Genomic DNA, 121,896 nt, shown 5'->3' on the forward strand with positions numbered 1-121,896 from the left:
CTGACCTCCTCCCTATAGGCTGTCTCATCGTTGTCGGTGATCAGGCCTACCACTGTTGTGTCGTCGGCAAACTTAATGATGGTGTTGGAGTCGTGCCTGGCCATGCAGTCATGGGTGAACAGGGAGTACAGAAGGGGACTGAGCACGCACCCCTGAGGGGCCCCCGTGTTGAGGATCAGTGTGGCAGATGTGTTGTTACCTACCCTTACCACCTGGGGGCGGCCCGTCAGGAAGTCCAGGATCCAGTTGCAGAGGGAGGTGTTTAGTCCCAGGATCCTTAGCTTAGTGATGAGCTATGAGGGCACTATGGTGTTGATTGCTGAGCTGTAGTCAATGAATAGCATTCTCACGTAGGTGTTCCTCTTGTCCAGGTGGGAAAGGGCAGTGTGGAGTGCAATAGAGATTGCATCATCTGTGGATCTGTTGGGGCGGTATGCAAATTGGAGTGGGTCTAGGGTTTCTGGGATAATGGTGTTGATGTGAGCCATGACCAGCCTTTCAAAGCACTTCATGGCTACAGACGTGAGTGCTACGGGTCGGTAGTCATTTAGGCACGTTATCTTAGTGTCCTTGGGCACGGGGACTATGGTGGTCTACTTGAAACATGTTGGTATTACAGACTCAGTCAGGGACATGTTGAAAATGTCAGTGAAGACACTTGCCAGTTGGTCAGCACATGCTCGGAGTACACGTCCTGGTAATCCGTCTGGCCCTGCGGCCTTGTGAATGTTGACCTGCTTAAACGTCTACGGAGAGCGTGATCACATAGTCATCCGGAACAGCTGGTGCTCTCATGCATGCTTCAGTGTTGCTTGCCTCGAAGCGAGCATAGAAGTGGTTTAGCTCGTCTGGAAGTCTTGTGTCACTGGGCAGCTCGCGGCTATGCTTCCCTACTCCCTTTGTAGTCTGTAATAGTTTTCAAGCCCTGCCACATCCGACGAGCGTCAGAGCCGGTGTAGTACGATTCAATCTTAGTCCTGTATTGACTCTTTGCCTGTTTGATGGTTCGTCGGAGGGCATAGCGGGATTTCTTATAAGCGTCCGGGTTAGAGTCCCGCTCCTTGAAAGCGGCAGCTCTACCCTTTAGCTCAGTGCGGATGTTGCCTGATATCCATGGCTTCTGGTTGGGGTATGTACGTACAGTCACTGTGGGGACGACATCATCGATGCACTTATTGATGAAGCCAGTGACTGATGTGGTGTACTCCTCAATGCTATCTGAAGAATCCCGGAACATGTTCCAGTCTGTGCTAGCAAAACAGTCCTGTAGCTTAGCATCTGCGTCATATGACCACTTTTTTATTAACCGAGTCACTGGTGCTTCCAGCTTTAGTTTTTGCTTATAAGTAGGAATCAGGGGGATAGAGTTATGGTCAGATTTGCTAAATGGAGGGCGGGGGAGAGCTTTGAATGCGTCTCTGTGTGTGGAGTAAAGGTGGTCTAGAGTTGTTTTCCCTCTGGTTGCACATTTAACATGCTGGTAGAAATGAGGTAGAACGGATTTAAGTTTCCCTGCATTAAAGTCCCTGGCCACTAGGAGCGCTGCCTCTGGATGAGCGTTTTCTTGTTCACTTATGGCCTTATACAGCTCATTCAGTGCAATCTTAATGCCAGCATTGGTTTGTGGTGGTAAATAGACAGCTATTAAAAATATAGATGAAAACTCTAAATAGTGTGGTCTACAGCTTATCATAAGATACTCTACCTCAGGCGAGCAAAACCTTGAGACTTCCATGAGTGTCTATCAGAACCCCTCCTAAAACCCCACCTGTTTTGGTTGTTGTCAGTGACTCTTTGTTAGTTCCCCTTTCTGTTTGAGTGACAATTTTTGCTTTTCTTGCTGGGGAACGTACAACCTCAACACAATGACACTTGCCTAGTAATATAGAGAAAAGATACACCAGAATTGGAATCCGATTTACCATATTTCAGGTCTAGGAGTGCCCAGGGGGAAGGGTGTAGGGGCTAGGGGTCCAGAGTGATATATGCTGTCGTTACTCGTGACCTCCGAGTGGCACTGGTTCAAATCCAGGCCAGGGTGGCGCACAATTGGCCCAGCGTCGTCCAGGGTAGGGGAGGGGAATGGCCGGCAGGGATGTAGCTCAGTTGGTAGAGCATGGCGTTTGCAACACCAGGGTTGTGGGTTCGATTCCCACGGGGTGCCAGTATGAAAAATAAAATAATGTATGCACTCACTAACTGTAAGTCGCTCTGGATAAGAGCGTCTGCTGAATGACTCAAATGTATTTGATTTTGTGCACCAGCTGTTGTTTACAAATATACACAGACCGCCACCCCTTGTCTTACCGGAGTCAGCCGTTCTATCCTGCCAATGTAGCGTATAGCCTGCTAGCTGTATGTTGTCCATGTCGTCGTTCAGCCACGACTTGGTGAAACATAAGATATTACAGTTTTTAATGTCCTGTTGGTAGGATAACCGTAATATTGGGTCATCCAATTTATTCTCAAATGATTGAAGATTGGCTAATAGGAAAAATCTTTGTCCATTACGAGGTGAGTAATCGTTGTCCTGATATCCAGAAGCCCTTTTTGGTTCTAAGAGACGATGGCAGAAACATTATGTACAAAATAAATTACAAATAACGCGGAAAAACACACATAATAGTACAATTGGTTAGAGGGCTGTAAAACGGCAGCCATCTTCTCCGGCGCCATTCTAATCTTAACCCTCATTAGGCTGTTTGAGTGTGACAGGAAGATAAAAAAAATACTCATATGTAATGATGGGAAACCAAGGCTTTCTGAAGGCTTTGGCTCTTTCACCAAATTGTGCCTGGAAAATTGTTCATTACTCAGAGCATAATTATCTGTTCACAATGCACATTAGTGACATCTGCTGGTCAGCAATAAATAGCAGCGTGTGATTATCAGATAGACATTTTTTTCTTGCCTTTTTTAATCAGCGGTAAGTCGTTAGCTTTGTTAGCCTATAATCAGTTGAAATACATCTTACATCATGCTTCCCTTTTTTTGCATTCAAGTTTACTATTTTTACTATGGCATTATTTAGGATGCTTAAGACAGAAGCTTATACTATACTAAATAAAACAAATAATTTGAACAACAGTGCAGAAAGTGTGGTTTCACATAAAACAATTTTCTAAACAATGCGTCTTCAAAGGGATTCAACCTCATACCCTCACGTCCATAAATGTTCTATAGTTCCCTTCTCTACCTGCTAAGCTACCGGTCAGATAAAACCTTTTGTATAAAATTCTAACGATCCTTGTAACTACGATGTCCAGTAGAGGTCGGTGTTGGAACGCAGCTTGGAATCGAAGAAAGCACCGGAAGGAACGTTTTTTTCGGAGGAGAAGGAGAGATGGCGGAAATGGATCCTGAGTTCGAATCAAGCAGTGAGTCGAGCGAAGTTGGTGAAGATGAATGTCCTGAATGGACAACAGTAGTATCTAAAAATGGAACAAAAAGGACATTGTCTAAAATTGGAGTGGAGGATACGTGTATGAATGATAAATAATTTATTGTTGGGATGCGTTTGCTGAGTAAGGATGTGGGAGACCCCTTTGAGGTGTTGAAAATTGTGAAGTATGCGCTGGGAAAAGTGGAGTCTGTCAGACTGACCAGGAGTGGTCTTATTTTGATTAATTGTATTTCTGAAGAACAGAGGAAGATTGCAGTGGGCCTCAAAAGAATCCGGACAACAGAAGTATCGTGCTTTGAACTTCGGAGCAGAGCACCCGTCAAAGGGGTCATCTCAGGGGTGACGACGGATGTTCAGGTTGAATACCTGAAGAGAATTTCCTGGTGTGGTTGGTGCCCGGCGTCTGACCCGCTGGGTGAATGGAGAAAAATAGAAAAGTCTGTCGGTCCGGTTGTTTTTTGATAAAGAGCAAATACCTACTTGCATGTGAAGCTTGGTTATGTAAGATACACTGGAAGAGCTTTCGTTCCCAAACCACTGAAGAGTAAAAAATTGTAAAGGATTTGTCCATGTTTCAAGTGTGTGCAGACGGACAGAGTATGCTGAAGAACGGTGTGTAGAAGGACGACGGTGTTGCAATTGTGGTGGGGATCATGATCCCGAGGTCCTGGAGTGCCCTGTAAGGGTGAAGGAGATTGACATGGCAAAAGTTAGAGCGGTCAATTGAATCTCCTACGTGGAGGCGATTAAAAGAGTGGAGAAAACAAGTGATGCTAGTGAAGAGATGGTAGTGGATGCACTACAGCCTGTAGTAAATGTTTGCTGCCAGTCAAAAGATACCCCTTGTGTTAAAAAGGTGGATTTTGTGGCGTTCATTGCCACAGTTAGAAACCGTACAGCTCAAGTCTCAACTGAAAACTACCAAACTACTACACCCCCACCCCCCCCACCCCCCCAAAAAAAACTACCTTTCTGTTAAAAATAAAACAGGTCTGATCCCTACACAGGCTCAAGGGAAGCCTGGGATGGAGGGCCATCTTCTGGCGCCAGTACCCATCACAAGTATTCAGATGTAAAATCCTTAAGTCCCAAAAAACTTTTCTGCCGCAGCCACAATAATGTCCAGTTTCTTTTACTTAGTTTGTTCTGTTTTTTGGGGAATCCTGTTTCCCTCCCACACAGTAGGTGGTAGGATGCACACTAATTCTGTGAACGCCAATATACCGAAGAAGAAGAAGAAGAAGAAGAAGAAAGCACCTGAACCACGGAGAAATCAGTGGGATCTCGCATTTTGATCAAACAAAGCTTCGGACGTCTTGATGACGTACTTCTGATAAAGTAATACACGCATCGGCACACTGCTTCTAAGTTAACTGTTTAGCGATTTCGATGTACGCCTCGGAGCTCCGGTATCAAACGTAACATCACTACTCATGTTAGCTAAAATGCTGAGATTATTACGTTAACATGCCAATAAAACCAACTCAACAACAACTGAACAAAGCCCTACCTGGTTACTGGCTATAGTCATGCTAGCTAGTAGTAGCTAATGGAAGTAAATTAGTCCCTCAACCTGCAACAAGATGAAGACAAAGATTTTTACAACTACAGTTAAATCTTTTGTCTTGTCCATTCACCCTCTAAGGCTTAGAAATCCTTCTTTAACCTGTCTCCTCCCCTTCATCTACACCGATTGAAGTGGATTTAACAGTTGACATCAATAAGGGATCGTAGCTTTCACCTGGTCAGTCTATGTCATGGAAAGAGCAGGTGTTCTTAATGTTTAGTTCACTCAGTGTATGTATAATCTAGATCAGTCTATAGTCTAGATCATTCTAGAATCTAGATCAGTCTATAGCAGGGGTGTCAAACTCATTTTAGCTCAGGGGCCACATGGAGGAAAATCTATTCCCAAGTGGGCCGGACCGGAAAAATCATGGTATATATATAACTTAAAAACAACAACTTCAGATTGTTTTCTTTGTTTTAATACGATCAACATACAACATAAAGCTGGAGCCTGAGGACAGTGTGTCCAAAATAGTACAAGCACAACATCACTATTAATCATAAAACACGTCAAGTTTATTTGAAAATTCTAAAGAAAAAGAACACACAAACACACAATGCCTCAGTGATTAACAGAACTGTTTCACAGATCACAGAACTATATCAGGGTGTCATTTCTCAGGCAGAAATGTAGATAAAAAGAATGAAATCCTGTTCCCCAAACAAGTGCAAGAACCACAGAGTCAATAATAGGTTAAATATACAAATAAAATAAAAACAATTAAAAACAATAGCACATCAACATAAAAACATATAAACATAAATCTGAAAGCGTTGCTCAAACTCCCGTAACAGTCCCGTTATTTTATCTTTGAACCGCTTCATGTCTGCCACATGTTGGGTCGCGCACACATTTTTCAGACAGGGGAAGTGAGCTGCATCACCACCGGCAAGTTGCGTCTCCCACAATGACAGCTTCAACTTGAAAGAACGTATGCTGTCATAATACTGCGTGACAACTTTGTTGCGCCCTTGCAGCTGTTTGTTCAAGTTATTCAGGTGCTCTGTAACATCCACCATAAATGCAAGGTCCTGCATCCATTCTGCTGAATGAAATTCTAACACTGGTTTGCCCTTTTCTTCCATGAACTGTTCAATTTCTTCTCGTAAATCAAAGAAACGCCTCAGCACAGCACCTCGGCTTAACCATCTTACCTCAGTGTGGTATGGCAGGCCATAGATGTGGTCTTTCTCTCTGAGAAGGCTGTCAAACTGACGGTGATTCAGGCTTCTGGATCGAATGAAATTAACAGTTTGGATGACCACCTTCATGACGTTATCCATCTTTAATGACTTGCAACACAAAGCCTCCTGGTGCAAAATACAGTGAAAAGTCAAAAAATCACATCCTCCATTTGCAGATTGCACTTTCTCTCTGAACTTTGTCACAACGCCTGCTTTTTTCCCGATCATTGAGGGCGCACCATCTGTAGCCAGGCTGTCAGCGCGGGACCAGTCCACTCCGACCCTGTCCAGCGCGCCGACGAGTGCGGTAAAAATATCAGCTGCTGTCGTTGTATCTGTCATCGGCACCAACTCCACAAACTCCTCGGTGACGGTCAATGTGTCATCAACTCCGCGGATGAAAATGGCCAGTTGTGCAACATCTGTAATGTCCGTGCTTTCATCAATTGCAACCGAAAACGCAATAAATGACTTTACTTTTTGCTTCAACTGGCTGTCCAAATCCACTGAAAGATCGGAAATCCTGTCTGCAACTGTGTTTCTTGTCAGGCTGATATTTGCAAAAGCCTGGTGCTTTTCAGGGCACACAATCTCTGCTGCCTTCATCATGCATGTTTTTTACAAATTCACCCTCACTAAATGGTTTTGAAGCCACTGCGATTTCATTAGCAATGAGGTAGCTAGCTTTCACTGCAGCGTCACTGATGTCTCGGCTGTGAGTAAACACAGACTGCTGTTTCTTCAGACCCGCCAACAGTTCATTCACCTTCTCTCTTCTCCGCTGTCCTTGAAAGTTGTCATATTTGTCGGCATGAAGACTCACATAGTGGCGACGAAGGTTATATTCTTTCAGCACTGCAACATGCTGTGAACACACCAAACATACAGCTTTCCCATTCAATTCCGTGATTAAATAGGATGACAATTTTTCTTGGAACACTCTGCACTCTGCGTCCACTTTTCTCTTTTTTGACAGAGACATATTGGGGCAATGAGGGTGCCAAAGCACATAATGTTAAAAGTAGAAGCCGTAATAAATATCGCGGGCAAAACAAAGTAGCTCATTGGCTGCACGTGCTTGACCTACTTGCTCTGCCCCGGTATAAACAGTTTGCTTGCTTAACACAATTGCTATATTGCGCCATCCAGTGGACGCAAATGGAACAGCAGTTTATTTTATTGAAAAATTGCAGCGCATTTTTATACTTTACAAAAAAATAAAAAATAAAAAAGTTTAATTTGTTTATTTTCAAAAACATCTCGCGGGCCGGATTAAACCCGTTTGCGGGCCTATGTTTGACACCCCTGGTCTATAGTCTAGGTCAGTCTATAATATAGATCAGTCTAGAATCTAGATCAGTCTATAGTCTAGATCAGTATATAATCTAGATCAGTCTAGAATCTAGATCAGTCTATAGTCTAGATCAGTCTATAGTCTAGATCAGTCTATAGTCTAGATCAGTCTATAGATCAGTAGAATCTATATCAGTCTATAGTCTAGATCAGTCTATAGTCTAGATCATTCTATAGTTTAGATCTTCACAATAATTAATCATGGCCTATAGGCCATGTCCTCCCTGGGAGATACATTCAGCAGCGTAAACGGAGGGGGAAGCCCATATGGGACTGGCCATCTATCCTAAACAGTTTAGCCAATAGGAATGCAATGCACTATAGCTACACAAGGAAGCAACCCGTCTGTATGATGCGAGAAATGGAGGTGGAAACACCTTTATGGGAAAATATTGATATAATAACCATCATACGGAAGTAAACACGATGATATGGTGTGTGGTCCTCCCACCAGGACTCAGGAACCCATGCAGTTTATTAGGCTACAGATTAAATCATTTATGATGAACTTCACAGGGTGGTGAACCATGCAGTTTATTAGGCTACAGATTAAATCATTTATGATGAACTTCACAGGGTGGTGAACCATGCAGTTTATTAGGCTACAGATTAAATAATTTATGATGAACTTCACAGGGTGGTGAAAGGGCACGGTGATGAGCTTGATGCTCCTTTCCAATAAATATCCAGGGTCTGATTCTGGGACAAGATGATCGACGCTTGACTGCCGTTTGACAAATACAAATATTCTCACTCTTATCCATAATATAATGTCATCATGTAGACTAGTCTACCCTCACTGTAGGACTATCTGCCAGCTGTTGGCTAGAGTGCATGTGCCAAGACCAGAGTAGGCACGTTCGCTATTCAACGCAACAGTTTTTGTGACAAAACTATCCGTAGAGTTGAAAATGCAAAACACATTGACTTTTTGTGTGCACTAGGGAAAGGGAATACCTAGTCAGTTGCACAACGGAATGCATTCAATCAAAATGTGTCTTCCACATTTATTATTCATTTTTCTGAATCAGAGAGGTGCTGGGGGCAGGGAGCAGCTGTTGTTGGGGGTTAACTGCCTTGTCGGCTCGGGGAGTCAAACCAGCAACCTTTCAGTTACTGGCCCAATGCGCTTAACCGCTAGGCTACCTGCCGTTAGGGTTAAGGTTAGGGTTAGGAGTTAGGTTAAAGGGTTAGGAGTTAGGTTAGGGTTAGCTAACATGCTAGTAGTTGCAAAGTTGCTAATTAGCTCAAATGCTAAAGTGTCCATGATGAGATTCAACCACACAACCTTTTGGTTGTTAGACATTTGTGTTATACACATACTCATCCACCCTGACCATCCACCCTCCTTTCATTTTTTCCTTATGTAACCTTCTGTCTTATGTAACTGTACAAAACCTAACATATCATACTAATTTGAGTGTCCCGGATTTACGTTTCCTCTGTTACATCTAGCCTATGAGACCAGGCTGGGACCATAGACATTATAATAACAACAAAGTCCAATGTTCAGCAACAATAATAATAATAATAATGATAATATTGTTCCTTTTACCAATTGAGGGGGTGCCTCATCATTGTCTTATGCTGAGGGAAGCATCACAGCTTTAGGCTAGGCTGTGTGATGTTGTGTGGATAACATACCAGAATATTGAGCCAGTCGTATTGGGGTTAGTCTAGATCTGTCGGCTCGTCCCCTTGTGTGATGTTGTGTGGATAACATACCAGAATATTGAGGCAGTCGTATTGGGGTTAGCCTAGATATGTCGGCTCGTCCCCTTGTGTGATGTTGTGTGGATAACATACCAGAATATTGAGCCAGTCGTATTGGGGTTAGCCTAGATCTGTCGGCTCGTCCCCTTGTGTGATGTTGTGTGGATAACATACCAGAATATTGAGCCAGTCGTATTGGGGTTAGCCTAGATATGTCGGCTCGTCCCCTTGTGTGATGTTGTGTGGATAACATACCAGAATATTGAGCCAGTCATATTGGGGTTAGCCTAGATCTGTCGGCTCGTCCCCTTGTGTGATGTTGTGTGGATAACATACCAGAATATTGAGCCAGTCGTATTGGGGTTAGTCTAGATCTGTCGGCTCGTCCCCCTTGTGTGATGTTGTGTGGATAACATACCAGAATATTGAGCCAGTCGTATTGGGGTTAGCCTAGATATGTCGGCTCGTCCCCTTGTGTGATGTTGTGTGGATAACATACCAGAATATTGAGCCAGTCGTATTGGGGTTAGCCTAGATCTGTCGGCTCGTCCCCTTGTGTGATGTTGTGTGGATAACATACCAGAATATTGAGGCAGTCGTATTGGGGTTAGCCTAGATCTGTCGGCTCGTCCCCTTGTGTGATGTTGTGTGGATAACATACCAGAATATTGAGCCAGTCGTATTGGGGTTAGCCTAGATCTGTCGGCTCGTCCCTTGTGTGATGTTGTGTGGATAACATACCAGAATATTGAGCCAGTCGTATTGGGGTTAGCCTAGATCTGTCGGCTCGTCCCCTTGTGTGATGTTGTGTGGATAACATACCAGAATATTGAGCCAGTCGTATTGGGGTTAGCCTAGATCTGTCGGCTCGTCCCCTTGTGTGATGTTGTGTGGATAACATACCAGAATATTGAGGCAGTCGTATTGGGGTTAGCCTAGATCTGTCGGCTCGTCCCCTTGTGTGATGTTGTGTGGATAACATACCAGAATATTGAGCCAGTCGTATTGGGGTTAGCCTAGATCTGTCGGCTCGTCCCCTTGTGTGATGTTGTGTGGATAACATACCAGAATATTGAGCCAGTCGTATTGGGGTTAGCCTAGATCTGTCGGCTCGTCCCCTTGTGTGATGTTGTGTGGATAACATACCAGAATATTGAGGCAGTCGTATTGGGGTTAGCCTAGATCTGTCGGCTCGTCCCCTTGTGTGATGTTGTGTGGATAACATACCAGAATATTGAGCCAGTCGTATTGGGGTTAGCCTAGATCTGTCGGCTCGTCCCCTTGTGTGATGTTGTGTGGATAACATACCAGAATATTGAGCCAGTCGTATTGGGGTTAGCCTAGATCTGTCGGCTCGTCCCCTTGTGTGATGTTGTGTGGATAACATACCAGAATATTGAGCCAGTCGTATTGGGGTTAGCCTAGATCTGTCGGCTCGTCCCCTTGTGTGATGTTGTGTGGATAACATACCAGAATATTGAGGCAGTCGTATTGGGGTTAGCCTAGATCTGTCGGCTCGTCCCCTTGTGTGATGTTGTGTGGATAACATACCAGAATATTGAGCCAGTCGTATTGGGGTTAGCCTAGATCTGTCGGCTCGTCCCCTTGTGTGATGTTGTGTGGATAACATACCAGAATATTGAGCCAGTCGTATTGGGGTTAGCCTAGATCTGTCGGCTCGTCCCCTTGTGTGATGTTGTGTGGATAACATACCAGAATATTGAGCCAGTCGTATTGGGGTTAGCCTAGATCTGTCGGCTCGTCCCCTTGTGTGATGTTGTGTGGATAACATACCAGAATATTGAGCCAGTCGTATTGGGGTTAGCCTAGATCTGTCGGCTCGTCCCTTGTGTGATGTTGTGTGGATAACATACCAGAATATTGAGCCAGTCGTATTGGGGTTAGCCTAGATCTGTCGGCTCGTCCCCTTGTGTGATGTTGTGTGGATAACATACCAGAATATTGAGCCAGTCGTATTGGGGTTAGCCTAGATCTGTCGGCTCGTCCCCTTGTGTGATGTTGTGTGGATAACATACCAGAATATTGAGCCAGTCGTATTGGGGTTAGCCTAGATCTGTCGGCTCGTCCCCTTGTGTGATGTTGTGTGGATAACATACCAGAATATTGAGCCAGTCGTATTGGGGTTAGCCTAGATCTGTCGGCTCGTCCCCTTGTGTGATGTTGTGTGGATAACATACCAGAATATTGAGCCAGTCGTATTGGGGTTAGCCTAGATCTGTCGGCTCGTCCCCTTGTGTGATGTTGTGTGGATAACATACCAGAATATTGAGCCAGTCGTATTGGGGTTAGCCTAGATCTGTCGGCTCGTCCCCTTGTGTGATGTTGTGTGGATAACATACCAGAATATTGAGGCAGTCGTATTGGGGTTAGCCTAGATCTGTCGGCTCGTCCCCTTGTGTGATGTTGTGTGGATAACATACCAGAATATTGAGCCAGTCGTATTGGGGTTAGCCTAGATCTGTCGGCTCGTCCCCTTGTGTGATGTTGTGTGGATAACATACCAGAATATTGAGCCAGTCGTATTGGGGTTAGCCTAGATCTGTCGGCTCGTCCCCTTGTGTGATGTTGTGTGGATAACATACCAGAATATTGAGGCAGTCGTATTGGGGTTAGTCTAGATCTGTCGGCTCGTCCCCTTGTGTGATGTTGTGTGGATAACATACCAGAATATTGAGGCAGTCGTATTGGGGTTAGCCTAGATCTGTCGGCTCGTCCCCCTTGTGTGATGTTGTGTGGATAACATACCAGAATATTGAGCCAGTCGTATTGGGGTTAGCCTAGATCTGTCGGCTCGTCCCCTTGTGTGATGTTGTGTGGATAACATACCAGAATATTGAGCCAGTCGTATTGGGGTTAGCCTAGATCTGTCGGCTCGTCCGCTTGTGTGATGTTGTGTGGATAACATACCAGAATATTGAGCCAGTCGTATTGGGGTTAGCCTAGATCTGTCGGCTCGTCCCCTTGTGTGATGTTGTGTGGATAACATACCAGAATATTGAGCCAGTCGTATTGGGGTTAGCCTAGATCTGTCGGCTCGTCCCCTTGTGTGATGTTGTGTGGATAACATACCAGAATATTGAGCCAGTCGTATTGGGGTTAGCCTAGATCTGTCGGCTCGTCCGCTTGTGTGTTGGGCTTGATGTGCTTCTTGAGCCTCCTTGGCAGTGGGAAACGTGTGTGTTGTATTCTGGAAGGTCAAGATTATCCCAAAATGCAGGGGCGCAACTTTCACTGGGGATGGGGGGGGGGGGGGCATGTCCCCCTCACATTCTGAAATTGCATTTTTGTCCCCCACCCAGTTTTATAATTGAAATGTGATACAACACGAGGCAACAGTGTGCTTTAAGACCATGCGGACGACTCGGAGCGGTCGGGTAGGCTGTTTGGAGTGTTTATCCGACTGATTGGCGCCTGTCTGAGTGAACTGATCCATTGTGGAGGCCATGGGGACGGCACAGACCATCAGTCTACTGAAATTGTATATGGTTATATTACATAAGAACAATGTTGAATTGGCGCCTTTTCCTAGACCATGATGCTATGTGCATAACAGCCAAATTAACCAGCATATTGGTGTTGAGAACAATGTGGCGGAGGTAGCAGCAGAATGAGGAGATGAGAAAACAGCCCTCGCCTTATTGTCTAAGAAAAGTGAGGAGAGGAAACCCCAATTTAATTAGGTCTATAATCAATAGCTTAACTGTTAAATGTGCCTGGCTTTATAAATCATCAATATAGCTACAGAAATAAGACAGATCTTGCTTCTGTTGCCTGTTTGAGTGTTTATTTAATAGTCTACTGATTCCTTGAGCACCAAGCCTCACACAACGACTTGTTAAGTAGCAATTTCACAAATTCGTCTGTTTTGAATCTTTGCTTTGCTGTAATAAAGGCTTTACACTCTTTTTTCGTTAGAACTCTCTGGTATTATTTATATTTTATTCCAAATTATCCGAAAAATGATATTTATAATAATTATAACAATAACGCTCCTTTTTCTTGATCTCCTTCTTATTGTCATTATTACTGTTATTATGATCATTATAATAAGTCATGTCATTATTTCAATATTTATATAGGCTACTCTATCAATCAATCATTCATTCGTCCACGTCATCACACAGCATATGAGTCATTCATGATTTGAAATGCAATCAAGCATTTTCGTTTTTAAATAAAATAAAGTGAGCCTTTAATAATTAGCTTAAACAATAAACCGTTCCATTTCGGAAATTGCATTCACGAATGAATGCGACTGTTTTTAGTCTTTGCTGTAATAAAGGCTTAACAGACTCGCTGGTACGCTTATACTTTATTTAGTGTTGTTTCCATTGTTCCAAACGGTTAAAAAATATATATTGTAATCAATACATCACCTGTTTGGCACACAACGTTTTCTGTAGCCTACAGGCTGGAGATAACATATATGACAATGTAACGAGACGGACACTTTTTAAAATGGACAATATGGAATGGACAATCACAACTGTTGTCCAGGAGTTTCAAGTGGTTTCAAGTTTGTATCGGTCAATTTCTTTTGACAAGCTTATCATTGCGAAAAAGAAAATACTTCTGCATTTCCCGCTGTGTAAACACTAGGCCTAGGCTACATGATCTGTGTCAGTGTGTCTTTCTCTGTTTTCTTCCTACCTCGACTGCACCACAGCAGCTGATCTGTCATTACTCACAGACACAGACACAGCACTCGGACCTGCAGAACCAGAAATGTTTGCAAATAAATTGGTTAATTTAGCAGCATCGGCATCAAGAGCCCTTTTTCTCAGCACTACCTTTCGGGGGTTTTCTGTTCTGACTGAGTGACTGACAGAGTCAGGGCTGGTTTTATGCCGCCTTCAGAACAACTGGGAACTCGGAAATCTCCAACTTCAATGCATTCAAAATAACTGGGAACTCAGAAAAAAACTAGCTCGCCTGGGAAAAATAATTTTAAACCGTCATCCAACTTGGAATTCCAAGTTGGAAACTCTGGCATCTTTCTAGAGCTCTGACTTTTCGACCTGAAGATCACTGATGTCATGATTTGACCTTGTTTTTTTTCGAGTTCCCAGTTGTCTTAAATGCACCGTCATTCCCTCTGATGATGCATGGGGTTTGACTTTGAATGTGAATTTACGCCACATCAGCTCAGCCAATCAGAATACCAGGCCGGCCCACACCTCAGCTCAGCCAATCAGAAAACTGGGCCGGCCCATCTTCGTAGGTCAGCCAAATGCTCAGTACAGATTATTATGACAACAGAAAAATTGTGCAAAAGTCATTACTAAAACAGGCCCATGTCATGATTATTATTGAATATATATATACACAATAATAAGCTGCCCATGGTGGCCAGTTTATTAGGTACACCACCACGCTCACGAAAATGGTTCGCTCCTACAGGCAGTGTGGCTGTGGCTTGCTATATAAAGCAGGCTGACAGGCATCCAGTTACTGTTTAATTGAACGTTAGAATTGGAAAAAATTGTGACCTAAGTGACTTTGAGCGTGGTATGATCATCGGTGCCAGGCACGCCGGTTCCAGTATCTCAGAAACGGCCGGCCTTCTGGGATTTTCACGCCACCACGTTCACAACAATGGTTCACTCCTACAGACAGTGTCTAGGGTTTACAGAGAATGGTGCGACAAACAAAAAACATCCAGTCAGCTGCAGTCCTGTGGGTGAAAACAGCTCGTTGATGAGAGGTCAAAGGAGAATGGCAAGAATCATGCAAGCTAACATGCTGGCCATAAACTGGCAAATAACGGCATAGTACAACAGCGGTGTGCAGAACGGCATCTCGGAACACACAACTCGTCGGTCCTTGTCACGGATGGGCTATTGCAGCAGACGACCACACCGGGTTCCACTCCTATCAGCTAAAAACAAGAAGAAGTGGCTCCAGTGGGCACGCAATCACCAACACTGAGGAGTGATAATGGCGCCGGAGGGAATGGCTGCCGTAATATGGACTCTTAACCAACCGTGCTATTTTGTGTGTTTTTTCGCATTGTTTTTAACTTATTTTGTACATTTGTTGCTGCTACTGTCTCTTATGACCGAAAAGAGCTTCTGGACATCAGAACAGCGATTACTCACCTTGAACTGGACAAATAATTTTTATTTCATGAGTCGGACGAGAGGGATTTGCTCCAGACACCCGACAGGTAGAGTATATCATGAGAAGCGGTAGACCACACTATCTACCAAGAGAGTTTTCATCTATATTCTTCGTAGCTGTCTATTTACCACCACCAACCGATGCTGACACTAAGACCGCACTCAATGAACTGTATACGGCCATAAACAAACGCTCATCCAGAGGCGGTGCTCCTAGTGGTCAGGGACTTTAATGCAGGGAAACTTAAATCAGTTTTACCTCATTTCTACCAGCATGTTAAATGTGCAACCAGAGGGGAAAAAAACTCTAGACCACCTTTACTCTACACACAGAGACGCTACAAAGCTCTCCCTCGCCCTCCATTTGGCAAATCTGACCATAATTCTATCCTCCTGATTCCTGCTTACAAGCAAAAACTAAAGCAGGAAGCACCAGTGACTCTGTCAATAAGAAAGTGGTCAGATGAAGCAGATGCTAAGCTACAGGACTGTTTTGCTAGCACAGACTGGAATATGTTCCGGGATTCTTCCGATGGCATTGAGGAGTCTACCACATCAGTCACTGGCTTCATCAATAAGTGCATCGACGACGTCGTCCCCACAGTGACTGTCCGTACATACCCCAACCAGAAACCATGGATTACAGGCAACATCCGCAATGAGCTAAAGGGTAGAGCTGCCGCTTTCAAGGAGCGGGACTCTAACCCGGAAGCTTATAAGAAATCCCGCTATGCCCTCCGACGAACCATCAAACAGGCAAAGAGTCTGTTTGGAGTCAGTTCTGGAGGCAAAGGGCAGTCCGACCTGGTGCTAGATGGGTGTACCTAGTACACCAAACATTAAGAACATCTGCTCATTCCATGAAAGACTGACCAGGTGAAAGCTATGATCCCTTACTGATGTCACTTGTTAAATCCACTTAAATCAGTGTAGATGAAAGGGAGGAGACAGGTTAAAGAATGATTTTTAAGCCTTGAGACAATTCAGACATGGATTGTGTATGTGTGCCATTCAGAGGGTGAATGGGCAAGACAAATGCTAAGTGCCTTTGAACAGGGTATGGTAACAGGTGCACCGGTTTGTGTCAAGAACTGCAATGCTGCTGGATTTTTCACACTCAAGTTTCCTGTGTATCAAGAATGGTGCACCACCCAAAGGACATCCAGCCAACTTGACAGACTGTGGGAAGCATTGGAGTCAACATGGCCCAGAATCCCTGTGGAACGCTGTCGACACAACAGTAGCTTAACCAACAACCTTGTTTCCTCAGTTGAAGGGAAATACCATGTTTTGTTTGAACCAGCCAACCTGGACTGTTTGCAGTATGCCGATCCCTTCATTTCATACTCTGGAGAGTCATGGGACCAATAGACTGGGTCACGGCATTGCCAGATTTGTGATCTCTTTTAAAGGTGTGAGGAAAACTGGAGATTGGAGCTCTAAAATAATTCAGACTGGACACTGTAAACTTTTAAATTACCTTTTTATTCCACATACATGAAATAACATTTCCCTCCAGATAACAGTTATGCTTGGGTGTTTTGTATGAAAATTCCAAAAGACATGGACAAAGCTAGCCAGCCCAACAACAATCTCCCTTTCCTCCCCATTAACTAGTTCTTAGCCACAAGTATCAAAAGAAAAAAACTATTATTAAAATAAAAACCTTAACTGGAAAAAGCAGTAACTAGATAAGCACATGGGGAAATTCATCCTGCTCTGCTGGTTCAAACAGTCCCAGTATTAAGCATGTCCTCTTTGTTCTAGACTTTTCTATACCTCCTAAATGACACAGAAATACAATGACGTCAGCAGGTCAGTCAAACTGAAGAAGAAGAAGAAACTGGAGCAGTATAGTGACAGTTTTATGGAATGTAACCTCTCTATCCAAGGTCTCCTCTCAAATGGCGCCCTATTCCCTTCATAGTGCACAGGTTTCTGACCAGGGCCCATAGAGTTCAGGTCTAAAGTAGTGCAATATTTAGAGACTAGGGTGCCATTTGGGGCGCAGACAACACCATCGATAGATGCCTCAGGACTATCCCCTAATGCTCCTGTTGTCAGTTGTCCAGCGGTTGCTGTCAGTTGTCTAGCGGTTGCTGTCAGTTGTCTAGGTAGCTGTCAGTTGTCTAGGTAGCTGTCAGTTGTCTAGGTAGCTGTCAGTTGTCTAGGTAGCTGTCAGTTGTCTAGGTAGCTGTCAGTTGTCTAGGTTGCTGTCAGTTGTCTAGGTAGCTGTCAGTTGTCTAGGTTGCTGTCAGTTGTCTAGGTAGCTGTCAGTTGTCTAGGTAGCTACAGACTAAAACCGCTCGCTGCTGCCTCCTCCAATCAAGAGAGACTGATGTTGAACCACAAATGAATCAAGCAATGTTGTCAAGCACAAGATCATTAACATGAACACAGGTAGTAGAGTATACCAGGTTTATTCTAAACCTGAACTTGCCACATTGCATGAGTTGAGAACTTGCCCTCACCCTTCAACATACATGGAAAACCCTATTGCTGGCCACACAAATAATAATACGGTCAGTAGACAAGTGCCTCACCTCAACCTACCATGCTGTACGTCCCACCAACCCCTCCCTCAACCAAGTCCTGGAAAGCAACCCCCCCAACAATGACTCCAAAAGAAGAGTAAACATATGGAGGTGAGTGAGACGTTGGGACAGACAGAACTAAAGAGAGGTGCTGGGCTGGATGAGGTGGTCCGTCTGTCTGTCTGTCTCAGTGTTGATAGATAGAGGATGAAGAGTTGACAGGGATGATGACAGTCAGACAGACAGGGACCAGGTCAGTCTCTACCCTCCTCAGCATCCTCCCCGTCTCCCTGGTTGTCAGAAGTCCACAACTACAGAGATGAGAGAGAGAGAGAACAGGGATTAACAACATGTTCAAACACTGTAGGACAACATACACATTACATGTCAGCAGAGCTGAACTCGTACTGGGTACATTCATTTAGCAGGTCAAACACAGGTTACATTATTTTGCTTTGTCTCAGGAATATGTGCCAAAGGAGTGAGACACCAGTGACTGTCCTACCTCTCTACATCATAACTCAACCCAGTGACAGCAGGGAGCTATGATGTAATACATGACCCTACCTCTCTACATCATAACTCAACCCAGTGACAGCAGAGAACTATGATGTAATACATGACCCTACCTCTCTACATCATAACTCAACCCAGTGACAGCAGGAAACTATGATGTAATACATGACCCTACCTCTCTACATCATAACTCAACCCAGTGACAGCAGGGAACTATGATGTAGTGTGACACTTACTGTCAAGTTGTCTCTCAGCAGCTGCATGATCAAGGTGCTGTCTTTGTACGAGTCTTCACTCAGAGAATCAAGCTCTGCAATAGCATCATCGAAAGCCTGCAGGAGAACAACAGTTACATCAAATCACATTGTTGTGCTACATTGATATTGATTACTGCATTGTTGGGTTTGGAGCTTGCAAGAAAGGCATTTCACTGTACTTGTGCACGTGACATTAAAACACGACGGACACAGGGACACACTAGCTAGAACCTTTTGCATCTCAACTCTGGCAAAAAGCATTCCCCCCATGTTGTTCATCAGATTCTACTGCAGGTGACAGGGGGACGTGGAATAAAACAGCAGAAAACTGGGTGCATCACAAAGCATCATCAAATTAATTAGCTTAGCTACAGTCATTTTGAGAAATATTAAGAAAAATGTTGGTGAATTTTTTTGCTCAAATTAACCAGTTATCTACCTTTGATAAGCAGCGAGTTAGCTATAGCTAGCTGGTAGCTTGCTAGCTGGTTAGCTCCCATGCCAATTTCAAGTCTTAACTAATATCTGACTAACTCAGAAATATGAAGTTATGAAAGTTACCTGGCTAGCGCATCATGCTTTGTGACATTATGATAGCTAGCCATCCCCAGCTAGATCATGTTTTCACTTATTGTATCTGAATGCTTGTTGCGTTCTCCCTGGTTTCCACTAGTTACCACAGCCACAAAGTCAAAATTGGCTTGATCGTAAAAAAATCACTGGAAGAAAAAAAAGAGCTTTTTGGTCTAAATTTAAGGTTAGAAATAAGGTTACCAGTGTGGTTAATGTTAGGATTAAAATCACAAGGTTACCAGTGTGGTTAAGGTTAGGGTTAAAATCACAAGGTTACCAGTGTGGTTAATGTTAGGATTAAAATCACAAGGTTACCAGTGTGGTTAAGGTTAGGTTTAAAATCACAAGGTTACCAGTGTGGTTAAGGTTAAAATCACAAGGTTACCAGTGTGGTTAAGGTTAGGGTTAAAGTCACAAGGTTACCAGTGTGGTTAAGGTTAGGTTTAAAATCACAAGTTTACCAGTGTGGTTAAGGTTAGGGTTAGGTTTAAAATCACAAGGTTACCAGTGTGGTTAAGGTTAGGGTTAAAATCACAAGGTTACCAGTGTGGTTAAGGTTAGGGTTAGGTTTAAAATCACAAGGTTACCAGTGTGGTTAAGGTTAGGGTTAAAATCACAAGGTTACCAGTGTGGTTAAGGTTAGGGTTAAAATCACAAGGTTACCAGTGTGGTTAAGGTTAGGTTTAAAATCACAAGGTTACCAGTGTGGTTAAGGTTAGGGTTAAAATCACAAGGTTACCAGTGTGGTTAGGGTTAAAATCACAAGGTTACCAGTGTGGTTATGGTTAGGTTTAAAATCACAAGATCAATCACATTTTTTATTTCGGTTTTGATTTTTTGGTTAGAATGATGTAGCACAGAATAAAACAATTAATAAATGACGTTGGAGGCGGCTTATGGTAGAGAAATGAACATTCAATTCTCTGGGAACAGCTCTGGTGGACATTCCTGCAGTCAGCATGCCAATTGCATGCTCCCACAAATCTTGAGACATCTGTGGCATTGTGTTGTGTGACAAAACTGCACATTTTAGAGTGGCCTTTTATTGTCCCCAGCACAAGGTGCACCTGTGTAATGATCATGCTGTTTAATCAGCTTCTTGATATGCCACACCTGTCAGGTGGATGGATTATCTTGGCAAAGGAGAAATGCTCACTAACAGGGATGTAAACAAATTTGTGCACCAAATGAGAGAAATATGCTTTTTGTGCGTGTGGACATTTCGGTGATCTTTTATTTCAGCTCATGAAACACGGGACCAACACTTTACATGTTGCGTTTATATTTTTGTTCAGTATAGATGCGCAATGGATTATGATCATTGTAGTTAATTACCACGTTTTATGCGCTAAACTATATAGAATATTGGCCTGTTGGAAACTCCAACTCCCTACTACATCACACAGTTCAGGCTGGATCTGATATATCTCTAGAGAAACTGTGCAATGTGCGCACTGAGCTCATAGAATAATAAAATAATTAATGGAAGTCAAATAATTGAACCTACGTCGGTCAATGAATTGTTTAAAAACCTAAAATGTACCGAAATGTTGGATAATCGTTCAGCATTACCAACCAAATCACGCCCTGGGTATTCAGCCAATCAGCGGCCGCAGCGGTCACATGCGCCGAATACAACAGGTGTAGACTTTACCGTGAAATGCTGACTAACAAGCCCTTAACCAACAATGCAGAGTTAAAAAGTAAGAAAAAGTAGCCAATTAAAAAAGGAAATACTAACACAATAAAATAACAATAATGAGGCTATATACAAGGAGTACCAGTACCGAGTCACTGTGTAGGGGTATGAGGTAATAATGAGGCTATATACAAGGAGGACCAGTACAGAGTCACTATGTAGGGGTATGAGGTAGTAATGAGACTATATACAAGGAGTACCAGTACCGAGTCACTATGTAGGGGTATGAGGTAGTAATGAGACTATATACAAGGAGTACCAGTACCGAGTCACTATGTAGGGGTATGAGGTAGTAATGAGACTATATACAAGGAGTACCAGTACCGAGTCACTATGCAGGGGTACGAGGTAGTAATGAGACTATATACAAGGAGTACTGGTACCGAGTCACTATGCAGGGGTATGAGGTAGTAATGAGACTATATACAAGGAGTACTGGTACCGAGTCACTATGTAGGGGTATGAGGTAGTAATGAGACTATATACAAGGAGTACCAGTACCGAGTCACGATGTAGGGGTATGAGACTATATACAATGAGTACCAGTACAGAGTCAGTGTGAAGGGGTATGAGGTAGTAATGAGACTATATACAAGGAGTACCAGTACAGAGTCAGTGTGAAGGGGTATGAGGTAGTAATGAGGCTATATACAATGAGTAGCAGTACAGAGTCACTGTGCAGGGGTACCAGTTAGTGGAGGTAATATGTACATGTAGGTAGGGGTAAATGTGACTAGGTAATCAGGATAGATAATAAACAGAGTAGATATGACGTTATCCAAGCAAGCCGTCTTATGCGGTCCCATATCCTTTGCACGTGTATAAAGGCCCTACGGCAGTGAATCTCAACTGGTTTTGTCGCAGGACCCACATTTCAAGGGGTCACTTCAGTCACCTTCTTCAGACACCCAGGACCCTTTGAAAACTTCCTGCGACCCACCAGCTGAGACTCACTGCCCTACAGGACTGTCAACCCTTCATCAACCGGCCACATACCGTCTTGGCCAGTTTGCAGGCCTGCTCAGGGGAGTTGAGGATCTCGTAATAGAAGACCGAGAAGTTGAGAGCCAGACCCAGACGGATAGGGTGGGTGGGCTGCATGTCGTTCTTACTGATCTCAAACGCATCCTTATAGGCCTCCTGGGAGTTACCGATGATGGCTGGAGGGAGGAGAGAGAGAGATTAGAAATATACTACATTAAACAAATACATCTCTTTAAGAGGATAACATCAATTGTCATTTTACTGAATAACTTTATTCAGACAGTGTTCTGTCTTTAAGACCAGAAATACTAACCCAAAAAATACAACTTGAAAAACTAAGAGCAACCAAATCTAGGCATGTTGTGGTCTGGAAGTATCGGTTGTAGTCAATGAGTCAAAGTGATAACGGTATCACAATGGTTGTAGTGGTGAGGGTGTACCGGGGCCTTGTAGTGGTGAGGGTGTACCGGGGCCCTGTAGTGGTGAGGGTGTACCGGGGCCTTGTAGTGGTGAGGGTGTACCGGGGCCTTGTAGTGGTGAGGGTGTACCGGGGCCTTGTAGTGGTGAGGGTGTACCGGGGCCTTGTAGTGGTGAGGGTGTACCGGGGCCTTGTAGTGGTGAGGGTGTACCGGGGCCTTGTAGTGGTGAGGGTGTACCGGGGCCTTGTAGTGGTGAGGGTGTACCGGGGCCTTGTAGTGGTGAGGGTGTACCGGGGCCTTGTAGTGGTGAGGGTGTACCGGGGCCTTGTAGTGGTGAGGGTGTACCGGGGCCTTGTAGTGGTGAGGGTGTACCGGGGCCTTGTAGTGGTGAGGGTGTACCGGGGCCTTGTAGTGGTGAGGGTGTACGGGGCCCTGTAGTGGTGAGGGTGTACCGGGGCCTTGTAGTGGTGAGGGTGTACGGGGCCTTGTAGTGGTGAGGGTGTACGGGGCCTTGTAGTGGTGAGGGTGTACGGGGCCTTGTAGTGGTGAGGGTGTACGGGGCCTTGTAGTGGTGAGGGTGTACGGGCCTTGTAGTGGTGAGGGTGTACGGGGCCTTGTAGTGGTGAGGGTGTACCGGGCCTTGTAGTGGTGAGGGTGTACGGGGCCTTGTAGTGGTGAGGGTGTACGGGGGCCTTGTAGTGGTGAGGGTGTACGGGGCCTTGTAGTGGTGAGGGTGTACGGGGCCTTGTAGTGGTGAGGGTGTACGGGGCCTTGTAGTGGTGAGGGTGTACGGGGCCTTGTAGTGGTGAGGGTGTACGGGGCCTTGTAGTGGTGAGGGTGTACGGGGCCTTGTAGTGGTGAGGGTGTACGGGGCCTTGTAGTGGTGAGGGTGTACGGGGCCTTGTAGTGGTGAGGGTGTACAGGGCCTTGTAGTGGTGAGGGTGTACGGGGCCTTAGGTCTATGAGGAGCATTAAGTTGGTATATTTCCTCTGCTAGTAACAGAGAGGTGTGTAGACTAGATGACGTCTTCCTCTGTGCAGCGCAACACAACAGACTGACACTAAGAGGAACCGCGCCCTGCTGCAACTTCCTGTTCACACATTCTCTCTCTGACTAGCTTCCCTCACAGGTTCCTTCAGTGACTAGAACTAGCCTCTACTGGCCTCCCTCACAGGTTCCTTCAGTGACTAGAACTAGCCTCTACTGGCCTCCCTCACAGCTTCCTTCAGTGACTAGAACTAGCCTCTACTGCCTCTCCAGGCCTTCGACTAGAACTAGCCTCTACTGGCCTCCCTCACAGCTTCCTTCAGTGACTAGAACTAGCCTCTACTGGCCTCCCTCACAGGTTCCGTCTGTGACTAGAACTAGCCTCTACTGGCCTCCCTCACAGGTTCCGTCTGTGACTAGAACTAGCCTCAGCGTGCCCTTCATTCAGAATATCTGGCTGTCCACAAACTATGACTCCTATGAATAACACTAGGACTATGTATGAGTGGGCCGAATGAGGTCAGTTTCATGGGCGTGGTACCCTACGTAGCAGTAAAGTCAGTGAGTCAGCCCTATGTTCTTGGGTGTGGCACACCATGTAGTAATGTTTATAGAAGACCTAAAGCCCTGGATCAGAGCAGACAGCCATCCTGGATCAACCAGGTCACAGCTCTACTGCTGCAGCACAAAGGAAACAGGTCATACCCTTCTCTCTCCCTCTCTCTTTAGTAGTGTGTGCTACCATCTCGCTCTAGTAGTGTCTGCTACCATCTCGCTCTAGTAGTGTCTAATACCATCTCTACCCTCTCTCTGGTAGTGTGTGCTACCATCTCTCTCTGGTAGTGTCTGCTACCATCTCTCTCTGGTAGTGTCTGCTACCATCTCTCTCTGGTAGTGTCTGCTACCATCTCTCTCTGGTAGTGTCTGCTACCATCTCTCTCTGGTAGTGTCTGCTACCATCTCTCTCTGGTAGTGTCTGCTACCATCTCTCTCTGGTAGTGTCTGCTACCATCTCTCTCTAGTAGTGTGTGGGCAGGGCTTGGTGTGACAGGGGGCAGGGCTTGGTGTGACGGAGGCAGGGCTTGGCGTGACAGGGGGCAGGGCTTGGCGTGACAGGGGGCAGGGCTTGGTGTGGTTAGCAGCATGCACCAGGAGGGGAGGGAGAAAGACTACTCCAGTAGCAAACAGAGTAAACTATAAAAACAGACATTACACGCGCTGGAGATGCAGATCACATTTAACAAACCAAACATTGTTACCAGCCCTCTGAACCACTCCGCTAGCTGTTACCAGCCCTCTGAAACACTCCGCTAGCTGTTACCAGCCCTCTGAACCACACCGCTAGCTGTTACCAGCCCTCTGAACCACACCGCTAGCTGTTACCAGCCCTCTGAACCACACCGCTGGCCGTTACCAGCCCTCTGAACCACTCCGCTATCCGTTACCAGCCCTCTGAACCCCTCCGCTATCCGTTACCAGCCCTCTGAACCACTCCGCTATCCGTTACCAATCCTCTGAACCACACCGCTGGCCGTTAGCAGCCCTCTGAACCACTCCGCTATCCGTTACCAGCCCTCTGAACCACTCCGCTATCCGTTACCAGCCCTCTGAACCACTCCGCTATCCGTTACCAGCCCTCTGAACCACTCCGCTATCCGTTACCAGCCCTCTGAACCACTCCGCTATCCGTTAGCAGCCCTCTGAACCACTCCGCTATCCGTTACCAGCCCTCTGAACCACTCCGCTATCCGTTACCAGCCCTCTGAACCACTCCGCTATCCGTTACCAGCCCTCTGAACCACTCCGCTATCCGTTACCAGCCCTCTGAACCACACCGCTAGCTGTGATTTTAAAATGAGATGGCGATAAAAACAGAAATAAAACAAATCGCCTTGGTACATACTGTCAGACTGATTTGTAACAGACTGTCATAGCCCCAAATAAAAAAGCAGACATTGGCTGTCCATTACGCTACTTTTTTTTTAGATGGTGGAGTCGCAAAAAAAGGTTGATATCAAAATGGGGTTGCAGGCCAAAAAAGTTTAGGAACCCCTGCTGTAGTGCCTAGTTAACAGGAGCCGGTCCTGGCCCCGTCTACCTCTAGAGGTGTGGATTACACACCTGACTACATGTTCCCAAACACACACACCTGGTTGGCTAGCACAAAGGGGACTTAGCACAGGGCTTACCGGCTTTCTCCTCTCCAACAGCCACCTCGGCTAAGTAGCGGTAGTAATCTCCTTTCATTTTCAAATAGAAGACTTTGCTCTCGGCTGGAGTAGCATTGGGGATGAGGAACTTGTCCAGAAGACCCTGTAGAGAGAGAGACAGAAGACAGTTTGTTAGAAATATGCAAATAACACCCAGCCACCACACTCAGTTATTTACATGTGAATTGTTAGTACCAGCCCTGGGTAAGGTGACCAATAGTACAAAGACGGACAACATCGATGGTTTGGCTCTGTAGGCTGGCTTATCCAGACAGGAAATAATCAATGACTTGCTTTCAATCATAATGGTCAAGAATTTGAATATTCCCTCATCAGGGACCACCGAGTGGGTAAGAGAGACCCCAGCACCAAGGTTTCACCTAACAGTGTATAGACAGGTCCAGACCCCAGCACCAATTTCTCTAGAGATAAATCAGATCAAGCCGTGTGATGTAGTAGAGAGTTGTAGTTTCCAGCCGTGTGATGTAGTAGAGAGTTGTAGTTTCCAGCCGTGTGATGTAGTAGAGAGTTGTAGTTTCCAGCCGTGTGATGTAGTAGAGAGTTGTAGTTTCCAGCCGTGTGATGTAGTAGAGAGTTGTAGTTTCCAGCCGTGTGATGTAGTAGAGAGTTGTAGTTTCCAGCCGTGTGATGTAGTAGAGAGTTGTAGTTTCCAGCCGTGTGATGTAGTAGAGAGTTGTAGTTTCCAGCTGTGTGATGTAGTAGAGAGTTGTAGTTTCCAGCCGTGTGATGTAGTAGAGAGTTGTAGTTTCCAGCCGTGTGATGTAGTAGAGTTGTAGTTTCCAACAGGCCAATATTCTACATACAGTGTATTCAGACCCCTTGACTTTTTCCACATTTTGTTACATTACAGCTTATTCAAAAATTGATTAAATTGCTTTTTCCCCCTGATCAATCTATACACAATACCCCATAATGACAATGCAAAAACAGGTGTATAGAAATGTTTGTAAACGTATTAAAAATTTAAATAACTGAAATATTACGTTTACATACAGTGGGGAGAACAAGTATTTGATACACTGCCGATTTTGCAGGTTTTCCTACTTACAAAGCATGTAGAGGACTGTAATTTTTATCATAGGTACACTTCAACTGTGAGAGACGGAATCTAAAACAAAAATCCAGAAAATCACATTGTATGATTTTAAAGTAATAATTTGCATTTTATTGCATGACATAAGTATTTGATACATCAGAAAAGCAGAACTTAATATTTGGTACAGAAACCTTTGTTTGTAATTACAGAGATCATACGTTTCCTGTAGGTCTTGACCAGGTTTGCACACACTGCTGCAGGGATTTTGGCCCACTCGTCCATACAGACCTTTCCTTAGATCCTTCAGGTTTCGGGGCTGTCGCTGGGCAATACGGACTTTCAGTTCCCTCCAAAGATTTTCTATTGGGTTCAGGTCTGGAGACTGGCTAGGCCACTCCAGGACCTTGAGATGCTTCTTACGGAGCCACTCCTTAGTTGCCCTGGCTGTGTATTTCAGGTCGTTGTCATGCTGGAAGACCCAGCCACGACCCATCTTCAATGCTTTTACTGAGGGAAGGAGGTTGTTGGCCAAGATCTCGCGATACATGGGCCCATCAATCCTCCCCTCAATACGGTGCAGTCGTAAATGTCCTGTCCCCTTGGCAGAAAAGCATCCCCAAAGAATGATGTTTCCACCTCCATTCTTCACGGTTGGGATGGTGTTCTTGGGGTTGTACTCATCCTTCTTCTTCCTCCAAACGCGGCGAGTGGAGTTTAGACCAAAAAGCTCTATTTTTGTCTCATCAGACCACATGACCTTCTCCCATTCCTCCTCTGGATCATCCAGATGGTCATTGGCAAACTTCAGACGGGCCTGGACATGCACTGGCTTGAGCAGGGGGACCTTGCGTGCGCTACAGGATTTTAATCCATGACGGCGTAGTGTGTTACTAATGGTTTTCTTTGAGACTGTGGTCCCAGCTCTCTTCAGGTCATTGACCAGGTCCTGCCGTGTAGTTCTGGGCTGATCCCTCACCTTCCTCATGATCATTGATGCCCCACGAGGGGAGATCTTGCATGGAGCCCCAGACCGAGGGTGATTGACCATCATTTGAACTTCTTCGATTTTCTAATAATTGCGCCAACAGTTGTTGCCTTCTCACCAAGCTGCTTGCCTATTGTCCTGTAGCCCATCCCAGCCTTGTGCAGGTCTACAATTTTATCCCTGATGTCCTTACACAGCTCTCTGGTCTTGGCCATTTTGGAGAGGTTGGAGTCTGTTTGATTGAGTGTGTGGACAGGTGTCTTTTATACAGGTAACGAGTTCAAACAGGTGCAGTTAATACAGGTAATGAGTGGGGAACAGGAGGGCTTCTTAAAGAAAAACGAACAGGTCTGTGAGAGCCGGAATTCTTACTGGTTGGTAGGTGATCAAATACTTATGTCATGCAATAAAATGCAAATTAATTACTTAAAAATCATACAATGTGATTACAGACCTCTACATGCTTTGTAAGTAGGAAAACCTGCAAAATCGGCAGTGTATCAAATACTTGTTCTCCCCACTGTATATACAAAAGTATGTGAACACCTCTTCAAATTAGTGGATTCGGCTATTTCAGCCACACCCGTCGGGTGTATAAAATTGAGCACACAGCCATGCAATCTCCATAGACAAACATTTTGGTAGGCCACACAAGCTCACAGAACGGCACCGCCGAGTGCTGAAGTGCGTTAAAATCATCTGTCCTCAGTTGCAACACTCACTACTGAATTCCAAACTGCCTCTGGAAGCAACGTCAGCACAAGAACTGTTGGTCGGGAGCTTCATGAAATGGGTTTCCATGGCCGAGCAGCCACACACAAGCCTAAGATCACCATGCGGAATGCCAAGCGTCGGCTGGAGTGGTGTAAAGCTCGCCACCATTGGACTCTAGAGCAGTGGAAACGCGATTCTGTGCTTCCAATTTTGTGGCAACAGTTTGGGGAAGGCCCAATGCTAGGGCAACAACCAAAACATGCACCCAGGGAGATGCAGCTCTCTCACCTGAGACACTTGTCCCTCTCAGAGTGTCTCTACAAAGGAACAGAGATGAGGAATGGAATAATGAGCTGAATGAGGTCCTGGGTACTGGCTGACATCTGATTACTGACAGAACTGGACCAGGGCCAGGCGCAGGCAGGAAAACCTCAATGATTACAGGAGGAGGGGAGGGGCAAGGTTTGGGGGAGAGCCCCAGTTGTAGCACCTCCTCAATAAATTGACATAGCAAGCAGTTGATGGATAGCAAATGATATGGCATTTTGAAGGATGAAAGCTCACTATGGGCCAAGCCACCTAAAACACTAAGCATCATATCTGATGGGGATTTAGTAGCTGTAGAAACTATAGTCTAGTCCTCCTTCCTACGGTCTGGGTGAAAGACGGGTAGCATCAGAGGACATAAAGCACGAATGGCCAGAGACCCCCACACAGAGACAGACTATGCTTCTCATAGAATAGAATATGAAAAAAAAATATGTATTCACTAACTGTAAGTCGCTCTGGATAAGAGCGTCTGCTAAATGACTAAAATGTAAATGTAAATAGAGACAGACAGTAGTCTTACCAGCACATCATTACAGATCTCCTTCAGTTCCTTCTCTATCTTCTCTCTGTACTCCTTGGCCATGGCCTGCTTCTTCTCACTACCCTCAGTCTTCTGCTCGATGCTGGACACCACCCTCCAGGAGGAGCGCCGGGCCCCCACCACGTTCTTATAGGCCACGGAGAGGAGGTTCCGCTCCTCATTGGACAACTGGGTGCCCTCCTCCGTTACAGCCTTCATGGAGGCCGCCATGTCATCGTAGCGCTCGGCCTGCTCCGCCAGCTTGGCCTTCTGGACCAGCTCCTTCTGAACCACCTCGCTCTTGTCAACCATGGCTACTCAGGACTGAGGAGAGAGAAGAAGAAACATGTCAACCATGGTTACTAGGGACTGAGGAGAGAGAAGAAGAAACATGTCAACCATGGCTACTCAGGACTGAGGAGAGAGAAGAAGAAACATGTCAACCATGGTTACTAGGGCCTGAGGAGAGAGAAGAAGAAACATGTCAACCATGGTTACTAGGGACTGAGGAGAGAGAAGAAGAAACATGTCAACCATGGTTACTAGGGACTGAGGAGAGAAGAAGAAACATGTCAACCATGGTTACTAGGGACTGAGGAGAGAGAAGAAGAAACATGTCAAACTTGGAGAGGGACATCTTGGAATAACAGGGTTATAACACACTGACAGACAACAGAAGAGACATGGTTACTCAGAGGAGGAGAAATGTTGGCATGGCATGTTGCTGGAATGGCTGCTACACTTGATACAATTACAGGGGAACACAGGGTCAAGCCGCAGTGGAGCGCCCCTGGATGGAGAGCAAGTTGTGTGTTAAGTGTCTTGCTCAAGTAAGAACTCATAGGCTCAGGGTCATTTCTGATAATAAAACAAGTACCAGAACAAGTTACAATATCACTCTGGTAAATGTAGCGAACAGTTTCTTCCTAGTAATTTAGAAACTAAAGTGAAGTGCGTTTTGTGGACCTACCCAAACAGACAGTAGTGAGAGAAGTACTACACTGGGGGGGGGGGTGGTATCCGACGACAACATCTTCTTTAGTGTGAATGAATCAATAACCTACATCCGTTGGTACCATGCAGAATGGCCCACGGGTCTACCGACAGCACTGATTTACCATGCTCAATCAATCCCAGATTTTCCATTTCAGCATGTACATGTAGACTAGCCTGGTGTACTGTGGCTTGGGGTCACGACACATGCACTGTGGATTTCCGCTAACATGCATGCAGCCTTTGCACTGGAAACATTATCCAGGAAAGACTTCATGTGGATGGTATGCAATACACACCAGTGAAATCACGCTAGCCTGGGGGGCTGCCTGCTTCCTACCGTGTAAAGAAAAACGCGGATGTGCATTCACTCCCTGCCATGCCACACCCATTTGTACCTGTTGTAATGATTAGCATAGAACAGACGGGGCTGGCTAGCATTTACACACAGATGGCTCTGGACACACTGTACAATTCATGTACTTTTAGTTAACTACATTGAATGTGCAATGGATTTAACGTTAGATTGATTCATCGCCGAGCTAACTATAATCGCCAATGGTAGCATAACGAGCGAAATGCTATCGCCCCGCCTTAAAATGACAACTGTTTTACTATTGTTGCTCATCCGGAAATTACTAGCTAGTTAGCTACTAGCGAACCCGGCATTGCGCACAATCAAACGTGCTTGTGACATAGCTTGTTAACGTTAGCTACGATCGATCAAAATGAGAGGGTTGAAACAGCAAGATTAGTTAGCTACTTTATTTATACGAGTTAGCTAGTTAACAAGGCCGCTAAATAAGTTATCCATGCGAGTAAAGTGTTGGCTGTGACTGACTTGTTAGCTAGGTCGTGACCTGCCTCCAACTACTAACTTAGGCGGCTAGAAACTTAACCAAAAACCGACATGCATATTTCGTATTTATTCTAACTACCCATTTTTTACATTTCGAATACTGTTATGTGTCAGCAAATGGCGAATACTGGGTCCAAGGACGGTTTAACTTGAGCTAACTACGGAACTCGTGCCGACCAAGCCCATTTGGAATAAACTCAGTTGGTCTAGCCTGGCTTGTTACCTTGCTAGGTGTCTGCTATTACTAACCAAATTCGATAGATTAGCTAGCAGTTGGTAGAGCATGGCGCTTGTAACGTCAGGGTTGTGGGTTCGATTCCCACGGGGGGCCAGTATGAAAAATGTATGCACTCACTGTAAATCGCTCTGGATAACAGCGTCTGCTAAATGACTAAAATAAAATTAAAAAAACATGCATTGTCGATGATCACATTAGGTAAAAACGCCTTCAAAAAGGTAACTAATTGAAGCCAACTCGAAACATGACAGGATGCACAAAAAGCTGGCCTAGCGCTAAAAAAAAACCCAGAAACAAAACAGCTAGCTATTGTTCTTGGTCGGCTAGTTACATTCCTAACGAACATTTAGTAGCTGGCTAACGTTAGCCACCTGACAAAACTAACCGGAGCTCTACCGTTAGACATACTACGCGCTACTTTCCCCCCAGTTATCAACACATACAACAAAAAAACATTTCTAAACGTGAATCTGCCATTACTGTAACGAAGAACGGCCTCTTACCTGAGCGCTAAGGGATAGTGGTGTTCTCGGTCTAGCTAGCTAGCTATGTTACACGGCTGATTCTCTCACAACCCGTCTGAGTGTAATCCACGGGGTTTCCCTCCAATCACACCCCAGAAGCAGGGAAGGAGTGGGGAGGGTCGTCACTAGTTACCACATCCACAAAGTCATAATTATGGCTAATCCCCGCCTATTTCTACAAGTGATCTTCTTAAAATCTGATTTGAACCCTAACTTTAACCACACTGCTAACATTATGTCTTAACCTTAAATGAAGACCAAAAGGAACATTTTGGTTTTCATGAATTACGATATAGCCATTTGTGACTTTACTGGCTGCGGTAACTAGTGACAACAAGCAGGGAGGGGTGACGTCAAAGGATACCATGGCAACCCGTGATTGACGTGATGGTTTATGGATTGTTCGATGAAAAACTCCTTTATCAGAAGAGGTGGAGGGCGGCCTTTCAGAAAATGTTGTTTTTGCAACCTATTTAAAATATAATAAAAATGTACTTCTATACCCTACCTATAATAAAGGCCTGAGAGACTGTGATTGATTATCACACCACTACCACCTACATAGCGATTTGGGGGAACAGTCAGAATGGGGCGTAAACCAGTTACAGGTAAAAATGTCAGAATCTTCTACGGTGAACAAACATGCGGTATTGACAGACTAATACATGTAGGTAATTTGTGAGTGATGTTTGAGGACATCACAAACGACCTAACTAGAACACAGAGCTTGCCTGATAGAAGGTCTATTTCTGTTCTCCAGACAGTTTCCATGGGGAAAGTGGTTCTATTTTTACCTAGTCACATGTTCTCCCCTAAGACTGTGATATTAAGCGGTAACCTATTTAAGGGAAGATCTCTGACTGATAGTTCAGTTTCAGACCGACAGACAGACAGACAGACAGACACACAGACACACAGACACATAGACAATATCAATTAAACCTTACATTGTACTGGAAAGGGCTGTGGCCAGGAGTGGTTTTGAGATTTGAGATAGCGGAAGAGTGAGTGAGTCAGTGTGTGTTTCACACACACACACACACACACACACACACACACACACACACACACACACACACACACACACACACACACACACACACACACACACACACACACACACACACACACACACACACACACAATCTTGTATAACTAACCTTGTGGGGACACACAATTCAGTCCCATTCAAAATCCTATTTTCCCTAACCCCTAAACCTAACCCTAACCTTTACCCCAAAACCTAACCTTAACCCTAACCCTAAACCTAACCCTAGCCCCTAACCCTAAAACTAACCCTAGCTCCTAACCCTAAACCTAACCCTAATTCTAACCCTAACTCTAATTCTAACTGTAACCCTAAACCCCCTAGAAATAGCATTTGACCTTGTGGGGACTAACATAAGTTAGTTTTTGTTTGTTTACTATTCTTGTGGGGACTTCTGATCAAGTATAGTTAAACACGTCCACACACACACAGGAGTAGTGAGCGACGCTGTGACAAAAGTAACAACTCCCTGAGATTCCCATGATGTTTGTGATAGATAGAGAAAGAGAGAGAGAGAGCGAGAGAGAGAGAGAATGAGAGAGAGAGAGAGAGAAAGAGAGAAAGAGAGAGAGAGAGAGAGAGAGAGAGAGAGAGAGAGAGAGAGAGAGAGAGAGCGAATGAGAGAGAGAGAAAGAGAGAGCGAGAGAGAGAAAGAGAGAGAGAGAGAGAGAGAGAGAGAGAGAAAGAGAGAGAGAGAGAGAGAGAGAGAGAGAGAGAGAGAGAAAGAGAGAGTGAGAGAGAGAAAGAGATGGAGAGAGAGAGAGAGTGAACCATTGCACGGTGTGTTTCTCTAAACCCGTCTGTCCAGTTCCTCTGTAGGTCTATAGAACAGTACAGACAAGGTATGTTGTGTCAGCAACCTATTTACCATCTAGAGTCCTGAGGCTTTACCACTAGAAGAAACAGATTGAAGATTTACATTTAACCAGTCAGGATTTCTTTATTTTCTTCTAGAAAAATATATTTGATGATAAACTCTAAAGAGATGATGAGATAAGCGGGAAAAGTGAAATGACGCATGAAAAAACCTAATTATCAGCTGTTGTTAGTCAGTGTTATTCTGAACAGTAGATATTCTTATCCTAGCCTGGAACCCCAATTGATATGGTGGTGAAACAGAGCATACAGGTTAGGATTCCAGGCTATGCCTGTTGTGACCATGATGGGTGACTAACTAGAGGAGTCATTAACCGGGATGAGCTCTGGAAGACTCACTATCGTGTGAAGTGATAAGGGACTCTGACTCAGTGCAGATAAGGGCGGCAGGTAGCTTAGTGGGTAAGAGCGTTGTGCCAGTAACCGAAACGTCGCTGGTTTTAATCCCCGAGCCGACTAGATGAAAAATCTGTCGATGTGCCCTTGAGCAAGGCACTTAACCCTAATTGCTCCTGTAAGTCGCTCTGGATAAGAGCGTCTGCTAAATGACTATTAATTATTATAAGGGCCCAGTCCCTAATGGCACCCAATTCCCTTTATAGTGCACTACTTTGACCAGGCCCATAGGGCAAAAGTAGTGCACTATTTATGAAATAGGGTGCCGTTTAGGACACAACCAAGGTCCACAAGTAATGATAAAGAGTGAGGACTCATCTCAGGGTCACAAACTCACAGTGCCTCTACAGGGAAATCAGGATATTACTGCCAGGAGGAGTAGCAGCAGCTATGAATGGTCACAACCATGCATGTACTTGGCATGGGAACAAGTGATGGCTTGAAAACGCTCCTGTTTGATCTCTACATTTGGAAGCATAATTTGAATTGGTCTGGTCCACAAACATATTGTTGCGTCTCAAATGGCATCCTATCCCCTATACTGCACACTTTGGACCAGGGTCCATACATGGGTATGTGAGATGGGAGTGAGGGGGGTTTGGAAACGGACCCATCTCCTGTTCTTCCCACCAGCTGTAGCTATAGTTGAAACTGACCTGGCAGAACAGTCATGTACCATCCATCTGGTGCCAGCATAACCAGGACATCATGAACAACAAACAAACATAACAATATTCACCTGCTGAGGAGAAGGGCCGGACCTCTGTTCTACTTCCTTGATTCCTCACATCCTGTCTCCTTGCCTCCTTCTCTAAATGCATTGGTGGAGAAAATCAGAAGGGAGGAACCTCAGATCTTCGACTTCAATATTCTTAGAAAAGGAGATGAGGGAGGGAGGATGTGAGGAATCAAGGAAATACAATTGAGATTCACCCAAGGTGTTGGGTATTCAGATACAACACCCCCATCAGTACAGACAGCAGCAGCTCCAAATCCACTGAGAAAAGACAACATTCTCATGAGCAGATTTGTAGCTACCCCTCGGGTCAAACAGAGTTACAATACTAGGATAGATTCATCTTTCAGATGTAAGGTCATTAAATGAGGTTAATCACACTGATCTAGGTCACTGGGAAAAGGCAATTAACTGTGAGAAGGATGTCCCTGAAGGACAACAGAGAGACAGAGACAGGAACTTAGAGGTTGGGAGATACAACTGGGTGACTTGACAGCAACAGTGTATGCCCTGTTTTCAGCGACCACTGACTGGCCACTGGTCATTTACATTTTAGTCATTTTAGCAGACGCTCTTATCCAGAGCGACTTACAGTTAGTGAGTGCATACATTTTCATACTGGCCCCCCGTAGGAAACAAACCCACAACCCTGGCGTTGCAAGCGTCATGATCTACCAACTGAGATACAGGGGACTGGGTTATGTACTATTATGTATTGTATTATGTATTGTATATGGTAGTGTATTATGTATTGTATTATCCATTGTATTATGTAGTGTATTATGCATTGTATTATGTATTGTATGTTGCATTGTATTATGTATTGAATTATGTAGTGTATTATGTATTGTATTATGTATTGTATTATTTAGTGTATTATGTAGTGTATTATGTAGTGTATTAAGTATTGTATTGTATTATGTAGTGTATTATGTATTGTATTATGTATTGTATTATGTATTGTATTATGTATTGTATAATGTAGTGTATTATGTAGTGTATTCTGTAGTGTATAATGTATTGTAACATGTATTGTATTATGTATTGTATTATGTAGTGTATTATGTAGTGTATTATGTATTGTATTGTATTATGTAGTGTATTATGTAGTGTATTATGTAGTGCTTTATGTATTGTATTATGTATTGTATCATGTATTGTATTATGTAGTGTATTATGTAGTGTATTCTGTAGTGTATTATGTATTGTAATATGTATTGTATTATGTATTGTATTATGTATTGTAATATGTAGTGTATTATGTAGTGTATTATGTAGTGTATTATGTATTGTATTGTAAAATGTAGTGTATTATGTAGTGTATTATGTAGTGCTTTATGTATTGTATTATGTATTGTATTATGTATTGTATTATGTATTGTACTATGTAGTGTATTATGTAGTGTATTATGTAGCGTATTATGTAGCGTAATATGTAGTGTATTATGTAGTGTTATGTATTGTAATATGTATTGTATTATGTATTGTATTAGGTATTGTATTATGCATTGTAATATGTAGTGTATTATGTAGTGTATTATGTAGTGTATTATGTAGTGTTATGTATTGTAATATGTAGTGTATTATGTAGTGTATTATGTAGTGTTATGTAGTGTATTATGTTTTGTATTATGTATTGTACTATGTATTGTATTATGTATTGTAATATGTATTGTATTATGTAGTGTATTATGTAGTGTATTATGTAGCGTATTATGTATTGTAATATGTAGTGTATTATGTAGTGTTATGTATTGTAATATGTAGTGTATTATGTAGTGCTTATGTTAACTGTGAGAAGGATGTCCCTGAAGGACAACAGAGAGACAGAGACAGGAACTTAGAGGTTGGGAGATACTGTCACGGATTCTGCCGAGGCTGCTCCCCCTCCTGGTACGAGCAGGCATCGGCGGTCGCCGTCCCCGGAGTACTAGCTGCCACCGATCTATGTTTCTGTGTGAGATTGCCTTTGTCTGTCTGTCACACCTGTGTCCTATTGTGTATTCATCACCTGTCCTATAAGTTCCGTCTTTTTTCTTGGTAGGATTGTGTGTTGTTGTTCGCCTGTCGTTGTGCTGCGTGTTTTGCTTCTTGTTTGTTATTCTAGTGTTTTACGCTTGTTGCGTAAATGCTCGCCTCTTATTGTTGGAGGTCGTTTGTTTACCGTTTCCTTTTGGAATTGTTGAGTAAACTCTGTTGGACTGAGCCTCGGTGTCCTGCGCCTGACTTCCACCACACATACACCTCACACATGGCAGAACAACACACCATCTCCATGGAGTCAGCAGGAACAGCGGCGATACCCGATTCCCTGGAGGACCGGATTAATTACCAGGACGCCATGATCCGGCAACTCGGGGTCGCCATGGACGAGGTGTCCAACAGACTGCGCCGGTTGATGAATCGGGAGGTGCCCACGCCTTCTCACACCATCCCAGCACCAACGGCCAGTCCTCCTCTCTCAGCACCGGAACCCAGTGGCATTCGGCTCTCGCTCCCGAGGGCATATGACGGTTCTGCAGCCGGGTGTCAGGGCTTTCTCCTACAGGTAGAACTTTACCTTGCCACCATACACCCGGGCGCCCCTCGGGATACGAGAGCGTCTCCGCCCTCATCTCCTGTCTCTCCGGGAAAGCGTTGGAGTGGGCCAACGCCGAATGGAGGGGGAATAGACGCCGCCACCATCACCTACGCGGAGTTTTCCCGCCGCTTCAGGACTGTCTTCGATCATCCACCTGAGGGGAAAGCGGCGGGAGAGCGTCTATTCCACCTCCGACAGGGGGAAGAGGAGCGCACAGGAGTTCGCACTGGAGTTCCGGACACTAGCAGCGGATGCGGGATGGAATGAGAGGGCCCTCATTGACCACTATCGGTGTAGCCTACGAGAGGACGTTCGTCGTGAGATGGCCTGCAGGGACACCAACCTGTCGTTCGACCAGCTGGTGGACATCTCCATCAGTCTAGACACCCTGCTGGCTACCCGCGGACGTCCCCGAGTGGGGGTCGTCCATTCCATCCTCCAGCACCTCCGAGCCTATTCCTATGGAGCTCGGGGGTGCTGGCGCTAGAGAGAGGAGGAGGGAGAACCCGAGGAGGGCCAACCCCTGCACCAACTGTGGCCGTGGAGGACACACCACGGCCAGGTGCTGGGGAGGGTCTTCTGAGAGAGGGGACAACAGGTCACGCACTGGGGGAGTCAGTCCAGGTGAGTAGGCGCCCCACTTACCCAGAGCTCTCTGTTGGTCACATGAGTATTCCTGTGCGTTTTTCACAGGTGGCACCTCATTCCCAGCATAAGGCGCTAGTAGATTCAGGCGCAGCTGGGAACTTTATTGATCGTAAATTTTGTGCTAGGTTAGGAATTCCCCTTCGGCCGGTAGAAGTTCCATTCCCTGTCCATGCATTAGACAGCCGGCCGTTGGGGTCGGGTCTTATCAGGGATGTCACAGCACCGCTGACGATGACTACGCAGGGGGGTCATGAGGAGATCATTCAGTTCTATCTGATTGACTCTCCTGCGTACCAGTGGTGTTGGGGCTTCCCTGGTTAAGTACCCACGATCCTACCATAGCGTGGCAACAGAGGGCTCTTATGGAGTGGTCTGCCCAGTGTGTAGGGAGATGTCTAGGTGTTTCCATAGGGGCGACCTCGGTAGAGAGTCCGAACCAAGTGCCCGCACTGCGCATTCCCCCAGTATGAGGATTTAGCACTGGTATTTAGTAAATCGAGGGCAGCAAGGCTACCTCCTCATAGACAGGGGGACTGTGCGATAAATATCCAGACTGGAGCAGCTCTTCCCAGGAGTCATGTGTATCCCCTGTCTCAAGAGGAGACAGCGGCTATGGAGACATACATAGCTGAGTCCTTGGCACAGGGATACATACGGCCCTCTACTTCCCCAGTCTCCTCGAGTTTCTTCTTTGTGAAGAAGAAGGACGGGGGATTGCGCCCGTGTATTGATTATCGTAGTCTCAATCAGATTACAGTTAAATACAGCTACCCACTGCCACTGATTGCGACGATGACGGAATCATTACGCGGAGCGCGATTCTTCACAAAGTTAGATCTCAGGAGCGCGTACAATCTGGTGCGCATTAAGGGGGGGGATGAATGGAAGACAGCATTTAGTACCACCTCGGGTCATTACGAGTATCTCGTCATGCCATACGGGTTAATGAATGCTCCTTCAGTCTTCCAATCCTTTGTTGACGAGATTTTCCGGGACATGCATGGGCAGGGTGTCGTAGTTTACATCGACGACATCCTGGTGTACTCTTCTACACGAGCCGAGCATGTAGCCCAGGTGCGCCGAGTATTGAGACGACTGTTGGAGCATGACTTGTATGTCAAGGCAGAGAAATGCCTGTTCTTCCAGGAGTCCGTCTCCTTTTTGGGTTATCGTTGTCCGCGTCTGGCGTGGAGATAGAGGTAGATCGGGTATCGGCTGTGCGTAATTGGCAAACTCCAACCACCGTAAAAGAGGTGCAGCGGTTCTTGGGTTTTGCTAATTACTACCGGAGGTTTATCCGGGGCTTTGGACAGGTTGCAGTTCCCATTACGTCCCTGCTAAAGGGGGTCCGGTGCGCTTGCAGTGGTCAGCTGAGGCGGACAGGGCATTTGTCAAGCTGAAGAACCTGTTCGCCTCGGCCCCGGTGCTGGCGCATCCGGATCCCTCTTTGCCTTTCCAAGTAGAGGTGGACGCGTCCGAGACCGGTATTGGGGCAGTCCTGTCACAACGGTCCGGCACGCCACCTAAGCTCCGCCCCTGTGCATTCTACTCTAAGAAGCTCAGCTCGGCGGAGCGCAATTATGACGTTGGGGACAGGGAGCTGTTAGCTGTAGTCCAGGCCCTAAAGGTGTGGAGGCATTGGCTTGAGGGGGCTCAACACCCTTTCCTCATTCTGACTGATCACCGTAACCTGGAGTACATCCGGGCAGCTAGGAGATTGAACCCTCGTCAGGCTAGGTGGAACATGTTCCTGACCCGGTTTGTTTTTAAGATCACATACATCCCTGGGTCCCAGAACGGTAAGGCAGACGCCCTGTCCCGGCAGTATGACACAGAGGAGAGGTCCATTGAGCCTATTTCCATACTGCCGGAGTCTTGTCTGGTGGCTCCGGTAGTATGGGAGGTCGATGCGGAAATCGAGCGGGCGCTGCGTACCGACCCTACTCCCCCCGAGTGTCCTGTGGGGCGGACGTACGTTCCGCTCGAGGTTCGTGATCGGCTTATTTCTTGGGCTCATACATCACCCTCCTCTGGACATCCTGGTATTGGTCGGACGGTGCACTGCCTTAGCGTAAAATACTGGTGGCCAACGTTAGCCAGGGGATGTGAGGGTTTATGTCTCCTCCTGCTCGGTATGTGCCCAGTGTAAGGCACCTAGACATTTGCCCAGAGGTAAGTTACATCCTCTGCCCGTTCCACAACGACCATGGTCCCACCTCTCGGTAGATTTTGTGACCGATCTACCCCCTTCCCAGGGTAATACCACCATCTTGGTCGTTGTGGATCGGTTTTCTAAGGCCTGTCGTCTCCTCCCACTGCCGGGTCTCCCTACTGCCCTACAGACCGCCGAGGCCCTCTTTACCCACGTGTTCCGGCACTATGGGGTCCCCGAGGATATTGTGTCCGACCGAGGTCCCCAGTTCACCTCCAGAGTCTGGGGGGCTTTCATGGAACGCCTGGGGGTCTCGGTTAGCCTTACCTCGGGGTACCACCCAGAGAGCAATGGGCAGGTTGAACGTGTGAACCAGGATGTGGGTAGGTTTTGAGGTCCTATTGCCGGGACCGGCCGGAGGAGTGGTCGAGGTATATCCCCTGGGCAGAGATGGCCCAGAACTCTCTCCGCCACTCCTCCACCGGATTAACACCTTTCCAGTGTATTTTAGGGTATCAGCCGGTCCTGGCACCGTGGCACGAGAGCCAGACCGAGGCCCCTGCGGTGGACGAAGTGGATTCGGCGCTCGGAGGAGACGTGGGGACGCTGCCCATGTCCATCTGCAGCGTGCCATCCGTCAACAAAAGGCGAGCGCCGATCGCCACCGCAGTGAGGGGCCGGTGTACGCACCGGGAGATCGAGTCTGGCTCTCGACTCGAAACCTGCCCCTCCGCCTGCCCTGCCGGAAGCTGGGTCGGCGGTTTGTGGGGCCCTTTAAAGTCCTGAGAAGGTTGAACGAGGTGTGTTACAGGTTACAACTGCCTATAGAGTACAAAAATATTAACCCCTCGTTCCATGTGTCTCTTCTCAGGCCGGTGGTAGCTGGTCCACTCCAGGATAATGAGATAGGAGAGACCCCTCCGCCCCCTTTGGACATCGAGGGGGCCCCGGCGCACAGAGTCCGGACCATCTTGGACTCGAGGCGCCGGATGAGTGGTCTCCAGTATCTCGTGGAGTGGGAGGGGTACGGTCCGGAGGAACGGTGCTGGGTGCCCAGGAGGGACATCCTCGATCCATCCCTCCTGACTGATTTCCATCGTGGGCATCCCACGCGCCCGGGGTCCGCGTCCTCCTGGCCGTCCCCGAGGCCGGGTCGGCGCACGGCTGGAGCCGCCGCGTCAAGGGGGGTACTGTCACGGATTCTGCCGAGGCTGCTCCCCCTCCTGGTACGAAGCAGGCATCGGCGGTCGCCGTCCCCGGAGTACTAGCTGCCACCGATCTATGTTTCTGTGTGAGATTGCCTTTGTCTGTCTGTCACACCTGTGTCCTATTGTGTATTCATCACCTGTCCTATAAGTTCCGTCTTTTTTCTTGGTAGGATTGTGTGTTGTTGTTCGCCTGTCGTTGTGCTGCGTGTTTTGCTTCTTGTTTGTTATTCTAGTGTTTTACGCTTGTTGCGTAAATGCTCGCCTCTTATTGTTGGAGGTCGTTTGTTTACCGTTTCCTTTTGGAATTGTTGAGTAAACTCTGTTGGACTGAGCCTCGGTGTCCTGCGCCTGACTTCCACCACACATACACCTCACCTCATGGCAGATACAACTGGGTGACTTGACAGCGACAGTGTATGCCCTGTTTTCAGCGACCGCTGACTGGCCACTGGTCATTTACATTTTAGTCATTTTAGCAGACGCTCTTATCCAGAGCGACTTACAGTTAGTGAGTGCATACATTTTCATACTGGCCCCCCGTGGGAAACAAACCCACAACCCTGGCGTTGCAAGCGCCATGATCTACCAACTGAGATACAGGGGACTGGGTTATGTACTATTATGTAGTGTATTATGTATTGTATTATGTATTGTATATGGTAGTGTATTATGTATTGTATTATCTATTGTATTATGTAGTGTATTATGCATTGTATTATGTATTGTATGTTGCATTGTATTATGTATTGAATTATGTAGTGTATTATGTATTGTATTATGTATTGTATTATTTAGTGTATTATGTAGTGTATTATGTAGTGTATTAAGTATTGTATTGTATTATGTAGTGTATTATGTATTGTATTATGTATTGTATTATGTATTGTATTATGTATTGTATTATGTATTGTATAATGTAGTGTATTATGTAGTGTATTCTGTAGTGTATAATGTATTGTAACATGTATTGTATTATGTATTATATTATGTAGTGTATTATGTAGTGTATTATGTATTGTATTGTATTATGTAGTGTATTATGTAGTGTATTATGTAGTGCTTTATGTATTGTATTATGTATTGTATCATGTATTATATTATGTAGTGTATTCTGTAGTGTATTATGTATTGTAATATGTATTGTATTATGTATTGTATTATGTATTGTAATATGTAGTGTATTATGTAGTGTATTATGTATTGTATTGTAAAATGTAGTGTATTATGTAGTGTATTATGTAGTGCTTTATGTATTATATTATGTATTGTATTATGTATTGTATTATGTATTGTAATATGTAGTGTATTATGTAGTGTATTATGTAGCGTATTATGTATCGTAATATGTAGTGTATTATGTAGTGTTACATATTGTAATATGAATTGTATTATGTATTGTATTAGGTATTGTATTATGCATTGTAATATGCAGTGTATTATGTAGTGTATTATGTAGTGTTATGTATTGTAATATGTAGTGTATTATGTAGTGTATTATGTATTGTATTATGTATTGTACTATGTATTGTATTATGTAGTGTATTATGTAGTGTTATGTATTGTAATATGTAGTGTATTATGTAGTGCTTTATGTATTGTAACATGTATTGTAATATGTAGTGATTTACGTAGTGTATTATGTAGTGTATTATGTAGCGTATTATGTATTGTAATATGTAGTGTATTATGTAGTGTTATGTATTGTAATATGTAGTGTATTATGTATTGTATTATGTAGTGTATTATGTAGTGTAATATGTAGTGTACAATGTAGTGCTTTATGTATTGTATTATGTATTGTATTATGTATTGTATTATGTATTGTAATATGTAGTGTATTACGTAGTGTTATGTATTGTAATATGTAGTGCATTATGTAGTGCTTTATGTATTGTATTATGTATTGTAATATGTAGTGTATTATGTAGTGTATTATGTAGCGTATTATGTATCACAATAAGTAGTGTATTATGTAGTGTTATGTATTGTAATATGTATTGTATTATGTATTGTATTAGGTATTGTATTATGTATTGTATTATATAGTGTATTATGTAGTGTTATGTATTGTAATATGTAGTGTATTATGTAGTGTTATGTAGTGTATTATGTATTGTATTATGTAGTGTATTATGTAGTGTATTATGTAGTGCTTTATGTATTGTATTATGTATTGTATTATGTATTGTATTAGGTATTGTATTATGCATTGTAATATGTAGTGTATTATGTATTGTATTATGTAGTGTATTATGTAGTGTTATGTATTGTAATATGTAGTGTATTATGTAGTGCTTTATGTATTGTATTATGTATTGTAATATGTAGTGTATTATGTAGTGTATTATGTAGCGTATTATGTATCACAATAAGTAGTGTATTATGTAGTGTTATGTATTGTAATATGTATTGTATTATGTATTGTATTAGGTATTGTATTATGTATTGTATTATGTAGTGTATTATGTAGTGTTATGTATTGTAATATGTAGTGTATTATGTAGTGTTATGTAGTGTATTATGTATTGTATTATGTATTGTATTATGTATTGTATAATGTAGTGTATTATGTAGTGTTATGTAGTGTATTATGTATTGTATTATGTAGTGTATTATGTAGTGTATTATGTAGTGCTTTATGTATTGTATTATGTATTGTATTATGTATTGTATTAGGTATTGTATTATGCATTGTAATATGTAGTGTATTATGTATTGTATTATGTATTGTATTATGTAGTGTTATATATTGTAATATGTAGTGTATTATGTAGTGTATTATGTAGTGTTATGTATTGTATTATGTATTGTATTATGTATTGTACTATGTATTGTATTATGTATTGTAATATGTATTGTAATATGTAGTGTTTTATGTAGTGTTATGTATTGTAATATGTAGTGTATTATGTATTGTATTATGTAGTGTATTATGTAGTGTTATGTAGTGTGTTATGTATTGTATTATGTAGTGTATTATGTATTGTAATATGTATTGTATTATGCAGTGTTATGTACTGTAATATGTAGTGTATTATGTATTGTATTGTATTATGTAGTGTTATGTAGTTTATTATGTATTGTATTATGTAGTGTTATGTATTGTAATATGTAGTGTAATATGTATTGTATAATGTAGTGTATTATGTATTGTGTTATGTAGTGTATTTGTTAGTGTATTATGTAGTGCATTATGTAGTGTATTATGTATTGTAATATGTAGTGTATTATTGTTACGAGAATTTCTATCTCTAATTCAACCTAAACTTGAATCATTACCAGAGGTTGTAAGGCTCTGGTTTTAATCATCAATGATTCAAGGTCCACAACCCACAAGGATTATCTGTATTTTTATTCATGGAGAGCTCTAGCGCCAAAAACACATACACTCCGTTTTATACCTCCTGAACTTGACTCCTCCCACCATTAGGTGGCTTTTCTAAACAGTTTCCGCCTTCCCCTTCACCCTTGAATGTTTAGTACCGCCCCCTCTGTTAGTGGGTTGACACTACATGATAATTCTAACATTTATACTGTATTTGGGGTGAAATCCTTTAGTCATTATTCTTAAAATCCAAATTAATCTAACAATTATGTATTGTATTATGTAGTGTATTATATATTGTATCATGTAGTGTATTATGTATTGTATTATGTAGTGTATTATATATTGTATTATGTATTGTTTTATCTAGTGTTATGTAGGGTATTATTGTCAGTAGCTGAGTGTAGATGCGGTGTGGAAATCAAGCGCAGGAAACACGGGCGTTCGTGAACAGACTTTAGTAAACGAAGGCAGCACCAAACAGGCGAACAGCCAACCCAACCGGGAGGCAAAATACAAATTACGCACAACACACACAGTGCGTAAAACGACGAATAGCGCACACAGTGCGGACTCTCGAAAACCAACAAAACACGAGAGTAAATACAGAGAGCACCAGCTTGACAAAAAACAATCACACATAACACCTGACCCAACACACGATAACTAAATAGGAAACAAAATCAAACACTAACAAGGGACAGGTGTACAAACAGACAAAACCAAACAAACATGAAACATCGAACGGTGGCAGCTAGTACTCCGGGGACGACGACCGCCGAAGCCTGCCCGAACAAGGAGGAGGAGCAGCCTCGGCCGAAACTGTGACAGTACCCCCCCCTTTGACGCGCGGCTCCAGCCGTGCGCCGATCCCGGCCTCGGGGACGACCAGGACGACGCGGAGCAGGGCGCGTAGGATGACCCCGATGGAACTCGGTCAGCAGGGACAGGTCTAATATGTCCCTCCTCGGCACCCAGCACCGCTCCTCCGGGCCGTACCCCTCCCACTCCACGAGATATTGGAGACCCCCCATCCGGCGTCTCGAATCAAGGATGGACCTCACAGTGTACGCCGGAGCCCCCTCGATGTCCAACGGGGGCGGAGGAATCTCCTCTATCTCATAGTCCTGGAGTGGACCAGCTACCACCGGCCTGAGGAGAGACACATGGAACGAGGGGTTAATATTCCTGTAATCAATAGGCAGTTCTAACCTGTAACACACCTCGTTCAACCTCCTCAGGACTTTGAATGGCCCCACAAACCGCCGACCCAGCTTCCGGCAGGGCAGGCGGAGGGGCAGGTTTCTGGTCGAGAGCCAGACTCGATCTCCAGGTGCGTTTACAGGACCCTCACTGCGGTGGAGATCGGCGCTCGTCTTATGCCGACGGATGGCCCGCTGCAGATGGACGTGGGCAGCGTTCCATGTCTCCTCCGAGCGCCGCACCCACTCATCCACCGCAGGGGCCTCGATCTGGCTCTCGTGCCAAGGTGCCAGAACCGGCTGGTACCTAACACACACTGGAAAGGGGTTAGTTGGGTGGAGGAGTGGCGGAGAGAGTTCTGCGCCATCTCGGCCCACGGAACGTATCTCGCCCACTCCTCCGGCCGGCCCTGGCAATAAGACCTCAGAAACCTACCCACATCCTGGTTGACACGTTCAACCTGCCCATTACTCTCCGGGTGGTAACCCGAGGTAAGGCTCACGAAAACCCCCAACCGTTCCATAAAGGCTCTCCACACTCTGGAGGTGAACTGGGGGCCTCGATCAGACACTATATCCTCGGGTACCCCGTAATGCCGGAAGACATGGGTAAACAGAGCCTCAGCGGTCTGTAGGGCAGTAGGGAGACCCGGCATGGGAAGGAGACGACAGGCCTTCGAGAACCGATCCACAACGACCAGGATGGTAGTATTCCCCTGTGAGGGGGAAGGTCTGTAACAAAGTCCACCGAGAGGTGGGACCAGGGTCGTTGTGGAACGGGCAGGGGTTGTAGCTTACCCCTGGGCAAATGTCTGGGCGCCTTACACTGTGCACACACCGAACAGGAGGAGACATAAACCCTCACATCCCTGGCTAACGTTGGCCACCAGTACTTAGTGCTAAGGCAGTGAACTGTCCGGCCGATACCTGGATGTCCAGAGGAGGGGGACGTATGAGCCCAATAAATGAGGCGATCGCGTACCTCGAGCGGAACGTGACGTCCGACCCACTGGACACTGTGGAGGACTTGGGTCGGTGCGTAACGCCCGCTCGATCTCTGCATCGACCTCCCATACCACCGGTGCCACCAGACAAGACTTTGGTAGTATGGGAGTGGGCTCAACGGACCTCTCCTCCGTGTCATACCGCCGAGACAGGGCATCTGCCTTCCCGTTCTGGGACCCAGGGATGTAAGTGATTTTAAACACAAACCGGGCTAGAAACATCGTCCAGCGGGCCTGGCGAGGGATTCAGTCTCCTAGCTGCCCGGATGTACTCCAGGTTACGGTGGTCCGTCAAAATGAGGAAAGGGTGTTGAGCCCCCTCAAGCCAATGCCTCCACACCTTTAGGGCCTGTACCACGGCTAACAGCTCCCTGTCCCCTACGTCATAATTCCGCTCCGCCGGACTGAGCTTCTTAGAATAAAAGGCACAGGGGCGGAGCTTAGGTGGTGTGCCAGACCGTTGTGAGAGGACGGCCCCAATACCGGCCTCGGACGCGTCTACCTCTACCTGGAATGGTAAAGCGGGATCCGGATGCGCCAACACCGGCGCCGAGGTAAACAGGTCCTTCAGTCTCCCAAAAGCCCTGTCCGCCTCAGCTGACCACCGCAAGCGCACCGGACCCCCCTTCAACAGAGACGTTATGGGAGCTGCCACCTGTCCAAAACCCCGGATAAACCTCCGGTTATAATTCGCAAAACCTAAGAACTGTTGCACCTCTTTCACAGTGGTTGGGGTTTGCCAATTACGCACAGCTGACACCCGGTCAACCTCCATCTTCACCCCTGACGCAGACAACTGATAACCCAAAAAGGAGACCGACTTCTGAAAGAACAGACATTTCTCTGCCTTGACATATAGGTCATGCTCCAACAGTCTCCTCAACACTCGGCGCACCAGGGCTACATGCTCAGCTCGGGTAGAACTGTACACCAGAATATCGTCTATGTACACGACTACTCCCTGCCCCTGCATGTCCCGGAAAATCTCATCTACAAAGGATTGGAAGACTGAGGGAGCATTCATTAACCCATATGGCATGACGAGATACTCGTAATGACCGGAGGTCGTGCTAAATGCTGTCTTCCATTCATCGCCCTCTCTAATGCGCACCAAGTTATATGCGCTCCTGAGATCCAATTTTGTGAAGAACTGAGCACCGTGTAATGACTCCGTCATAGTCGCAATCAGAGGAAGTGGATAACTGTACTTCACCGTAATCTGATTGAGACCGCGGTAATCAATACACGGGCGCAAACCTCCATCTTTTTTCTTCACAAAAAAGAAGCTCGAGGAAGCGGGTGAAGTGGAGGCCCGTATGTATCCCTGTCTCAGAGACTCGGCGATGTAAGTTTCCATCGCCTTCCTCTCCTCTTGAGACAAGGGATACACATGGCTCCGCGGGAGTGCTGCTCCTAACTGGAGATCTATCGCACAATCCCCCCGTCTATGAGGCGGCAGCTGCGCCGCCCTTGTCTTACTAAACACCAGTGTCAAATCCTCATACTCGGGGGGAATATGCAGTGCGGGCATTTGATTTGGACTCCCACCGAGGTCGCCCCTATGGAAACACCCAGACATAGCCCCTCACACTGAACAGACCACCCTTTAAGAGCTTTCTCTCGCCACGAAATAGTAGGATCATGGGTAATCAACCAGGGAAGTCCCAGCACCACCGGATACGCAGGAGAGTCAATCAGATAGAGCTGAATCGTCTCCTCATGACCCCCCTGCGTCTTCATCCTAATGGGCACTGTGACCTCCCTAATTAACCCAGATCCTAACAGACGGCTATCTAGGGCATGTACAGGGAAAGGCTTATCAACGGGAAGGAGAGGAATCCCTAACTCTACACAGAACTGGCGATCTACAAAATTCCCAGCTGCGCCTGAATCTACTAGCGCCTTATGCTGGGAACGAGGTGCAACCTGTGGGAAACAAACAGGCAAGGTTATGTGAACGACAGAAAGCTCTGGGTAAGTAGGGCGCCTACTCACCTGGGAGGACTCCCCAATGCGTGGCCTGCCTTCACCTCCACCGGGGAACCTTCCCCAACACCTAGCCACGGTGTGCCACGGCCCCCCTCGGGTTCCTACTCCTCCGTTCTCTAGCGCCAGCACCTCCGAGCTCCATAGGGCTCGGCTCGGAGGTGCTGGAAGGTGGAATGGGCAACGCCCACCCGGGACGTCCACGGGTGGCGAGCAGGGTGTCCAGCCGAATGGCCATGTCGACCAGTTGGTCAAACGACAACGTGGTATCCCTGCACGCCAACTCTCTCTGGACGTCCTCCCGGAGGCTGCAGCGGAAGTGGTCATGAGGGCCCGCTCATTCCACCCTGCATCTGCCGCTAGAGTCCGGAACTCCAAAGCAAAATCCTGTGCGCTCCTCATCCCCTGTCGGAGGTAGAACAGACGCTCCCCCGCCGCCTTCCCTTCTGGTGGATGGTCAAACACGGCACGGAAGCGGCGGAAGAACTCCGCATAGGTAATAGTAGCGGCGTCTATTCTCCTCCATTCGGCGTTGGCCCACTCCAACGCCTTGCCGGAGAGACAGGAGATGAGGGCGGAGATGCTCTCGTGTCCCGAGGGCGCCGGGTGTACGGTGGCGAGGTAGAGCTCCACTTGCAGCAGGAACCCTTGACACCCGGCAGCGGAGCCGTCGTACGCCCTCGGGAGCGAGAGCCGAATCCCGCTGGGTTCCGGAAGGGGGACAGGAGGACTGACCGATGGGGATGGTCCGGTAGGTGGGGGCGTGGGTACCCCGCTGCTTTCCCATCGGTGGAGAGTGTTCATCACCCGATCCAGGGCGTGACCGATCTGGTTGATCCTGTCCTCCTGCCCACGAAGACGGTCCTCCATGATGTCCGTTGGCGCGGTTGCTCCTGCTGATTCCATGGGTTGATGTGTGATTCTGTCAGTAGCTGAGTGTAGATGCGGTGTGGAAATCAAGCGCAGGAAACACGGGCGTTCGTGAACAGACTTTAGTAAACGAAGGCAGCACCAAACAGGCGAACAGCCAACCCAACCGGGAGGCAAAATACAAATTACGCACAAACAAACACAGTGCGTAAAACGACGAATAGCGCACACAGTGCGGACTCTCGAAAACCAACAAAACACGAGAGTAAATACAGAGAGCACCAGCTTGACAAAAAACAATCACACATAACACCTGACCCAACACACGATAACTAAATAGGAAACAAAATCAAACACTAACAAGGGACAGGTGTACAAACAGACAAAACCAAACAAACATGAAACATCGAACGGTGGCAGCTAGTACTCCGGGGACGACGACCGCCGAAGCCTGCCCGAACAAGGAGGAGGAGCAGCCTCGGCCGAAACCGTGACAATTATGTATTGTAATATGTAGTGTATTATGTATTTTATTGTATTATGAACTGTATTATGTATTGTATTATCTATTGTATTATTTAGTGTATTATGTATTGTATTTTGTATTGTATTATCTAGTGTTATATAGTGTATTATGTATTGTAATATGTAGTGTACTATGTATTGTATTGTATTATGGAATGTATTATGTTGTGTATTATGTATTGTATTATGTATTGTATTATCTAGTGTTATGTAGTGTATTATGTATTGTAATATGTAGTGTATTATGTATTGTAATGTATTATGTAGCGTTTTATGTATTGTATTATCTAGTGTTATGTAGTTTGTTATGTATTGTAATATGTAGTGCATTATGTATTGTATTACCTAGTGTATTATGTATTGTATTATGTATTGTATTGTGTAGTGTATTATGTACTGCATTATGTAGTCTATTATGTATTGTATTATCTATTGTATTATGCAGTGTATTATGTATTATATTATGTATAGTATTATGTAGTGTATTATGTTGTCACGCCCTGACTCAGGGGACGGTTATTTGTTGAGTCAGGGTGTGTATATTTTGTGTTGTGTTTATTTCTATGTTTAGTTTCTAGATCGTTTAGATCTATGTTGGCCAGGGTGGTTCCCAATCAGAGGCAGCTGTAGCTCGTTGTCTCTGATTGGGGACATACTTAGGCAGCCTTTTGGTACCAGTCAGTTGTGGGATCTTGTTCCGTGTGAGGTATGTTATTTTGTCTACCTTGGACTTCACGTTTCGTTTGTTGTTTTGTCGTGTGTTCAGTACGTAAATAAATATGAATACATATCACGCTGCGCCTTGGCCCTTCTCGTTAATGAACGATCATGACAGAAGATCCCACCAAATGAGGACCAAGCAGCGTGTCCAGGAACAGACAGCCTGGACCTGGGAGGAGATCCTGGACGGGAAGGGATCCTGGACTTGGGAGGAGATTCAGGCCGGAATGGATCGCCGTCCTTGGGAGGAGACTGTGGAGGCGCGTTATAGAGAGGAGCAGCGGCAACGCAGAGGGTGCCGGCCGAGGAGGAAGCCCGAGAGACAGCCCCAATATTTTTTTTGGGGGGGGCTAAAAGGGTGGTTGGCAGAGCCTAGTGTTAGAGCAGAGCCAACTCCCCGTACTCATGCTAGGAAGCGTGTGACTGGGCAGGCTCCGTGTTATGCGGAGCCACGTACTGTGCCGCGAGTGTTCCGGCACAGTCCTGTACGTCCTGTGCTAGCACCACGCACGTGTCGTGCGAAGATGGGCATTCAGCCAGGACGGGGTGTGCCGGCTCAACACTCGTGGTCTCCAGTACGCCTCCTCGGTCCCGTATATCCTGCGCCGGTGCTACGTGCTGTATCGCCAGTACGAGTGCACAGCCCCGTACGTCCTGTGCTAATGCCTCACACATATTGTGTGGAAGTAGGCATTCAGCCAGGACGGGTTGTGTCAGCTCTCCGCTCCAGACCTCCAGTCCGCCTCCACTGTCCGGTACGGCCCGTTCCTTCTCCCCGCACCAAGCCAGTGGTGCGTGTTCCCAGTCCGGCCCGGTCCGGTCCTGCTCCCCGCACCAAGCCAGTGGTGCGTGTTCCCAGTCCGGCCCGGCCCGTTCCTGCTCCCCGCACCAAGCCAGTGGTGCGTGTTCCCAGTCCGGCCCGTTCCTGCTCCTCGCACCGAGCCAGTGGTGCGCGTCGCCAGCCCGGTCCGGCCTGTTCCTGTCCCTCGCACCAAGCCAGTGGTGCGCGTCGCCAGCCCGGTCCGGCCTGTTCCTGTCCCTCGCACCAAGCCAGTGGTGCGCGTCCACAGTCCGGTACGGCCCGTTCCTGCTCCCCGCACCAAGCCAGTGGTGCGTGTTCCCAGTCCGGCCCGGCCCGTTCCTGCTCCCCGCACCAAGCCAGTGGTGCGTGTTCCCAGTCCGGCCCGGCCCGTTCTTGCTCCCCGCACCAAGCCAGTGGTGCGTGTTCCCAGTCCAGCCCGGCCTGTTCCTGTCTCTCGCACCAAGCCAGTGGTGCGCGTCGCCAGTCCGGTACGGCCCGTTCCTGCTCCCCGCTCCAAGCCAGTGGTGCGCGTCGTCAGCCCAGTCCGGCCCGTTCCTGCTCCCCGCACCAAGCCAGTGGTGCGCGTCGTCAGCCCGGTCCGGCCCGTTCCTGCTCCCGCACCAAGCCAGTGGTGCGCTGTCGTCAGCCCGGTCCGGCCCGTTCCTGCTCCCCGCACCAAGCCAGTGATGCGCGTCGTCAGCCCGGTCCGGCCCGTTCCTGCTCCCCGCACCAAGCCAGTGGTGCGCGTCGTCAGCCCGGTCCGGCCCGTTCCTGCTCCCCGCACCAAGCCAGTGGTGTGTGTGTCCAGTCCGGCACGGCCCGTGCCTGTTCCACCGGTGCATGGTCCGGCACCGGTCAGCTGCTCCACTCCGGAGCCAGAGCAATCCGCTCCACCGGGGTCCGGTCCAACTCCAGTCAGCGGATCCACTCCGGAGCCAGAGCAATCCGCTCCACCGGGGTCCAGTCCAGCTCCGGTCAGCCGCTCCCCTCCGGAGCCAGAGAAGTCCGCTACACCGGTGCCCAGTCCAGCTCCGGTCAGCGGCTCCAGTCCGGAGCCTGTACAGTTCGATCCATCGTTGTCGGGTCCAGCTCCAGTCAGCGGTGCCAGACCAGACCAGGGGCGCAACAGGGAGGTGGAGAGAAAGTGGTGGTCACGCCCGGAGCCGGATCCGCCTCCGAGGCGAAATGCCCACCCGGCCCCTACCCTGTTATGTTTATGTGGCGCGTCGGAGTCCGCACCTTTGGGGGGTACTGTCACGCCCTGACTCAGGGGACGTTTATTTGTTGAGTCAGGGTGTGTATATTCCTTGTTATGTTGTGTTTTTCTATGTTTAGTTCTAGATCGTTTAGATCTATGTTGGCCAGGGTGGTTCCCAATCAGAGGCAGCTGTAGCTCGTTGTCTCTGATTGGGGACCATACTTAGGCAGCCTTTTGGCACCAGTCAGTTGTGGGATCTTGTTCTGTATAGGTTTGTTTTGTGTAACCTTAAGACTTCACGTATCGTTTGTTTGTTGTTTTGTCGTGTTCAATACTTAAATAAACATGTACGCTTATCACGCTGCGCCTTGGTTCCACAAATCTTTAAACGATCGTGACATATGTAGTGTATTATGTCGTGTATTATGTAGTGCATTATGTATTGTATTATCTAGTGTTATGTGGTGTATTATGTATTATATTATGTATTGTATTATGTAGTGTCTTATGTAGTGTGTTATGTATTGTATTATGTATTGTATTGTGTATTGTATTATGTTGTGTATTATGTATTGTATTATGTAGTCTATTATGTAGTATATTATGTAGTGTATTATGTATTGTTTTATGTAGTGTATTATGTATTGTATTATGTTGTGTATTATGTATTGTATTGTGTAGTGTATTATGTAGTGTATTATGTAGTGTATGTTAGTGTATTATGTAGTGCATTATGTAGTGTATTATGTATTGTAATACGTTGTGTATTATGTATTGTATTATGTAGTGTATTACATATTGTATCATGTACTGTATTATGTATTGTATTATGTAGTGTATTATATATTGTATTATGTATTGTATTATGTATTGTATTGTATTATGTAGTGTATTATGTATTGTATTATGTAGTGTTATGTAGTGTGTTATGTATTGTAATATGTAATGCATTATGTATTGTATTGTATTATGTATTGTATTATGTAGTGTATTACGTATTGTATTATGTATTGTATTATGCATTGTATTATGTAGTGTTATGTAGTGTATTATGTATTGTAATATGTAGTGTATTATGTATTGTATTATGTATTGTATTACGTAGTGTATTATGTATTGTATTATGTATTGTATTGTGTAGTGTATTATGTAGTGCATTATGAAGTGTATTATGTATTATATTATCTATTGTATTATGTAGTGTATTATGTATTGTATTATCTAGTGTTATGTAGTGTATTACGTATTGTAATATGTTGTGTATTATGTATTGTATTGTATTATGTATTGTATTATCTAGTGAAATGTATTGTATTATGTAGTGTATTATGTATTGTATTATGTATTGTATTATGTAGTGTTATGTATTGTATTATATATTGTATTATGTAGTGTATTATGTAATGTATTATGTAATGTATTATCTAGTGTTATGTAGTGTATTACGTATTTTAATATGTTGTGTATTATGTATTGTATTGTATTATGTATTGTATTATGTCGTGTTTATGTATTGTATTATGTAGTGTTATGTAGTGTATTCTGTATTGTATTATGTATTGTATTATGTAGTGTATTATGTAGTGTATTATGTAGTGTATTATGTATTGTATTATGTATTGTATTGTGTATTGTATTATGTAGTGTAATATGCAGTGTAATATGCAGTGTATTATGTAGTATATTACGTATTGTATTATGTAGTGTATTATGTAGTGTATTATGTTGTGTATTATGTATTGTATTGTGTACTGTATTATGTAGTGTATTATGTTGTGTATTATGTATTGTATTGTGTACTGTATTATGTATTGTATTATGTATTGTATTGTGTAGTGTTATGTAGTGTATTATGTATTATATTATGTATTGTAATATGTAGTGTTATGTATTGTAATATGTAGTGTATTATGTATTGTATTATGTAGTGTATTATGTAGTGTTATGTAGTGTATTATGTATTGTATTATGTAGTGTTATGTATTGTAATATGTATTGTATTATGCAGTGTTATGTACTGTAATATGTAGTGTATTATGTATTGTATTGTATTATGTAGTGTTATGTAGTTTATTATGTATTGTATTATGTAGCGTTATGTATTGTAATATGTAGTGTATTATGTATTGTATAATGTAGTGTATTATGTATTGTATTATGTAGTGTATTTGTTAGTGTATTATGTAGTGCATTATGTAGTGTATTATGTATTGTAATATGTAGTGTATTATGTATTGTATTATGTAGTGTATTATATATTGTATCATGTAGTGTATTATGTATTGTATTATGTAGTGTATTATATATTGTATTATGCATTGTATTATGTAGTGTTATGTAGTGTATTATGTATTGTAATATGTAGTGTATTATGTAGTGTATTATGTATTGTATTATGTAGTGTATTATGTAGTGTATTAGTGGTCCTCTGTAGCTCAGCTGGTAGAGCACGGCGCTTGTAACGCTAAGGTAGTGGGTTCGATCCCCGGGACCACCCATACACAAAAAAAAAATTATGCACGCATGACTGTAAGTTGATGTGGATAAAAGCGTCTGCTAAATGGCATATTATTTATTTTATTTACATAGTGTATTATGTATTGTATTATGTATTGTATTGTGTAGTGTATTATGTAGTGCATTATGAAGTGTATTATGTATTGTATTATCTATTGTATTATGTCGTGTATTACATAGTGTATTATGTATTGTATTATGTATTGTATTGTGTAGTGTATTATGTAGTGCATTATGAAGTGTATTATGTATTGTATTATCTATTGTATTATGTCGTGTATTATGTATTGTATTATCTAGTGTTATGTAGTGTATTACGTATTGTAATATGTTGTGTATTATGTATTGTATTGTATTATGTATTGTATTATTTCGTGTTTATGTATTGTATTATGTAGTGTTATGTAGTGTATTATGTATTATATTATGTATTGTATTATGTAGTGTTATGTATTGTGTATTGTATTATGTATTGTATTATGTAGTGTATTATGTAGTGTATTATGTATTGTATTATGTATTGTATTATGTAGTATATTATGTATCGTATTCTGTATTGTATTATGTAGTGTATTATGTATTGTATTATGTAGTGTATTATGTATTGTATTATGTAGTGTTATGTATTGTATTATATATTGTATTATGTAGTGTATTATGTAATGTATTATGTAGTGTATTATGTAGTGTTAAGTATTGTATTATGTATTGTATTATGTATTGTATTATGCAGTGTTATGTAGTATATTATGTATTGTATTATGTAGTGTATTATGTATTGCATTATGTAGTGTATTACGTATTGTATTATGCATTGTATTATGCAGTGTTATGTAGTATATTATGTATTGTATTATGTAGTGTATTATGTATTGTATTATGTATTGTATTATGCAATGTTATGTAGTATATTATGTATTGTATTATGTAGTGTATTATGTAGTGTATTATGTATTGTATTATGTGTTGTATTATGTAGTGTATTATGTATTGTATTATGTAGTATATTATATATTGTATTATGTAGTGTATTATGTATTGTATTATGTAGTGTATTATGTAGTATATTATATATTGTATTATGTAGTGTATTATGTAGTGTTATGTATTTTATTATGTAGTGTATTATGTAGTGTATTATATATTGGATTATGTAGTGTTATGTATTGGATTATGTAGTGTTTTATGTAGTGTTATGTATATTATGTGTTGTGTTTTGTTTCCTCTATGTTTACATATATAATATAGGACCAACATTTCAATAACCTGGCAGTACATGTGTCAGTGTGTCTCTCTCTGTTTTCTCCCTAAGTCCACTACACTTGACTGATGCAGCAGCAGCTGAGCTGTCTGTGCTGCTAAGCCTAGCATCACTGAGACCAGAAGACCAGGGGACCACCACACTGCCTGTGCTGGGCCCAGCAACTTCCTAGGGTAAAACTGTATATTAAGGTCCATAATTTAGAAGGCATTTACAAACTGTTTGCTCAACATACACGACCGGTCAAAAGTTTTAGAACACCTGCTCATTCCAGGGGTTTTCTTTATTTTGTACTATTTTCTACATTGTAGGATAATAGTGAAGACATCAACACTATGAAATAACACATATAGAATCATGTAGTAACCAGAAAAGTGTTAAACAAATCAAAATATATTTTATATTTGAGATTCTTCAAATAGCCACCCTTTGCTTTGATGACAGCTTTGCACACTCTTGGCATTCTCTCAACCAGCTTCATGAGGTAGTCACCTGGAATGCATTTCCATTAACAGATGTGCCTTCTTAAAAGTTAATTTGTGGAATTTCTTTCCTTCTTAATGTGTTTGAGCCAATCAGTTGTGTTGTGACAAGGTGGGGGGGGGGGGGGGAATAGCCCTATTTGGTAAAACACCAAGTCCATATTATGGCAAGAACAGCTAAAATAAGCAAAGAGAAACGACAGTCCATCATTACTTTAAGACATGAAGGTCAGTCAATACGGAACATTTCAAGAACTTTGAAAGTTGGGGGGGGTATACAGAAAATAGCCCTATTTGGTAAAACACCAAGTCCATATTATGGCAAGAACAGCTAAAATAAGCAAAGAGAAACGACAGTCCATCATTACTTTAAGACATGAAGGTCAGTCAATACGGAACATTTCAAGAACTTTGAAAGTTGGGGGGGGTATACAGAAAATAGCCCTATTTGGTAAAACACCAAGTCCATATTATGGCAAGAACAGCTAAAATAAGCAAAGAGAAACGACAGTCCATCATTACTTTAAGACATGAAGGTCAGTCAATACGGAACATTTCAAGAACTTTGAAAGTTTCTTTAAGTGCATTCTCAAAAACCATCATTCGCTATGATGAAACTGGCTCTCATGAGGACCGCCACAGGAATGGTAGACCCAGAGTTCATTAGAGTCCCCAGCCTCAGAAATTGCAGCCCAAATAAATGCTTCACAGAGTTCAAGTAACAGACACATCTCAACATCAACTGTTCAGAGGAGACTCTGTGAATCAGGCCTTAATGGTCGAATTGCTGCAAAGAAACTACTACTAAAGGACACCAATAAGAAGAAGAGACTTGCTTGGGCCAAGAAACATGAGCAATCGACATTAGACCGGTGGAAATTTGTCCTTTGGTCTGGAGTCTAAATTTGAGATTTTTGGTTCCAACCGCCGTGTCTGTGATTTATTTAGAATTCAAGGCACACTTAACCAACATGGCTACCACAGCATTCTGCAGCGATATGCCATCCCATCTGGTTTGGGCTTAATGGGACTATCATTTGTTTTTCAACAGGACAATGTAAGGGCTATTTGACCAAGAAGGAGAGTGATGGAGTGCTGCATCAGATGACCTTGCCTCCACAATCACCCAACCTCAACCCAATTGAGATGGTTTGGGATGAGTTGGACCGCAGAGTGAAGGAAAAGTAGCCAACAAGTGCTCAACATATGTGGGAACTCCTTCAAGACTGTAGGAAAAGCATTCCAGGTGAAGCTGGTTGAGAGAATGCCAAGAGCAAAGCTGTCATCAAGGCAAAGGGTGGCTATCTGAAGAATTTCAAATATAAAACACTTTTTTGGTTACTACATGATTCCATATGTGTTATTTCATAGTTTTGATGTCTTCACTATTATTCTACAATGTAGAAAATAGTAAAAATAAAGAAAATCCCTTGGATGAGTTGGTGTTCTAAAACTTTTGACTGGTAGTGTGTATTAATCATTACTCCCACAATCGTAAATGATAGTAAATTAGTTATTCACAAATGTACACTATATATATATTTCCTTAAACAGAGAGAGAGAGAAGGAGAGAGAGAGAGACTGCCAGTTCCTTAATGTTGCGGCTGTATAATAAGGTCAATGGCTGAATTAAGGAACTGGCAGTCTCTCTCTCTGCTTCTCTCTCGGTTTTCTTCTATTGAATACAATACACAACCTTATGTGTTTGACATAGAATGACGCCTGGACTAGTTTATGTGGATGAGATAGATTTCCAGCCTTGTGCTTTGTTTGACAGTGCGTGTATGCTCATCTTTCTGCCAAGAAGTGACAAGCCTTTTCAGTGAATGAAATAAGCGGGAGATAAGCGGGACTTTCCAGCCTTCAGTGGCGGTGGGCTATGTAATGTAATCCGACACCAGAGTCACTCGTTACTACAGCTCATAAACCCATTCGCTGGGCTGAAGAGACTACACTCGTTACTACAGCTCATAAACCCATTCGCTGGGCTGAAGAGACTACACTCGTTACTACAGCTCATAAACCCATTCGCTGGGCTGAAGAGACTCAGAGATTCACAAGCTAATAAACATTGATAAAACAATTCAAATACACAGACAGTGCCCGAATTTGACCTTTATTGCAATACATGATGACTTGTGTTTAATAATAAAAAAGCACTGTATAAATGTCTAGTAGATGGCTATTGCCTTATTTGTGTTATGAAAGCCAATCTAGTGACTTGTTAGGCTATATTTCAAATAGCCTAGTGTCTAAATGTTCCCCCGAATCCCTCCTTCCCTAATTAGCCTACTATAGTAGGTATGAAATATATTTCATACAATATACAGCCAGAATATTAGGCGTAACTGGCAACACTAGGCCTAGGCGACATGATCTGTGTCAGTGTGTCTTTCTCTGTTTTCTTCCTACCTCGACTGCACCACAGCAGCTGATCTGACACAGCACTCGGACCTGCAGAACCAAATATAACATTTAGCAGCGTTGGCCTCAAGACCCCTTTTGTTGGTCTCTCAACCTTTTGGGCACTACCTTTCCGTTTTTCTGTTCTGACTGAGTGACTGACAGAGTTAATGGCTGACAGAGTTAATGCATAAACTGAACCTTAAACACTTCAACACTTTACATTTGGAACAACTTCGAAATGTGATGTTTGAGAAACATGGATGAACGTCTAATTCTGATGTGAGACTGTGAGAACTGGTAGGACAGAGAGTCAGAGCGGGTTTTATGGTGCTTTCAAGACAACTGGGACCTCGGGGGGGAAAAACGACGTCAATTCATGACCTCAGTGATCTTAATGTCGGAAAGTCTGAGCTCAAAAAAAAAAAGCTCTGACTGGGAACGGTCATCCAACTCGGAATTCCAAGTAGGGAAAATCTGGCATATTTCTAGAGCTCTGACGTTCCGACCTGAAGATCACTGATGTCATGATTTGACCTCGTTTTTTTCAGAGTTCCCAGTTGTCTTGAAAGCACCATCATTCCCTTTGATGATGTGCTTTTGACTTTGAATGTGAATTTACGCCACCTCAGCTCGGCCACCAATGGTCAGCCAAATGCTCAATATAGATTATTATTATAACAGAGAAATTGCGCAAAAGTCATAAATTAAACGGGCCTATGGGCTGTGTCCTATTTATTTTTTAAACCAAATATATATATATATATATATATATTTTTTTTTTGTCCATTTCGACCGGCCCACCTCAACAAAAGTTGGTCCAGCCCCTCTGGCATTTGCCAGAATTGCCAAACGGCCAATCCGCCCATGTCCTGAAATCAGTTTTCCTTCCCCTAATCATTTTTCAGAAATGTTCTATTTCCCGATGTCCCCTTTTAAAACATCACCATTTTCCTTCCTTCAGTGTGTAGTACAAATATGTTCCACCAGGTGACATAATATCCCTGAAAACAACTCGTCATCCCCCAGAGAGCGGTCCTGTCCATCTACTTACTGTAGTATCAAAACTCTCTGGCTCAGATATAAATACGATTACACACTGTGATTCGCTCATGTTAGGATGTCTCACCTTGTTTGAGGATCTAACTGATCTGCCATCGGCAGCATCCTGGCTCAGAGCATCTCTAAAGGCTATTGGTCAATAATATAATTATCCAGCATAGTATACTGCTTTCATCCATAAGACACAGGGCCAACTAGCCATCAGACTAAAATAGAATATTGTTAGTAATTGTGATGGCTAAGCAACCTAGTCTCATAGACTACACGTAACATAGTAAATGTAAATCCGGGACATTAAAATTAGTGTGATATGTTACGTCAGGTATGGTTAAATAGGACAGAAGGTTACTTAAGGCAAACAGGAAGTAGGGTGGTTGGTCAGGGTGGACAGGTGGGCGTATAACGCGAACATCTAGCAACCCAAAGGTGGTGTGTTCGAATTTCATCACAGACAACTTTATTGTTTTAGTTAATTAGCAACTTTGCAACTACTTACTGCTTCTAAGCTCTTTGCTACTACTTAGCATGTTAGCTAACCCTTCCCTTAACCCTAACCCTAACCCTAACCCTAAACCTTTTAACCTAACTCCTAACCCTAACCTTAAACCGAACCTTAACCCTAACCTTAACCCCTAACCTTAACCCTTTGACCTAACTCCTAACCCTAACCTTGAACATAACCTTAACCCTAATCTTAACCCCTAACCTTAACCCTTTAACCTAATTCCTAACCCTAACCTTAACCCTAACCTTAACCCCTAACCTTAACCCCTAACCTTAATCTCTCATCGAAGAATGGCGCTGCAATGGATAGGACACATTTTCCCCGGCTCCTGAACAATTTTTTTGCGCTGATTTTAACTTTTTTGTTCATAATGTTTCTGCCATCGTTTCCTATGACCGAAAAGAGCTTCTGGACATCAAAACAGCGATCACTAACCTCTATTTGGATGAAGATTTCTACTTCAACGAGTCAGGGGTGCAGGACATACTGCTCACCCCGGACCAGGCCTTAATCCCAGAGACTCAAAAAAGAAAAATAACTGTAGTATCCTATGTTTCTTGAAGTCATGGCTGAATAAGAACATGGATAATGTACACTACCGGTCAAAAGTTTTAGAACACCTACTCATTCAAGGGTTTTTCTTTATTTTTACTATTTTCTACATTGTAGAATAGTAGTGAAGACATCAAAACTATGAAATAAAACATATGGAATCATATAGTAACAAAAAAAGTGTTAAACAAATGAAAATATACACTGCTCAAAAAAATTAAGGGAACACTAAAATAACACATCCTAGATCTGAATGAATGAAATAATCTTATTAAATACTTTTTTCTTTACATAGTTGAATGTGCTGACAACAAAATCACACACAAATTATCAATGGAAATCAAATTGATCAACCCATGGAGGTCTGGATTTGGAGTCACCCTCAAAATTAAAGTGGAAAACCACACTACAGGCTGATCCGACTTTGATGTAATGTCCTTAAAACAAGTCAAAATGAGGCTCAGTAGTGTGTGTGGCCTCCACGTGCCTGTATGACCTCCCTACAATGCCTGGGCATGCTCCTGATGAGGTGGCGGATGGTCTCCTGAGGGATCTCCTCCCAGACCTGGACTAAAGCATCCGCCAACTCCTGGACAGTCTGTAGTGCAACGTGGCGTTGGTGGATGGAGCGAGACATGATGTCCCAGATGTGCTCAATTGGATTCAGATCTGGGGAACGGGCGGGCCAGTCCATAGCATCAATGCCTTCCTCTTGCAGGAACTGCTGACACACTCCAGCCACATGAGGTCTAGCATTGTCTTGCATTAGGAGGAACCCAGGGCCAACCGCACCAGCATATGGTCTCACAAGGGGTCTGAGGATCTCATCTCGGTACCTAATGGCAGTCAGGCTACCTCTGGCGAGCACATGGAGGGCTGTGCGGCCCCCCAAAGAAATGCCACCCCACACCATGACTGACCCACCGCCAAACCGGTCATGCTGGAGGATGTTGCAGGCAGCAGAACGTTCTCCACGGCGTCTACAGACTCTGTCACGTCTGTCACATGCTCAGTGTGAACCTGCTTTCATCTGTGAAGAGCACAGGGTGCCAGTGGCGAATTTGCCAATCTTGGTGTTCTCTGGCAAATGCCAAACGTCCTGCACGGTGTTGGGCTGTAAGCACAACCCCCATCTGTGGACGTCGGGCCCTCATACCACCCTCATGGAGTCTGTTTCTGACCGTTTGAGCAGACACATGCACATTTGTGGCCTGCTGGAGGTCATTTTGCAGGGCTCTGGCAGTGCTCCTCCTGCTCCTCCTTGCACAAAGACGGAGGTAGCAGTCCTGCTGCTGGGTTGTTGCCCTCCTACGGCCTCCTCCACGTCTCCTGATGTACTGGCCTGTCTCCTGGTAGTGCCTCCATGCTCTGGACACTACGCTGACAGACATAGCAAACCTTCTTGCCACAGCTCGCATTGATGTGCCATCCTGGATGAGCTGCACTACCTGAGCCACTTGTGTGGGTTGTAGACTCCGTCTCATGCTACCACTAGAGTGAAAGCACCGCCAGCATTCAAAAGTGACCAAAACATCAGCCAGGAAGCATAGGAACTGAGAAGTGGTCTGTGGTCACCACCTGCAAAACCAGTCCTTTATTGGGGGTGTCTTCCTAATTGCCTATAATTTCCACCTGTTGTCTATTCCATTTGCACAACAGCATGTGAAATTTATTGTCAATCAGTGTTGCTTCCTAAGTGGACAGTTTGATTTCACAGAAGTGTGATTGACTTGGAGTTACATTGTGTTGTTTAAGTGTTCCCTTTATTTTTTTGAGCAGTGTATTTTATATTTGAGATTCTTCAAATAGTCACCCTTTGCCTTGATGACAGCTTTGCACACTCTTGGCATCATCCAAATAGAGGTTAGTGGTCGCTGTTTTTATGTCCAGAAGCTCTTTTCGGTCATAGGAAACGATGGCAGAAACATTATGTACAAAGAAGTTAAAATCAGCGCAAAAAAATTGGCCAGGACCCGGGGAAAAACGTGTGCTATCCATTGCAGCGCCATTCTTTTACGAGAGATTAAGGTTAGGGGTTAGGGTTAAGGTTAGAGTTAAGGTTAAGGTTTGGGTTAGGATTTAGGTTAAAGAGTTTAGGTTAGGGTTAGGAATTAGGTCAAAGGGTTAAGGTTAGGGGTTAAGGTTAGGGGTTATGGTTAGGTTTAAGGTTTAGGTTAGGAGTTAGGTTAAAGGGTTAAGTTTAGGGTTAGAGTTAGGGTTAGCTGTCTATTTACCACCACAAAGTGATGCTGGCACTAAGACCGCATTCAACCAGCTGTATATGGCCATAAGCGAACGAGAAAAGGCTCATCCAGAAGTGGCACTCCTAGTGGCCGGTGCTTTTGATGCAGGAATACTGAAATCCGTTTTACCTTATTTGTACCAGCATATCACCTGTGCAACTAGAGGAGAAAAAACTTGAGAACACCTTTACTCCACACACAGAAATGCATATAAAAGCACTCCCACACCCTCCATCAAACAGGCAAAGTGTCAATACAGGACTAAGATCGAATCCTATTACACCAGCTCTGACTCTTGTCGGATGTGGCAGGGCGTGCAAACTATCACGGATTACAAAGGGAAACCCAGCCGCGAGCTGCCAAGTGACGCTAGCCTACGAGACGAGCTAAATTTACATTTACATTTACGTCATTTAGCAGACACTCTTATCCAGAGCGACTTACAAATTGGTGCATTCACCTTATGATAGCCAGTGGGACAACCACTTTACAATTAATTTTTTTATATTTTTCTAATTTTTTCTAATTCTAATTTTTAGAGTAAATTTTTAATTTTAATTTGATTTATATATATATATATATATATATATATATATATATATATATATATATATATATATATATTTGTTGTATTAAAAAAAATATATCCCAATTTTTTTTGTGTGTCTTTCTACTATATATTTTTTTATATTTATTATTTTATCCTCGTATTTTTATTTTATTTAATATATATTTTTTTATTATTATTATTATTAATACTTTCTTTTTTATTATTTTTTTGGTGGGGGTGGGGTGGGGGGGGGGGGGTGTAGAAGGATTACTTTTATACTATCCCAGGTATTCCTTAAAGAGGTAGGGTTTCAAGTGTCTCCGGAAGTTTGTCAGTGACTCCGCTGTCCTGGCGTCGTGAGGGAGCTTCTTCCACCATCGGGGTGCCAGAGCAGCGAACAGTTTTGACTGGGCTGAGCGGGAACTGTGCTTCCGTAGAGGTAGTGGGACCAGCAGGCCAGAGGTGGAAGAACACAATGCCATCGTTTGGGTGTAGGGACTGATCAGAGCCTGAAGGTAAGGAGGTGCCGTTCCCCTCACAGCTCCGTAGGCAAGCACCATGGTCTTGTAGCAGATGCGAGCTTCAACTGGAAGCCAGTGGAGTGTGCGGAGGAGCGGGGTGACGTGAGAGAACTTGGGAAGGTTGAACACCACGACGGGCTGCAGCGTTCTTGATGAGTTGTAGGGGTTTAATGGCACAGGCAGGGAGCCCAGCCAACAGCGAGTTGCAGTAATCCAGACGGGAGATGACAAGTGCCTGGATTAGGACCTGTGCTGCTTCCTGTGTAAGGTAGGGTTGTACTCTGCGAATGTTGTAGAGCATGAACCTACAGGATCGGGTCACCGCTTTTATGTTAGCGGAAAACAACAGGGTGTTGTCCAGGGTCACACCAAGGTTCTTTGCACTCTGGGAGGAGGACACAACGGAGTTGTCAACCGTGATGGCGAGATCATGGAGCGGGCAGTCCTTCCCCGGGAGGAAGAGCAGCTCCATCTTGCCTTCTATGCTCGCTTCGAGGCAAGCAACACTGAACCATGCATGAGTGCACCAGCTGTTCCGGACGACTGTGCGATCACACTCTCGGTAGCCATTGTGAGTAAGACCTTTAAACAGGTTAACATTCACAAGGCCGCAAGGCCAGATGGATTACCAGGACACGTACTCAGAGCATGCGCTGACCAGCTGGCAAGTAACATTTTAAACCTCTCCCTGACCCAGTCTGTAACCTACATCTTTTAAGCAGACCACCATAGTCTCTGTGCCCAAGAATGCCAAGGTAACCTGTCTAAATGATTATCGCCCCGTATCACCCACATCTGTAGCCATGAAATGCTTTGAAAGGCTGGTCATGGCTCACATCAACACCATCATCCCAGACACTCTGGACCCACTCCAATTCGCATACCGCCCCAACAGATCCACAGATGACACAATCTCTATTGCACTCCACACTGCCCTTTCCCACTTGGACAAAAGGAACACCAATGTGAGAATGCTTTTCGTTGACTACAGCTTATCGTTAAACACCATAGTGCCCTCAAAGCTCATCACTAAGCTAAGGATCCTGGGACTAAACACCTCCCTCTGCAACTGGATCCTGGACTTCCTGACGGGCCGCCCCCAGGTGGTGAGGGTAGGCAACAACACATCCGCTACGCTGACCCTCAACACTGGGGGCCCCTCAGTGGTGTGTGCTCAGTCCCCTCCTGTACTCCCTGTTCATAACTGCGTGGCCGTACATGACTCCAACACCATCATTAAGTCTGCAGACGACACAACGGTGGTAGGCCTGATCACTGACAACAATGAGACAGCCTATAGGGAGGAGGTCAGAGACCTGGCAGTGTGGTGCCAGGACAACAACCTCTCCTTCAACGTCAGCAAGACAAAGGAGCTGATCGTGGACTACAGGAAACAGAGGGCAGATAATTTTTTTAGACTTGCCATAACAAAAAGTTTGAATACTTATTGACTCAAGACATTTCAGCTTTTAATTTTTTATTAATCTGTAATTGTAAAATTGACATTATGGGGTATTGTGTGTAGATCAGTGATACAAAATCTCAATTTAATAAATTTTCTATTCAGGCTGTAATACAACAAAATCTGGAAAAAGTCAAGGGGGGGAATACTTTCTGAATGCACTGTAAATAGTTTGTTAAATAGTTAACCAAATAGCTACCCGGACTATCTGCAATGCATTGACCCTTTTTGTACAAACTTTTTTGACTCATCACATACGCTGCTGCTACTGTTTATTATCTGTCACTTTATTCCTAGTTACAGTATAGGTAAATATCTACCTCAATCACATCGACTATAGCCAAGTTATCGTTACTCATTGTGTATTTATTATTACTTTTAGTATTACATGTTTTACTTTTCTATTATTTCTCTATTTTCCTTCTGTCGGCATTGTTGGGAAGGGCCCGTAAGTAAGCATTTCACTGTTAGTCTACACCTGTTGTTTACGAAGCATGTGACAAATAAAATTAGATTTGATTTAACCCTAACCCTAACCCTAGCTAACTTTAGCCACCTAGCTAATGTTAGTGTTAGCCACCTAGCTAACGTTAGCCACAACAAATTGCAATTCGTAACATATTATACATTTTGCTATTCATAACATATCATACAAATTGTAATTCATAACATATCATACGAAATGGATGATGGACATCCACATATTAATACATACCATACAAAACTTAACATAACATATCTACCCCTGAGTCCAGGTTGGCCTAAGGCCCACCGGCCATGTGCATCAGTAAATACAGGTATAGAGCTGTAAACACTAGGCCCTGTGTAACCTACAGACAGCTACAGAGTTGGGTCACACCTCTGTAGGGCAGAGTTTAGGACTGGCAACACCTTCATTCATCAAAGTTATTTCGGTAGAGTACCGGAGGAAACTAAGATTGACATAATGCATCTGCTTCTTACAACTCTATGAATCTGTTGCGGACATTTCTCTCTCCAGTCATTTCCTTTCCGACCAGTGAAGTTATCATTGTGAGAACACCCCTGAGTCTGAGGTGATAGAGAGTATTATATATCTCCTCTGTCTCCCTACCATCCAGGAGCCAATCCCTGCTCTGATCCTCTGTCTCCCTACCATCCAGGAGCCAATCCCTGCTCTGATCTTCTGTCTCCCTACCATCCAGGAGCCAATCCCTGCTCTGAACCTCTGTCTCCCTACCATCCAGGAGCCAATCCCTGCTCTGATCCTCTGTCTCCCTACCATCCAGGAGCCAATCCCTGCTCTGATCCTCTGTCTCCCTACCATCCAGGAGCCAATCCCTGCTCTGATCCTCTTTGTCTAGGGTCTTATTCTTCCCCGTGACCTCCACACAATACCCCTGACACTGCAGCCTAGGAGTTGTTCACTGAATCACTGTGTACCAAGTACCAACTGTGTATCTATAACTGGATAGCTTTAGCTTTAGGACATATTATTGATTTTCAATCAACATACCCACCACAAAGCCATATAGCTGTTCATGAATCATAAACCATTTACAGAACATGCAGTTGGTGGATGTGTCCCACATTCCCCAATACCAACCAGGATCCATTCCCTCCCTGTGTGTGTTTCCTGGTAATGTCCAGACATGAAACTGGTTCCCATGGAATACCTGGCATACAACACACCTTTCACCTTTATCTACTATAACAACACACCTTTCACCTTTATCTACTATAACAATACTATCTGCTATAACAACATTACACTTTATCTGTTATAACACTACACTTTATCTATTATAACAACACTACACTTTATCTATTATAACAACACTACATTTTATCTGTTATAACAACACTTTATCTGTTATAACAACACTACACTTTATCTGTTATAACAACACTACACTTTATCTGTTATAACAACACTACACTTTATCTGTTATAACACTACACTTCATCTGTTATAACAACACTTTAACTGTTATAACAACACTACACTTTATCTGTTATAACAACACTTTACCTGTTATAACAATACTTTATCTGCTATAACAACACTACACGTTATCTGTTATAACAACACAACACTTTATCTTCTATAACAACACTTTATCTACACTACTACTGCCTTTCTGGCTGACTGGTTGACTGACTGGCTGACTGACTGGTTGACTGACTGGTTGACTGACTGGCTGACTGACTGGTTGACTGACTGACTGGCTGACTGCCTAACTGGCTGATTGACTGACTGACTGGCAGACTGACGGACTGACTGCCTAACTGGCTGACTGACTGACTGGCTGACTGCCTAACTGGCTGATTGACTGACTGACTGGCAGACTGACTGACTGCCTAACTGGCTGACTGACTGGCTAACTGGCTGACTGGCTGACTCTCTGGCTGACTGTCTGACTGCCTAAATGGCTGACTGACGGACTGCATAACTGGCTGACTGACTGGCTGACTGATTGTCTAACTAACTGGCTGACTGACTGACTGGCTGAATGACTGACTGGCTGACTGACTGCCTAAATGGCTGAATGCCTAACTAGCTGGCTGACTGACTGCCTAAATATCTGACTGACTGACTGACTGACTGACTGACTGACTGACTGACTGACTGACTGACAGACTGGCTGACTGACTGACTGACTGGCTGATTGATTGCCTAACTAACTGGCTGACTGACTGACTGCCTAACTGGCTGACTGACTGGTTGACTGATTGTCTAACTAGCTGGCTGAATGCCTAACTAGCTGGCTGACTGACTGACTGACTGACTGACTGACTGACTGCCTAACTAACTGGCTGACTGACTGGCTGACTGCCTAACTGGCTGACTGGTTGACTGACAGAGTGGCTGACTGACTGAATGAATGATTGGCTGACTGAATGACTGACTGGCTGACTGGCTGATTGACTGCCTAACTAGCTGAATGCCTAACTAGCTGACTGCCTGACTGGCTATACTGACTGCCTAACTGGCTGACTGACTGTCTAACTGTATAGCGACAAAGATGACAGAGAGAACAGTGAGAACATCAGCCTTGTCCAGACCCGCTCTCATTCAATTCAATTTAAGGTCTTTATTGTCATGGGAAACATATGTTAACATTGCCAAAGCAAATTATGTAGATAATAAACAAAAGTGAAATAAACAATCAAAATTAACAGTAAACATTACACTCACAAAAGTTCCAAAATAATAAAGACATTTCAAATGTCATATTATGTCTATATACAGTTTTGTAATGATGTGCAAATAGTTAAAGTGCAAAAGGGAAAATAAATCAACATAAATATGGGTTGTATTTACAATAGTGTTTGTTCTTCACTGGTTGCCCTTTTCTTGTGGCAACAGGTCACAAATCTTGCTGCTGTGATTGCACACTGTGGTATTTCACCCAATAGATATGGGAGTTTATCAAAATTGGGTTTGTTTTCTAATTCTTTGTGGATCTCTGTAATCTGAGGGAAATATGTGTCTCTAATATGGTCATACATTTGGCAGGAGGTTAGGAAGTGCAGCTCAGTTTCCACCTCATTTTGTGGGCAGTGTGCACATAGCCTGTCTTCTCGAGAGCCAGGTCTGCCTACGGTGGCCTTTCTTAATAGCAAGGCTATGCTCACTGAGTCTGTACATAGTCAAAGCTTTCCTTAAGTTTGGGTCAGTCACAGTGGTCAGGTATTCTGCCACTGTGTACTCTCTGTTTAGGGCCAAATAGCATTCTAGTTTGCTCAGTTTTTTTGTTAATTCTTTCCAATGTGTCAAGTAATTATCTTTTTGTTTTCTCATGATTTGGTTGGGTCTAATTGTGTTGCTGTCCTGGGGCTCTGTGGGGTCTGTTTCTGTTTGTGAACAGAGCCCCATGACCAGCTTGCTTAAGGGACTCTTCTCCAGGTTCATCTCTCTGTAGGTGATGGCTTTGTTATGGAAGGTTTGGGAATCGCTTCCTTTTAGGTGGTTGTAGAATTTAACGGCTCTTTTCTGGATTTTGATAATTAGCAGGTATCGGCCTAATTCTGCTCTGTACATCAAGGATATTTTTGCAGAATTCTGCATGCATTTTGTGAATTCATTTTGTGAATTCTTGGTTGGTGAGCGGACCCCAGACCTCACAACCATAAAGGGCAATGGGTTCTATAACTGATTCAATTATTTTTAGCCAGATCCTAATTGGTATGTCACATTTGATGTTCCTTTTGATGGCATTGAAGGCCCTTCTTGCCTTGTCTCTCAGATCGTTCACAGCTTTGTGAAAGTTACCTGTGGTGCTGATGTTTAGGCCGAGGTGTCTAGATGGAATTTGTATTTGTGGTCCTGGCAACTGGACCTTTTTTGGAACATCATTATTTTTGTAAATGTAAATGTATTACTGAGATTCTCTCTCTCTCTCTCTCTCTCTCTCTCTCTCTCTCTCTCTCTCTCTCTCTCTCTCTCTCTCTCATTGCAGGTCAAATCAAATCAAAGTTTGTTGGTCATGTACACAGATTTCCAGATGCTATCGCAGGTGCAGTGAAATACTTGTTTTTCTAGCTCCAACAGAGCAGTAATACCTAGTAATACAAAACATTACGCCCATAATCTAACTGGTAAAAAATAAAGAAATGAAGAAATATCAGAACGAGCAATGTAAGAGTCCGGAATATACTGTAAATGTACTGTATGGCTTGCCAAAGTATTCACCTCCCTTGGCATTTTTCCTATTTTGTTGCCTTAAAACCTAGAATTAAAATGGATTTTGGGGGGGTTTGTATCATTTGATTTACACAACATGCCTACCACTTTGAAGATGCAAAATATTTTTTCTTGTGAAACAAACAAGAAACATGACAAAAAAACAGAAAACTTGAGCGTGCATAACTATCCTGACTTTGTGTCCTAACTAGGGTTAGGTTTAAATCACATTTTAAGAAAGGAATTGTAGAAATAGGCGAGGTATATGACTTTGTGTCTGTGGTAACTAGTGACGACCTATGTGCAAAAGTAGTTTATGTCGCGTTTATATGCTTGTCGGAACTAGGAAACTCGGAACTCTCCGATTTGCTAACGCATTGTTGAAATATGATCCCGAGTTTCCAGCTTGGGATGTATTAGAATAAACCAATAGGAAGCTCTACGCAAATACCTTACGTTAATTTTCACTCAGAGGATCCGAGTTTCCTATAGCACGTCAACGCGGCATTACACACCGCACAAACGTTCTAATATATGACTTCTACAGTCATTTGCAACTATGTCAATGGGATATGACCGTCTTTCAATAGTTGGTTTTTACTCCAGATCCGTTTAATTAGAAAGGGACTCATCCGCTAATTTACTGGTTTACTAAGCGCCAGGGAACGCACACGTTGCGCAGTTGCGCACATCATACAGCCAGCCTTGAACCAAAGGACGCAAAGACAGGATCCTGATAAAAAAAGTGGTATTACCTGTGGGCCAAGTTCATTTGACATCCTTCCTCCAGTGCCTCAGCTACTGAAACTTGACAGTCCAGTTCCTCAAGCAAGACCTAGTGAACATGCCTCAGGAGTTTGACAAGTAAGTCGTGTACTGTGCTGCTTGCCGAAGTTATTATGCCTGTTATCTTTGGCCCTCTTGTTGACCTAATATCCCACAAGGAATTTATTTTGCCTAATTGATGTACATATTACGTCAATTTACCTGGACGAACCTGTACCCCCGCGCATTGACTCGGTACCGGTACCCCCTCTATGTAGCCTCGTTATTGTTATTTTATTGTGTTACTTTTTCTTACTTTAGTTTATTTAATATAAAAAATTAAAAACATTGTAAGTAAGCATTTCTGAAAGGTCTACACCTCTTGTATTCGGTGCATTTGACAAATAAAATGTGATTTGATTTGATTAACACATTGGTGACACATTTCTACAACCACCAACAGTAGCAGCAGTAAATATTCGCAGATTATGGCAGGTCTAACTTCTGTGGCTATTATGGTAACATAACTTGTGGTGGAATACTTGAAATGATGTGTCAGCTATATAGTCTGCCTGCTGTCTAGCATCTTTGACTCAGAGAAAAATATTTTAGGAATTAAATGCATCATTATTATTGATAAATATTGTGAAAGGCTATATTTTGTGAGAAAAATCAATACATTCATTCATTGCTGTAGTTTAACATATGCTGCAGCTCAATCAACATGATCATTATCTGTGACTAGCAAATGATCAGAGGGATACCATCAACAGTGTCAGGGAGGCAGGAGCTGCTTGATGTAAGCTTGGTGAGAAACAGCCTTGGGCAGAGCTCACAGCAACAGTAGTGGCTTGGCAGACATGTTCTCCCACTGTTTCCCATTGTGTTGGTTCCAAGAGTGTGAATATATATGGGTGTGTCCTAGAGTAAGCATCTGGTAATGTCGTTGTATTGTGTCCTACTGGTTGAAGTGTCCTGGGGTAAGGAATACTTTTTGGGGATTGTCCCACAGTAGGCGTCTGGTGATGGTGGTGCCCAACGAGATGTCTGCCCCGTCCCGGAGGTCCTTCAGCAGTGAGGACGAGGCATGGAAGACCTACCCGGAGAACCCTCTGACTGCAGCTACCAAGGCCATGATGAGCATCAATGGAGACGAGGACAGTGCCACCAATCTTGGACTGCTCTATGATTATTATAAGGTGAGAGGTCAGGGGTTAGACTGCTCTATGATTATTATAATGTGAGAGGTCAGGTGTTAGACTGCTCTATGATTATTATAAAGTGAGAGGTCAGGGGTTAGACTGCTCTATGATTATTATAAGGTGAGAGGTCAGGGGTTAGACTGCTCTATGATTATTATAAGGTGAGAGGTCTGGGGTTAGACTGCTCTATGATTATTATAAGGTGAGAGGTCAGGGGTTAGACTGCTCTATGATTATTATAAGGTGAGAGGTCAGGGGTTAGACTGCTCTATGATTATTATAAGGTGAGAGGTCAGGGGTTAGACTGCTCTATGATTATTATAAGGTGAGAGGTCAGGGGTTAGACTGCTCTATGACTATTATAAGGTGAGAGGTCTGGGGTTAGACTGCTCTATGATTATTATAAGGTGAGAGGTCAGGGGTTAGACTGCTCTATGATTATTATAAGGTGAGAGGTCAGGGGTTAGACTGCTCTATGATTATTATAAGGTGAGAGGTCAGGTGTTAGACTGCTCTATGATTATTATAAGGTGAGAGGTCAGGGGTTAGACTGCTCTATGATTATTATAAGGTGAGAGGTCAGGTGTTAGACTGCTCTATGATTATTATAAGTTGAGAGGTCAAGGGTTAGACTGCTCTACGACCACTATAAGGTGAGGTCAGGGGTTAGGAGTTAGACTGCTCTACGACCACTATAAGGTGAGAGGTTAGGCGTTAGACTGCTCTACGACCACTATAAGGTGAGAGGTCAGGGGTTAGACTGCTCTACGACCACTATAAGGTGAGAGGTCAGGGGTTAGACTGCTCTACGACCACTATAAGGTGAGAGGTCAGGGGTTAGACTGCTCTACGACCACTATAAGGTGAGAGGTTAGGAGTTAGACTGCTCTACGACGACTATAAGGTGAGAGGTCAGGGTCAGGGTTAGGAGGGTTGTGGTTAGTAGGCCATGATGAACCTCAGTAGAGACGAAGACAGCGCTCTATGACTAAGGTGAGACGGCTGCAGTGGGAGAGGTCATTAAGGGGGATTCCTTGTGTTGTACCTTTTCCTTATGTGCTTTATTTGCCCCAACCCTAAAACCTGCTGCTAGCCAAGGCTCTGATATGAAATCTGACAGGTCAACGTCAAAGCTAAGTTGATACTTATGTTCAGTCAAATCATTGTAACGTTTCACACTGTTGAAGTGAGCTAATAACCCTCCTTGTGATAAATGTATTTATTTTTTATTTCACCTTTAGTTAACAGGGTAAACCAGTTGAGAACAAGTTCTCATTTACCTGTGGTGTGTGATTATTCTTCCTAGATCCCAAGAGACAAGCGACTACTGCCCAGCTCTAAAGCAGCAGAGACATCAGACCCTGATACCCAGGGGCACCTGGAGACCCCGGAGAACCACGTTCAGGTGTTAAAGACTGAACCTGTCAACCTGTCTCTGAACATCCAGCAGCTGGACTGTACAGACAGGCAGGGGTATGGAGGGGGTGGAGGGGGAGCTGTGGTGAAGACTGAGGCCCAGACGTCTTGCTACATGGCTCCTGGGGGTCCGTACAGGGGAGCTGGGGAGCAGCAGCAGGTCCGGGTGGTTTATGAGCAGAACAATCCCTATGACCATGGTTCCCTGTTCAGTCATGTCAGCCATGTTGTGAGCCACAGAGGCTACATGAATGAGGAACAGAGCCAGAGGAGTTCTCCAGACAGCACCTATGATGGCTCCTACCCTGAGGAGCAGGAGGTGAGGCCTGGAGCAGAGTGGTGTGGTGTCTAGATGTTTTGTTATTCATTTGAATCCAATCAATTATGATCAACTGGAGCAAAACCTTTTCAGCCATTACTGTACTGTTGTTCCTGTTTCTGTTGGTTAATGACACTATACTCCCATATCTCCTGACATGACTGTACTGTTGTGTATTCATCATACAGAGATACAGACCATCACCTTCTATAGGAGGGGACAAATCCCTCTACAGTCAGCCTGGAGTGTAAGTTACTGACTGTCTCTTTAACCTCTACAGTCAGCCTGGAGCGTTAGTTACTGACTGTCTCTTTAACCTCTACAGTCAGCCTGGAGCGTTAGTTACTGACTGTCTCTTTAACCTCTACAGTCAGCCTGGAGCGTTAGTTACTGACTGACTCTCTTTAACCTCTACAGTCAGCCTGGAGCGTTAGTTACTGACTGTCTCTTTAACCTCTACAGTCAGCCTGGAGCATTAGTTACTGACTGACTCTTTAACCTCTACAGTCAGCCTGGAGCGTTAGTTACTGACTGTCTCTTTAACCTCTACAGTCAGCCTGGAGCGTTAGTTACTGACTGTCTCTTTAACCTCTACAGTCAGCCTGGAGCGTTAGTTACTGACTGACTCTCTTTAACCTCTACAGTCAGCCTGGAGCGTTAGTTACTGACTGTCTCTTTAACCTCTACAGTCAGCCTGGAGCATTAGTTACTGACTGACTCTTTAACCTCTACAGTCAGCCTGGAGCGTTAGTTACTGACTGTCTCTTTAACCTCTACAGTCAGCCTGGAGCGTTAGTTACTGACTGTCTCTTTAACCTCTAGAGTCAGCCTGGAGCGTTAGTTACTGACTGTCTCTTTAACCTCTACAGTCATCCTGGAGCGTTAGTTACTGACTGTCTCTCTTTAACCTCTACAGTCAGCCTGGAGTGTAAGTTACTGACTGACTCTCTTTAACCTCTACAGTCAGCCTGGAGCGTTAGTTACTGACTGACTCTCTTTAACCTCTACAGTCAGCCTGGAGTGTAAATTACTGACTGACTCTCTTTAACCTCTACAGTCAGCCTGGAGCGTTAGTTACTGACTGTCTCTTTAACCTCTACAGTCAGCCTGGAGCGTTAGTTACTGACTGTCTCTTTAACCTCTACAGTCAGCCTGGAGCGTTAGTTACTGACTGTCTCTTTAACCTCTACAGTCAGCCTGGAGCGTTAGTTACTGACTGACTCTCTTTAACCTCTACAGTCAGCCTGGAGCGTTAGTTACTGACTGACTCTCTTTAACCTCTACAGTCAGCCTGGAGCGTTAGTTACTGACTGACTCTCTTTAACCTCTACAGTCAGCCTGGAGCGTTAGTTACTGACTGACTCTCTTTAACCTCTACAGTCAGTCTGGAGCGTTAGTTACTGACTGTCTCTTTAACCTCTACAGTCATCCTGGAGCGTTAGTTACTGACTGTCTCTCTTTAACCTCTACAGTCAGCCTGGAGCGTTAGTTACTGACTGTCTCTTTAACCTCTACAGTCAGCCTGGAGCGTTAGTTACTGACTGTCTCTTTAACCTCTACAGTCATCCTGGAGCGTTAGTTACTGACTGTCTCTCTTTAACCTCTACAGTCAGCCTGGAGCGTTAGTTACTGACTGTCTCTTTAACCTCTACAGTCAGCCTGGAGCGTTAGTTACTGACTGTCTCTTTAACCTCTACAGTCAGCCTGGAGCGTTAGTTACTGACTGACTCTCTTTAACTTCTACAGTCAGCCTGGAGCGTTAGTTACTGACTGACTCTCTTTAACCTCTACAGTCAGCCTGGAGCGTTAGTTACTGACTGACTCTCTTTAACCTCTACAGTCAGCCTGGAGCGTTAGTTACTGACTGACTCTCTTTAACCTCTACAGTCAGTCTGGAGCGTTAGTTACTGACTGTCTCTTTAACCTCTACAGTCATCCTGGAGCGTTAGTTACTGACTGTCTCTCTTTAACCTCTACAGTCAGCCTGGAGCGTTAGTTACTGACTGTCTCTTTAACCTCTACATTCAGCCTGGAGCGTTAGTTACTGACTGTCTCTTTAACCTCTACAGTCAGCCTGGAGCGTTAGTTACTGACTGTCTCTTTAACCTCTACAGTCAGCCTGGAGCGTTAGTTACTGACTGTCTCTCTTTAACCTCTACAGTCAGTCTGGCGCGTTAGTTACTGACTGTCTCTTTAACCTCTACATTCAGCCTGGAGCGTTAGTTACTGACTGTCTCTTTAACCTCTACAGTCAGCCTGGAGCGTTAGTTACTGACTGTCTCTTTAACCTCTACAGTCAGCCTGGAGCGTTAGTTACTGACTGACTCTCTTTAACCTCTACAGTCAGCCTGGAGCGTTAGTTACTGACTGTCTCTTTAACCTCTACAGTCAGCCTGGAGCGTTAGTTACTGACTGACTCTCTTTAACCTCTACAGTCAGCCTGGAGCGTTAGCTACTGACTGTCTCTTTAACCTCTACAGTCAGCCTGGAGCGTTAGTTACTGACTGTCTCTTTAACTTCTACAGTCAGTCTGGAGCGTTAGTTACTGACTGACTCTCTTTAACCTCTACAGTCAGTCTGGAGCGTTAGTTACTGACTGACTCTCTTTAACCTCTACAGTCAGTCTGGAGCGTTAGTTACTGACTGTCTCTTTAACCTCTACAGTCAGCCTGGAGCGTTAGTTACTGACTGTCTCTTTAACCTCTACAGTCAGCCTGGAGCGTTAGTTACTGACTGTCTCTCTTTAACCTCTACAGTCAGCCTGGAGCGTTAGTTACTGACTGACTCTTTAACCTCTACAGTCAGCCTGGAGCGTTAGTTACTGACTGACTCTCTTTAACCTCTACAGTCAGTCTGGAGCGTTAGTTACTGACTGTCTCTTTAACCTCTACAGTCATCCTGGAGCGTTAGTTACTGACTGTCTCTTTAACCTCTACAGTCAGCCTGGAGCGTTAGTTACTGACTGTCTCTTTAACCTCTACAGTCAGCCTGGAGCGTTAGTTACTGACTGACTCTCTTTAACCTCTACAGTCAGTCTGGAGCGTTAGTTACTGACTGTCTCTTTAACCTCTACAGTCAGCCTGGAGCGTTAGTTACTGACTGTCTCTTTAACCTCTACAGTCAGCCTGGAGCGTTAGTTACTGACTGTCTCTTTAACCTCTACAGTCAGCCTGGAGCGTTAGTTACTGACTGTCTCTCTTTAACCTCTACAGTCAGTCTGGAGCGATAGTTACTGACTGTCTCTTTAACCTCTACAGTCAGCCTGGAGCGTTAGTTACTGACTGACTCTCTTTAACCTCTACAGTCAGTCTGGAGCGTTAGTTACTGACTGTCTCTTTAACCTCTACAGTCAGCCTGGAGCGTTAGTTACTGACTGTCTCTTTAACCTCTACAGTCAGCCTGGAGCGTTAGTTACTGACTGACTCTCTTTAACCTCTACAGTCAGCCTGGAGCGTTAGTTACTGACTGTCTCTCTTTAACCTCTACAGTCAGCCTGGAGCGTTAGTTACTGACTGTCTCTTTAACCTCTACAGTCAGCCTGGAGCGTTAGTTACTGAACCTCTGAATAACCCAGCTCTTGACCACTGCTGCAACCACTACTATGCTGCTACCACTACTATACTGCTACCACTTCTATGCTGCTACCACTACTATGCTACCACTACTATGCTGCTACCACTACTATGCTGCTACCACTACTATGCTGCTACCACTACTATACTGCTACCACTTCTATGCTGCTACCACTACTATGCTACCACTACTATACTGCTACCACTACTATACTGCTACCACTACTATACTGCTACCACCACTATACTGCTACCACTACTATACTGCTACCACTACTATACTGCTACCACCACTATACTGCTACCACTACTATGCTACAACTACCACTACTATACTGCTACCACTACTATGCTACAACTACCACTACGATACTGCTACCACTACTATGCTGCTACCACTACTATGCTGCTACCACTACTATACTGCTACCACTACTATACTGCTACCACTACTATGCTGCTACCACTACTATGCTGCTACCACAACTATACTTCTACCACTACTATGCTGCTACCACTACTATGCTGCTACCACTACTATACTGCTACCACTACTATACTGCTACCACTACTATACTGCTACCACTACTATGCTGTTACCACTACTATACTGCTACCACTACTATGCTGCTACCACTACTATACGCCTACCACTACTATGCTGCTACCACTACTATACTGCTACCACTACTATGCTGCTACCACTACTATGCTGCTACCACTACTATGCTGCTACCACTACTATACTGCTACCACTACTATGCTGCTACCACTACTATACTGCTACCACTACTATACTGCTACCACTACTATGCTGCTACCACTACTATGCTGCTACCACTACTATACTGCTACCACTACTATGCTGCTACCACTACTATACGCCTACCACTACTATGCTGCTACCACTACTATACTGCTACCACTACTATGCTGCTACCACTACTATACTGCTACCACTACTATGCTGCTACCACTACTATACTGCTACCACTATTATACTGCTACCACTACTATACTGCTACCACTACTATGCTGCTACCACTACTATGCTGCTACCACTACTATACTACCACTACTATGCTTCTACCACTACTATGCTGCTACCACTACTATACTGCTACCACTTCTATGCTACCACTACTATGCTGCTACCACTACTATGCTGCTACCACTACTATGCTGCTACCACTACTATACTTCTACCACTACTATACTGCTACCACTACTATACTGCTACCACTACTATACTGCTACCACTACTATGCTGCTACCACTACTATGCTGCTACCACTACTATACTGCTACCACTACTATGCTGCTACCACTACTATACTGCTACCACTACTATACTGCTACCACTACTATACTGCTACCACTACTATGCTGCTACCACTACTATACTGCTACCACTACTATGCTGCTACCACTACTCTAATTCAATTCCATTTAATTCAATAGAACTTTGTCCGTGAAGGGCAGTTTGGTCACGCTCAACACACATTAGTGTCCTCTTCTCAACAGTGACACTTTCCAGTATTCTCTAGAGGCACCCAGGTCTGTCCATCGGAAGGAGAGGGAGGGGCCTCTGACCTACCTGAACAAGGGACAGTTCTACGCCGTGACGCTGCGCGCGATGGGCGGAGCCAACAAGGGCCAGCACAATCCATTCAGCAAAGTGCGGGTGAGTGGGCCGTGGTAAGAGCCAGGGAGGAGCCACAGCTTTGTGCAGGTGAGGGGGAGACAGCTGGAGGATGGGGGGAGGGAGACAGATGGAGGATGGGGGGGTGCTGTAGAGGAGTAGAGAACACATTCTGAACTCTACCAAAGTTTCCTGAGACGTTCTAAAGATGTGAAAAATAGTTTATGTTTCTGGGTACTGAGTATTGAGCTGACCCCTAGCCTGGATAATTATGTACTGGGTATTGAGCTTAACCCTAGCCTGGACAACGATGTACTGGGTATTGAGCTGAACCCTAGCCTGGATAATGATAAATAATGATGTACTGGATATTGAGCTGAACCCTAGCCTGGATAATGATGTACTGGGTATTGAGCTCAACCCTAGCCTGGATAATGATGTACTGGGTATTGAGCTCAACCCTAGCCTGGATTTTGATAAATAATGATGTACTGGATATTGAGCTTAACCCTAGCCTGGATAATGATGTACTGGGTATTGAGCTGAACCCTAGCCTGGATAATGATAAATAATGATGTACTGTATATTGAGCTGAACCCTAGCCTGTATAATGATAAATAATGATGTACTGGATATTGAGCTGAACCCTAGCCTGGATAATGATGTACTGGGTATTGAGCTGAACCCTAGCCTGGATAATGATAAATAATGATGTACTGGATATTGAGCTGAACCCTAGCCTGGATAAAGATAAATAATGATGTACTGGATATTGAGCTGAACCCTCACCTGGATAATGATGTACTGGGTATTGAGCTGAACCCTAGCCTGGATAATGATGTACTGGGTATTGAACTGAACCCTGGATAATGATGTACTGGGTATTGAGCTGAACCCTAGCCTGGATAATGATGTACTGGGTATTGAGCTGAACCCTAGCCTGGATAATGATAAATAATGATGTACTGGATATTGAGCTGAACCCTAGCCTGGATAATGATGTACTGGGTATTGAGCTGAACCCTAGCCTGGATAATGATGTACTGGGTATTGAGCTGACCCCTAGCCTGGATAATGATGTACTGGGTATTGAGCTGAACCCTAGCCTGGATAACGATGTACTGGGTATTGAGCTGAACCCTAGCCTGGATAATGATGTACTGGGTATTGAGCTGAACCCTAGCCTGGATAATGATGTACTGGGTATTGAGCTGAACCCTAGCCTGGATAATGATGTACTTGGTATTGAGCTGAACCCTGGATAATGATATACTGGGTATTGAGCTGAACCCTAGCCTGGATAATGCTGTACTGGGTATTGAGCTGAACCCTAGCCTGGATAATGATGTACTGGGTATTGAGTTGAATGTGAGCTAAATGTACTGTATTCTCTCCAGAGTGTGGTGATGGTGATGTTCAGTGAGGACAAGGACAGAGATCAGCAGCTGAAACACTGGAAGTACTGGCACTCCAGACAACACACCACTAAACAGAGAGTCCTAGACATCGGTAAGAACAACTAACTGTAGCTAACTAACCCTAACTAACCAACGTACTGGCACTCCAGACAACACACCACTAAACAGAGAGTCCTAGACATCGGTAAGAACAACATCCCTTTTCCCACATTGATATGATCAACCATGATATCAGTGTCCTCCAGGTAAGCCACAGTGTCTTTGAGCCAAAGCCCAGGTAATGGAAAGCCCGTTTTAATACCACTCCTCTCTCTGTCTGGTCTCCTGTTACGGAAACACACTGCGACTCATAACCAGTCTACAGATCCATGGAAAAACAGATTGGGAATACAGCGGGGCAGTGACAGACTTTAGCAAGGGAAGAATCAGTTAGATTTTTGGTCCACTGCCCCAGGTACCCAAGATATTAGGACTAGAGACCCCCAGAGCAGGTTGTAGACCTGGGAGATGAGAGGAGAGCCCTCCCATTACTGGTAGTGAAACCTGACACAGGGCAGTGATTAGAATAACGGTCTGGCACGATTCCACCTGAGGCCCGGGGCGATGTCACTGCATCAGGGATTTGAATAGAGCTGTTAGCATGAAACGTGGGGGAGGGGGGGACTTGTCTCAACTTGTGGGATGGAGTAAACTGTGGGTAAATAGGCAGTTTAGTTTATCTTCCACATGTCCTTGTCCAAGCACATAATTATATTTTGTATTCCTAAAAACTGTTGGTGCTGTGCTTTGTGGATTTGCCAACTAAATCCTTATAATCTGATTCAGCTCAAAAGATGTTGCAGATTTTGAAATAGTGATATTTTCTTGAAGTGAATTTAGTGTGGCCCCATTATCCATGCACTAGCAGTGTTAAAAACATTTTATACTGTGCAGCCGCAGGGAATATTTTCTCACTTAGGTCTTTGAGGTAGACATCCACTCTCCCCGTGCTCTGTGTGTGTGTGTGTGTGTGTGTGTGTGTGTGGTATTTTGAAATGCTCTTTAACATGCTCTATGTAAATGAAACAGTAAAGTAGCGTTTGAGAGATACTGATGTCCTGTGACCTCCTCTCTGCATGCAGCCGACTACAAAGAAAGCTTCAACACCATCGGGAACATTGAGGAGATTGCTTACAATGCCGTCTCCTTCACCTGGGATGTCAACGAGGAGGCCAAGGTAAGGAGACACATGACTGTTGTATAAAGGTGCTTCAACAGAAGTGGCAACTTGCTCTCAGTACCATACAGGAGACGGTGATATTAAAAAGTTAACAAGAGAAAACATTTCTAGGGTCCTAAATCTTTGGAGGATGTTGGAATACAGTATGTGGGAAATAATGAGTTCCATCGTACCTGTGGTGCCATTATCCACTCTGTTGGTCTGCCAGAAACAGGTCTACAGACAGACCATTATCCACTCTGTTGGTCTGCCAGAAACAGGTCTACAGACAGACCATTATCCACTCCCTTTTGGTCTGCCAGAAACAGGTCTGTTTCTGGCAGACCAACAGAGTGGATAATGGTCTGTCTGTATACCTGTTTCTGGCAGACCAACAGAGTGGATAATGGTCTGTCTGTAGACCTGTTTCTGGCAGACCAACAGAGTGGATAATGGTCTGTCTGTAGACCTGTTTCTGGCAGACCAACAGGGAGCGGATAATGGTCTGTCTGTAGACCTGTTTCTGGCAGACCAACAGGGAGCGGATAATGGTCTGTCTGTAGACCTGTTTCTGGCAGACAAACAGGGAGCGGTCTCTGAGTGTTTCTCGTTCGAGGTGGCCCTGTAATCCTGATAGTACTGTAGGTGTGACACACTGGGCCACTCTGAGGGACAGAAAGGAGCAGCTCAGGTTTCAGCTCAGATTTCAGCTCTGAAAGAGACCCAGCTTCAGGCTCCAGCTCTCTAGATAAATATTGACCGTTCAGGAGGGCCTCTGTTGAAACAGCCTACAACTATTAGTAGCTTGTTGGTCATGTGATTGGGACATATATTATTTTGCATTGTTTAAAGGATGTATGTTAAATCAATCTTTCCTAAAGGCCTCCCTATATTGTGAGTGGGTCAGACATGCGGTTGTTTTGTTCTCAGCTATTATATTTGTACTCTGTTATTGTCTGTTGATGAGCGGTACCAGATGAATTTAAATGCTTTACAGTTGATAGATCACACAGTTCTAAGCAAACTGTCTGAACTCTCAGAGCATGTAGGGTTCAGAGCAAACTGTCTGAACTCTTAGAGCATGTAGGGTTCAGACCAAACTGTCTGAACTCTTAGAGCATGTAGGGTTCAGAGCAAACTGTCTGAACTCTTAGAGCATGTAGGGTTCAGAGCAAACTGTCTGAACTCTTAGAGCATGTAGGGTTCTGAGCAAACTGTCTGAACTCTTAGAGCATGTAGGGTTCAGAGCAAACTGTCTGAACTCTTAGAGCATGTAGGGTTCAGAGCAAACTGTCTGAACTCTTAGAGCATGTAGGGTTCAGAGCAAACTGTCTGAACTCTTGGCATCAGGTCAGGAGTGTGTGTATGAGTCAGTGGTGTATGACAGACAGGGACAGAGTGGAGACATGATGTTAAAGGGTCAGTGTTGCTGAAAACAAACACATTCCCTCCCTGATCCCTCAGTCTCCACTACCTCTCTACCCCTCCACCTCTCTACCCTCCCCTGTCCCCTCCACCCTCCCCTGTCCCCTATACCCTCCCCTGTCCCCTCTACCCTCCCCTGTCCCCTCCCCTCTACCCTCCCCTGTCCCCTCCACCCTCCCTTGTCCCCTCCACCCTCTACCCTCCCCTCTCCACCCACCCCCTGTCCCCCTCCACCCTCCCCTGTCCCCTCCACCTCTACCTCCCCTGTCCCCTCCACCCCCCGTCCCCTCTATCCTCCCCTGTCCCTCCATCCTTCCCTGTCCCCTCCACCCTCCCCTGTCCCCTCCACCCTCTACCCTCCCCTGTCCCCTCCACCCTCTACCCTCCCCTGTCCCCTCTACCCCCCTGTCCCCTCTACCCTCCCTGTCCCCTCCACCCTCCCCTGTCCCCTCCACCCTCTACCCTCCCCTCTCCACCCACCCCTGTTCCCTCCACCCTCCCCTGTCCCCTCCACCCTCTACCCTCCCCTGTCCTCTCCCACCCCCTGTCCCCTCTATCCTCCCCTGTCCCCTCCATCCTTCCCTGTCCCCTCCACCTCCCCTGTCCCCTGTCCCCTCCACCCTCTACCCTCCCCTGTCCCCTCCACCCTCTACCCTCCCCCTGTCCCCTCCACCCCCCCTGTCCCCTCTATCCTCCCCTGTCCCCTCCATCCTTCCCTGTCCCCTCTACCCTCCACTGTCCCCTCTACCCTCCCCTGTCCCCCTCTATCCTCCCCTGTCCCCTCTACCCTCCCCTGTCCCCTCTATCCTCCCCTGTCCCCTCTACCCTCCCCTGTCCCCTCTATCCTCCCCTGTCCCCTCTACCCTCCCCTCCACCCTCCACCCAAAATGCACATTCACTAATAATGATCAACTTCTTTATAGAAAATTATCACAGGTCTCATAAACAATCTCTCAAGCACAAGCCCATGCGCTAGTGAGTAGCCAGCTAATCTTTATAAAGTATTTAAAGTCTAGCCAACTTGGATCTATTTGCTAGCGAACACACCCTCCTGTCCGTCTCTAATTGTTTGAACTGCATGTTATCCTGTCCACTTAGTTCAGATGTTGAAATAGAGTGGCTTACCTCATTTCTCAGAATGAGAACGAGTTGCCAATTCTGTATATAATTGTATTTTTTTATGCTCATTGCACATTTATAAAACACAGACTAAATTATAAGAGGCCGTCTAGGCTCTTTTAAGATCCTTACTACTGAATAGTGTCTGTTCCAGGTGTGTAGGAGTCAAAATAACAATACTGGAAGAGATGGAGACCCGCACACTGTCTTTTTGGGGGGGGTGGAATAAATAAAAAAGGAAGCTTGAATGATAAAGATGTTTATTAAAACATCATGGTGGCCCAAAAGACCATAGTGCATAAATGAAAGGTGAAACCAAAACCCAACCGTTTCAGCCTCTGAGAAGCACCCCTACGTGAAGATGTATCTGCTGTAGAGCACAGAAGGACATGGAGGAGACGGGGTGACCGGCCTCTGAGAAATGACTTGCAATAGGGGATGTAGGGTCATTTCTCCTTGCAGCACTCTTGTGTTCTATAATACGTGTTCTTATCTGTCTACTGGTTTAGATCATGTATTGCTTATTGCGTGGACAAGAGATAAGGTATATGACGTTAGAAGAGCTGCATGTGAGGAACTGTTTGAAAGTGTATTGTTTGAAAGTGGCAGAGCTGCTGAATACGCTCACTTTGTTACAGGAATCCCTACAACTACAGCAAGGAGAGAAACCAGACTAGACAGCTAGTACACTGAACAAAAATATTAACGCAACATGCAACAATTTCAAAGATTTTACTGAGGAAATCAGTCAATTGAAATAAATTCATTAGGCCCTAATCTATGGATTTTACATTACTGGGAATACAGATATGCATCTGTTGGTCACAGATACATTAAAAGACATGGGCCTCACAATGGGCCTCAGGATCTCGTCACGGTATTTCTGTGCATTTAAATTGCCATCGATAAAATGCATTTGTGTTCGTTGTCCGTAGATTATGCCTGCCCATACCATAACCCCACCGCCACCATGGGGCACTCTGTTCACAACGCTGACATCAGCAAACCGCTCGCCCACACGACGCCATGTACGTGGTCTGCGGTTTTGAGGCCGGTTGGACGTACTGCCAAATTCTCTAAAACGACGTTGGAGGCGGCTTATGGTAGAGAAATGAACATTCAATTCTCTGGCAACAGCTCTGGTGGACATTTCTGCAGTCAGCATACCAATTGCACGCTCCCTCAACTTGAGACATCTGTGGCATTGTGTTGTGTGACAAAACTGCACATTTTAGAGTGGCCTTTTCTTGTCCCCAGCACAAGGTGCACCTGTGTAATGATCATGCTGTTTAATCAGCTTCTTGATATGCCACACCTGTCAGGTGGATGGATTATCTTGGCAAAGGAGAAATGCTCACTAACAGGGATGTAAACACATTTGTGCACAAAATTTGAGAGAAATAAGGATATTTTATTTCAGCTCATGAAACATGGGACCAACACTTTACATGTTGCGTTTATATTTTTGTTCAGTGTATAACAGTCTGATAGCGGTACCGCTATGCTGCGTGCGACAGAAACTGAGCATTCATTTTCCAGAATCAATGTTAATTTATACTCCCGTTTTAGTAATGTCTGCTCTGCGCACAAATTGAGGAGTTGAGACATAAAAAGGGTATCGTTAGAAAGGTTGACTTCTCTAACACAGTAAAATAAAGTCTCAATGCGCTTCGGTGTCAAAATGAGCGATTCTGTTGGACCAAACCTCAAATGCAAATTGCGAGTTGAAACTGCTTGTTGTCAGAAAGGAAGAAGAGATCTTTCATCTTTGTTGTTGTGAGTGGCAGGGGCTTGGTGTGTGTGTGTGTGTGTGTGTGAGAGAGTGGGAGACTACAACAATAGTAAACGAACAAAAATTTGACCAACTGGGGACATTTTGTTAGTGCCCACGAGGTCAAATGCTATTTCTAGGGGGTTTAGGGTTAAGGTTAGATTTAGGGTTAGAATTACGTTAAGGGTTAGGGTTAGGAGCTAGGGTTAGTTTTAGGGTTAGGGTTAGGAGCTAGGGTTAGGTTTAGGGTTAGGAGCTAGGGTTAGGTTTAGGGTTAGGTTTTTGGGTTAAGGTTAGGGTTATGGTTAAGGTAAGGGTAAGAGTACGGGTTAGGGTTAGGTTTAGGGTTAGGGAAAATAGGATTTTGAATGTGACTGAATTGTGTGTCCCCACAAGGTTAGCTGTACAAGACTGTGTGTGTGTGTGTGTGTGTGTGTAAATGGGAAGGAAGGTGCAGAGTCACAGCAGAAGGAGATGAGATCATAAATCCTCTATTCTGACGATACAGGCATTTGGAATATCGTGCTAAAACATTAAATTGAATTAATCAAATTAATTATATATATCGGCCAGCCCTACTCTCCACCTCTCTATCTCTCTGACCCCTGACATCTTGTAATTATCACCTCTACTGGCACAGAGACAGATCCTGAAGTCACCCCGCTGATTTAACAGAGATCCCAGCTGAGATGGGCTGGCACAGGAAAACACAGGCTACGTCCCCAATGGCACCCTATTCCCTTCCTAGTGCACTACTTTAGAACAGGGCCCACAGGGCTGATAGGGCTCTGGTCAAACGTAGTGCACTGTACCCACACACACACAGCGGAGTCGCTCACCACCTTCCGGAGACATTTGAAACCCCACCTCTTTAAGGAATACCTGGGATAGGATAAAGTAATCCTTCTACCCCCCCACAGCGGAGTCACTCACCACCTTCCGGAGACATTTGAAACCCCACCTCTTTAAGGAATACCTGGGATAGGATAAAGTAATCCCCCTACAGCGGAGTCACTCACCACCTTCCGGAGACATTTGAAACCCCACCTCTTTAAGGAATACCTGGGATAGGATAAAGTAATCCTCCTACCCCCCTCCCCCACAGTGGAGTCGCTCACCACCTTCCGGAGACATTTGAAACCCCACCTCTTTAAGGAATACCTGGGATAGGATAAAGTAATCCCTTCTACCCCCCAAAAAATTGTAAAGTGGTTATCCCACTGGCTATAGGGTGAATGCATCAATTTGTGAGTCGCTCTGGACAAGAGCGTCTGCTAAATGACGTAAATGTGCCCTTGAGCAAGGCACTTAACCCTAATTGCTCCTGTAAGTCGCTCTGGATAAGAGCGTCTGCTAAATGACTAAAATGTAATGTAATGTAAATGTACAGGGTGTAGGGTGCCATTGGGACGCATCCACACTTAGGGGTTCCATTAAACCAGCCTGTTCTGATTGGGGTGCCACTCATAGGGATGCAATATTAACGATGTGGTGCCACAGCCAAGTGGAGAGGCTCTAGTCATTACCTGGTCCTGTCGTGACAGGCTCTAGTCATTACCTGGTCCTGTCGTGACAGGCTCTAGTCATTACCTGGTCCTGTCGTGACAGGCTCTAGTCATTACCTGGTCCTGTCGTGACAGGCTCTAGTCATTACCTGGTCCTGTCGTGAGAGGCTCTAGTCATTACCTGGTCCTGTCGTGAGAGGCTCTCGTCCTTACCTGGTCCTGTCGTGGCAGGCTCTAGTTATTACCTGTTCCTGTCATGACAGGCTCTAGTCCTTACCTGGTCCTGTCGTGACAGGCTCTAGTCATTACCTGGTCCTGTCGTGAGTGGCTCTGGTCCTTACCTGGTCCTGTCATGACAGGCTCTAGTCATTACCTGGTCCTGTCGTGACAGGCTCTAGTCATTACCTGGTCCTGTCGTGACAGGCTCTAGTCATTACCTGGTCCTGTCGTGACAGGCTCTAGTCATTACCTGGTCCTGTCGTGACAGACTCTAGTCATTACCTGGTCCTGTCGTGACAGACTCTAGTCATTACCTGTTCCTGTCGTGACAGGCTCTAGTCATTACCTGGTCCTGTCGTGAGAGGCTCTGGTCCTTACCTGGTCCTGTCGTGAGAGGCTCTGGTCCTTACCTGGTCCTGTCGTGACAGGCTCTAGTCATTACCTGGTCCTGTCGTGACAGGCTCTAGTCATTACCTGGTCCTGTCATGACAGGCTCTAGTCATTACCTGGTCCTGTCATGACAGGCTCTAGTCATTACCTGGTCCTGTCGTGAGAGGCTATGGTCCTTACCTGGTCCTGTCGTGACAGGCTCTAGTCATTACCTGGTCCTGTCGTGACAGGCTCTAGTCATTACCTGGTCCTGTCGTGACAGGCTCTAGTCATTACCTGGTCCTGTCGTGACAGACTCTAGTCATTACCTGGTCCTGTCGTGAGAGGGTCTAGTCATTACCTGGTCCTGTCATGACAGGCTCTAGTCATTACCTGGTCCTGTTGTGAGAGGCTCTGGTCATTACCTGGTACTGGTGTTTAGTCCTGTGGACCAATAATAATAACTAAATGGTGTCCTACTCAGACAAAGATTGTCAGGCAAACAAAACAATCACAATCATGAAGACAAGGGTGGATGATGATGATGATGCATTTAGGTTTTCATTTTGACAGAGTAGTTGCATGGCAACAGTCATCATCATTAGAACTCAGTGAGAGATGTGTTGGATGGGATACAAAATCATTTCAATTCATTGGATGGATACTGAACACAGCCAGACGGTTGTTTGTGTTGAGCTGAAAGACTGACCAGAAAAGGCTCTTACAGTTATAGACCTCTTAGCTCTGTGAGACACACTCCTCTTGAGACTTGATGCTGAGGGGGTTATAGACCTCTTAGCTCTGTGAGACACACTCCTCTGGAGACTAGATGCTGAGGGGGTTATAGACCTCTTAGCTCTGTGAGACACACTCCTCTGGAGACTAGATGCTGAGGGGGTTATAGACCTCTTAGCTCTGAGACACACTCCTCTGGAGACTTGATGCTGAGGGGGTTATAGACCTCTTAGCTCTGAGACACACTCCTCTGGAGACTAGATGCTGAGGGGGTGTCACGATCGTCGTATTGAATAGACCAAGGCGCAGCGTGATGAACGAACATGGTTAACTTTATTATCTTTAGTGATAATAGAAACAACAATCAACAAAACAACAAACGACTCGTGAAGTCCACGGTAACAATGACCAACACGGAACAAGAACCCACAAACACAAAGGGAAAATAGACAGTATAAATATGGCTCCCAATCAGAGACAACCAACGACAGCTGACACTCGTTGCCTCCGATTGCGAGTCACTCTAGCCAACATAGAAATAAACACAACAGAATTACCAACATAGAAATAAACACAATGAATGAACACACCCTGGCTCAACATATAGAGTCCCAGAGCCAGGGTGTGACAGTACCCCCCCCTAAAGGCGCGGACTGCGACCGCGCCTCAACCTGAACAAAACAGGGGAGGGCTGGGCGGGCATATCTCCTCGGCGGCGGTTCTGGCTCCGGCCTTGACCACCACCCTCCAATAAACCCCCCATAGCGCCCCTGGTCCAGTCTGGCCCCGCCGGCTGGAGCTGAACTGGACTTAGCAGGAGCGGTTAGCTTCAGCTCCATAGTGGAGCAGTTGACCGGTACCTTACCAGGCACGGGTTGTGCTGGACTGACGACGCGCACCCCTGGCTTGGTGCGTGGAGGAGGAATGGGCCTTACCAGGCTGACGACGCGCACCCCTGGCTTGGTGCGTGGAGGAGGAACGGGCCTTACCAGGCTGACGACTCGCACCCCTGGCTTAGTGCGTGGAGGAGGAACGGGCCTTACCAGGCTGACGACTCGCACCCTGGCTTAGTGCGTGGAGGAGGAACGGCCTTACCAGGCTGACGACTCGCACCCCTGGCTTGGTGCGTGGAGGAGGGACGGGCCTTACCAGGCTGACGTCTCGCACCCCTGGCTTAGTGCGAGTAGCAGGAACAGGCCTTACCAGGCTGACGTCTCGCACCCCTGGCTTAGTGCGAGTAGCAGGAACAGGCCGGGCCGGGCTGGCGACGCGCACCGTAGACTTGGTGCGAGTGGCAGGAACAGGCCGGGCCGGGCTGGCGACGCGCACCGTAGACTTGGTGCGAGTGGCAGGAACAGGCCGGGCCGGGCTGGCGACGCGCACCGTATACTTGGTGCGAGTGGCAGGAACAGGCCGGGCCGGGCTGGCGACGCGCACCGAGACTTGGTGCGTAGGGCAGGAACAGGCCGGGCCGGGCTGGCGACGCGCACCGTAGACTTGATGCGAGTGGCAGGAACAGGCCGGGCCGGGCTGGCGACGCGCACCGTAGACTTGGTGCGAGTGGCAGGAACAGGCCGGGCTGGGCTGGCGACGCACACCGTAGGCTTGGTGCGTGGAGCAGGGACAGGCCGGGCTGGGCTGGCGACGCACCCCGTAGGCTTGGTGCGTGGAGCAGGGACAGGCCGGCCTGGGCTGGCGACGCACACCGTAGGCTTGGTGCGTGGAGCAGGGACAGGCCGGACCGGGCTGGCGACGCACACCGTAGGCTTGGTGCGTGGAGCAGGGACAGGCCGGACTGGGCTGGCGACGCACACCGTAGGCTTGGTGCGTAGAGCAGGGACAGGCCGGACCGGGCTGGCGACGCACACCGTAGGCTTGGTGCGTGGAGCAGGGACAGGCCGAACCGGGCTGTGGAGACGGATAGGAGACCTGGAGTGAAGAGCGGCCACAACCCGTCCTGGCTGAATGCCTACCTTCACACACTCTGTGTGAGGCATCCGCACAGGACGTACAGGGCTGTGTACCCGTACTGGCATAACAGCACGTGACACTGGAGCAGGATATCCGGGACCGCGGAGAGGCATTGGAGACCACGAGCGTTGAGCCGGCACACTCCGTCCTGGCTGCATACCCACCTTCGCACGACACGTGCGGGGTGCTCGCACAGGACGTACAGGACTATGCCGGACCACTCGTGGCACAGTACGCCGCTCCCGCATACCGCGGGAACCTGCCCCCGTCCCATGCTGCCATGCCTGAGTACGGGAAGTTGGTTCCGCTCTCCATCCAGGCTCCGCCAACCTGCCTTCTGGCCCCCCTAACCCGGTGGCCTCTTCTCCAAATCGCCCTGTGGCAGCCTCCTGCTGCCCAGCCGCCCATGCCGTGTGCCCCCCCTAAAAATTTTCTGGGGTTGCCTCTCGCCTGTCCGACGTTGACACTGCTGACGCCGCTGCTCCTCTCTCGCCAGGGCCTTAATCCTAGCCCATGGCCCTTTTCCCCCGAGCATGTCCTCCCAGGACCACACTTTGCCCACCTGGGCCATCGCCAACCTCTCCATCTCCTTTCCCGGCGCTTCCTCCCATGTCCAGTCCAAGATCTGCCCCCGGACACGCTGCTTGGTCCTTGTATGGTGGGTTCTTCTGTCACGATCGTCGTATTGAATAGACCAAGGCGCAGCGTGATGAACGAACATGGTTAACTTTATTATCTTTAGTGATAATAGAAACAACAATCAACAAAACAACAAACGACTCGTGAAGTCCACGGTAACAATGACCAACACGGAACAAGAACCCACAAACACAAAGGGAAAATAGACAGTATAAATATGGCTCCCAATCAGAGACAACCAACGACAGCTGACACTCGTTGCCTCCGATTGGGAGTCACTCTAGCCAACATAGAAATAAACACAACAGAATTACCAACATATAAATAAACACAATGAATGAACACACCCTGGCTCAACATATAGAGTCCCAGAGCCAGGGTGTGACAGGGGGTTATACACCTCTTAGCTCTGAGACACACTCCTCTGGAGACTAGATGCTGAGGGGGTTATAGACCTCTTAGCTCTGTGAGACACTCTCCTCTGGAGACTTGGTGCTGAGGGGGTTATAGACCTCTTAGCTCTGTGAGACACACTCCTCTGGAGACTTGATGCTGAGGTGGTTATAGACCTCTTAGCTCTGTGAGACACACTCCTCTGGAGACTTGATGCTGAGGGGGTTATAGACCTCTTAGCTCTGAGACACACTCCTCTGGAGACTTGATGCTGAGGGGGTTATAGACCTCTTAGCTCTGTGAGACACACTCCTCTGGAGACTTGATGCTGAGGGGGTTATAGACCTCTTAGCTCTGAGACACACTCCTCTGGAGACTTGATGCTGAGGGGGTTATAGACCTCTTAGCTCTGAGACACACTCCTCTGGAGACTTGATGCTGAGGGGGTTATAGACCTCTTAGCTCTGTGAGACACACACCTCTGGAGACTAGATGCTGAGGGGGTTATACTTCTGTTAGGCATATTGTGTGTGTGAGGGATGAGTAGTGGTGTTGTGCTCAAGCCTCTAGGCCTGTCAGTAATCAGCAGTGGTTAACACGATACCAAATCTTATTTGCCACATGCACCGAATACAACAGGTGTAGACATTACAGTGAAATGCTTACTTACAAGCCATTAACCAACAATGCAGTTTTTTAAGAAGAAAAAAAAAGTGTTAAGTAAAAAATTGATCAGTAAAAAAATTAAATAAACAGTAGGGAGGCTATATACAGAGGGTACCGGTACAGAGTCAATGTGTGGGGGCACAGGTTAGTCGAGGTGATTGAGGTAATATGTACATGTGGGTAGAGTTAAAGTGACTATGCATAAATAATAAACAGAGTAGCAGCAGCGTAAAAGAGGGGGATGGGGTGGGGGGGGCAATGCAAATATTCCGGGTAGCCATGATTAGCTGTTCAGGAGTCTTATGGCTTGGGGGTAGAAGCTGTTAAGAATCCTTTTGGACCTAGACATGGCGCTCCGGTACCGCTTGCCGTGCGGTAGCAGAGAGAACAGTCTATGACTAGGGTGGCTGGAGTCTTTGACAATTTTTAGGGCCTTCCTCTGACACCGCCTGGTATAGAGGTCCTGGATGGCAGGAAGCTTGACCCCAGTGATGTACTGGGCCGTACGCACTACCCTCTGTAGTGCCTTCTGGTCGGAGGCCGAGCAGTTGCCATACCAGGTGGGGATGCAACCAGTCAGGATGTTCTCGATGGTGCAGCTGTAGAACCTTTTGAGGATCTGAGGACCCATACCAAATATTTTCAGTCTCCTGAGGGGGAATAGGCTTTGTCGTGCCCTCTTCACGACTGTCTTGGTGTGTTTGGACCATGATAGTTTGTTGGTGATGTGGACACCAAGGAACTTGAAGCTCTCAACCTGTTCCACTACAGCCCCGTCGATGAGAATGGGGGCGTGCTCAGTCCTCTTTTTTTTCTTGTAGTCCACAATCATCTCCTTTGTCTTGATCACATTGAGGGAGAGGTTGTTATCCTGGCATCACACGGCAAGGTCTCTGACCTCCTCCCTATAGGCTGTCTCATCGTTGTCGGTGATCAGGCCTACCACTGTTGTGTCATCGGCAAACTTAATGATGGTGTTGGAGTCGTGCCTGGCCATGCAGTCATGGGTGAACAGGGAGTACAGAAGGGGACTGAGCACACACCCCTGAGGGGCCCCTATGTTGAGGATCAGCGTGGCAGATGTGTTGTTACCTACCCTTACCACCTGGGGGTGGCCCGTCAGGAAGTCCAGGATCCAGTTGCAGAGGGAGGTGTTTAGTCCCAGGGTCCTTAGCTCAGTGATGAGCTTTGAGGGCACTATGGTATTGAACGCTGACCTGTAGTCAATCAATAGCATTCTCACGTAGGTGTTCCTCTTGTCCAGGTGGGAAAGGGCAGTGTGGAGTGCAATAGAGATTGCATCATCTGTGGATCTGTTGGGGCGGTATGCAAATTGGAGTGGGTCTAGGGTTTCTGGGATAATGGTGTTGATGTGAGCCATGACCAGCATTTCAAAGCACTTCATGGCTACAGACGTGAGTGCTACGGGTCGGTAGTCATTTAGGCAGGTTATCTTAGTGTTCTTGGGCACAGGGACTATGGTGGTCCGCTTGAAACATGTTGTTATTACAGACTCAGTCAGGGACATGTTGAAAATGTCAGTGAAGAGACTTGCCAGTTGGTCAGCGCATGATCGGAGTACAAGTCCTGGTAATCCGTCTGGCCCTGCGGCCTTGTGAATGTTGACCTGCTTAAAAGTCCTACTCACATCGGCTACGGAGAGCGTGATCACATAGTCATCCGGAACAGCTGATGCTCTCATGCATGCGTCAGTGTTGCTTGCCTTTAAGCGAGCATAGAAGTGATTTAGCTCGTCTGGTAGGCTTGTGTCACTGGGCAGCTCGCGGCTGTGCTTCCTTTTGTAGTCTGTAATAGTTTTCAAGCCCTGCCACATCCGACGAGCATCAGAGCCGGTGTAGTACAATTCAATCTTAGTCCTGTATTGACTCTTTGCCTGTTTGATGGTTCGTCGGAGGGCATAGCAGGATTTCTTATAAGCGTCCGGGTTAGAGTCCCGCTCCTTAAAAAAGCGGCAGCTCAGTGCGAATGTTGCCTGTAATCCATGGCTTCTGGTTGGGGTATGTATGTACGGTCACTGTGGGGACGACATCATCGATGCACTTATTGATGAAGCCAGTGACTGATGTGGTGTACTCCTCAATGCCATCGGAAGAATCCCGGAACATATTCCAGTCTGTGCTAGCAAAACAGTCCTGTAGTTTAGCATCTGCTTCATCTGACCACTTTTTTATTGACCAAGTCACTGGTGCTTCCTGCTTTAGTTTTTGCTTGTAAGCAGGAATCAGGAGGATATAATTATGGTCAGATTTGCCAAATGGAGGGCAAGGTCTAGAGTTCTTTTCTCCTCTGGTTGCACATTTAACATGCTGGTAGAAATTAGGTAGAACGGATTTAAGTTTCCCTGCATTAAAGTCCCCGGCCACTAGGAGCACTGCCTCTGGATGAGCGTTTTCCTGTTTACTTATGGCCTTATACAGCTCATTGAGTGCAATCTTAATGACAGCATCGGTTTGTGGTGGTAAATGGACAGCTACAACAGGCGAGCAAAACCTTGAGACTTCCTTAGTATTAGATTTTATGCACCAGCTGTTGTTTACAAATATACACAGACCGCCACCCCTTGTCTTACCGGAGTCAGCCGTTCTATCCTGCCGATGTAGCGTATATCAGCCACGACTCGGTGAAACATAAGATATTACAGTTTTTAATGTCCCGTTGGTAGGATAACCGTAATCTTAGGTCGTCCAATTTGTTTTCAAATGATTGGACATTGGCTAATAGGCTTGATGGAAGAGGCAGTTTACTCGCTCGCCGTCGTATCCTTACAAGGCACCCCGACCTACGTCCACGATATCTCCGTCTCTTTCTCATGCGAATGACGGGGATTTGGGCCTTGTCGGGTGTCTGTAGGATATCCTTCACGTCCGACTCGTTGAAGAAAAAGTATTCGTCCAATACGAGGTGAGTAATCGCTGTCCTGATATCCAGAAGCTGTTTTTGGTCATAAGAGACGGTGGCAGAAACATTATGTATAGAATAAATTACAAATATCGTCAAAAAACACACATAATAGTACAATTGGTTAGAAGGCTGTAAAACGGCAGCCATCTTCTCTGGCGCCATCGTTTCAAGCCTCTAGGCCTGTCAGTAATCAGCAGTGGTTAACACGATGCCTCAAGCCTCTAGGCCTGTCAGTACTCAACAGTGGTTGACACGTTCAGATACGATGCCTCATACAGGAAACAGCTAGGATGTTGTGGTGACTCTTTATTAGGCAACATGACATACAGTTAACGACCTGGCAGATTGTGGCTCCTGAACAATGACAAAAACAACAACCTACGTAAACTGTTTCGTGAAAAAGTGATATTTGTTTGACTTCATATTAGGGCTGTGACGGTCACGGAATTTTGGATGACTGTAATTGGCCAGCCAAATGACCACGGTCTCAGTAATACAGTGGGGAAAAAAGTATTTAGTCAGCCACCAATTGTGCAAGTTCTCCCACTTAAAAAGATGAGAGAGGCCTGTAATTTTCATCATAGGTACACGTCAACTATGACAGACAAAATGAGAAAAAAAATCCAGAAAATCACATTGTAGGATTTTTTATGAATTTATTTGCAAATTATGGTGGAAAATAAGTATTTGGTCAATAACAAAAGTTTCTCAATACTTTGTTATATACCCTTTGTTGGCAATGACACAGGTCAAACGTTTTCTGTAAGTCTTCACAAGGTTTTCACACACTGTTGCTGGTATTTTGGCCCATTCCTCCATGCAGATCTCCTCTAGAGCAGTGATGTTTTGGGGGCTGTCGCTGGGCAACACAGACTTTCAACTCCCTCCAAAGATTTTCTATGGGGTTGAGATCTGGAGACTGGCTAGGCCACTCCAGGACCTTGAAATGCTTCTTACGAAGCCACTCCTTCGTTGCCCGGGCGGTGTGTTTGGGATCATTGTCATGCTGAAAGACCCAGCCACGTTTCATCTTCAATGCCCTTGCTGATGGAAGGAGGTTTTCACTCAAAATCTCACGATACATGGCCCCATTCATTCTTTCCTTTACACGGATCAGTCGTCCTGGTCCCTTTGCAGAAAAACAGCCCCAAAGCATGATGTTTCCACCCCCATGCTTCACAGTAGGTATGGTGTTCTTTGGATGCAACTCAGCATTCTTTGTCCTCCAAACACGACGAGTTGAGTTTTTACCAAAAAGTTATATTTTGGTTTCATCTGACCATATGACATTCTCCCAATCCTCTTCTGGATCATCCAAATGCACTCTAGCAAACTTCAGACGGGCCTGGACATGTACTGGCTTAAGCAGGGGGACACGTCTGGCACTGCAGGATTTGAGTCCCTGGCGGCGTAGTGTGTTACTGATGGTAGGCTTTGTTACTTTGGTCCCAGCTCTATGCAGGTCATTCACTAGGTCCCCCCGTGTGGTTCTGGGATTTTTGCTCACCGTTCTTGTGATAATTTTGACCCCACGGGGTGAGATCTTGCGTGGAGCCCCAGATCGAGGGAGATTATCAGTGGTCTTGTATGTCTTCCATTTCCTAATAATTTGTCCCACAGTTGATTTCTTCAAACCAAGCTGCTTACCTATTGCAGATTCAGTCTTCCCAGCCTGGTGCAGGTCTACAATTTTGTTTCTGGTGTCCTTTGACAGCTCTTTGGTCTTGGCCATAGTGGAGTTTGGAGTGTGACTGTTTGAGGTTGTGGACAGGTGTCTTTTATACTGATAACAAGTTCAAACAGGTGCCATTAATACAGGTAACGAGTGGAGGACAGAGGAGCCTCTTAAAGAAGAAGTTACAGGTCTGTGAGAGCCAGAAATCTTGCTTGTTTGTAGGTGACCAAATACTTATTTTCCACCATAATCTGCAAATAAATTCATTAAAAATCCTACAATGTGATTTTCTGGATTTTCTTTCCTCATTCTGTCTGTCATAGTTGACGTGTACCTATGATGAAAATTACAGGCCTCTCTCATCTTTTTAAGTGGGAGAACTTGCACAATTGGTGGCTGACTAAATACTTTTTTCCCCCACTGTAACCGTTGTGCTGCCATATAAATAGAATGAATAGAACGGGCGTCCCCATTCAAGTCAATGATGGCATACTGGGTGGACTGGCGGCCATTGCGAGTGTATCTATAGGAGCAAAGAAGTAAAAGCAGGAAGTAAAAGCAGGACGTAAAGCAGGAAGTAAAAGCAAGAAGTGTTCGTGTTTTGTTGATTCAACTCAACTGACATTACAAAAAATAAATTCCATTGCATTATCAATTTTCAATCAATTTTATTTTATATAGCCCTTCTTACATCAGCTAATATCTCGAAGTGCTGTACAGAAACCCAGCCTAAAACCCCAAACAGCTAGTAATGCAGGTGTAGAAGCACGGTGGCTAGGAAAAACTCCCTAGAAAGGCCAAAACCTAGGAAGAAACCTAGAGAGGAACCAGGCTATGAGGGGTGGCCAGTCCTCTTCTGGCTGTGCCGGGTGGAGATTATAACAGAACCATGCCAAGATGTTCAAAAATGTTCATAAGTGACAAGCATGGTCAAATAATAATCAGGAATAAATCTCAGTTGGCTTTTCATAGCCGATCATTAAGAGTTGAAAACAGCAGGTCTGGGACAGGTAGGGGTTCCATAACCGCAGGCAGAACAGTTGAAACTGGAATAGCAGCAAGGCCAGGCGGACTGGGGACAGCAAGGAGTCACCACGGCCGGTAGTCCCGACGTATGGTCCTAGGGCTCAGGTCTCTCAGTTGGCTTTTCATAGCCGATCATTAAGAGTTGAAAACAGCAGGTCTGGGACAGGTAGGGGTTTCGTAAACCGCAGGCAGAACAGTTGAAACTGGAATAGCAGCAAGGCCAGGCGGACTGGGGACAGCAAGGTGTCAGCATGCCCGGTAGTCCTGACGTATGGTCCTAGGGCTCAGGTTCTCAGAGAGAAAGAGAGAACGAGAGAATTAGAGAGAGCATACTTAAATTCACACAGGACACTGGATAAGACAGGAGAAGTACTCCAGGTATAACCAACTAACCCCAGCCCCCCGACACATAAACTACTGCAGCATAAATACTGGAGGCTGAGACAGGAGCGGTCCGGAGACACTGTGGCCCCATCCGAAGAAACCCCGGACAGGGCCAAACAGGAAGGATATAACCCCACCCACTCTGCCAAAGCACAGCCCCCGCACCACCAGAGGGATATCCTCAACCACCAACTTACAATCCTGAGACAAGGCCGAGTATAGCCCACAGAGGTCTCCACCACAGCACAAACCAAGGGGGGGCGCCAACCCAGAGTCACATCAGTTAACATAATTTGAATTAACATTATACATTACCATGGACATTGTTGCATCAAAATACCAGGCAGCCATTGCGAGTGTACCCATGAGTTTACCAGTCAAACTGCCAGGGTTAGAGGTTTCCAAGCCCATTCCACTCATAATTTGCTACAATACCTTGCTTGTTTCAGCGAGGGGCAACGAAGTTTCATCACGTTGTTATCGCAGAAACGGACTCAACCGCACGAATGCCCGGACGTTTTTTTATTCTTCATCCATAACCGTCCGCTATACGGTAATCATACTAGCCCTACTTCATATAGATGTAACCTGTACTCTGTCTTCTCTCTACCAGGTATTCATCACAGTCAACTGTCTGAGTACAGAGTTCTCCTGCCAGAAGGGGGTGAAGGGCATGCCTCTGATGATCCAGATAGACACCTACAGCTATAACCACCGCTCCGACACACCCACACACAGAGCCTTCTCTGAGATCAAGGTCTTCTGTGACAAGGTGAATCTCTCTCTGACCTCTAACCCTAACCCCTACAGAGCCTTCTCTGAGATCAAGGTATTCTGTGACAAGGTGAGTCTCTCTCTCTGACCTCTAACCCTAACCCTCCACAGAGCCTTCTCTGAGATCAAGGTCTTCTGTGACAAGGTGAATCTCTCTCTCTGACCTCTAACCCTAACCCTCCACAGAGCCTTCTCTGAGATCAAGGTCTTCTGTGACAAGGTGAGTCTCTCTCTGACCTCTAACCCTAACCCTCCACAGAGCCTTCTCTGAGATCAAGGTCTTCTGTGACAAGATGAGTTTCTCTCTCTGACCTCTAACCCTAACCCTCCACAGAGCCTTCTTTCAGATGGGAGGTGGGCTGGACTGGGGGTTGGCTGGGGAGATTGGAGGTGGGCTGGACTGGGGGTTGGGAGATGTGAAGTGGGCTGGACTGGTTGTGGACTGGGGAGATGTGAGGTGGGCTGAAAAGGGAATTTATAGTGTTTTTATATCGCTTTAATAGTGTTTTTCCAGGTTTGAGCATGATGATGGATATGTTATATATATATATATATATATATATATATATATATACACACACACACACATACAGTGGGGAGAACAAGTATTTGATACACTGCCGATTTTGTAGGTTTTCCTACTTACAAAGCATGTAGAGGTCTGTAATTTTTATCATAGGTACACTTCAAATGTGAGAGACGGAATCTAAAACAAAAATCCAGAAAATCACATTGTATGATTTTTAAGTAATTAATTTGCATTTTATTGCATGACATAAGTATTTAATCACCTACCAACAAGTAAGAATTCCGGCTCTCACAGACCTGTTAGTTTTTCTTTAAGAAGCCCTCCTGTTCTCCACTCATTACCTGTATTAACTGCACCTGTTTGAACTCGTTACCTGTATAAAAGACACCTGTCCACACACTCAATCAAACAGACTCCAACCTCTCCACAATGGCCAAGACCAGAGAGCTGTGTAAGGACATCAGAGATAAAATTGTAGACCTGCACAAGGCTGGGATGGGCTACAGGACAATAGGCAAGCAGCTTGGTGAGAAGGCAACAACTGTTGGCACAATTATTAGAAAATGGAAGAAGTTCAAGATGACGGTCAATCACCCTCGGTCTGGGGCTCCATGCAAGATCTCACCTTGTGGGGCATCAATGATCATGAGGAAGGTGAGGGATCAGCCCAGAACTACACGGCAGGACCTGGTCAATGACCTGAAGAGAGCTGGGAACACAGTCTCAAAGAAAACCATTAGTAACACACTACACAGTCATGGATTAAAATCCTGCAGCGCACGCAAGGTCCCCCTGCTCAAGCCAGCGCATGTCCAGGCCCGTCTGAAGTTTGCCAATGACCATCTGGATGATCCAGAGGAGGAATGGGAGAAGGTCATGTGGTCTGATGAGACAAAAATATAGCTTTTTGGTCTAAACTCCACTCGCCGTGTTTGGAGGAAGAAGAAGGATGAGTACAACCCCAAGAACACCATTCCAACCATGAAGCATGGAGGTGGAAACATCATTCTTTGGGGATGCTTTTCTGCAAAGGGGACAGGACGACTGCACCGTATTGAGGGGAGGATGGATGGGCCCATGTATCGCGAGATCTTGGCCAACAACCTCCTTCCCTCAGTAAGAGCATTGAAGATGGTTCGTGGCTGGGTCTTCCAGCATGACAACGACCCGAAACACACAGCCAGGGCAACTAAGGAGTGACTCCGTAAGAAGCACCTCAAGGTCCTGGAGTGGCCTAGCCAGTCTCCAGACCTGAACCCAATAGAACATCTTTGGAGGGAGCTGAAAGTCCATATTGCCCAGCGACAGCCCCGAAACCTGAAGGATCTGGAGAAGGTCTGTATGGAGGAGTGGGCCAAAATCCCTGCTGCAGTGTGTGCAAACCTGGTCAAGACCTACAGGAAACGTATGATCTCTGTAATTGCATACAAAGGTTTCTGTACCAAATATTAAGTTCTGCTTTTCTGATGTATCAAATACTTATGTCATGCAATAAAATGCTAATTAATTACTTAAAAATCATACAATGTGATTTTCTGGATTTTTGTTTTAGATTCCGTCTCTCACAGTTGAAGTGTACCTATGATAAAAATTATAGACCTCTACATGCTTTGTAAGTAGGAAGACCTGCAAAATCGGCAGTGTATCAAATACTTGTTCTCCCCACTGTACATACATACAGTACCAGTCAAAAGTTTGGACACACCTACTCATTCAAGGGTTTTTATTTATTTGTACTATTTTCTACATTTTAGAATAGTGAAGACATCAAAGCTATAAAATAACATATGGAATCATGTAGTAACCAAAAAAGAGTGTGCAAAGCTGTCATCAAGGCAACGGGTGGATACTTTGAAGAAACTCAAATATAAAATATATTTGTATATGTTTAACACTTTTTTGGTTACTACATGATTCCATATGTGTTATTTCATAGTTTTGATGTCTTCACTATTATTCTACAATGTAGAAAATAGTAAAAATAAAGAAAAACCCTTGAATGAGTAGGTGTCGAAACTTTTGACTGTGCATTCGGAAAGTATTCAGACCCCTTGACTTTTTCCACATTTTGTTACGTTACAGCCTTATTCTAAAATGGATTAAATGGTTTTTTTCCCATACACACAATGCCCCATAATGACAAAGCAAAAACAGGTTTTTAGAAATCTTTGTAACTGTACTAAAAATAACCCTTTACTCAGTACTTTGTTGAAGCACCTTTGGCAGCGATTACAGCCTCAAGTCTTCTTGGGTATGACGCTACAAGCTTGGCACACCTGTATTTGGGGAGTTTCTCCCATTCTTCTCTGCAGATCCTCTCAAGCTCTGTCTGGTTGGATGGGGAGTGTCGCTGCACAGCTATTTTCAGAGATATTAGATTGGGTTCAAGTCCGGGTTTTCATCAAGGATCTGTCAGTACTTTGCTCCGTTCACCTTTCCCTTGATCCTGACTAGTCTCCCAGTCCCTGCCGCTGAAAAACATCCCCACAGCATGATGCTGCCACCACCATGCTTCGCCGTAGGGATGCTGCCAGGTTTCCTCCAGATGTGATGCTTGGCATTCAGGCCAAAGAGTTCAATCTTGGTTTCATCAGACCAGAGAATCTTGTTTCTCATGGTCTGAGAGTCTTTAGGTGCCTTTTGGCAAACTCCAAGCGGGCTGTCATGTGCCTTTTACAGAGGAGTGGCTTTCGTCTGGCCACTCTACCTGAAAGGCCTGATTGGTGGAGTGCTGCAAAGATGGTTGTCCTTCTGGAAGGTTCTCCCATCTCCACAGAGGAACTCTGGAGCTCTGTCAGTGACCATTGGGTTCTTGGTCATCTCCCTGATCAAGGCCCTTCTCCCCTCATTACTCAGTTTGTCCGGGTGGCCAGCTCTAGGAAGAGTCTTGGTGGTTCCAAAATTCTTCCATTTAAGAATGTTGGAGGCCACTGTGTTCTTGGAGACCTTCAATGCTGCAGAAATGTTTTGGTACCCTTCCCCAGATCTGTGCCTCGACACAATCCTGTTTCGGCGCTCTATGGGGCGTCTATTAATATGGAGTTGGCCCCCCCTTTGCTGCTATAACAGCCTCCACTCTGGGAAGGCTTTCCTCTAGATGTTGGAACATTGCTGCGTGGACTTGCTTCCATTCAGCCACAAGAGCATTAGTGAGGTCGGGCACTGATGTTGGGCGATTAGGCCTGGCTCACAGTTGGCATTCCAATTCATTCCAAAGGTGTTCGATGGGGTTGAGGTCAGGGCTCTGTGCAGGCTAGTCAAGTTCTTCCACACCATTTCTGTATGGACCTCACTTTGTCATGCTGAAACAGGAAAGGGCCTTCCCCAAACTGTTGCCACAAAGTTGGAAGCACGGAATCGTCTAGAATGTCATTGTATGCTGTAGCGTTAAGATTTCCCTTCACTGGAACTAAGGGGCCTAGCCCGAACCATGAAAAACAGCCCCAGACCATTATTCCTCCTCCACCAAACTTTACAGTTGGCACTATGCATTGGGGCAGGTAGCGTTCTCCTGGCATCCACCAAACCCAGATTCGTCCGTCGGACTGCCAGATGGTGAAGCGTGATTCATCACTCCAGAGAACGTGTTTCCACTGCTCCAGAGTCCAATGGCAGCGAGCTTTACACCCCTCCAGCCGACGCTTCAAATTGCGTTTTTGTGATCTAAGGCTTGTGTGTGGCTGCCTGGCCATGGAAACCCATTTCATGAAGCTCCCGACGAACAGTTCTTGTACTGACGTTGCTTCCAGAGGCAGTTTGGAACTCGGTAGTGAGTGTTGCAACCGAGGACAGACGATTTTTACGCGCTACGCGCTTCAGCACTCGGCAGTCCAGTTCTGTGAGCTTGTTTGGCCTACCACTTCGCGGCTGAGTCGTTGTTGCTTCTAGACGTTTCCACTTCACAATAACAACACTTACAGTTGACTGGGGCAGATCTAGCAGGGCAGAAATTTGACGAACTGACTTGTTGGAAAGGGGGCATCCTGTGACAGTGCCACGTTAAAAGTCACTGAGCTCTTCAGTAAGGCAATTCTACTGCCAATGTTTGTCTATGGAGATTGCATGGCTGTGTACTCGATTTTATACACCTGTCAGCAACGGGTGTGGCTGAAATAGCCGAATCCACTAATTTGAAGGGGTGTCCACATACCTTTTGTATATATAGTGTATTTGGGCCTATTTTGATTAAAATAAAAAAGCGTTGATGGTTCACCAAATTCCATAGGCCATGTTTCCATATCTCAGTATTAATCCCTGGTATTAATCATCCCATCCATTCCACAGGGAGCAGAACGGAGAATCCGTGATGAGGTGAGGAAGCAGATCCGGATGAAGCCCAAAGGTCAGATAAGTAGTTTCCATGGAGATAATAGTAAAGAACATGCCGGTAAAGTTCTCCTGCAGTAGAGAGAGTACCTGTCTGGATTCAACAGGAAGCTATGATTAGGGGTTCAGACTGGTGCAGCTGGGAAGGTGGATGATGGTTGCATGAATCTGAATCAACTGATGTCAGACTTCAGTTTCGATTTTCCTACGCACCTGTGTACCTGTGAAATTAGGTGTGCAGACGTTTTTGTTCTATGTAGACTAACTATGAGTAACCGTGCATGTTGTTTCCCTCCCGCGGTCCAGGTAAGGATGGGAGCCTGGTAGCATTGAACAGGAAGCCAGACACAGTGTTCTTCAAGTCCGTCTCTAACCTGGACACCCAGCCTGTCTTGTTCATCCCAGACGTCCACTTTGGGCACCTGCAGAGGACTGGACAGGTGAGAGACACTCTTGGAGACAACAGTTAAACCAGCCACTGTGACACACAGAAAATGCATGAGCCAATACTGACCAGAATGATCCAGAATATCTCCTCTATCACTTGGTAATGAAAGTGTATATCCTTGAAAGCAAAAACCTTATAGCGTGATTCATCTGTCTGTCTGTGTTGTCCAACCCTAGGTCTTTGCCTTCAACACAGAGGAGATGGAGAGGGATGGGTAAGTGTAGCTGTATAGTTCTAATAGAGAGGGAAGGGTAAGTGTAGCTGTATAGTTCTAATAGAGAGGGAGGGGTAAGTGTAGCTGTATAGTTCTAATAGAGAGGGAGGGGTAAGTGTAGCTGTATAGTTCTAATAGAGAGGGAAGGGTAAGTGTAGCTGTATAGTTCTAATAGAGCGGGAAGGGTAAGTGTAGCTGTATAGTTCTAATAGAGAGGGAAGGGTAAGTGTAGCAGTATAGTTCTAATAGAGAGGGAAGGATAAGTGTAGCTGTATAGTTCTAATAGAGAGGGATGGGTAAGTGTAGCTGTATAGTTCTAATAGAGAGGGAAGGGTAAGTGTATCTGTGTAGTTCTAATAGAGAGGGAAGGGTGGGTGTAGCTGTATAGTTCTAATAGAGAGGGAAGGATAAGTGTAGCTGTATAGTTCTAATAGAGAGGGAAGGGTAAGTGTAGCTGTATAGATGGAGAGGGAAGGGTAAGTGTAGCTGTATAGTTCTAATAGAGAGGGAAGGGTAAGTGTAGCTGTATAGTTCTAATAGAGAGGGAAGGGTAAGTGTAGCTGTATAGTTCTAATAGAGAGGGAAGGGTAAGTGTAGCTGTATAGTTCTAATAGAGAGGGAGGGGTAAGTGTAGCTGTATAGATGGAGAGGGAAGGGTAAGTGTAGCTGTATAGATGGAGAGGGAAGGGTAAGTGTAGCTGTATAGTTCTAATAGAGAGGGAAGGGTAGGTGTAGCTGTATAGTTCTAATAGAGAGGGAAGGGTACGTGTAGCTGTATTGTTCTAATAGATAGGGAAGGGTAAGTGTAGCTGTATAGTTCTAATAGAGAGGGAAGGGTGGGTATAGCTGTATAGTTCTAATAGAGAGGGAAGGGTAAGTGTAGCTGTATAGATGGAGAGGGAAGGGTAAGTGTAGCTGTATAGTTCTAATAGAGAGGGAAGGGTAAGTGTAGCTGTATAGTTCTAATAGAGGGGGAAGGGTAAGTGTAGCTGTATAGATGGAGAGGGAAGGGTAAGTGTAGCTGTATAGTTCTAATAGAGAGGGAAGGGTAAGTGTAGCTGTATAGTTCTAATAGAGAGGGAAGGGTAGGTGTAGCTGTATAGTTCTAATAGAGAGGGAAGGGTAAGTGTAGCTGTATAGTTCTAATAGAGAGGGAAGGGTAAGTGTAGCTGTATAGTTCTAATAGAGGGGGAAGGGTAAGTGTAGCTGTATAGATGGAGAGGGAAGGGTAAGTGTAGCTGTATAGTTCTAATAGAGAGGGAAGGGTAAGTGTAGCTGTATAGTTCTAATAGAGAGGGAAGGGTAGGTGTAGCTGTATAGTTCTAATAGAGAGGGAAGGGTAAGTGTAGCTGTATAGTTCTAATAGAGAGGGAAGGGTAAGTGTAGCTGTATAGTTCTAATAGAGAGGGAAGGGTAAGGGTAGCTGTATAGATGGAGAGGGAAGGGTAAGTGTAGCTGTATAGTTCTAATAGAGAGGGAAGGGTAAGTGTAGCTGTATAGATGGAGAGGGAAGGGTAAGTGTAGCTGTATAGTTCTAATAGAGAGGGAAGGGTAAGTGTAGCTGTATAGTATAATAGAGAGGGAAGGGTAAGTGTAGCTGTATAGTTCTAATAGAGAGGGACGGGTAAGTGTAGCTGTATAGTTCTAATAGAGAGGGAAGGGTAGGTGTAGCTGTATAGTTCTAATAGAAAGGGAAGGGTAAGTGTAGCTGTATAGTTCTAATAGAGAGGGAAGGGTACGTGTAGCTGTATTGTTCTAATAGATAGGGAAGGGTAAGTGTAGCTGTATAGTTCTAATAGAGAGGGAAGGGTGGGTATAGCTGTATAGTTCTAATAGAGAGGGAAGGGTAAGTGTAGCTGTATAGATGGAGAGGGAAGGGTAAGTGTAGCTGTATAGTTCTAATAGAGAGGGAAGGATAAGTGTACCTGTATAGTTCTAATAGAGAGGGAAGGGTAAATGTAGCTGTATACTTCTAATAGAGAGGGAAGGGTAAGTGTAGCTTTATAGTTCTAATAGAGAGGGAAGGGTAAGTGTAGCTGTATAGATGGAGAGGGAAGGGTAGGTGTAGCTGTATAGTTCTAATAGAGAGGGAAGGGTAAGTGTAGCTGTATAGTTCTAATAGAGAGGGAAAGGTAAGTGTAGCTGCATAGTTCTAATAGAGAAGGAAGGGTAAGTGTAACTGTGTAGTTCTAATAGAGAGGTAAGGGTAAGTGTAGCTGTATAGTTCTGATAGAGAGGGAAGGGTAGGTGTAGCTGTATAGTTCTAATAGAGAGGGAAGGGTAAGTGTAGCTGCATAGTTCTAATAGAGAAGGAAGGGTACGTGTAACTGTATAGTTCTAATAGAGAGGTAAGGGTAAGTGTAGCTGTATAGTTCTGATAGAGAGGGAAGGGTAAGTGTAGCTGTATAGTTCTAATAGAGAGGGAAGGGTAAGTGTAGCTGTATAGTTCTAATAGAGAGGGAAGGGTAGTGTAGCTGTATAGTTCTAATAGAGAGGGAAGGGTAGTGTAACTGTATAGTTCTAATAGAGAGGGAAGGGTAAGTGTAGCTGTATAGTTCTAATAGAGAGGGAAGGGTAAGTGTACCTGTATAGTTCTAATAGAGAGGGACGGGTAAGTGTAGCTGTATAGTTCTAATAGAGAGGGAAGGGTAAGTGTAGCTGTATAGTTCTAATAGAGAGGGAAGGGTAAGTGTAGCTGTATAGTTCTAATAGAGAGGGAAGGGTAGGTGTAGCTGTATAGTTCTAATAGAGAGGGAATGGTAAGTGTAGCTGTATAGTTCTAATAGAGAGGGAAGGGTAAGTGTAGCTGTATAGTTCTAATAGAGAGGGAAGGGTAAGTGTAGTTGTATAGATGGAGAGGGAAGGGTAAGTGTAGCTGTATAGTTCTAATAGAGAGGGGAGGGTAAGTGTAGCTGTATAGTTCTAATAGAGAGGGAAGGGTAAGTGTACCTGTATAGTTCTAATAGAGAGGGAAGGGTAAGTGTAGCTGTATAGTTCTAATAGAGAGGGAAGGGTAAGTGTAGCTGTATAGTTCTAATAGAGAGGGAAGGGTAAGTGTAGCTGTATAGTTCTAATAGAGAGGGAAGGGTAAGTGTAGCTGTATAGTTCTAATAGAGAGGGAAGGGTAAGTGTAGCTGTATAGTTCTAATAGAGAGGGATGGGTAAGTGTAGCTGTATAGTTCTAATAGAGAGGGAAGGGTAAGTGTAGCTGTATAGTTCTAATAGAGAGGGAAGGGTAAGTGTAGCTGTATAGTTCTAATAGAGAGGGAGGGGTAAGTGTACAGTGGGGGAAAAAAGTATTTAGTCAGCCACCAATTGTGCAAGTTCTCCCACTTAAAAAGATGAGAGAGGCCTGTAATTTTCATCATAGGTACACGTCAACTATGACATGACAGACAAATTGAGAAAAAAAATCCAGAAAATCACATTGTAGGATTTTTTATGAATTTATTTGCAAATTATGGTGGAAAATAAGTATTTGGTCACCTACAAACAAGCAAGATTTCTGGCTCTCACAGACCTGTAACTTCTTCTTTAAGAGGCTCCTCTGTCCTCCACTCGTTACCTGTATTAATGGCACCTGTTTGAACTTGTTATCAGTATAAAAAACACCGGTCCACAACCTCAAACAGTCACACTCCAAACTCCAATATGGCCAAGACCAAAGAGCTGTCAAAGGACACCAGAAACAAAATTGTAGACCTGCACCAGGCTGGGAAGACTGCATCTGCAATAGGTAAGCAGCTTGGTTTGAAGAAATCAACTGTGGGACAAATTATTAGGAAATGGAAGACATACAAGACCACTGATAATCTCCCTCGATCTGGGGCTCCACGAAAGATCTCACCCCGTGGGGTCAAAATTATCACAAGAACGGTGAGCAAAAATCCCAGAACCACACGGGGGGACCTAGTGAATGACCTGCAGAGAGCTGGGACCAAAGTAACAAAGCCTACCATCAGTAACACACTACGCCGCCAGGGACTCAAATCCTGCAGTGCCAGACGTGTCCCCCTGCTTAAGCCAGTACATGTCCAGGCCCGTCTGAAGTTTGCTAGAGTGCATTTGGATGATCCAGAAGAGGATTGGGAGAATGTCATATGGTCAGATGAAACCAAAATATAACTTTTTGGTAAAAACTCAACTCGTCGTGTTTGGAGGACAAAGAATGCTGAGTTGCATCCAAAGAACACCATACCTACTGTGAAGCATGGGGGTGGAAACATCATACTTTGGGGCTGTTTTTCTGCAAAGGGACCAGGACGACTGATCCGTGTAAAGGAAAGAATTAATGGGGCCATGTATCGTGAGCTTTTGAGTGAAAACCTCCTTCCATCAGCAAGGGCATTGAAGATGAAACGTGGCTGGGTCTTTCAGCATGACAATGATTCCAAACACACCACCCGGGCAACGAAGGAGTGGCTTCGTAAGAAGCATTTCAAGGTCCTGGAGTGGCCTAGCCTCTCAACCCCATAGAAAATCTTTGGAGGGAGTTGAAAGTCCGTGTTGCCCAGCGACAGCCCCAAAACATCACTGCTCTAGAGGAGATCTGCATGGAGGAATGGGCCAAAATTCTAGCAACAGTGTGAAAACCTTGTGAAGACTTACAGAAAACGTTTGACCTGTGTCATTGCCAACAAAGGGTATATAACAAAGTATTGAGAAACTTTTGTTATTGACCAAATACTTATTTTCCACCATAATTTGCAAATAAATTCATTAAAAATCCTACAATGTGATTTTCTGGAAATTTTTTCCTCATTTTGTCTGTCATAGTTGACGTGTACCTATGATGAAAATTACAGGCCTCTCTCATCTTTTTAAGTGGGAGAACTTGCACAATTGGTGGCTGACTAAATACTTTTTTCCCCACTGTAGCTGTATAGTTATTTTCACAAAGTGGAACTGACAGCGTTTTAACTACTTTGCAGATAAGAAACAAACAAACAATCATAATTTGTCAAATTTCAAATTTCAAGTTTATGCTTCAAAACCAACTTCATAAGAGGTTTTAAAAATAGGTTATATTTGACTCAAAATGTAATGACGTACAGTGAGGCATTGTTGGCAGAATAGATGGATGCAGTTCAATGCATGATTAATATAATTCACCAAAACATTTCTTGGTAGTCCAAAACATATTGCTATCAGGTTGTAAATCACAGCTGGCCTGGTACATTGTTAGGTGCCTCCACCTATTCGGGATGTTTCAGTTTCAATATTTTTAACAAAAACGGACGACTGTAACTAAGGCTGGGAATGTCAATACATTCAAACTAGCCGGGGCAATGATCACAAGTCAGTCATAACGTGGCTAGTAGGCTAGCGCACCTGTCAAACACCAGGCCCCCTGATGTGCATCAGTGAATGTTTTTTTTTTTTTGTAGTGGCAATTGCGCTGCTTTTATTTGTCCCGTTTACAGCGTGCAGCGGAGGGAGAGTGTACAGACACATGCCACAGTCCTAGATAGGCTACTAAAATGTTGCAGTCTGGCTTCGGTTTTTAAAGCTTGACAATGAATAAACTAAACCTGCATCAGAACACTGTGCAAAGGAGAAACATGTAGGCCTACTACAGCAACATTTGAGCAGTAGCCAAGGCTGGCTACTCAACTACAATACATGTTGAGTGCGCCATACAGCAATGCTCCATTCAACCGTACCAGTGATCCATGCAGTGCAAAAAATGTACAGCTGGTTTTAAGTTTAAATGTTACAATAAACCTATACCTTGCATTAGGAAAGTATTTAGACCCCTTGACTTTTTCCACATTTTGTTACGTTACAGCCGTATTCTAAAATGTATTGAATTGTTCCCCCCTCCCCCCTCATCAACCTACACACAATACCACATAATGACAAATAAAAAACTGGTTTTTAGACATTTTTGCAAATGTATTAAAAATAAAAACCTGAAATATCACATTTACATAAGTATTCAGACCCTTTACTCAGTACTTTGTTGAAGCACCTTTGGCAGTGATTACAGCTTCGAGTCTTCTTGGGTATGACGCTACAAGCTTGGCACATCTGTATTTGGGGAGATTCTCCCATTCTTCTCTGCAGATCCTCTCAAACTCTGTCAGGTTGGATGGGGAGTTGCACAGCTATTTTCAGGTCTCTCCAGAGATGTTCGATTGGGTTCAAGTCCGGGCTCTGGATGGGCCACTCAAAGACATTCAGAGACTTGTCCATCAATGATCTCTCTGTACTTTGCTCCGTTCATCTTTCCCCCGATCCTGACTAGTCTCCCAGTCCCTGCCACTGAAAAAGTTCCCCACAGCATGATGCTGCCACCACCATGCTTTACTGTAGGGATAGTGCCAGGTTTCCTCCAGACGTGATGCTTGGCATTCAGGCCAAAGAGTTCAGTCTTGGTTTCATCAGACCAGATAATCTTGTCTGAGAGTCTTTAGGTGCCTTTTGGCAAACTCCAAGTGGGTTGTCATGTGCCTTTTACTGAGGAGTGGCTTCCATCTGGCCAGTCTACCATAAAGGCCTGATTGGTGGAGTGCTGCAGAGATGGTTGTCCTTCTGGAAGGTTCTTCCATCTCCACAGAGGAACTCTGGAGCTCTGTCAGCATGACCATCGGGTTCTTGGTCACCTCCCTGACCAAGGCCCTTCTGCCCCAATTGCTCAGTTTGGCCGGGCGGCCAGCTCTAGGAAGAGTCTTGGTGGTTCCAAACGTCTTATATTTAAAATGATGGAGGCCACTGTGTTCTTGGGGACCTTCAATGTTGCAGATTTCTTTTTGTACCCTTCCGCAGATCTGTGCCTTGACACAATCCTGTCTCAGAGCTCTACGGACAATTCCTTAGACCTCATGGCTTGGTTTTTGCTCTGACTGTGTTTTATTTGTAATACATTTGCAACAATTTCTCAAAACCTGTTTTTGCTTTGTCATGGGGTATTGTGTGTAGATTGATGAGGATTTTTATTTATTTAATCCATTTTAGAATAAAGGCTGTAACAAAATGTGGAAAAAGTCAAGGGGTCTGAAAACTTTCCGAATGCTCTGTAGCTACGTTATTGTTATTTGGAGTTATTAAATACTTGAACCGATTTAATAAGATTTCATGTTGCTAAAACGCTGTCAGTTCCACTTTAAAGGGTAGGAGAGAGTAGGAAGAATGTCAATTCCACACATTCCAGTGGCTCCTTGGTTAAGCTCCTATGTGTTTCCATGGCGACATAATTGCCATGTTGTGCTGTATGTCTCTGTTTTAAACGGCTTGTAATGAAATCCTCCTCAATGTTGTGACAATTTCTCAGTAGTTGGTCTTCATTACAACGTTAGAGGATTGGTCGAGACTAAGATGAGTTAGAGCTGCTGATTGGCTGCTGTTAAACCGTGGTGGGTTCCTATTCGTTGTTGTTAAACTTTGATGCATTGCTGTGTTTAAGGGGTGTCGTGATGAAGAGTGTGTCACGACCTGCTGAGGAACACATCTGTCCGCCTCCTGCCAAGCACTTCAAACCAGAAATCCAGAAGAGAGGTGGGTGGTTATCATATCATCCTCATCTCTCTCCTCTCTGAACTACAGGGAACATCAGTCATGTCTCCTCTCTGAACTACATCACTACAGGGAACATCAGTCATGTCTCCTCTCTGAACTACATCACTACAGGGAACATCAGTCATGTCTCCTGTCTGAACTACATCACTACAAGGAACATCAGTCATGTCTCCTCTCTGAACTACATCACTACAGGGAACATCAGTCATGTCTCCTGTCTGAACTACATCATTATAGGGAACATCAGTCATGTCTCCTCTCTGAACTACATCACTACAGGGAACATCAGTCATGTCTCCTCTCTGAACTACATCACTACAGGGAACATCAGTCATGTCTCCTCTCTGAACTACATCACTACAGGGAACATCAGTCATGTCTCCTGTCTAAACTACATCACTACAGGGAACATCAGTCATGTCTCCTGTCTGAACTACATCACTACAGGGAACATCAGTCATGTCTCCTGTCTGAACTACATCACTACAAGGAACATCAGTCATGTCTCCTGTCTGAACTACATAACTACAGGGAACATCAGTCATGTCTCCTGTCTGAAATACATCACTACAGGGAACATCAGTCATGTCTCCTGTCTGAACTACATCACTACAGGGAACATCAGTCATGTCTCCTGTCTGAACTACATCACTATATGGAACATCAGTCATGTCTCCGCTCTGAACTACACCACTACAGGGAACATCAGACATGTCTCCTCTCTGAACTACACCACTACAGGGAACATCAGTCATGTCTCCTGTCTGAACTACATCACTACAGGGAACATCAGTCATGTCTCCTGTCTGAACTACATCACTACAGGGAACATCAGTCATGTCTCCTGTCTGAACTACATCACTACAGGGAACATCAGTCATGTCTCCTGTCTGAACTACATCACTACAGGGAACATCAGTCATGTCTCCTGTCTGAACTACATCACTACAGGGAACATCAGTCATGTCTCCTGTCTGAACTACACCACTACAGGGAACATCAGTCATGTCTCCTGTCTGAACTACATCACTACAGGGAACATCAGTCATGTCTCCTGTCTGAACTACATCACTACAGGGAACATCAGTCATGTATCCTGTCTGAACTACATCACTATAGGGAACATCAGTCATGTCTCCTCTCTGAACTACACCACTACAGGGAACATCAGTCATGTCTCCTCTCTGAACTACATCACTACAGGGAACATCAGTCATGTCTCCTCTCTGAACTACATCACTACAGGGAACATCAGTCATGTCTCCTCTCTGAACTACATCACTACAGGGAACATCAGTCATGTCTCCTCTCTGAACTACATCACTACAGGGAACATCAGTCATGTCTCCTCTCTGAACTACATCACTACAGGGAACATCAGTCATGTCTCCTCTCTGAACTACACCACTACAGGGAACATCAGTCATGTCTCCTCTCTGAACTACACCACTACAGGGAACATCAGTCATGTCTCCTCTCTACACCACTACAGGGAATATCAGTCATGTCTCCTCTCTGAACTACACCACTACAGGGAACATCAGTCATGTCTCCTCTCTGAACTACATCACTACAGGGAACATCAGTCATGTCTCCTCTCTGAACTACATCACTACAGGGAACGTCAGTCATGTCTCCTCTCTGAACTACATCACTACAGGGAACATCAGTCATGTCTCCTCTCTGAACTACATCACTACAGGGAAAATCAGTCATGTCTCCTCTCTGAACTACACCACTACAGGGATCATCAGTCATGTCTCCTCTCTGAACTACACCACTACAGGGAACATCAGTCATGTCTCCTCTCTGAACTACACCACTACAGGGAACATCAGTCATGTCTCCTCTCTACACCACTACAGGGAACATCAGTCATGTCTCCTCTCTGAACTACACCACTACAGGGAACATCAGTTATGTCTCCTGTCTGAACTACATCACTACAGGGAACATCAGTCATGTCTCCTGTCTGAACTACATCACTACAGGGAACATCAGTCATGTCTCCTGTCTGAACTACATCACTACAAGGAACATCAGTCATGTCTCCTGTCTGAACTACATCACTACAGGGAACATCAGTCATGTCTCCTGTCTGAACTACATCACTACAGGGAACATCAGTCATGTCTCCTGTTTGAACTACACCACTACAGGGAACATCAGTCATGTCTCCTCTCTGAACTACATCACTATAGGGAACATCAGTCATGTCTCCTCTCTGAACTACACCACTACAGGGATCATCAGTCATGTCTCCTCTCTGAACTACATCACTATAGGGAACATCAGTCATGTCTCCTCTCTGAACTACACCACTACAGGGAACATCAGTCATGTCTCCTCTCTGAACTACACCACTACAGGGAACATCAGTCATGTCTCCTGTCTGAACTACATCACTACAGGGAACATCAGTCATGTCTCCTCTCTGAACTACATCACTACAGGGAACATCAGTCATGTCTCCTCTCTGAACTACATCACTACAGGGAACATCAGTCATGTCTCCTCTCTGAACCACATCACTACAGGGAACATCAGTCATGTCTCCTCTCTGAACTACATCACTACAGGGAACATCAGTCATGTCTCCTCTCTGAACTACATCACTACAGGGAACATCAGTCATGTCTCCTCTCTGAACTACACCACTACAGGGATCATCAGTCATGTCTCCTCTCTGAACTACACCACTACAGGGAACATCAGTCATGTCTCCTCTCTGAACTACACCACTACAGGGAACATCAGTCATGTCTCCTCTCTACACCACTACAGGGAACATCAGTCATGTCTCCTCTTTGAACTACACCACTACAGGGAACATCAGTCATGTCTCCTCTCTGAACTACATCACTACAGGGAACATCAGTCATGTCTCCTCTCTACACCACTAAAGGGAACATCAGTCATGTCTCCTCTCTGATCTACACCACTACAGGGAACATCAGTCATGTCTCCTGTCTGAGCTACATCACTACAGGGAACATCAGTCATGTTACCTCTTTGAACTACATCACTACAGGGAACATCAGTCATGTCTCCTGTCTGAACTACATCACTACAGGGAACATCAGTCATGTCTCCTGTCTGAACTACATCACTACAGGGAACATCAGTCATGTATCCTCTCTGAACTACATCACTACAGGGAACATCAGTCATGTCTCCTGTCTGAACTACACCACTACAGGGAACATCAGTCATGTCTCCTGTCTGAACTACATCACTACAGGGAACATCAGTCATGTCTCCTGTTTGAACTAAATCACTATAGGGAACATCAGTCATGTCTCCTGTCTGAACTACATCACTACAGGGAACATCAGTCATGTCTCCTCTCTGAACTACACCACTACAGGGAACATCAGTCATGTCTCCTCTCTGAACTACACCACTACAGGGAACATCAGTCATGTCTCCTGTCTGAACTACATCACTACAGGGAACATCAGTCATGTCTCCTCTCTGAACTACATCACTACAGGGAACATCAGTCATGTCTCCTCTCTGAACTACATCACTACAGGGAACATCAGTCATGTCTCCTCTCTGAACTACATCACTACAGGGAACATCAGTCATGTCTCCTCTCTGAACTACATCACTACAGGGAACATCAGTCATGTCTCCTCTCTGAACTACATCACTACAGGGAACATCAGTCATGTCTCCTCTCTGAACTACACCACTACAGGGATCATCAGTCTTGTCTCCTCTCTGAACTACACCACTACAGGGAACATCAGTCATGTCTCCTCTCTGAACTACACCACTACAGGGAACATCAGTCATGTCTCCTCTCTACACCACTACAGGGAACATCAGTCATGTCTCCTCTTTGAACTACACCACTACAGGGAACATCAGTCATGTCTCCTCTCTGAACTACATCACTACAGGGAACATCAGTCATGTCTCCTCTCTACACCACTAAAGGGAACATCAGTCATGTCTCCTCTCTGCTCTACACCACTACAGGGAACATCAGTCATGTCTCCTGTCTGAGCTACATCACTACAGGGAACATCAGTCATGTTACCTCTTTGAACTACATCACTACAGGGAACATCAGTCATGTCTCCTGTCTGAACTACATCACTACAGGGAACATCAGTCATGTCTCCTGTCTGAACTACATCACTACAGGGAACATCAGTCATGTATCCTCTCTGAACTACATCACTACAGGGAACATCAGTCATGTCTCCTCTCTGAACTACATCACTACAGGGAACATCAGTCATGTCTCTTGTCTGAACTACATCACTACAGGGAACATCAGTCATGTGTCCTGTCTGAACTACATCACTACAGGGAACATCAGTCATGTCTCCTCTCTGAACTACACCACTACAGGGAACATCAGTCATGTCTCCTCTCTGAACTACACCACTACAGCGAACATCAGTCATGTCTCCTGTCTGAACTACATCACTACAGGGAACATCAGTCATGTCTCCTGTCTGAACTACACCACTACAGGGAACATCAGTCATGTCTCCTGTCTGAACTACATCACTACAGGGAACATCAGTCATGTCTCCTGTCTGAACTACATCATTACAGGGAACATCAGTCATGTCTCCTCTCTGAACTACATCACTACAGGGAACATCAGTCATGTCTCCTATCTGAACTACATCACTACAGGGAACATCAGTCATGTCTCCTGTCTGAACTACATCACTACAGGGAACATCAGTCATGTCTCTGTAATAAATACATTTTCATGTTTGTTTCAAGCCTACTCAAATGACATCTCAATTGGTTTGCTGTAAATCAACAAAATAATTGTCTCACCCAGCCCTATTGACCAAATGTGTCCTATTCCCCGTCTCTACAGTCCTGCTGTACGTGAGGAAGGAGTCAGATGAGGTGTTTGATGCCTTGATGCTGAAGTCGCCCACCCTGATGGCCTTGCTGGAAGCAGTAAGTACTACAGATCTATACTGAACAAAAATACAAACGCAACATGCAACAATTTCAAAGATATTTCAGAGTTACAGTTCATATAAGGAAATCTGTCAATTGAAATCAATTCATTAGGCCTTAATCTATGGATTTCACATGACTGGGAATACAGATATTAATCTGTTGGTCACAGATACCTTAAAAAAAAGGTAGGGCTGTGGATCAGAAAACCAGTGAGTATCTGGTGTGACCACCATTTGCCTCATGCAGCGCGACACATCTCCTTCCGATAGTTGATCAGGTTATTGATTGTGGCCTGTGAAATGTTGTCCCACTCCACTTCAATGACTTTGCGAAGTTGCTGGATATTGGCGGGAACTGGAACACGCTGTTGTACAAGTCCATCCAGAGCATCCCAAACATGCTCAATGGGTGATATGTCTGGTGAGAATGCAAGCCATGGAAGAACCTGGACATTTTCAGCTTCCAGAAATTGGGTACAGATCCCTGCGACATGGGGCCGTGCATTATCATGCTGAAACATGAGGTGATGGCAGCGGATGAATGGCACGACAATGGGTCTCAGGATCTCGTCACGGTATCTCTGTGCATTCAAACTGCCATTGATAAAATGCAGTTGTGTTCGTTGTCCGTAGCTTATGCCTTCCCATACCATAATCCCACCGCCACCATGGTGCACTCTGTTCATAATGTTGACATCAGCAAACTGCTCGCCCACACGACGTCATACACGTGGTCTGCGGTTGTGAGGCCGTTTGGACGTACTGCCAAATTCTCTAAAACGACTTTGGAGGCGGCTTATGGTAGAGAAAGGAACATTCAATTCTCTGGCAACAGCTCTGGTGGACATTCCTGCAGTCAGCATGACAATTGCACACTCCCTCAAAACTTGAGACATCTGAGGCATTGTGTTGTGTGACAAAACTACACATTTTAGTGGCCTTTTATTCTCCCCAGCACAAGGTGCACCTGTGTAATGATCATGCTGTTTAATCAGCTTCTTGATATGCCACACCTGTCAGGTGGATGGATTATCTTGGCAAATGAGAAATGCTCACTAACAGGGATGTAAACAAATTTGTGCACAACATTTGAGAGACATAAGCTTTTTGTGCATATGGAACATTTCTGGGATCTTTTATTTCAGCTCATGAAACCAACACTTTACATGTTGCATTTCTATTTTTGTTCAGTGTAGATACACTGGAAACATGCCTAAATGGAATAAAACACGGCATGTATCTTGAGGTCCTCTGTAACTGTTTTCACAGATCTCAGAGAAGTATGCAGTACCCCGTGAGAAGACCAAGATCTACAAGAAGAACAGAGGGTGAGTCATTCCTGTATGAAGAACCTGGACTATGATTGTAGAAATCTGTTTTTTTGCTGTGAAACATGAACCTTTTCTTGTCTCCCTCAGGATCCTGGTGAACATGGATGACAACATCATAGAGCACTATTCCAATGAGGACACCTTCATCCTGGCCATCGAGAGGTCAGCGGACTGCTTCCGGGTCACGCTGGCAGAGATCTGAGCCTTTGTGTGGGAGTAGGGGCCATCTCAAACCTCAGGACCTCCCCAAACCTCATTGGACGCCCCACACCTCAGAGTCCATACCTCAGGCCAATGCTGGACGCCAAGGCTCTCGCTCCAGAATGATCTCACCAAACCCCATGTGGTAACTCAATAGCTCCCCCTGCAGGTGGAGAATGGGACTCCACGGCAGTGGGACATTAGGGCTCTGATCTGCTTCTCTCTCCAGCATGGTTCCGTTTCTTTCCTCCCGGTTAGTGCCTTCTGAACATGGCTCTGATCTGCCTCTCTCTCCAGCATGGTTCCGTTACTTTCCTCCCGGTTAGTAGCTTCTGAACATGGCTCTGATCTGCCTCTCTCTCCAGCATGGTTCCGTTACTTTCCTCCCGATTAGTGCCTTCTGAACATGGCTCTGATCTGCCTCTCTCTCCAGCATGGTTCCGTTACTTTCCTCCCGGTTAGTGCCTTCTGAACATGGTTCTGATTCCAACATCCGTCTCCAACCTGCCTGGGCTCCTGCTACCTCTTGTGACTGAGAGGAAATAATACTGGACAGCATGCTGAGTCCCTAATGGTGCCCTGTTCCCTCTGGGTCCTGGACAGCATGCTGAGTCCTAAATGGTGCCCTGTTCCCTCTGGGTCCTGGACAGCATGCTGAGTCCTAAATGGTGCCCTGTTCCCTCTGGGTCCTGGACAGCATGCTGAGTCCTAAATGGTGCCCTGTTCCCTCTGGGTCCTGGACAGCATGCTGAGTCCCTAATGGTGCCCTGTTCCCTCTGGGTCCTGGACAGCATGCTGAGTCCCTAATGGTGCCCTGTTCCCTCTGGGTCCTGGACAGCATGCTGAGTCCCTAATGGTGCCCTGTTCCCTCTGGGTCCTGGACAGCATGCTGAGTCCCTAATGGTGCCCTATCCCCTCTGGGTCCTGGACAGAATGCTGAGTCCCTAATGGTGCCCTGTTCCCTCTGGGTCCTGGACAGCATGCTGAGTCCCTAATGGTGCCCTATTCCCTCTGGGTCCTGGACAGCATGCTGAGTCCCTAATGGTGCCCTGTTCCCTCTGGGTCCTGGACAGCATGCTGAGTCCCTAATGGTGCCCTGTTCCCTCTGGGTCCTGGACAGCATGCTGAGTCCCTAATGGTGCCCTGTTCTCTCTGGGTCCTGGACAGCATGCTGAGTCCCTAATGGTGCCCTGTTCCCTCTGGGTCCTGGACAGCATGCTGAGTCCCTAATGGTGCCCTGTTCCCTCTGGGTCCTGGACAGCATGCTGAGTCCCTAATGGTGCCCTGTTCCCTCTGGGTCCTGGACAGCATGCTGAGTCCCTAATGGTGCCCTATTCCCTCTGGGTCCTGGACAGCATGCTGAGTCCCTAATGGTGCCCTATTCCTCTGGGTCCTGGACAGCATGCTGAGTCCCTAATGGTGCCCTGTTCCCTCTGGGTCCTGGACAGCATGCTGAGTCCCTAATGGTGCCCTGTTCCCTCTGGGTCCTGGACAGCATGCTGAGTCCCTAATGGTGCCCTATTCCCTCTGGGTCCTGGACAGCATGCTGAGTCCCTAATGGTGCCCTATTCCCTCTGGGTCCTGGACAGCATGCTGAGTCCCTAATGGTGCCCTGTTCCCTCTGGGTCCTGGACAGCATGCTGAGTCCCTAATGGTGCCCTATTCCCTCTGGGTCCTGGACAGCATGCTGAGTCCCTAATGGTGCCCTATTCCCTCTGGGTCCTGGACAGCATGCTGAGTCCCTAATGGTGCCCTATTCCCTCTGGGTCCTGGACAGCATGCTGAGTCCCTAATGGTGCCCTATTCCCTCTGGGTCCTGGACAGCATGCTGAGTCCCTAATGGTGCCCTATTCCCTCTGGGTCCTGGACAGCATGCTGAGTCCTAAATGGTGCCCTGTTCCCTCTGGGTCCTGGACAGCATGCTGAGTCCCTAATGGTGCCCTGTTCCCTCTGGGTCCTGGACAGCATGCTGAGTCCCTAATGGTGCCCTGTTCCCT

The 121,896-nt window shown here is 45.2% G+C and overlaps 2 protein-coding genes across 2 annotated transcripts; one reads left to right on the forward strand and one right to left on the reverse strand.

Moving 5' to 3' along the window:
- Positions 1 to 16,829: 16,829 nt before the first annotated feature.
- LOC121585963 (14-3-3 protein beta/alpha-A) lies at positions 16,830 to 31,838 on the reverse strand. The gene is made up of 6 exons (XM_041902329.2): positions 31,743 to 31,838; positions 29,150 to 29,473; positions 25,523 to 25,646; positions 21,939 to 22,102; positions 18,650 to 18,745; positions 16,830 to 18,208 (listed from the first exon to the last, which is right to left on the reverse strand). The coding sequence occupies exons 2-6, from the start codon at positions 29,459 to 29,461 to the stop codon at positions 18,152 to 18,154; spliced, it is 753 nt and encodes a 250-aa protein (XP_041758263.1). The 5' UTR covers positions 29,462 to 29,473; positions 31,743 to 31,838; the 3' UTR covers positions 16,830 to 18,151.
- A 40,187-nt stretch (positions 31,839 to 72,025) lies between these two features.
- On the forward strand, positions 72,026 to 121,277 carry LOC121585964 (grainyhead-like protein 2 homolog). The gene is made up of 15 exons (XM_041902330.2): positions 72,026 to 72,128; positions 73,042 to 73,228; positions 74,538 to 74,966; positions 75,155 to 75,213; positions 80,063 to 80,222; positions 81,578 to 81,689; positions 82,720 to 82,814; positions 100,229 to 100,387; positions 105,203 to 105,260; positions 105,551 to 105,684; positions 105,869 to 105,906; positions 113,312 to 113,403; positions 118,277 to 118,362; positions 119,637 to 119,695; positions 119,786 to 121,277. Exons 1-15 carry the CDS (start codon positions 72,109 to 72,111, stop codon positions 119,898 to 119,900), a joined length of 1,803 nt encoding a protein of 600 aa, XP_041758264.2. The 5' UTR covers positions 72,026 to 72,108; the 3' UTR covers positions 119,901 to 121,277.
- The last annotated feature ends 619 nt before the right edge of the window (positions 121,278 to 121,896 follow it).

The sequence above is a fragment of the Coregonus clupeaformis genome, chromosome 17 (genome assembly GCF_020615455.1).
Source record: "Coregonus clupeaformis isolate EN_2021a chromosome 17, ASM2061545v1, whole genome shotgun sequence".
In the NCBI taxonomy this organism is placed as follows: domain Eukaryota; kingdom Metazoa; phylum Chordata; class Actinopteri; order Salmoniformes; family Salmonidae; genus Coregonus; species Coregonus clupeaformis.

Bases quoted from the DNA above. Each gene is read 5' to 3' on its own strand.
- LOC121585964 (XM_041902330.2), top strand. From the start codon at position 72,109: ATGCCTCAGGAGTTTGACAA. The intron at 80,223-81,577 runs GTGAGTGGGCCG...TATTCTCTCCAG, and splicing joins ATCCATTCAGCAAAGTGCGG to AGTGTGGTGATGGTGATGTT. The intron at 82,815-100,228 runs GTAAGGAGACAC...TCTCTCTACCAG, and splicing joins ATGTCAACGAGGAGGCCAAG to GTATTCATCACAGTCAACTG.
- LOC121585963 (XM_041902329.2), bottom strand. From the start codon at position 29,461: ATGGTTGACAAGAGCGAGGTGGTTCAGAAGGAGCTGGTCCAGAAGGCC. The intron at 25,647-29,149 runs GTAAGACTACTG...CTCTCTCTACAG, and splicing joins AGATCTGTAATGATGTGCTG to GGTCTTCTGGACAAGTTCCT. The intron at 22,103-25,522 runs GTAAGCCCTGTG...TCCTCCCTCCAG, and splicing joins TGTTGGAGAGGAGAAAGCCG to CCATCATCGGTAACTCCCAG.